We start from the raw sequence: 126,424 nt of genomic DNA, 5'->3' as shown, positions 1-126,424 counted from the left end.
TAACAATGGTACCTTGGTACTCATTGCTAATTGATTCATGTGCAATGAGTACAGCAAATTGATGAGCCAGATTTTATATTTGCATAATACCCTTGACCATGATTTGTGCTGCCCATGTGGTTGAACTCTAGTTAGCTGAACTTCCAGTTTATTTGTAGGGGATGTTGGGCGACTATATAACCCACCCCCGGTTGGGCTGTCCTGCCCTAAAACTGGTGTCCGCCTCCAAGTCCCCAGCCAATCCCTTTCTCAGCCTAGCAGGTGTGAACTGGCCAATTAATCAACCAATGACATTTTGAAGGCCTTCCTGGGAGTCGGCTGAGTTAACATAAAATCTGTTTTCCTAACCATAATAATGAATCTGTTCCTGTAACAGATGTTTGACATTTCACTTGGGGGTCCAGAAAGAAATGTCACATTATTTCTATTTCAGTTGCAACATTCACGTTTGCAAATATATTTCATCTGCAAATGCAGGTTTTCTTCTTTTCAGTCTGCCTGACTGCCCAGGATCATGATGGGAGAAGGGAGTGGGATTCAGTCTGGTCTTTGTGTTCAGTTAATTATAATTCAGTGTGGCTAAACTAGCTAGCCCTGTTTTAGCTACTGTGTTGTGAAAATCCATTTGTGTGCTTAGGCTGTAAAAATGGAGTTAAACTGAACAAACCATGGTTCTGTTAACTATGACACCACGTTTGAACCCAGTACCGGGGGTCTATTCAACAATGTACAGAAGTAACTGAACTGGGGCTTATTCATTTCACGTAGTTCATTTCCATGATCTGTCTGTAGATTGTTATGTGTGAATGGCAAGCGTGATGTGCAAACTCAACTGATAACATTCTTTGCAGAGATATCAGTCGTGCCAAAACAGCAAGGATGCAAACTGGTTTGGGCAACTTGTGAATAAACAAACCATGGTTTATGATTTTCAAGACACTGGGCCGTCTGAACACTGCATTTTCTCCAGCATCGGCTGGCCTCCAAGCCTTGACTGCAGGACAAAATGCTCTTCGTGCAGATGGAGAGTTTGGATGTTGGTTCCCATCTGCCACTACGCTTCTGCTTCATCACGCCTGGAACCCACTTTGCCTTCTCTTCCCCTCCAACCAGGTTGGACCCAGGCGAGGGGGCAGACTTCTTACTCTGCAATTGCCAGATATTCAAGTTAGGATCTCCTTGGTGGAAAAGATGTCTCTGTGAGCATCCTCTGGCACATAGAAAGGCCTCACTTGCGAAGTATACTGCTCAAAAAAATAAAGGGAACACTTAAACAACACAATGTACTGTATTTAATAGTAGGATGTCTTATTTTGTGTTCCCTTTATTTTTTTGAGCAGTATACTTAAAATTGTAGTAAAGGAAGGCATGGAAGGAAGGAAATAGGAAGAATAGAAGGTGGAAGGATGGATGGAAGGAAATAGGGAGAATAGAGAAATGGAAGGAAGGAGACAGGGACATCTCCAGAACAAACTACTTTTAAAAACCACACAACTGCTTCTTCAGATCTAGCAGTAACAAGAAGTGTAGACTTCCAAGTCTCAGAATTGCTGGCTGGGGAATTCTGGGAGCTGAAGTCCACATCTCTTAAAGCATTGCCATGTTTGAAAAACTGCCCAGGAGGAAGGCTGGGTGGCTTTTTGCCCTCCACCCCCCCCCCCCACCCCTAGCTCAGTTGCATTATCTTTCTTTCTGCCAGAGTCCATTCAGAAAGGTCATTCCTGCTTTGGAACTCTTCAGATAAACTTCTAACCTCTTGACCATTTCACCTTCATTTCCCAGGCATGTGCTTTTTTGGGGAAGGGGCCGTGCAAGCTTTCCCTCTCCAGTGGGGAGTCTCTTGAATGCAAAACTTGGCTGTAGCTTCTGAAGGAGCAGCTCTTTTGGCCCTTGCTTTTTCTTGAAATATTCCAGGGAGTCGCTTCCAAAGAACCCTCTCTCTGCTTCATGGGGTAGAGAAGTCCCGCCTATCGCAGGGGATGTTATCTTGCGTAGTCCAACCTTTTGACTTGCCTGGGCTGCACTCAATGAGGAGGAGTTTCTTGTGCCACATATAAAATATATAAAATAGTTAATGTATATAAATAACAAGCTTCCTTTTTTATGTATATATTTATTATCTTTTGCAGCTGCATTACTTACTAACTGTCCAGGCCATATGCTCGTGGGTTGAACACGCCTGAGTTAAAGATAAGTGAAGCCTCAACACACCTCGAGCAGGATAAAGATACAGTCTGAACGGGGTGCTTTTCAACTTCAATCCTGTAAGTTGTTTGACGTGGTAGAAAGAGATCCTCTGATTGGCCCATCCCTGGCCACCTCAAGGAACATTTTAAAGTAATTTTAATCTCTGGATCAATGTTTCTCAACCTCAGCAACTTGAAGATGTATGAATTACAGCTCCCAGAATTCTCTGGCCAATATGGACTTTTAACTCCCAGAATTCTGGGAGTTGAGGTCCACATATGTTCAAGTGGCCGAAGATGAGAAACCCTGCTCTGATTAACAGATTTACAATGCCTCCCTCAAGCTTGATGGTTGGTGATCTGCTTTTAGTCAACTTTTGCCCTCTGCTCCAAAATGCAGCCCATTCATCCCTCTTGGGCTGATTTTCTTGGGGGTGGGGGAAGGAGCGTATGCAGTAGTAGATGCCTGTCCCCAGATTCTGCTCTCAGGATGCTTTTTACCTTTTCCTTGCTCAATGTTTCTTTGCACACCTGTTGAAAAGGAAGATGTCATTTATTCTTAAGAGGCCTGCGGTGTTAACACTAAATTTGTAGATCTCAGGAGGACGAAAAGCAGGAAATCCAGGGGGATTTGGTGCCACGTCATAGCTACGGTTTACTAACCAAAATGGGCTTTGCACAACGCACTAAACTACAAAACACTGTTTCAGCCAAGATTGTAAGCAGGAGGCAAAGCAACCACTAGATGGCAGTGTTGGCATGAGTCTTCGCCTACTGTATCATATAGAACAGAAGTCCCCAACCTTTTCAGCACCAGGGACTGGTAACATGGAGAGAGGTTTTTTCATGGACCGGAGGGGGAGTGCTTTGTGTGCTGCCTGCATCCCGCAGATGGGGCTTTGCTTGTTTGTGCGGCCCAGTTGCTGACCCGTTACCGGTCCACGGACCAGGGTTTGGAGATCCCTGATGTAGAATCAACTAAGATTGCAATTCAGTCGGGTGAATTGGTTTCAGTTAACCACAATTAGGTTAGCCTTGAGAAAGTTGGTGCAAACCAGTTGATGGAGGAAACCCAGGTTCACTGCTGTATTTTTTGCACAGAGGCAATTGCATCTTTTGTGGAATTGTAAAGGTAACCTCAAATGCCTCCCTTAGGCCAGCAGTCAACCCAAAGTGGACACCTTGCAATTTTGCCCATGGCCATCTGTCGGCTCTCCTGTTTGACATTCCTGTAGTTCACATTCCTGCAAATTCCTTTTAATTGAACAGCCCTTATTAACATGAAGACGGACACTTTCCTGTCTTTAAAATGACAACAAATAACAGCTTGTTTCATCTTCATTTCATCCCTGGCTTGAATGCAAACTACAGTGCGCTACGTGAACAGACAGGAAGCCAAACAGAAATAGGTGACATTGGGGAAATAGCAGGAATACGCTTAAATTCTGGAATTTGCAGCTAGAAAGAAAGGGCAGGTTGTTGAGCGGAATGAAGAATAGCTGGCAATTGCTATCACTCACGGGTGAAGTGACAGTTCTCTTTTTAGCTTGATTCCCCAGAAGCACAGCATTGCAAGATGCTTCTGAAAAGTACTGTCTTGCAATCCACGGCACGATTTTATAAAGAGATTTAACTCCAGGGCTCCAAGCCATGAGCTGCGGCGGGGTGTTAATGCGGTCTGCGGGTGTGAAATCAGTTTATAAGTGAGGCTGCACAGATCATTTAAAAAAGGCACTCCGGAAGCAGGCTTGGAGAAGGCGGAAAGACCCCAGGCGCTTAGTGGGAGGCTTGAGAGAGAATCCATCCATCATCTTAGGCACTTTGGAAGGCTCTCAAATTCTCCTGGTTCCCTAAATCAGCCATTTCTCAACATTGGTGACTTTAACACCTGTGGACTTCAACTCCCAGAATTCCCCAGCCAGCAACGTCTTTAAGTCCCCAGGTCTTAGAGGTGCCAAGGTTGGGAAACGCTGCCCTGAATTCAGAAAAAGCCTTCGGAATCAGCTGGAGAATTCTGGGAACTGAAGTCCATCCACAACTTAAAAGTAGCCAAGGTTGGACAGCCCAGTGGGTAGATTCCGGCTGATCCGCTCAATCCGAGCGCGCCTAAGGAATCTAAGAGGGAGCGAGTGGAGAGCGCCCGGACCCAGCAGGCGAATTGGCCGGGACCCTCCCCATCTTTCTCCGAGGCCCTTTCCCTAACCGGCTCCCCGAAGGCGGAGGCTGCTGGCAGAGCCGCCCGGGAAGCCGGCGGGGTCGTCCGGAGCCGGCCAGGTGGAGCCGCCCTGCCCAGGGGCAGTCTACCGCAAAGGAAAGAGGCGCGGGCAGAGCTCGCCTTGCCGAGACCCCCCCCTCGCCCCGCGGAGCCAATCAAGAGCGAGGAAAGTTTGCGGGGAGCCAGTTAGGGCGGCGGCGGGGGGCGGCCCGGGCCAATCCCGGCTCCGCTCGGCTCGGCGGCCGCTTCGTGGCGGCGGCGGGGCCAGTCTTGCTGGCGGCTCCGGCGGCGTCTCCCTCCGGCTCCTGCTTGCGCCGCTTGGCCCGGGATGAGCCCGGCCGCCGCGAGGCCGCGATGACCGACGGCGGAGCCGCTGCCGCCGCCACCGCGCCCGCCTGGCGCCTCTGCGCCCTCCTGGCCGCCGCCGCCGCCCTGCTCGGCGCCCGCGCGGAGCCCACCTGCCCGCGCGTCCGCGCCGCCTTCCAAGCGCTGCAGCCCGGCGCCCGCGGGGTGCTGGAGAGCCCCGGGCCAGGTGAGCGCGCGCCGGCCCGGACGGCTCCTGGGAGGGGGGAGGCGGCGCCCCAGATGCATCCCTAGGGAACGCGGTGCAGCTCTGGATAGGGCGCTGGGGCGGCTGGCTCCCTGCCTGCCTGCCTTCCTTCCTTAGGACTAGCGCCTTTCGTTTCCAGCGCGCGGGGCGGGAGCTCCGTGCTGGCTCTAATGGGGGTTGCCTGGCTCCCCCCTCGCCCCGGCCGGTTAAGCGAGACGCCGCCTCTTCGCTCTCTCGCGCTCTGCCTGGCAGCCGAAGCTGGCCGGGCGCGCAGCCTGGCGGAGACGCTGGCCGGGCTCGCCGATCCTTCTTCCCGCGGCTGGCGGGCGCGGCTGGGCTCGATCTGGGCAGGAGGGCCGGAGGGCGATGGAAGAGCTATCCCACCCCCCACGGGAAAGGGCTGGGCAGCCTCTCTGGATGAAAGGAGCCGCGGCTTAGTCGGGCGTCCCGTATCGTGTGAACTCAGCCCAGAAGCCGGAGGAGTCCCTCTGCGGTCGCGGCACTCGCGGCCGGTGCTTCGGGCTCTTCGCCGGATCTAGCAGGGTGGTGGGCGTTTTTTGACTTATCCCTACAGCCTCTGGGTTTGCAGATAGATTGCTCTGGAAGATGGGAGCTCTCGAGGACCCCGGCGTAGGGAGATTTGGGAAGGAATTTGTTTGACTTTACCTGCAGTTTAGGTTCCTGCTCCAGTCCTGCCTGCGCTTGGGTAAGTGTCCAGGGGCGCTGGGGGCTGGCTAACCAGGCTCCAGACTCTCCCTGAAACAGAGATGTCCGTCCTGGGTAACTTTAAGGCTTCAATTCCCAGGATTCCCCAGGTGGTCCAGCAGAAAATCTCAGTTTTGCAAAGGCTGGACCAGATGTAGGAACTGCCTGGTGAATTAAGTCCTATTTCCCTTATGCCTGGGAGTTCTTCTTGGAATTTAAAGGTGAAGTGCTAAATTAGAGGTACATTTTTATTTAAAAATTAAACAAAGGGTAAAGCTCTCGTAAATCCTCCAGTGTCTTCCTAAAAAGGAAAAAAAAGATATGAGTTATTCTTGCGAAAATGATTACACTATTTATTTATTTATTTTTTTAAAAAAGACTGCATGCTACAGATAATCCAGTTGGGAGATACGGATCGGTTTTCCAGGCTTGAATGTTCTTTTGAAGTAGGCTTAAGCAGACTCATTTTGAGAATTACAAAGTGTTCAAAGATAACGAAAAACAGCAAAGGACGAGGGAAATTTAAGATGCCGGGCTGCCTTTGCTTCCGTAGGGCCTTTGCATCTGCCTGCAACTTAACCGTGGCTAAATGCTAACATCTGAGTCCCTCCGGCAGCTGTCAGGATAGGTTGGGGTTATAGTTTCCAAGATTGCCAGCCAAGAACGAGAATGATAGCCTATCTATCACATCTGGGTGGGGTACCAATTTGGAGGGCCTGGGTTTGGAGAAAGAGGTCAAAGCCTGTAATTAAGGGCTGTTTACAAAGCCAGGATGTGATCTCGCATCTTATCTAGACAATATGTACAGTACCAAGAAAGAAATTCAGCCTGAAAGTCAGAAGAATAGGTGATTTTATTTTTCTGCTTTCAGGTGGGGTTGATGACAGATTTCTAATGGGACAGTGGATATCTCTATGGAAACATAGCTGTCTGCTCCTTTTATGAAATCTGACCTGGAGAGGTAAGAATTCAAGAAGAGGACAGTCCCTAGAAGAAAAAGCCAGCATCTCAATCAGTGCCTCTCAACCTTGGCAACTTGAAGAGGCGTAAACATCAACTCCCAGCATTCCCCAGCCAGCTCTTCTGGCTGGGGAATTCTGGGATTCGGAGTCCACACATCTTCAAGTTGCCGAGGTTGAGAGACACTGATTTAAATGCTCATAAACTCCCAGATCAGCTTGCCAGCAGTGATGGCATTATTGCTCTCCAGATTTTGCTTAGCTAAACACCTGTTGGACAGGCTGCCCGAGGCTGCTGCAAGGAAGGACTCTGAACCTCTGGAGAGCCAGAGTTCCCGGAGGGAGGTAAGAGCCAAAATCTTCCCTTCATCCCCGAAGCAAATTTTAACATTAACAAAAAAACTTTCAAAACCAGTGAGGTTCCATGAACCGTGAATTTTTGAACTGGGACATTTCCCAACACCTCCTAGGGATGCCCTACAAACTCATGCATTGCAATAGTCAAGGCTTGGATAACCAGTGAGTCACGGGGGTGGGATTTTGGGGGCGTGTTGAGCCCAAGCAGTTCAACAGGCACCTCCACGCTTGCCATTCCGCAAATCCATCTGGTCCTGTGGTGAGAAATATTTTCAAATTAATTGCAGGGAGTCCTCAACTTACGACCACAATTGAGTCCCAACATTTCAGTTGCTAAGCAAGACAATTGTTACATGAGCTTTGCCCCATTTTACGACCTTTCTTGCCACAGTTGTTAAGTTAGCCACATGGTCATTAAATGAATCTGGCTTCCCCACGGACTTTGCTTCTTAGAAGATTGCAAAAGGGGATCAAAGGACCCAGGACTCTGCAGCCATCATAATGAAGAGCCAGTTGCCAAGAGTCCGAATTTTGATCTCGTGACCGTGGGGAGGCTGCAGCAGTCGTAAGTGTGGAAGACGGTCATAAGTCACTTTTCAAATGCCATTGTATGAAAGGTGGTCAACCGAGGATTAGTAGTACTTCAGCCTTGCGTTTCCCTTCTCTCTCCTCACCGGTGGGGGCGGGGGGCTCCTGCTTTGCCCGCAGACATATTAATATAGAGCCCTAATGAAAAGAATGGCTGGCTGGTTATTTGTCTCTTCCAACCGCTCATTCTGGAGATCTCGGTAGAGTAATTATACTTTGATGATCCCCTCCTTTCCAGACTGGGCTCCATAAATTCTCTCTAATCAGGGGAGTGTCATGGTGAAAGGATGGCCTGGCTTCCGGTTTATTGCTCGCTTGGTCTCCACTGCTGCCATCCCTCGCTGGCCATTGACTGCAACTCATTGGTAGCCTCACAAGAGTTTTCGGCCATCTTCCAATCAGGTGGATTCTCTTTTGTCGGCTGGAGGAGAACCGGAGTAACCTTGCGGGATGTGGACCCACCGCTTGTGGGTCTGAGGCAGTGCCTGAGGTTGTCCATGTGTGTTCTGGGGTTTCTGCATTCCTGGTTGAAAATGGCCCCTATTCAATGTGGTCCAGTCAACTAGCAGCATGGAAAACGTCCAGTCTGAAATTGGTGGGAAAGAGCAGCAAACAGGCCTTCTGGAGGGAAATGTGGGTGGGTGGGTGTGTCTGATGCCCTCCCAGGAAAAGAAGCTGCAGGATTGGAAGTGAGGGGACAAGATGGCCTCTCTAGAACCCAGGTGAGCCGATCCTGTTTTGGATTTCAGTATGAACATCTTTGACAGTTTGTGAGACACATTTGCTCAGGATACGCCCCATCCTTGGTCTGCAGAAGCACCGCTGCCTGTCAAGTTTTCCAGCTGGGGTTAGCCCTTCCGGATGTGCCTCTACAGGCAGTCTTACAGACCTTGGCTTACAGACCTTCATTTAATGAAGGTTCAAAGTTATGACGGCCTTGAAAAAATGATTATGACCATCACACCACCTCACTGTTACACGTTTGCAATTTGGGCGCTCTTCTCAACTGGCTGGCATTCACAACTAGTTGGGGCATCCAGTGGTCATGTAGTCGTGTTTTCCAACCTTCCCAGATGGTTTGGCTGGTTGCAACGAGGGTATTTGTCCAGTTGTGGCTTCCCAATCTCGCTTGTGGGCTGGAAAAAAAATCTCATTCCCCTCCCCCCCCCCCAACACACAATCATGGACTGAATCAGAAGAATTTTTAGTGACTTTTAACCATAATTCTGTAGTGAGAGCATTTTTAATTTAGTGTTTTCAGAGGCCAGGCTAAGAATTGATCAAAGTGAGAGTTCAAAAAACAACGATCTCTCTACACATGCAATATTGAGACAGTAAAGTGTGTGTGGGGGCAATCCAAGGACCACTTTCTGATTGTTTTCCAGCCCACAAGAATATTGGGGAAAAATGTTTATCCTTGGGTTTTGATGTTTAGCCTTGTTTATGAGGCTAGAAGGACTGTTTGTGATGTTTTTTCTACCTCGAAAGGTCATTGATTTCTAGCTTTTTATCTGTGTCCAAGAAAGTAGGAAGTTTTTTTTTGACAGCTTTTCCCTCTTTTCGTCTGCGCCCTCCAATTTTGCTTTGTCTGAGCCCTCTCTTTTAAATTCTTTTTCTTGTTTGTATTCTATACCTTTTTGAAATTTTGAAACCAAGTTTCAAAAAAAAAAAGAATATGGGCCCAGTGCAAAAATCTTCCAAAAGGATTGAAAGCAGAAAACGTTGTTGCAATGTTCTGCTTCCGTTGTTTGATTTCAGTCTGTGTCACGAGGCACAAAAGCAGGGCACAACTCTTAAAGCAGATTTTCTGCAGGTGACTTTAGTTTTTTTAACGGAGGAACCATGGAAAAGCAAAGCTGGGAAGTGCTTACAAGTGGCTCTTAAAAATGTCTTTTCTTACGGAGACAGCTCATAAAAAGCCCTCCACTCAGACACAGTCACTCTCAGGCTGCCACACCAAAGTTTTAATCTGTTAATATTAGAGGATTATGCAAGGGGACAGCCTTATCAATTTTGTGCAACAGTAGCTTAATGATTGCTCACTACCGGTTTCCAGCTTCCCAGATAATTTAATTAAAGTAGGCAAGATGGATGCTACTGTAGTAATTTCTTCATTGTATTGATAAGACGATTAAATAAATGTCTTACAAGATTACCGTAAAGCGGCTTCATTTTCAGGGACTGTCTTCCTTTTCTGCATCGCGGTAGTTAATTGGCTGGCAGAGTTTGTTCTGGGTGGCCTGGTACTCCTCATGTATGCCCTCCTTAAATATTATTTCTTTCTGGGGATTTTAGCTAATATTCCCCTGTAAATTCCAGAAATCTGTTTGGATCTGGTAGGATCCAGGCTGGCTTGAAAGCTGACGGTCATCGGATTTTAACTCAGGGTTTCTCAGCCTTGGTCACTTGAAGAGGGGTGGACTTCAGCTCCCCAAAATTCTCCAGCCATATTTAATTTAATTAAAAGTCAGTAAACGGAAAAACCTTGGCCAATCCTCCCCTCTCAGGCCTAGGAAGGAAGCGATCAGGGCAAACTGTTTCAAAAACCTTGCCAAGAAGAATGCAGTGTCTTATCTCTCGGGAGTCAACCCTGATGTCAAGGCACAACCCCACCCCACCCCAATATTTCATTTTAATCCTGGTTCTCGACTTACAGCCCTTTGTTTAATGACAGTTTGAAGTCCCAATGGTGTGGGAAAAAATGACATGGCTGTTCTCACATGAATCTTTGCAGCACCCCCATGATCACGTAATCCAGGCTCAGAGGCTTAGCAACCGTCTGAATGTATTTATGAGGGTCACAGCATCCCAGGGTCCTTCTACAGGAAGTCCTCAACTTACAACAGTTCATTTAGTGATCAAAGCTACAACAGAACTGAAAATATGACCTTTTTCTCACTGACGACCGTTGCAGCCTCCTCGTGGTCACGCGATCAAAATTCAGATTCTCGGCAACCGACTCACATTTATGACGGTCGCAGCATCCTGTGGGACACGTGATCCCCTTTGGCAACCTTCTGACAAGCGAAGTCGATGGGGAAGCCAGGTTCACTTCACAACTGGGTGTTACTATCTTAACAACTGCAGGGATTTGCTGAACGACAGGGGCAAAAAAGGTCGTAAAATGAGGCAAAATTCACTTACCAAATGTCTCATTTAGCAACAGAAATTTTGGGGTTGATTGTGGTCCTAAGTCAAGGACCACCTGTGTTGTCATTTGCAACCTTCCTGGGGAGCGTCTGACAAGCAAAGTCAGCGGGGGAAGCTAGTGGTTTGCTTAACAATCCTGGCAAAAAAGGTTGTAAAGTGGGATGTGACTCACTTAACAACCGTCTTGCTTGGCAATGGAAATTTTGAGCTCAATAGTCATCGTAAGTTGAGGACTATCAGTTTGGTTTTTGGTAGTGTATCCCCCAAGGCTGAGCGCGACTCCCAGCTTGGAAGTTGCGTCTGTCCTGGATTTAGCTCCTTCTCTCCATAAGGACTAAATGCAGGGGGCAGTCTTGGAAAAAATTACAACACGTGGTTGTGGAAAGACGCAGCCACGAATGTGTTGGTGCCACGAAGTGCAATTCTCGGATTGGCGGGTGCAGGTTGGAGGGTTTTGGAGCCCAAAGGGGGGAAGAAACGGAGCGACTCTCTGTGGGGAGCATCAGAAGTTAGAGCAGCTGAGGGTCGTCTTTGCTCCGCACGGCAGTTTTCAGGTCCTCTGCTTTGCTGGGTAATTGAGTTTTCGGCTTGCAATTATTTCAGGACCATAAGTTGCTCTCTTGATAGTAAAAAAATGCCGCCGTGGAGCTCTCCAAACTGTGGGAGCCAGCTCCAGGCGATTGCTTTGCTCTCAGTGACCATTTGTGGTTCCCTGTCTTTGCCAAGGGATTAATTTTAGCAACACTCCAAAGTGCCATTTTTGCAAGCCTTCTTCCCCCACTTCCCTCCTTTGCTTTTTCCTCCCGGCTTCAGGAAGTATGTTTATGTGCCTAATTAAAATAGAATGGGAGCCGTAGACCCTTACAAATGAGAAATTGCTCTGTTTTTATGGATGAATATTGGTAGACGCTGCCTTGGCCTCCTTTACCTGCTCTTGTTCGCATATCTAGACCAGGCAAAGAAACCTCCTCATCCTTTGGGTCATGGGGATGCTTCAGCGTAAGATTTTTGGGGGGTTATGATCTGTCTGAATGCAGTTTGCCATCTCCTTGAATGCCCTGTTGGTTCTCGCCTCTTCTGCAGGAAGCAGAAATAGTGATTCTGTCAGCTTTCTTTCTCTCTTTCTCAGTTTTAAAACCATTAAGCTTAACAACTGTGGCGATTCAATTAGCAATCACCACAAAATCCCTTCCTTCCTTCCTTCCTTCCTTCCTTCCTTCTATCCATCCATCCCTCTTTTTCTCTATTCTCCCTCCTGTTTCCCTCCTTCCATCCTTCCATCCATTTATCCATCCCTCTTTTTCTCTTTCTCCCCCCTATTTCCTCCCTCCCTCCCTCCCTTCTTTCTTTCCTTCCTTGATTCCTTCCGCTTTTTCACGTCTCCGAGGTATCTGGGAAGGCCTTGATGAATGAGTCCTGAGCTAAATGGGAACGGAAGGCAGAGCAATTTTAGGAAGGACCATTAGACAGGAATTACCTTGGTGGTTGACAAGGAAAATGCTCCTCTCTGAAGATTTTTCTGAATTGGATAAAACGCTGAAGAGGGAACAGTATGTGTGTTTTGGCTGGCTTCCTAGAGCCGCCACCCTTTTCCTCCTCTTGGCTCGCAAGATGCCCCTGCATGTAACGAGGTTTGCAGTCAGGACCAGCATCCCCAACATGCCTCTGCTCAGCCTGGGAACTGAGAAGGACCCTTGTCTGAAGCTGCAGGGCAATTCCTGGAGATTCAAGGTGGCCTGGAGCAAGAACCTTACTCTTGCTAGTACTTTCAGCTCTCTCTCTCTGCCCCACAAAGCATTGCCAAATAGAGCTAGGGACCCCCTCTCCAAAAGGTTCATGCTAACACACACACCCCGGGTCTCTGTCCTCACAGGGTCAGATTTGCAGATATGCATCCCCAAAGGCCTCACTTGCTGCTCCCGCAAGATGGAGGAGAGATACCAAGGCTTGGCTCGTTCCAACATGGAGCAGATTCTCCAGTCGGCCAGCATGGACCTGAAATTCCTCATTATGCAGAACGCGGCCATTTTCCAAGGTAGGTGTGCAGAAGTTTCATGCCCTGGGGAAGCTTGGAGCTTGGCCAGGAGGGTGTCCGCTGCTTGTGTGGCTGGATGGCACAACGTGTGAATGACTCGGGAGACAGGAGGGAGACCTGCTGACTAGGCTGTGGTCAGAAAAGAGATAGCCGAGCGTGGGGGGCACAGCTGAAGTCTCGGAGGACCCTCCCTAGTGTCTTGGGCTGTAAAGGGGAAGGGGGAGAGGTGCGTCTTCAAAATCTGCAAGGTTCCGTTAATTAACCTTACAATAAAGTTACGGCTGGTACTTTTGAGTGTGCTTCTTCTCTGGACATAAGCTGACATCAGTCTTGCCATGGCGCAAGTACATCTCTTCCCCCCCCCTCCCCTTGTCTTTACAGCTGAAGAAACTAGGGAGTGTCCCTTCCAATGTTTGCCACACCTGTTTCTTCTGGGGGTTCAGCTGCCTCTTATCTGTCTGCAGGCCTTCCTCTCGCCTTACGTGCTGAGGGATGTTGCCGATTGCTTTGCCAATGGTATCGCATTCGCTTCCCCCCTTTCTCCTCGAGTGTCAGAAAACATAGTTGGACTCTGAGGGTGAAAACTATTGTGCGTTGTGTTGAACTGCGCCTCAATCAAGGTTTGTTGACTGTTTGATGCTCAGGGCTTAGCTGTGGTTCACAGGCGACCCTGGAGAGATAAATCAAAAGCAGGCAGTCCATGCTATGATATAATATAGAAATGGACACCTGGCTTTTATGGTTGGCAATCTGTCCAGAAGCTGGTCTTTGGGACGTTTCCCGTGTGCATTTCAGGCTATTTTAACATGATCAAATATGGATGGTGGGTTCAGAATTGATCTGACTGTTTCTAAAATAACTGCACATTTTCTTATATAAATATATGGCGGGGGGAAGTCCTTGGTGGCAGACAGAGAAGCAAACCCAGCTTCTCCCCATCTCTTATTTTGCAGTATTTTCCTGCTGCAATCATGGAAATGCCACAGGGCCTGAAAATCTAATAATCTAATAAAGTTTGCTAAGTGAACACAGTAATGGACACGCCTGGACGGCATTTCGCTAAATGCCAAGCGATTCTCCCCGATCTTCATCAGCAAAAAGTCTGATGAAGCTTCAGCAGGAAGGAAATTCAATTTAGCTCAGGAGAGCATCAGCCAGAGTTGGCCCCGTCACTCAAGCAGCCCCTGCGCGGGGCTGATGGAAACGTCCTGAAATGAGTTGTGAAGGGCCGGCACAGCCTGTGTGTGTGCGCGTCTTGCGAATGAGTGGGTGACATTTCCATGCATGGCATCAAATGAAAAAATGTCTGAGCTGACAAGAGCTGTTTCTCAGCAGGGGAGTGGAGACCTTTCAGGTTTCCTGGTGCAGCAAAAATAGCTGCCAGTTGAGATCACACGGAGTTGGTGACTGGACCAATGTTCCCCCCCCCCGCCACCGCCGCCCCCTTCCCACTCCCAGGAATGGTCCATGGAGCATCCTGATCTTCCATCTGTTTTGTCTCTGAGATAACAAGTTGGGAGCTTCTTCTATTAAGCTTGAAGATGGGTGGACTTCAACTCCCAGAATTCCCCGCCCATCTTCCAGTTGGGTGGACTTGCTTAAAGTGCTTCCAGGATGGTGGTGGATCTCACCACCACCATCTTCCTAGGAGCATTTTGTTCCTTAACGGCAGGAAGGAAGGTTTCTCAACCTTGGCAACTTGAAGATGGGTGGACTTCAACCATCTGTCAGTTAAATGTGGTCAGTTCTGACCCCCCCCCCCCCGACACACTTTTTATCAGGTTATCCTGCATCTCTTCGGTGGCGCTGAAAGCCGGGTTGAATAACTTATTTGGTAATGACAAAAAATATCCGAAATTGTATTGGCTTTTTTCTTGGAGAGGACTTGAAATTTGCAAGATAAAGAACCGGTCAGCCTTCCTATCTGAGACTTTCTCCTTAAGGCAGGGGTGGGGGAGGTGGGGGGGAAGTGTTTCTGTGTTAAAATCCAGGCAGCTGTCAAAAGAACCTTCACATCAAGGGGGAAACGCCTAAAATCTAAAAAGGAAATGAAAAGGGAATAGCAAGATCCTCTCTGTTGATACACTGCTTTGTGCCTTAATCTGCTTAAACTCTTTTCATCTATAAATTGGAATTTGTTAACTCTGTGTCAGGATGGATAAACCATAGTGGTTTCTGGGATGGTTAATCCTCCTCCTCCCACCCCCATACTAGCCTGATTCTTTTTCCCCCACAGGGTCTTTACAGTGGAATGGTGGCTTAGCTGCTCTCCATCACTCAGTTTTCTGTGTATGGTGAGACAAACACACACACTACAAACAAACAGAACTGGGGAGCGCAGGGGCAAAAATGATACCTTTCTTTTCCTTGTTCTGTATAGCACGAGGGTGGAAGGATTTGTTACTCCAAGAGTAACAATATTTTGAGGCCAGATGCAAACAGAAAGCTGTTTTTTGCTTTCTCCTCGGTCGGCTGGAAGAAACACCGGTGGGCTCTGTTGTGTGTTCAGCCCTGTGAGAAAGAGCATGGAAGCAGAGATGACTTCAGGTGTGCTGCAGGTCGGTTTGGAAAGAAAGTGCCATCTGTTCCTTTGAGGATAGCTTAAAGAGAGTTGGGCAATTCACATCCAGTCAAACTGCATCTTCCTACAATGTATTTACTACTACAGCAGCAGCAACCTCTTGTTTTCTGTAATTACTTCTCAAGGCAAGAATTATCTTCTGCAGTTTAAGTCGTAATACATTCCGAGTGCTCTGGAAATGCTATAAAAAAGCCAAGTGATGCTTTTCAGGATTTCGCGAGGCAGCTGTAAACCTCAGCTTACCTTCCCGAGCTGAATCGATGTTGCCACCATTCTGGTTCCCCCGCTTGTCTCCTTTGCTTCCCCGCCACCCCCACCCCCAGGGTTTTCGCCGCAAACGCCTAGCCCTGCCAAATGTGTTTGCTCTCTGGGCTGAAAGGGATTAAATGAGGAAATAAATTCTCTTTTGTCTGTGCTGGAGTATTTAAAATGCAGAGAAGAAACAGTTGGTAAACATGGGGAAAGCATAACAAGCAGACCAAGTCAAGGACAAGACTGATTGATATAAAATAAACATTTTTTCCATTCGGCTGCTGGGCTTGGCTTTCAAAGCCCCCCCCTCCCCCCCCCCGTGAGATAAAATGATAAAACAGCCAAGGCTGGGTCTGCGGCTAGAGAGAGATGAGCTTTTCCTGAGCCCATTAAGCTGTCAATACACGCTGGTTTCACGTCCTTGCTGGCCAAACCGGGGCGGGGCCATTATTCACCCTATTGACACTTGCCAATGATGCAAGCTCCATCCAGCCATCTATAATGGTGCCAGATCCTCTGGAGGAGTTATATTAATCTGCGCTCGGAAGTAAAGGAGAAAGGAGAGGCAGCCCAGGGTCTGCGTCCTGGCACGTGCAAGTAGAACATTGGCTTAAGCAACAAGAGCCAAATTCACCCAGAGCTTGTAAGACGGGCTTTGCGATCCGTGGTGAGGGTTTAACACAGAGGTTTGAAGTGCGCTCTGGTGTGCAGATCCAGGGTCCCATTTATGCCTGTAGTAAATCACACGTCCTCTGGTGTTTGTGTGACTCCATTCATTAAATCCCGCTGGAGTCTGTTGTGTCAGTGTTACAGAAAGTCCAGGATTTTGATTTGTACCTTGGGGAAGCCTGAAGCACACGCAACCTGCAGGGTAACCTTTGAAATAGGTTTAGCATCAGATACAGAGCCCTGGTGGTGCAGTGGTTAGAAGGCAGTACTGCAGGCTAATTCTGCCCACTGTCAGCAGTTTAATTCTTTAGCGACTCAAGGCTGACTCAGCCTTCCATCCTTCCGAGGTCGGTAAAATGAGGACCCAGATTATTGGGCTGACTCTGCAAACCACTCAGAGAGGGCTGTGTAGCACAGTGAAGCGGTGTAATAAGCCTAAGGGCTATTGCTAAAATCTAGAGATCGCCTTGAAAACACCAAGCCACAGGCTGGCTATCTGTATGTGCATGGCCTCAGCTCACCCCTTGCAGCTTAATACATGTAGTCCTCAACTTATGGCCATGCATTTAAGGACTGTTTGAAGTTACGACGGCACTGAAAAAAGGGACCACAACTGGTCCTTGTACTTAAAGACTGTTGCAGCATCTAAACGTGACATGATTGTGGTTGGGGCACTTGGCAGCCGGCCTGTGTTGTGATGGTTGCGACCCGCCCAGAGGATTCCAACAAGCCAAGTCCATGGGGGAATGTGGTTGCACTCAAGAATTGTGTGCTTTGCTTAACAATTGGGGCCCAAAGGGTCATCAAGTCAGGCATGTTTCACTTAGCAACAGAACTTCCTGTCCCAATGGTGGTCATATGTCAAGGACTACCTGTGGGGGTGACTCAGCCCACTTTTTGTGCTGATGCTCAAAGTCTCCTGGGTGCAAATAGGGGGTCTTCTCATTCCTCCAGCTTCTTTTTCCTGTGCGATGCTGCAAAGCAGAAGTGGCGAAGGCGCTTTCAGACGCCTGCTTGACTTTCCTGGCAGCAACAGATGGGCCTCTTCTCCCTTGCCCTGCAAAAGCTCCCCAGGGAGACACTGCATGTCCAGCCCAGCCCCCCCAGCCCCCCACCCCCAGGGACAGGCCGGCCCCAGCTCCCACCACTTCTGCAAAGCCTTCCTTCTCTCTGCTCTGGAGAGCCTTGGACCAGCCTTGGCCATCCACAGCCCCCTGTGTGAAAACACAGGCCCGCAGGCTGGGCAGTGTGTGTGCATGCATTTTTATCTAAGGTGGAGCCTGGAAGAGATGTGAGACCGCAGCCGCCGCCTCAGGAGCCCTCTTGGGAATGGCGGCAGATCTTCCGCCTGGCTCTTGAGGGATTCCTGAAATGCCGGAAGGGAAGGGAAGCAGGGCCCCTCCAGAGGGGCCTGGGTAGTCTCTGCCTGCCAGAGAGGAGGGGGCATGGATGGGAATGAGGGGTGGGAAGCCACAGGCACCTTCCTCTGCTCTGTTACAGCCACCTATTTCTGCAGCTTTATTGTGTGTTTTTCCCCCCCTTGACATGCAGAACCATTTTGCTCTTTGCACTTTTAGCATGCGGCTCATCCTGGTGGATTTCCCCAAGGGCTCTTTGGTTAGGGGGCTTTTCATACCCGTCTCCCTGCTTCCATTCAGCAGCCCTGTGAATAGGCAGCTTCTGGAGGGGAAGGAAGATCAAGACTCCTGGAGAAAATTTTCCACAGTGGCAGTTGCTCAAGAAGGAAGATGCGGCAAATGGCTTTTTTAAAGTGAAGGCGATGGGAAAGGTTGCAATTGTTAAGGAGGGCATCTACAGACGTGCCAACAGAATCAAAATCCATCTGATGGAGACCCAGGAGGATGCCTTAAAACTCCATTCCCCCTTCCCTTGCTTTGCTTTCAACAAAAATAATATAAGTGATGGCAGTCTCACTTATATTATTACCTGGATCTAAATTATCTGGATCTAAATCTAAACAAAGTGTAAAGTTGGAGAAATTGAATGTATGGGAACAAAGTTAAACAAGGATCAACGTGTATGTCAAACAAACACACCAATAGTAGTAATAAATAGGACCTCTTTGAGCTGTATTCCTTCTGGGTAGTAAACCTGGTTGTCTTGTGTATTATGAGCTTGTAACTTTGGGGAAGTTGCTGGACCAGAGTTGAAGCCTTTCTCACTTTTGGCTGTTCTGAGGCTGATGGGCATTGTAGTTCTGTATCTGCAGGCTCAGGCTACACCTAGCCCATTTCTCTGGAGGGCAAACTCTCAAGCCAGCTCCACTTTTTGTGTAGAACATTAACAGGATTTTAGGCTTTGCCAATCCACAGTGAAAGGTTTCTTTTATACAATAATTTTTAGCAAGGGTGCGTGTTTTCCCTCTGTTTTTGTAAATCACGCGGCAGGATCACCCAGAGTTTGCTGAAGAAACCACAACGGTTTGGGTTTACATGAGAAGTCAGATCCTAAGAACCTCAAAGACAGAGAAGCAACTTGGGGTGACCCACTAGAGATGAGGGTAACGGTGTCCGTGTGGGATTGTGGGTGTTTCCAGATCAATGGTACCACTAGATGGCAATCAAGAGCCAATCTTATTTTTTTATTATTTTTCCCAGTTAAAAAAAAAAACAACGTTAACCATCCCAAACCATTTGCTCAACTGGCGCTTAGGTTTAAGCATGGGATGCTAAATTCTGCCCGTTCCCTCTTGGAAAATAAAGTTAAGTGGACCTCATTTTCTGAAAAAACGCAAATCGGTTGGACACCCAGCATGGCCCGTAAAGATGCTCCCAGATAAATTTGCAAATGGTTTGGAAGGAAGAGACCAGAAATCCAACAAGATGCATTTAGACCTTGACCTGTCTTTGTACACTGGTGTGTTGAATGCACTAAACCTGCAGATTCGTAGCTTAGCAGCTCTGCTTTGGGGACACTGGCGCATTGTTCAGGAGCCGAGTCGACTTACGGCCCTATTCCATCTGGATGCAGCCTTTGCCTGTGATGCTTGTTTGAATCCAATTCCGAGTTCCTTGCCCGCTGCTCTGTTTCTGAATGGAGGGTGGGGTTTTTAAATTGCTGTCTTCAGACTAGCTTCTCTTTCTTTGTCAGAAGGCCTTCACTGAGATTTTATTCAGAACCAAGTTGAAAGCGAGGAGACTGGTGGAACAGGTTGTAAGATTAGAGTTCCAACTGGAAATCCCCACTTTTCTAAAGCCTGGATTATGATAAATGGTTTTCCTCCTATGACTTAATTTATTGTAGCAATTTTGTTATCCGTATGGGGTACGATTTGCAAGAGAGGGGTGGGGGAAATATGAGCTTTCCTCCCAGCCTTTCTCCTCTTCCGTTCTCTTTTCTCCTATTTTGAAGTTGCTTGCAAAATTAAATACAATTTTTGGCTTCGCAGCTCAGTGAGAGCAGGCACCCCTTGGCCCTCAAATCTCAGGATCAGCCTTCGCATCTCTTGCTGAAAAGAGTCCAGCTTAAATTATCTGGTCTAATTTATCCAAGGAATTCCATACATAAGAGTTTATTATTCTACACTATTCTTCTAGTCTCTAAACTAGATCATGACTCTCCTGAAAGCTCACTGGTGCTTGAATTTCATACAGGTGGTCCTCACGTTACAGCCACAAGGGAATCTGCCCTTTGCAGTTGGGAGTCCTAATTCCCTACATGACCAATCCGGGTTTCTGATCCTTTTTGCAGCGGCCATTAAGTGAACACCATGGTTGTTAAGTGCAAATGCTACCTGGGAAACGTTGATCTTGATTACTAGAAAGGGATTCAGCACACCCAGCCAGTTGCCATTTCAGTTTCCTCAGATGTTCATCACGCGAGAATTTGCAAAAGGAAGCCCTTTCGTAAGGGGGCCTAGTGGTTAGAAGGCAGCATGGCAGGCTAATTCTGCCCAATGCCTGGAGTTTGATCCTGACCGGCTCAAGGTTGACTCAGCCTTCCGCCCTTCTGAGGTTGGTAAAATGAGGACCCAGATTGTTGGGGGGCAAGAGGCTGACTCTGTAAACCCCTCAGAGAGGGCTGGAAAAGGACTGTCAAGCAGTAGATAAGGCTAACTGTCATTGCGATTGCTATTTGTGAACACATTTTAATTGCAGCGCGTCCCAGGATTCTAGTGCTCTGCCTCTGGGTCCATTTTTGGTGTGATCCACGGTCATCGGCTAATGGGACTTTTCCTTTGTCTTCAACCCCAAACTGTGTTTCCTGGGAGCCTTTCAAGAAGGAGGAGATCTGTGGCTCTTAGAGGCCTTCCCCAAAGGTCAAGAGGTGCCTTGATTGGGGAGCTGTTGGCAGAAACATTTCAGCCCTTCTCGGCCTCTCCTTTAATCAAGCAGGGTCATCGTCCTTCCTTGCTCAGGAGGTGACTGTGGGTGGCCGATCATCCCCCCCCTTCCAGGAGACCCTCTCCTCTGCAAGGGGCACTCAAGACTTCAGGGCTGGGCATTGCAATGGGCTGCTGAAAAATTGTGATATAAATTTCTGCACGCTGATTTGCTCAGTTTGGGCTGCGGGGCTGCAAGAGAATCTTCCGTAGCCGGGTCTAAATGGAGAAGTAGGATTCCCTGAGGGATGGGAGCCCAGCCGTTGGGTTTCTTTCCACAAACTGTGGTTAAAATAAACCAGGGCTTAAGGCAGTCTTTAACCCTTCCCTCTTTGGAGAACGGGTTATAAGGATGCAGTCAGGTTACGGCTTTAATTTATTGATGTGTGTTTGGCAGTTGGATTTCTGCATTGCTTGCCTTTGTTTTAACACATTAGCTGCCTTACTGGTCTCGATTTGAGAGGAAAGGAAGCATGCAAATGGGAATAAATTTGAATAAATGCATATCAAGATGCAAGAGGTGGCTATTTATCTGGCAATTGTGGCAGCCTCTGTTCTGTTTGTTTAACAGCTTTTCTCTGGGGAAACTGCTTGTGTTCTGGGATAATCTCTCCCCACAGAGAGTCGCCCTGTCTCTGCTGGCTTTTGGAAAAGCACTAAAAAAAGGTTTTTTCCCCTTGGGCTTATGAGTTCCCGATAGCCAGTTAATGGTTGTGTAAGGTTTTAACAGTTTCCAGGTAGTCCTTGACTTACAACCATTTATCTTACGACCGTTGCAGCATCCTCACAGTCAGATCATCAAAATTTGGCCTCTTGGCACCCTCATGTACCTGCTGGCTGGGGAATTCTGGGAGTTGGGAGTCCACACCTCTGTCACGGTTAAGAAACATTGGTCTCACCCGTGACTGTAGCCCAGACCGCTTTCTTCAATCAACTGTGACTAGTCTGGGGCTAACTCTGATGTGTGAATTCAGCTCTGGGTCAGCATGATGGGTATGGGGGTACCGGCGATTTTTGCCTTGTTTTGAGACCGATTATTTCCTCTTTGCAACTGATGCTGCTCTCTGAAATACCTGGTTTCTTTTCCCTCTGAAGGAGAAGCAATCGAAAAGGGTCACGCAGCATTAATAGGGAGCCTGCCTTTGAATACTTTTGACTTTTCCTGAAGTGAATGATATTTCAAGGGAAAAATAGAAACTTGGCTTTTGCTGGGGAAAAAAAATCAATTATGTTGGCACCTTCCCTTTCCCCAGTTGTGATTTTTTTTCTCCTCCGCCTTTGGTTCCAGGACAGCTCCTGTTGGAAAAAAAAAGAGAGAAAAAAGAATGGAAAAGATGAATCAGTGACAGGAGGTTTAACGAGGTTTGCATTGGGGTAACAGGAATTAATTAGGGATTGATTATCTGCCTGGCATTCCAGAGAGAACGAATTCATTTCTGCTTGCTAGAAAGGAATGCATCTTTTCCCATTATTCCTGCAAGCCCCCCTGCCTTTTCTTTTTAACTTTAAGAGTTCCATTTGCATCCTAGATTAATCTTTTCTTTAATCACACCAAACAGGTTTCCCCCCCCCCTCTGGCATGAAAGTGTTTGCACTAAGTAGAGCATCCATGACCATAGGCAGTGTACCTATCTGACACCCAGGCCACGTCAGAGAAGGCAACAAGCTGCATCCTTGTTTATTTTCCTGCCCCACTGATGCAATTTCTAAAAATGTGTGTCAGGAAAAGGACGGGTGTTGCAAAAGTCTTCTGACCCCAGGCTAATGAGAGGCTGTGATAGAAAGAGACGGGGTGTATAATATGATTCCCAGGACTCAATAATTTGAAAAAGCAATTTACTACATCTTTGATCCAGTGCCCAGAAAGCAAGCGGTAGTCTTCTTTTTCATCAGTTAATGACAATTTAACAAGTAGCAAGGTATAATAGATTTAAAGCGGGAGCTAAGGAAACATGAAATTGATGGCCTTTTCAATTGGATTAAAAGAGGAGCTGAGTAATAAGAAACCTGGGGAGCTGAAGGAGGCGGCAGTGGCAGATGGGAGGGTTACTGGAGGCGACTTCATTATTAGCCGTAAAGGCTAAAAATGCCCAGGAATCGGTCCGTTCCATCTAGCAAGATGAGAGAAAGCCATATTTGTTGACAGGCACTAGGTAAAGGTAAAGGTAAAGGTAAAGGTTCCCCCGCACATGCGTGCTAGTCGTTTCCGACTCCAGGGGCCGGTGCTCATCTCCGTTTCAAAGCCGAAGAGCCAGCGTTTGTCCGAGGACGTCTCCGTGGTCATGTGGCCGGCATGACTAGACGCCAAAGGCGCACGGAACGCTGTTACCTTCCCACCGTAGTGGTCCCTATTTTTCTACTTGCATTTTTACGTGCTTTCGAACTGCTAGGTTGGCAGAAGCTGGGACGAGTAACAGGCGCTCACTCTGTTACGCGGCACTCGGGATTCGACCTGCCAAACTGCCGACCTTCTGATCGACAAGCTCAGCGTCCTAACCCACTGAGCCCCGCGTCCCTACTGACAGGCACTAAGGGATGTCTAATAGGAGGGAGGTCAAAAAAGTCAAGATGGAGACCTTTGTTTGTGTTAGGAATTGCAATGGATTTCGCTTGCATAAATGGTTTGCTTGTCGAGGACATTCTTTTGAAATGGCCCCCAACCTCACATCTCTGGGGTACTGGTGCATTTCCAAGATACAAGGTGTCTGTGTGTGTTTTGGGGGTGGGGTTGCAACTACTTTCCTCTGTAGCTGGATTCATTGGAGGGGGTCATTTTGTTCCCCCTTCCTGCCTTTGCCTGTTTTCTCCCCTGCCCAGTCTGTCCCTGGGCAGAGGGGGTGGGCTCTCCGTGAGCCCAGGAGGGGGAGAGAAATGAAACCATTAGCCTGGTGTTTAAATGCCAAAGGGTCTCAGTTTCCTTAATGACCCCTTGGCGCTGAGGGGGGGAGGAGGGATACTGAGTGCTTTGCAGTTTTCTGAAGGGGGTCCCCGGCCCCGATAACATCTTTGCCTGTTTGGTCTCCAGGCAGATAAAGTCTCCAGTGGAATTAAAATGTTAAAAGCCAGCCTGAGATTTCTATTTTGCTGGGAGGGGGGAGGGGGGCTGTCTGGGGTCCTTCGCTCTTGGAGTCTTGCAGAGTCTCTAATAGGCATTTGCTGACTCTGAGCTCTTCCTCCTGAGGCTGACATGCCTTCAGGGGTGGGGCGTTTGGAGCTGGGTTCCCTCTTCTTCCCTCTGCCCTCCTGACAAATCTGGGAGGGGAGATTGTGTCGTGTTTGGCAAAAAAGTGGAAAAAAGTTGCCCAAGCACAGATTGGCAAGCTTCCATCCTGGATGTCAACCAGAAATGTGTCACTCATCTTTCCCGATGGGCATTTGCAATTTGCATGGAACCAAACCGATGAGTAATAGGTTTACTTCCGGAAAAGGGACTTTGAAGTCGTCCCTTGGACCATTTGGGGGCTTCAGTCTGGAGAAGCAGGCTGGCTGGAGAACAGAAGAGAAATTTGTAGCTCAGGGTTGAATTGTAGGGTTTTCTTGCAGAGGTTTCATGACCCAGCTAGGGAACATCATCAGTGCTAGAAGGGAGGGGGGTTTGTGGAGAGGAGGAGGAGGAGGAGGAGGAGGAGGAGGAGGACTGGTGGTTTACTAGGTAACATCATCAGTGCTAAAAAGGGAGGGAGAGAGGAAGGAAGAGGAGGAATAATGAATAATGTGGGCTCCTTGGTGCTCTCTGAGCTTTGTTCTTTTCTTGCAGACTTTGCATTACCCAGCTAGGTAACATCATCAGAGAGCGAATTCCACTCCCTTCTAGAACTGTGATAAAGTTACCTAGTTGGATAATCAGACGTCTGCAAGAAAAGAACCATCATGGACCTCAATGTTTGGAGAATCAATGTCCCTTTCAGAACTGCAAAGGGAAAAAAACAGTCTCTCCTTGGCTGAAGGGGCTGGGCGGTGTGTTAATCCTGCCTTTGGGGCAAGGAAAGCATTTATTTCTGAGCACCTCTGCAAGCATATCAAATATAAGCTGGAAACGGTGGATATCTTGACTAGAATTTCTCAGCTTGTAGACATATGGACTCCTATTCCCACAATAGGAAAGTATTGTGTGAACCTACCCAATTACTGTTTATTCAGTAAACCACGACTGAGCTAAACCCATGTTTATCATGGTATGTACAATATTAGGCAATATATCCCTCTTTCTCTGTGTAAATAAAAGTCTTCAGCAGGAACATGCTGAACATTAGTGCTTCAATTTGTTAGAAGCAACTTTTGTTCTAAAAAAAAAGACATATATTATGGGATGCTCTAAGACCTGCCTCGTAAACTCTCTCCAGAGCTTTTCATTCTGGCCGTGCCTGTGTTAAATGGGCCGGATTTTAAGTGTTTTTCCCCTCCCGGCCTCCTTGCAATTGGAACGTGATGGGAGGTCCGTTCCTAAATAATGAAAAGCGAGTCTTTCCTTTTGTGCTGCATTCAATTAAATTGGGCAGAGAGGATGGATGATCCGCTGTGAACTTCCTTATGGAGTTTCTGTCTGGGCCCAGCGCTGAAACGACACTTCGAACAAAAGTGTTCATTTTTCATAGGGTTCTTTCGGTCTCCCATTGAGAGATGTAAAATAAACATTGGTAGGAGAAAGAGTCGATGTTGCAAACCCATCATGGTTCAATCTTGGCTTCTTTTCTGAAGCAAGACCAGGCCCAAAGTCAGGGGTCTCCAACCTTGGCAACTTGACTTGTGGACTTCAACTCCCAGCTGGGGAAGTCCACAAGTCTGAAAGTTGGAGACCAAATTGTTGTCAGTCTTCTGCCATTGAGCTAAGATATTAACTGATCTGTTGAATAGGCCACAATGGCTGGGTTCCTTTCGGTCCATTTCCGTGGCTTCCGTGGCCTCCATTTTCAAGCTGTCCATTGAAGGGCTTTTGATGAACTGCCAGGTGTGTCTGCAAGCCCCCTTGTTTGTAAGTCAGGTTGATGTGCTGTGAGAATCCATCCACAATGCAGGTAGTCCTCGACTTATGACCGTAATGGAGCCTGCAAATTGTGGTCATAAGTTGAGGACTCCTCGTGCCCTGCGTGAGCATTCAATAGCCAGATGGTAGATGCCTTAACTCTTTTAATATTTTGGCAGATTTCCTGCTGGTCCCCAGCGGCTGTTTTGATGTGGCCGTCACATTCTCCTAAGTCAGCGTTTCTCAACCTTGGCCACTTGAAGAAGTGTGTGGACTTCAGCTCCCAGAATTCCCCAGCCAGCAAGTACAGACTTCAGCTCCCAGACTTCCCCAGCTGGGGAATTCTGGGAGTTGAAGTCCACACCTTTTCAAAGGGCCAAGATTGAGAAACACTGAGGTGTAAAAGAAAGAACTGTGCAAAAACCTCCCCATCTCTGCCCCTTGGAAATACAGCATTTCCTGAGAAGCTGACGGCCACTGGATTTTTGAGGCAATTACCTCTTCCGAGCCATTAGCGATGACAGCTCTTCCCCGAGAACCGTTTCTTGTAAATGCAGGTTCCGGCAAAGCAATTTATTAACCCCGCCCCTTCCATTAACCACCCAACCTGCCCAAAGGGCCGGTGCGGGTCTGTTCCCCATGCTGCTTTTCCATAAAATATTTGTCCTTGAAGGAACTTGGAATGCAAACAAGACTGCAAACACTTGAGCCACGCTTGCTATTTCAGTTAAGCATCGATCGAAAGCCAGAGTGGGGGAGATTCGCCGAGTCCCCTTTGGGCAAGGAAGCTGCTACTTAGAGATCATTTGGGGAAGCAGGTGAGGTGTTTCGGCTCCAGAGCGTGTGCAGATAGATTTGCAAGCACGCGAATCAATTCAGGATCAATTCAGGCTGCCAGAGCAGCAATAAAACAGAGCAAAAATGCAAAAGTTTTGGAAACGCAATCACGTAAGTCTCATTTAACATCGCACCATCTTAATCGCTCTCTGTTTCTTTCCTGGTGCCCAAGTTGTTTATAGCAATCAATCCTGTGGGTTGAGATGCTTTCCCCCACTCCTGACTTGTGGAATAAAACCTGAGGGTGGGATTCAGATCTGCCTCGCTCGGTGTGGACAAAATTGAACAGAATTAGGTGTGATGCTGGAAGGGGGGCCTCTGCCCTGTATCCGTGGGGACGGAAAGACCCCCCTGGTTGCAAATGTGCTGAAATGCAAAGGATTAAATGCATGATGTGTCTTCTCTGGCTCCCTAGAAGCTCTGCAGGAAGCAGCGCTGGAGGCCATCTCCTCAATAGCTGAATTGGACATTCAGTTATGAGGCCACTGCTGCATCGGTCCTCAAGTTATAACAGTTCCCTTAGTGACCTTTCGAAATTACAATGGCACTGAAAAAAGTGACTTATGCCCATTTTTCACACTTATGACCGTTGCAGCATCCCCTGATTTACATTCGGATGTTTGGCAACTGACTCACATTTACAACCGTTGCACAGTGTCCCGGGGTCACGTGATTCCCCCTCTGCGACCTTCTGACAAGCAAAGTTAATGGGGAAACCAGATTCACTTAACAACCGGGTTACTAACTTAAGAACTGCAGTGATCCACTTAACAACTGAGGCCAGAAAAGCTGTAAAATGAGGCAAAACTCACTTAACAAATGTCTCACTTAGCAAAATAAATTTTGGGCTCAGTTGTGGTCATACGTTGAGGATTACCTGTAATTACATGGACTGGGTAAATATCTTCACTTTGCTTTTGACATGTTCTCATCATACACTAAATAAATAATGGGGTTCGCACGGGGTGCCCAGCTGTAGGCTTCAGCTACATGCCATGTGTGAATCTAACCAAGTAGTTCAGTCCAGAAGCTTAGAATGGAGATGCTTTGATTGAAGAAGGGGCTGTTCAGATATTTAGGACCATTGTTCCCATCATCCACTGGCCGCCCCATGTGGAGCATTGCATTCCGACGTACTTCTGCAGAAGGACTGCCAAAGAGCTGCCGTAATTGCTCCCCAGTCACTCCTGCTGGGTAATGTCCTCCGGCAGCCTCCAAATTTTTGTGGTGTTGATGAAATTTGCAATTACTTTAACTTCATCAATTGCTCTTGCGACGCCCCTGGACATTTGATGTAGCCACGTTTTCCCCACCAGAGAGGAATATAAAACCAATGAGCCTCGCTGCGCTAAGCCTCCCACTGGTGGTGCTAGGAGAGGCGGGAAGTGATGGAGGACGTGGTGCAGAAAACGTTATTTCTAATTGTGCGAGAATGAGTGTTGCCGAGATGGTCTGCGCTTTGTCCCTTGTGGTCTTCCTCAGCAGCGGGCATGCAAGCTTGCTTTTTTGCACTTTCCTTGCAAAGGGTGTTTGTGTGTGTGTGTGAGAGAGAGGGGGGAATTTTGGCAAGATCTTACGTAGGTTGTTGGAAGGTGTCGTGATGAGCGTGGCAGTGCTGGGCATCAGGGTTTCCTGCTCCTTCAACTAGCGTCACTCAAGTGAGATGGTGGTATAGAAATTTAATAAATAAATACATAATAATGTGCAAGTAGAAATAGAGTGACTGGGGCAGAAGAAAGCAGAGGTAGTACTAATATGATAGGTGCCTTGAGTGTAATCCAAAAACACCCGGAGCACCACTTGAACAGCACCGGCATTGACAAAATCCCCATCAGTTAATTGCACAAGACAGCTTTACTCTGGACTGCTGACATCCTGTGAGGACATCTTTAACCTTTAACCCCATCAGACATCCACATCTACCTATCCCAGGTCCTTGGGAAGGACTCAGTAGGTGGACAAACATGCCAAGTCCAGTCTCAACATCTGGCTGATGAGCGACCAACCATAATAGCATTAAGCAATGTTGTCTCTCACAACCTGGAAGGGTGACTTGTCTCTAGCAGAGGTTACCCTCTGAAGCAGGTTCTCCCCAAGATCTGGACAGCCCCCTCCTCGCTGTTGCCCAGAAGGGCTGTGAAGGCCTGGCTGTTCCCCAAGCCTTTGGCCAGGGAGAAGAAGACCCCCTCATTTCATGATGCTGGCCATCTCTTCTTGATTTTATTGTCATTTCTTTGTTTCATTGCTGGGAGTTGCCCAGAATCTTTGGAAGTGATCATCCCAGCGATCCTAAACATTGATATCCAGCACCTCTCAGCAAAAGTCCTGGTGGCTGGGACTGCTGGAAGTTCAGCCACTAATCCTCCTGGTCCCCAATTTAAAACAACCTTCCCCAGCTGAGTTTCCTCCAGATGTGATGAACTTCACCAGACAGAAGGCCATGCTAGGGATTCGGGCGGGTTGAAGCCAGACTTCTGGATTTGGAGGAGGCCACGGACAGACACTTTGGTTTCCGTTCTGTAGGACCCATGTTCCTTCACCCGGCTGGATCTGAGATGGGAACATGGTGGCAACGTGAGAAGTGGAGTCCCAAGGATTCTGAAGAGAAGGATGTCAAACTTCATCTCCTCATTGAAAGAGTAATCTCTTCATCAATGAAGAGTTATTTGTAGACAAGAAAAAGAGCTGTGGTTTTGTTCCAGGAGACCAACCATCCTGTTTTCTTTTGCTGGATGGGCTGTTTTCTTTGTATCCCGACGGAGAGATTGTGCATTTTGTTAATTTCCTCTTGAAATGAATCTCTCTTAAAGGTGAGCCAAACACTGAAGATAAAATACACCCCTTTGTTTTGAGTGGTGCTGCGCAGTTCGGAAAATTCTTGGCTTGTCATAATGGTTTTCCCAAGCAATATTTCTAAATGTCAAGTTAATGTAGTTAGGGAGCTGTGAAAATCACAGCAACCCAGTGTGCGATGCAGCTACATCTGCTTTCACAAAGATTCCTGGAGTGGGGCTGGACTTAGCTGAGAAATACAGCTTTAAACACCTCCCTTTTTTAATAAAAGGAAGAAAATTACCTTTATCATCCATTTGTCCTCCTATTTGTTATAGCTGCTATTCACAAAGAATGACAGTTTGGCTTAAAAAAGAACACATCTTCCTTTGTGTCCGTGCGTGTTGTACTCTGTGGATGTAACAAACATAAAAAAAATGGAGAGCAGCTGGTGGTCCCCTTAATACCTACCTTGAAACAAAGATTTGCCTTTTCTGCAAGAAAACAAAACGTCACAAGAACGGAAGGGGGTTGAAGCGAAAGGCTTCGCTTTTGAATATTAGAGTCTAAAATCAGTTTGTGGTTTAGGTGATCAATTCTGTCCTTCTAAGATCAGGAAGAAATTATTCTGAAGTGCTGCTTGTTGCGTTATGCTGCTTGTTTATTACCCCAGAAGCTGTAGCAATCTCGCAGGTACACAACTAGGTAAAGCGTATCATCTCAAACAAAGAGGAAGCAGAAAAATAAACCTGGCCTTAGAAAAGGCAACCTGTAGATCAGGGACGTCCAGCCTTGGCAACTTGACAACCTGTGGGCTTCAACTCCCAGAATCCCCCAGCCAGCGCAGCAGAAACAGGAGGTTGTACTCAGTGGGCCCCAGTCTGAACCATCTCCCTCCCTCCCTCCCTCCCTCCTGCCACCCTCTCCCAGATGAGCTACCAGATCCACGTCCACCTGGAAAGCCACTTTTCAAATGTCTCCATCCATCGTGGGAAAGAATTAATCGGCTTGTTTGTCATTGCAATTCGGGGACCCTTTCATTATATTCTCTTTAACTTCAATGTTGCATTCATCTCACCTGCAATAACAGGGTGGGTGATTGGGCAGATTTTTAATCTGTCCAGATTGGACCGATGCCGTCCTTGTCTCAGCTTTCATGTCATTAAGGGGGGGGGAACGGACATCGATCTCTGCCGATCCCACTGCCAGGATCGGGTTGCAATTTTTCTTCTCCTCCTCGGGTCGGAATATAAATCAATAGAAAAACAGCCGCTTCTAAATCTGAGCCCTGCCTCCTCCTGTCATTTCTCTATTGCAAATCCAGGGATGATGGATCAGATCAGCACTTCGGCTGCTGCAAACAGACATGATTGAATTGTCGATAAAGAGAAATATGCAGTAATTGGAAGAGAGGTGCCAGCATCATTCAAAATCCATCCGATAAGTTAAATTACTGGGGTATCTGTGGATTTTTTTATTTTTCTCCAGATGCAAAAGGGAAAAACAAACAAACTGGAAAATCTGTAAGCTGAAGGTCTTATAAATATACAGGTGGTTTATTTGAAAGGCGGACGTCAGTAGCTGTGGGTTGCTTTCGGTGACAGATGACTAGATAAATATTGATGAGCATAGCAGGGCAAGGAAATGTAACAAAAGCAGGGTGGTGTTTTGTTTTTTCCCCCTCCATTTTTCCTCACTTGTTTGAAGCCAGAAGGGTTCCTAGTGGTTTGTTAGACAATTGGTAGCTTAGATCCGTGTTTTCCAATCTTAGCAACTTCAAGATGGGTGGACTTCAACTCCCAGAATTCCCCAGCCAGCCTTGAAGTCCACCCATGTTAAAGTTGCTGAGATTGGAAAATATTAGTTAGATGATGGGGTTTAACTTAGACTTGATCATGCATTCTTCAAAATCCTGGAGATCAGCTGTACGTCTGAAAGTTTCTGAGGTTGAGAAACTTGAGTTTAGCTTAAATCATAGACAAATTCTGATGTCCAGGTGAGCCTGATCTGGTAGACAAGCATCTAGAAAAAAGGGCTAATTAAGTTCTGGTTTTCCTTACTATTAGATAAAATTGGTTGCAGCCCTTTTAAGATGCATTCGAGTTTCAGAGTCTTCCTTATCTCATCTATAAGGAAGCTAGTGTGGAAGATGGCTTGCTTGACCACTTTCTACTGAATAAACTACCTTTGCACAGTAAGCTAAGCCTTAAACCACGATGGAGAAACCACACTGATCAAGTTAACAGAGCAGGCTAAGCTAATGTCAAGCCAACCAAAAATGGATGTAGCCTAGTTGGTGGTTTAAGTCTGTGCTGAGATTTGAGCTAGACTGACTTTAGGCCAAATCAAAGTTAGGCTGGGATTGGTGAGTAAGGGAGGGGGGCCCTAATAATTCTGACCCTTGCTGGACTGTTCCATAGGGAAATTTTGTGCCCCACTCACTGTTTATTCCACACAGAAAAGACTTCGTTTCAGACCCCCACAAGATCTCCCTCTTGCTATTTTTCCCTTTTATGACCCCGTTTCATCAGAAATACTGCCAGGGTCTAACACACCCCAGGAATTCTGTTGCTGTCATTGGCAAGTCTCGTCTCCTTTCCCCCCAAAAATACCTTTGCTGCCTGCTTAATGCAGCTTTAATGGCACTTAAAGGCACCGAAAGGGTTTTTTGCAGCTCAGACTGGAAGAAGGGGATAATGGAGGTTGCAGAAATTAATTTTTTTTTCCTACGGGATTCGAATCTATCTGGGTGCAGACATGCAGAAAGGCTTTAATTGTAAAATGTGAACGTCTGTTTGAGAGCCTCCAGCTATGCAAAGCTTGCAGTTTGGGGGTCAGACTCTTTTTTGACTCTTAGAAAGAAAGCCTTCCCAAGTTTACAGCAAATGATTGCCATTCCTAGGAACCTCCCCCTTGGATTTTCTTCGGTTTAAGAAAGGTGGTGTGGTCACATGATCCCAGGACCCTGCACCCGTCGTAAATACAGGTAGCCCTTGACTCACAATGGTTCCTCTAGTCTAGTGACCGAAATTACAACAGCACTGAAAAAAGTGATTTAGGACCGTCCTTCACACTTACGACCGTTCCAGCATCCCCATGATCAAGAGATCAAAATTCAGATGCTTTTGATGTTGGAAGAGTTGGGAATAACTATCGTTGCATCTCTTGGTGTAAATGTTGGATCCCAATCATGACCTTGTTTCTGTGGGGTTTATACCGGGTGAATAGAATTTCTGTCTGGCTGATGGATAAAGTGTTCATTTTAGCCTCTCTCTCAATTTCAGTCCCAGGAGGGAATCACAATTCGCTCGGATCCATATAATGACAGGCTAATAGCTCCCTCGAGTTTTCCTGCTTTTTAAAAATCATGCTTTTTTCCATCCCCAGTTGTGCATCTTAAAGGAAAGAGGTTTTCATTCTCTTTCCCCCAAAAGAAAAAGTATTGATGGATAGCACAGTCCTGAATTCACTTTCAAAATCTTATTGTTGGAGAGTTTTAGACGATGGAGAAGAACACAATAGAAACATTAAAATACATAACCAATGTTAAAGCTCATAGAAGATCATTTAATTGGATACTCTGTCTAGGAGGGCACTGACTTTTCTAGCCTGCCCTATCTATGTTTCCTGGTAAAATACATGGGAAAATCCCATTGGAGGAAAATTCCACTTAGGGTTAGGGTTAGGTCACCGTGAACTTGGAGAGCAAAATGGATATTGCCAACAAACTCGGAATGCTTGGGTATGGTCAGGTCTAAGCCAATTCTCTTTAAATTACCAGATTACTACCTAATTCCTGTATTTTTCATTCTGAATATTATTTTTTTTCTTTGGATGCTCAGCTGTCTTGATAGTATTAACAGGAGTTTAATTTGAGAGCAATTTAATAATGCATTAATGAGATATGAGCAAAATCAGAGTTGACAAAAGGGTGGTTTTCTTCCCTAATTCCTGTTTTCCCTGCTTAAAAAAGACTAATTCAGATTTTGTATTCCTGATGGCTGAACCAGTAAAATCGTATTCCCCTGTTTATTAAAAATATGTATATATTGTTGCTATTTGTTGTGAGTGTTAAAGAATAATAACACAATCTATGCTTGGAATGAGCAGCTCAACAGAAAAAAAGAGAACATTTTTACAAAATGTGTGAAATTAAATAACAGTTTTGGAAGTTTAGAGAAGTGCCTGGAATTAATCCCTGGGAATTTGCAGGTTGAGTTAGAGACTTCGAAAGGAACCATTGCTCAGAATGAAACAAGTTCTGATTATGTTTTTTAATTAAAAAGGGATTCCTTTTCTGCCATCCGTAGCTGTGAATGCGTTAGTTTTCAACTGAAAATGAAAATGTTCCCCAGAGACCAAATTCCAGCTGCAAATATAGATGATGTTTTTTCTCCCCTTTAAAGAAAATGGGGGCGGGGGGGGGATTGTCTGCTTAGCCTGGAACAGAATTAGATAGCCAGAGAAGACATCAAGGCCAGAGGCAAAAATAAGGAGGGAGCTTTGCACAGTGCTAAGCTGGCTTTAAACTATGGTTTAAACAGGGTTAGAGGGTCCTTACAACGAGGCAGCGTAATGCTGATCTGGACAAATGCAAAATTATAGACAGACAGGCAGATCTGATCCCCCACCTCCCTTTTTCCAAAGAAAGTTTTGTACAGTCAGTAGTTTGTGTGGATGAAGTCCTTTCCACTTACATCCGTGTTTTGTCAGCTTGTTTACTCAAAGAGGCCTTCCTGGGTCTGCCCTCCACCATCGAGGAAGTTGGGGGGGGGGGAAGACTCACACCCTGGGTGGTCTTGAGGGCCATTGGGATTTATAGTGAGAAGCCAAGCCATTGGCCAGTCTTGCTTCCTGCAGGGGAGAGTTCATCAATTCTAAATGTGAAATAAATGAAGGCGGTCTCCCCAATAGATGGATGCTAATTTAAAAAAAACGGTTGGGCTGCCTTGCACTTAAATCATCCCTTTCTGTAAACGCTGTAGATGCCGTGGATCATCTCCCAGCTCTGGGCTGATGAAAAATTCATAACTTGCCTTTGAGGAAAGCAGGCAAATGCATTTAATTGTAAAGCCCTCTTTAGGCAGAAGACTGCACTCTGGCCCCAGATGAAGCTATGGTGGTTGTGTTTATTAAATCTATTAGTAGGTAATTAGTAGAGTACATCTGTTGGCTCTCGGTCTATTTCCAAAGTCAAGAAAGAAATTAACTTTTCAACTCCAATTATACACGTGGTGACATCATTGCTCTTTATGAAAAACGAAGAAACTCAGAATGGGCCTTTCAGTCACTTTACTCCCTGGTTTATAAGAACAAAAGTCTGCTCTATTACTTCATGGTGTGTGTGTGTAAATCTTTTCAGCATGGGGGTTGGACTAGAAGACCTCCAAGGTCCCTTTCAGCTCTATTAATTCAAGTTTCTTGCAGTTCCACCAGCCCTCTCTTGCCACGGTGTGTGGGAATATCTTAATTACTTCCTACCTTATTTCCATCTTTTCTGATGAAAATTTAAGCATTTCCTAAGGAAATACAAATTTAGGGAACGTTAGACAATTCTTGAAGCTGACTTTATCAGGATTGATCAGTAAATTCAGCCCAGCGTCTCATTTTTCCAAGAGTTGTGTCCCGATATTATATTTGTTAGCATAGGTCAGTGTTGACAATATTAAATTGTTAATATACCAAGTGCCTTTCATTATATTTCCCGAGAATCTTTCTCACTTTCTTTAGCTACAAAGAGGAAGAAATATCTTCGAAGTGACATCTCTGTGAAAATGCAGGGATGGCTTTTTTCATTAAAAAAAATCTATTAAACCAGCCAAAGGTGACAGGGTTTTCTGATAATATGTAATAAAAAAAGAAAAATCCAATAAAAACAGTGGAATGCATTTTTTAAAAAAAATTGCTGGAAACTAGAAAATCCCTGAGTTTAAAAAAAGGGAAGAATTATTTGATCGGTCTTTCAAAAAAAGATGAATCAAGCCTTGAAATGTTTTTCTGCAGGAATGGCCAATAGTCCCAGCCACCCAAGATGGTGAGCTGCCCACAGATCATAATTTTGTCGTTCAGTCTGGCAGTTCAATCCTGTAGCAGCAAGGAAAAAAACCCACTGCACCCATTTCATTGATTTAAATACTGGTAGACTGAGGCACAACAAGATCGATATCACGGTTGACTTGGTTTCTACTCAGAACTGATTCCAGGGGGGCCCTTTTGGGAGCAGGTTTCTCAGATTTTAACTCCACCTCCACTGCCTTGGACTATGTCTTGTATTCTATTAGGAGGCCCTTTCCTCTGCCCGCCCCCCTAATGGAAATTGTAAAAATTAATCATGGATCTTCTGCCTACCCTTCCCTGTCCTCCCTGCTCTTAGTTGCAATGTATGGTAATTAGACATCAGAAAGCTACATAAAATTTAATGCGGCAGTGGAGTACGATGTTAAATTATCTCAGACTGCATCCATTAATTAAAGCAAAGTTCTGCCAGAAATGGGTTTCCCCCCCTCCTAATCTTTAAAAAGCGTGTCGCTCTGTTCCAAACTGACTCTCCAAGGGTAGAAAAAGGAAAGCTGGGGAATAAACGCTATTGCGATTATTAGAGGGCAAAACAGCCTTAACTTTGATGACGATCTGAGCTTTGAAGTTGGGGTGGTAGATAGAAGTGTCCATCTTGAAGTCAGGGAAAGCCACTGCTGAGGAGAGATGGTAGCCAGAGGACTGGGTTTCATTTGGACACCTTCTCCATGGTCCAAGGCCTCCATCACTAGTGTGGGTGCAGAGGGGAGGGGGTCTTCTACAGTTCACCTGAACAAGATAGAAGTGTTGACTTGCTGTAACTTGATAAGAGAATGGCGGTGACCAGGCCAGGAAGCAAAGGGCGATGAGGTTTGCAGCACCATGGACAACTCCAAAGAAGCTCTAGCTGGGTTGGGAAGCAGAGAGGAAGGGAAGGCTTCCCAGGTCATGGCTTGTTGGGTTTGTGCTGCACCGTAAGTTGTAAATCAAGGTTTCCTTAGCACAGAGTCTGGATTCACAGTGTCAGCTCAACCAAGACTGAAGAAAACCAATGTACGGATATATTGTGTGACACTTATCCTCATTTTTGAATCGGTCCCCTTACGTGTTGGGTCAGTCCCCTTATATGTTTTCTCCACTATTGTGTAAGTGCTACAGATAACCCATGTCCCCAGGGGGATTTGGAACGCTAAGTTACGACATCCCAGGTTCTTGGGAAAAACTCAGTGAGTATCAAGCCAATGACTAAAGAACTGGCTACTTATATAATAATAAACCACCATCATTACCTTGATGGAAGAAACAGCATAAAATTCCACTAGAAGAGAATATTGTAGCTCAGGTTTGAACTGTGGGGTCCTTGAAGTTCTCTGAGCTTAGTTGTTGACTTGCAGACATTCCAATATCCAACTACGTAACATCATCAGTTTGAGGGAGTGTGGAGTTTTCTCCCTATTTATATACAGTCCCTTGCCCTCCTGGCATTGGTAAAAGCATGGTTTTCTATTTGGTAGTTTCTTAATTTGGTTTTCTGTTTGATTGTTTGTCTGGTGTTAATCCCCGCTTATCTGGGTATCGGTCACTGGATATTTGTTTTTATAGGAGTTTAGCCATCCTAATAATTTGGAATAGAACAGAAATATGAATTTTCAGAAGTGCTCACTGATGACGATGTTGTTACCTAGTCAGGGGAATGAAACCTTTGCAGAGAACAACCAAGCTCGGAGAGCACCAAGGACTCCACAACGTTTAAAGTGCCCGATGCATAATCAACTTTATTTTAATGTGCGATGTGCTTCACTTTAACGACAACCTCCACTAAAAGGTGCTGTGAACACCAGGCCCCGGGCTTTTAATCTTGCCAAGTGGCTTAATTTTCAGCTCTGTCTCCTTGCAGGGACCCACCCCCGCGATAGAAATAATCTGTAATTCAGTCTCAGTTTGGATCTAATGTGAGCGGGGAACAAGACAAGGAGAATCCAAAGAAGCTTCCATTTTTCATGGGAATCATTTTTAGGGGCTCTCCCTCCCCCCCATCTTTCTTTCTTCCATTCTATTGAAAGCTGCTTTGCCAGGAAAGGTGAGCGACCTGCAAAGTGTCCAAGTGCTTGTTAAGTTTCCATCCCTTTATTAATGGTGCCCCGGAGGTTTGGAGGGCGAAGATGGGGTGGGACTACTTAGCATTCAAAGAAGAGGTAAAGCCTGCCTGTCACAATCCACCCCTCTCTTTTTTGCCTTTTGCTGTGCTAATTCACAGGCTGCTGGGATGGGGTGGGGGGAGGCATTCTTTGATCACCTGAGCAGCAGAGGGCTTTGCATGCTGGGGACCAATTAGTGGAAAATGCCCAAGGCCTGCAGGCAGCTTCAGAGAGAGAAAGAGAATCCATGCACTTTGGCACTTGCCAGAATTACAGAGTTGGAAGGGACCTTGGAGGTCTTCTAGTCCAACCCCCTGATCAGGCAGGAGACCCTATACATTTGAGACAAAGGGCTGTCCAATCTCTTCTTAAAAACCGCCAGTGATGGAGCACCCAGATCTTCTGAAGGCAAGTCCTTCCACTGGTTAATTTTTCTCATAGGAAGTTTCTCCTTAATTCTAAGTTGGATCTCTCCTTGATTAGTTTCCATCTGTTACTTCTTGTCCTGCCTTCAGGTGCTTTGGAGAATAGGCTGACCCCCCCCCCTCTTCTTTGTGGCAGCCCCTCAAATATTAAAACACGGCCATCATATTTCCCTGAGTCCTTCTTTGAATGGACATACCCAGTTCCCGCAACCATTCACCATATAGTTTAGCCTCCAGATCCCCAACCATCTTTGTTGCTCTTCTCTACACTCTTTCCAGAGTCTGGGTATCTTTTTTGTATTGTGATGACCAAAAACAGGATGCAGTCCTTTATCTCCTGAATTTCTCCGGCTTTTTATAACTTTCTCCCAGAAAACCCTTAATAACATGGCTATCGTGATTGTCTTGCCTGCTGACTTACTAACCACCTTCTCTTCCCTGTTTTTTTGCTTTTCAGAAGCCTTTGAAATGGTTGTGCGCCATGCGAGGAACTACACCAACTCCATGTTCAGGAACCACTATCGCCACGTGGCTGCCAGGACTTTTAATCTGGTGGGGGAACTCTTCACCGACATCTCCCTCTACGTCTTGGGCTCGGATATCAGCGTCAATGACATGGTCAATGAGCTCTTTGACAGCTTGTTCCCCTTGATGTATGCCCACGTGATTCATCCAGGAGCCCCCGACCCTCCTGTGGAGACCCTGGCGTGTCTGCGGCTAGCCCGGCGAGACTTGAAGGCGTTTGGCCCCTTCCCCAAAATCATGATGACCCAGGTGTCCAAGTCCTTGCAGGTCACTCGGGTCTTCCTCCAGGCACTCAACCTTGGCATTGAAGTGGTCAACACCACCGACCACTTGAGGTTCAGCAAGGAGTGTGGACGGGCGCTCCTGAAGATGTGGTACTGCCCCCAGTGCCAGGATCTGCTCCTGGCCAAGCCGTGTGTGGGATTCTGTGGCGGGGTGTTGCAAGGATGCTTGGCCAGTGTGGTGGAAATTGACAGTTACTGGCGGGAATATCTCCGCTCTCTGGAAGGGATGGTGAAGGGCATGAAGGGCACCTACGACATAGAACACGTGCTACTCAACCTCTTCTCTTTGGTTCAGGATGCCATCATTTACATGCAGAGGAACGCTGGGAAATTGGTCACAACCGTAAGTTCTTCTTTTACTAGAGCCATTTGTCAGGGTGTGGGGTACCGATGTTACAGGAAGGTCCTCTCCTCCCTCAGAAAGAAGGAAACACGCCTTCTCTCAGTGGGGAGAGAAAGTAGGTGGACCATTCATGACACCTAGAGCCAGTGGTTGCTGCTTTGGCTGGTGGGCTTCCATAAAGACGTGGCCCAGAAGACACTTGAGGACATTCCTTCTTTAACCAGCATCTGAAGGAGACTTGGAAGCAGCTGAGATCCTATTGTAGGTCACGGTATGGCCGGGTTATGGACCTTAAAAGGTTCCCAATTTTTCTTTCCCTGCTCTAATTTTAAGATGACGGCTTGATAAATGTGGCCGGCCGCAAGACATCCTTTTTCTCGGAAAGAAGGAAATGAGGCTGATCTTAATTTTCTCCCATCTCAGGAACCCCGAAAGAGCCTGACTTGCATTTGTCTTCTTTCTCAGTTGGCTGCTCTCCTCCGAAGGAAACACACCTGTCTTTGGGTTTTTTTCCTTCCTGAAGATTCCAGAGTGGCATTTCCGCAAGTAATAATGAAGCTGAAGCTGATCGTTTGCTCTCAATAGCCCCCACTTTCTGTAGAAAGACTCTTACGATCTGAACTCAACTTGGGAGGACCACATGGACAGACCCATGTTGCTTCTCCAGCAATACTGTAGCGTCACGCGTGAAAATAATTGGTTCTTCCGAAAGAGGGAGAGAGAGAGAGGCAGGCAGGTCTTCCTGACTTCTTGGGGGTCTCCCTTGCTTCGTGGATAGGAATCCAGGGCCATCCATGCCACCCCCACCAAGGGTGCAAATGGTAACCCCATGACCCCCATGCTGGCTGGGAATGCTGGGAGTTGAAATCCGCCTGCCTTAAAGTTGCCAAGTTTGGAAATGCTACTATAAACTGAATGAAGCCATGAAGGGGGTTGATGAAGGATTTCTAGAGCTTCCTAATTGCCAGGCATTAGCTGCTTTTGGTGGGGAGGGGCGGAGGGAAGGCAGGTGATTTTAAGCAAATGGCTTTTCTGTTCTGGCGTTAATAACTCATGAACAATTTACTGCTACATTAAAGGTAAACAAAGATTCAAATGAATAACCAGGGGAGAGTCTTGATTAAGACACCACTGGTAAAGGAAAGCGTCAGGTGTTTCATTGTTCCTTGCAGCACAAAGTGTTGCAAAAACCCGCAAGGAAGAAATGCAACTTCCCACAGCCTATCCTAAGGAGAGACGGGAAGGCAGCTAATACCATTTTCTGAAGAGGCTCAGATCTATTTTGGGTCTAAATGGCTCCCAGGCAATTGTTGGTAAGAGTAGCTTGGGGTGGAAAGCCTAATAAACAATAATTGCATGGGATAAAATCATTTCAATTTGTACAGGAAGAGCAGAAAAGTTGGGTTATTAGGAGATTTGTCTGTTAACCTCTCGGCGAGACAAAGGCGGGGGTGCAGGAGGTGCCACGACATCCTTGTGGGAATAACACGAATTGTATCATGTGCAAAAACGCATTTTTGTCTGTAGACACTGGATGTGAATGTGAACCTGGGCACAGACCCAGAGCAGTTGGGGGTGGAAACACCCCACATGGAGAAAAAGCTGTTTCCAGATATTAATAGCTGCCTTATTTTTGTCCTGCGCGTTGTGTCCTTGAGCACTCTCCCGTCACTATGCCTCTGATCTGTAATAATTTTTATACCTTGTTATCTCTCGGGTTCAGCTGTTTTATGTTGGCGTAGCTGGCTGCCTGGAGTGGCATTTTTTAAATCTATGCTTTTAAATCTGTGCTTCCCACTCTGAGGCCACCACTGAGGTTCCCTTGATGTAGGCGAAGGAGTGGCAGAACCTGGGCTGGAGTCAAGAGAGGAATCAGCCCTAGACTCCGTACGTAGCCACAAACTGACCAAGTCCCATCCCTCTTGAATTCCCTTGTCTTTTACCTACTGCCAGATGGTGCCAACCAGTTACTTTAGATTCCTGTGCCTAGGCACGTTTTAGTAATAAATCAATTTATTACTAATTTGTGGTCCTGATCTTTTGCACCTGATGCATGACGCCTCTCCAAACTGGACGGGGGGGGGGGGGAAATGCTCGCACTTAGAAAACAAGCAGTTCTTGGCTTTCCAGTTGTTCTTTTTTTGCTTTCCCCTTGGTTTTCCGTGTTGCGTTTCTGCCCACCAACCCAACTTTGACTTCGGAATTTTTTGACGCTCGTCTTTATTGCTTCTATTTACATTTCCGATTTACTGCTGCCCTGCCCAGGGAACGTGAATTACTTAGATATATAAAAGCATAATAAAGAGGCAAATAAAAACGGCCTTTTAAGAACGAGGTTCCCCATTAAGGAGACATCCTAAGCCAGGAACCGCAGAAAGCATCATCGTTGCCCATTACCGAAAGAGATTTTGTGAAGGGCAATAAAAGTGATTTAGAGGAAAGGTCGTGTCCAATCATAACAATTCTCCGCAATTAGGCATTTCTTCCAGCCTGCAAAACTTACTCATCCACCGCTGATTGTGTTAACCAGGACAGAGAAGCAATTTTAAAGGCTCAGGTACGTTCAGCTATAAATGCAGGAGTCTGCAATTGCAATTCTCAGCCAATGTCACTGTAACCTACGCAGCAAGATGGACTATATAAAAAGCCCATTTCCAGTAAGAATTTAAAGCAGCCGGTTCAGAGGGCTCTGAGTTTCTGGAAAGGGGAGGAGGGGGAAAAATGAAATGTCAACCTGCCAGCTTCCCCCGAAGCACATCACCTTTCTTCAGCACATCTGGGAGAAGATTTGGAGATCAGAAAAGAACCTTTTGCCCTGCCGGCAAAATCTTTCAACCCTTGCTCACAAGCCCAGAGTGGATATTTTTCAGGGTAAAACTTTTCCAGTCTTTTTCAACTCTCCTACAAGTCCCTCCGTTTCCCTGAACAGGGGGATAACATTTTGCAAAAGATAAAAGTGCCTGCAAGTGATTGACAACCCGGCAACGTTAAAAGAGAAGCTTCTCAAAATTTCCACTTCTTCAAACCTCTAAAGCAGCCTTTGAAAGAAAGCAAAAAACGCTCTGTCTACTTTCTCTGCCTACCAATACAGGCAGTCCTGATGTAGCGCAGATGAGCGTTTCTTGACCGTAGCCATTTTGAGGTGTGTGGCTAGGGAATTCTGGGAGTTGAAGTCTATGCATACAGGTTGGGGAATTCTGGGAGCTGGAAGTCCACATAAGTCGAGAAAGTCTGCTTTAGAGGACAAAAAAGAAACTTAGCGGGGTTAGCGGACCCTGAAAGGAGCTGGCGTTGGCTGCTTTATGCTGGCTGAAAATATATTTAGCGGAGATTTAATCTGATGGTGCAGCCTTCTGCTGAGGTTCAAAGAGGTCCAGATGAGAACCAAAAAACGATGCACCCAAAAACCATGCACGGCTTTTATAGACTAGACTTTGGAAGGGGATCTCGGTAGTTCTCAACTTATAAGAGTACATTTAGTGACCGTTGCAATGCTACCGGGAAAAGGGGCTTACGACCATTTTTCACCCTTACGACCTTTGCAGCATCCCCAGAGTCACGTGATCAAAATTCAGACGCCAGGCGACTGACTTGTATTTATGACGGCCGCAGCATCCCAGGGTCCCGCGATCCCTTTTGCCACCTTCTGAGAAGCAGAATCCACGGGGGAGATCAGATACACTTAACAACCGCATCCCTAACCGAACAGCTGCAGTGATTCACTGTGGCAAGCAAGGTAAAGGAGTCCCTGGGGATTTTACGCGGCTGGTCGTTGCCAGAGAGGACGTAAAGTGGGGCAAAACTCACTTAACAACCGTCTCACTCAGCAACAGAAGCGTTGGGCTCAATTGTGCTCATAAATCCGGGATTCCCTCTAATAAACTGCGTGACTTCTGCGCCCGTGCGCCAGTGGGCCCTCCAAGAGAGACCCAAGCCGGAGGGCATCGTTTTAACAGCTGGACCCTTGTAATTCGATGGGTCTCTCTGGGTTGCTCCCATCATCCCCTGCCTGGCCTGGCTCCCGTGGAGGCTCTTGCTGGGGAATGCAAGCCGAAACCCTTTGGGATGCTCGGATCCCTTCAAAAAGCACGATTACCTTCATGAACTGCCGCCTTCTCTAAACATGGGCACTTGCCGTGAAGATGCTAATCGAGAGGAAGAGGAGGAGAAAAAGGGGCTTCATTAAGCCTCTCTGCCAGCCTTGCTCCCCTCCTCCGCTCCGGTTTTACGGGCAGCCACTTGTCCAGGGGCTTATTAAAGTCACAGCCGGACAAATTAATGCTCCCTTTCCGAGAATGTTGCTCTTGACTCCAGCCATGGGGATCGGGAGCCCAGCACGGGCGCTAATTGTGCAAATCACCTTAGAAAAAAGCGGATCTCGTGGCTTGCTCATCCTCCGACTCAGTCCCCTGTGTATTTTTTTCTTCTTCATTCCTGCAAAAGACCTCCATGCACCGTGAGGCAACCGGCTGGGAATGAGGCTTCCCAGACTCAGCGGCTGAACGTCGGTGGCCTCCTAAATTCTGGCCCCAGCTGTCATCATAAGTTGAGGGCTACCTATAATACAGCTTTCTTACTGTCAATACATTACACACTTACGCTCTGCCCCACTTCTCGCTGTCACACTTACAGCCTAAGAAATGTGTTTGGGGCAGAAACAATCTAGAGATGAAGGTTAGGCACAGCTCTGCCTGAGAAAATAGCTTTATTTTAGCAAAGGTGCATTTTCTTCTTCTTCTTTCTTCTTCCTCAAAAAATCAGTCCAGTTGCCTTTAAAAAAAAAGCACTTTTGGGGCAGCCATGACCTGGATGACTGGGAATCTTCGTAGACCTTTATTCTAGCAGTTTAATAAAGTGCCTGCCTCATTTGACTAAGAACTTTTGTAGACTTTCTAAGCGTAGGAACTCTCCTTCATCTTTCTCTCTCTCTCCCTCTCTCTCTCTCTCCCAAATAATACATATTTTTTAATTTTCCTAGATCTGTTGGGGTGATTGTCACTCTGCTCAACTTTGCTTGATATCTCTTGGTGGCCTCCTTATCTTTGTTCAAGGCGTGTTTTCCAAGAAGCAGCTGTGAATCGGTGTGATAGATTGTTGTTCTTTAAAATGTTTGGGTTTTGTTGGCTTTTTGCATTTTGGCAGTGAATTATTTAAAGCTGCTGCAATATTGAAACACCCTCAGGGCATGAAATATGTCTTCCTGGTGAGGTCATGTCAGGAAGGTCTACGTTTAAACTAATACCTTTATATAATTTTTCTTTATTTGTTATTTTTAAAGCACATCACAGATTTATTAAAAAATGGTTTCTGAGCTGTTCTAACCACGCTGAAATCTACTTTTTAAAAAGTCTTTGCATCTCTGTATGCATTTTGACCTAGTTTTCTAGCTTTGTTTTACAAGTCCACCCTGTGTGATAAAATGACCTTTATTTCCATCATAAATTTGAAGTACCTTTGCATTCTAGATAATTTTTCTGGTACTCTATACTAAAGGCACCTTCTTTTGTAAAAAAAATCCCTTTTAAGTGATAGCATCATATAAATTTTATTCCTTTCAACCACAACTTTCTCTTTTGGTCCATCTGTACATTATAACCCACATTCTTGGCCGGTTTTATCATCCACTCTTCCATTTATTTTCCCATTTCAAATTTCAGTAAAAGGGTATGTATTTTAGCAATCCCACACTCTTATTTCCTCTTATCCCTTGGAAGCCAAGAGGGCTGGAGAGGCTTTAAAACAGTATTTCAGAACTTGGCTGGCTGGCTGGGGAATTCTGGGAGTTGTAGTCCACACATCTTAAATTTGCTTAAGTTGAAAAACACAGCTCTAAAAAGAGTGTACAACAAAAATGTGTGTGCAGACACTGCCTTTATTACATCTTGCCGGGCCCTGATTCTGCCTTTCTCTTTTTAAAATTGCATTCGTTGTTTGTTTTCCACTTCGAAAGAGGGGAAAGCAGACCCTTAGAAGCAACCGGGTAGCGTGATTACAGCCCTCCACAATTATCAAATGATGGCTTTTTATTTTCTCTCGCTTTCTTTTCGGCCCGTTTCCGCAAGAAAACGTTTGCCCCCTTTTCTTGATCAGTCTTCGCCCGGGAGATCCACTGTCCCGAACAGAGGCCGATCCAGTGAACAACCTGGCAGATTTAAATTCTGCACTAAAATCCCCAGGGAAATTAAGAAAGCCAAACATTAACCACAGACTAAACATTAACATATATTAACATTTTGATTACACCTGTAGAAATGGGAAATGGGCCCGGTTAATACTGTTAAAAAGTCTATGTCCTGTACCCCTCCCTCCTTCCGCTTTCAGAAATCTTCAGTTTAGAAGCTTTCCTTGGGTTAAAAAGAAAGAATAAAAGTAGAATTTCGTTAGGGGAACCTATAGTAGACTGTGTGGAGTCCTGAACTTACAACTGTCTGAAATGGTAGTGGGTCTCCTTCTCCAGCAGGGATTAGACTGGAAGACCCCCGAGGTCCCTTCCAACTCTGTAATTCCTGCTGGAACCGCTGGCATTTGGATCAGGGAGATGTCAGTGGGGCATAAAGACAGCTTCTCCACAACCAGGTTTTTGCCTGTGGCACTGCAGTGTGTGTGTGTGTGTGTGTGTTGGGGTGGGGTGGGGGTGGGGGGGAAATGCAGAAAAAGAAAGCTCCTTTTCCCCAAAAGGCTGAAACTCAAAGGAGGAACTAAGCAGCTGTGTGTGCCTGGTGCCAGGGCTGGCTTGCAAGACCTCAACCCATAATTAAAGCAGAGATTGTGAAGTGCAGCAGCCATGCCTGCTGTTTCATGGAGTCAGGAACAAGTGTGTGTATTCTGGAATGTATTTCCTGAAACACACAATTGGAGGTGTTTGGTGGGGGTGTGTCACAAGATGTGGTGGCCTCTTGTAAGGAGGAGAAAGAAGAGGAGCTACAGGGCAGCAGAAGGGAGGCAGAAGAGGCAGTTCCCACTTCCTACATGTGCAGTGGGCAGGCTAAATCTGTCATTTCCCCCCCCAAACCAGGAATCGGGGTTTGTAATTTTCCCTCGTGCACAATGAACACTAGTTGGTTGCTTTCTGCACTTTCTGCACGAGTCTCGGATGTGGCCTCAGGTGGAAAGCTGTGACTGACCGTTGCATTCACGGACAAAAGTGTTTTTCAAACTTGGCCATTTTTCAGATGTGTGGACTTCAAGTCCCAGAATTCCCCAGCCAGCCTTGCTAGAGTATTTTATTTATTTTTAAATTTTATTTGCTGTCCATCTCACTGCAGTGCCACTCTAGAGTACGGACAGATGCAAAGCTCCATATTTCCTCATCTAAAAGGAGGTGTATCTTTTAATCACGCCCAAGGAATTCACAGCCTCTGAATGGAACAGGAAGTATAAATCTACTTCAAATTAGCGACAAATCTGATTTGATTTGCAGTTTCAAGACTCGCAAGAAAGTGGGTTTTAAATTATTCAGAGCTTGAAAAGTTCTGGCATTCCTAATCTTGGGTTTTTTCTCTTGCAGATCAGCAAGCTGTGTGGCCCTTCCCAGCAGAGGCAACACCGATCGGCATGGAATCCCGAAGACCATGTTGCTGGCCAGAGGATGATGGGTGCCCCTCTGGTGGAGCCCCAAGAAACCTTATCCAGTCGAAAGAGGTGAGGAAACCAGGACAGCTTCCTAGGTTGGACTTTGTGGTGAGGACAATCCCTATAGGCGGTCCTTGACTTGCCACCATCCACTTAGCGACCGTTCAAAGTTACGACAGCATTGGTTTCCAACCAGTCCTCACATTTGCAACTGTTGCAGCATCCTCAGGGTCACCTGATCAAACTTGGAGCGCTTGGCAACTGGGCAGGTATGGCTGCAGAATCCCCGGGGGGGGGGCCTCCCAGGATCACCGTTTGCGACTTTCTCAGCCAGCTTCCGATAAGGGGGGAGGCTGGATTTGCTCAGCGACCGTGGCCAAAAAGGCCGTAAAACCAGGCACGACTTAACAACGGCCTTGCTTAGCAATGGAAATTCTTGTCCCAGTTGTGATCGTAAGCCGAGGACTATAGGTTCTCCTGCTCGAGCGGGGGGCTGGACTAGAAGACCTCCAAGGTCCCTTCCAGCTCTTTTCTATTCCTTCCGGAAGAACAGACGCTGGAAGTGGCATTGATGCTTGCCTGACCGCTGGGTGGGCTGGCCGATCCAATCTGGAAGCGTGTGAGAATCAATGGAGGAGCGGAGAGTTACAGGCCGTGTCTGCCCTCTGGTGACTTAGCTCAAGGGAGCCTCCGTGGACTTCCTGAACCCGGGTTGGGACCTAACTAGCAGGTGACTTTCCCGCTCAGCTCCAGAGCCAGAGCCAGGCCTTCTGGGGCTCTGATCCTGCTTCAAGCTTTTGGGAAAAAGGCAAAACCAGAACTGGAAATGCCAGCTGAGCGCCCTCTCTGGGATGACTTTGTTCCTGGCTTCCCGTGTCCTCGCCTTTGCTGCTAAGCCAGGAGCAGACAGACGTCCCAAACAGCCCATTGTGCAGCCTTGGTCTGTAATTAAAGCAGCGTTTTGTGGCCTTCCAGCTCGGAAGAAATACAGCAGGAGAGGGGTTTATATATATAAAAAACCCTGGCATTTAAATGGTCAGAGAATGTGATCATTAGTGTCAGAAGTTCTTGGAGAAACAAAGCTGCAATTTTCAGCTCAGAAACCCACCCTGTGTTCTTCTCCTTCCCCACCCCCACCCCCACCCCCCAAGCCTGTGTGGGTAAGATGCTTATTTCAACTAGCTTTTTTCTGGAAAAGATCCTGACTAATAGTAGAGTAGCGGATTCTGTGATTTGATTGATGAAGTGGGATGCATCTTCCCAGCCCATCTGTGTTTTAAGTGGCAGTTTGAAAGAGATCAAGAGCAAGTTTATTTCAGCCCATCTTGGTTCCAGGGAGGTGTGTTCAGAAGTGTTCCATCTGGTTACGCTGCTAGGATAAAAAAAAAAAAACCTCAACAGAAATTCTGCTGGAAAATGGGATTGCACGTTATCAGAAAACACACATTTGAGCTGGAGTTTTCAGCGGCAAAGGGGAGTCCAGATCTGAAAGAGCAGAACCCCCGGGGCATTGGAATGTTTTGTCTTGAAGATAAAAGTTTAAAGCAGGGGCATCCAGCCTTGGCAACTTTTAAGACTTGTGGACTTCAACTCCCAGAATTCCCTAGCCGGCCCAAAGATTGTAAAATCAGGCACGGTCATCTGGTGACTTGCTTACTGGCTGCAACAACTTGCGACCATAATTCTGGGCTCAATTACAGTCATAAGTGGGAAGGAGTTTTATGATGATAAGGAGAAGCCTACTGTTTACTGAAATAGAGAAAGAGTGAATAAAGAAGGAGAGAGAAGGATTGCAAAGGCTTGTGGTTGTTTCCCCCCCCCTTGCCCTTGTACCTTGCACAACTGATCTGTATAATAGTTGACTTCAGAGGGAAGAGGATTTGCTACCTCGGATAGCCTGCTAGAATAAACAACAGGCTGCAGAGACAGAAGTAGAGGCTAACAAGCCCTGTTTTGCCTGTTGTGGCAAAGTCCTGTGCGTGAAGAAAGGAATGGAGTGTGTATTTCTGCCTGTGTGCCCATGTGTGTGTAAAACGGTCCTTGCAGCCCTTAATCAGGATGAGTGAATTTGCCTTGCTGCAAAATTGCCCCTCTTTGCATCATAAAGACATCCCCACTTCCAGGCACAGTGTTGGTTTCATGTTTCTAGGAAAATTCACTGTCCTTATTTTGCCTCTCATTTGCATGCTGGCTTGATTAGATCCCAGTTAGTTGCTGGCTTCATCCTGAGCACACCTTCCTGGCTGCCAGCGTGCACCCAAGAGGCATTTGGTCTCCCCTGCAAATGCATGGAGCTGCCTGCTGGTTGCTTCCCACAAGGCCTTGTTTTAAGTTGTGGGTTTATTTATTTCTGAGGTTTATTGGTTGCCTGATAGCTAATAGTTGTCAGGAGGTTGTGCAACATAAACATAAAATTCGGTCTCCCAGGAATAGAGAGCAATGTAGCCGTCAGCTTGGTTTTTCTCCCTCTGTTAAAATGCAGCACAAGTTGAAAGGCTGAAAGACAACACACACACACACACACACACACACACACACACACACAGAGAGAGAGAGAGAGAGAGAGAGAGAGAGAGAGAGAGAGAGAGAGAGAGAGAGAGAGAGAGAGAGAGAGAGAGGGGACGTCATAGCTTTGAAAATGAGAAATGGAGCTGAGTTGCCGAAATGTGTAAGGACAAAGGTCACGAAAAGGAAGATAAAAAATATGTTTCCTGGATGGGTGATTCCACAGTGGACCACCTTGGGTAGGAATATGCAGGACAGGAGGTCTGCTTTCTTGGATAGTCCTTGACTTACAATCAATCATTCGTTTAGTGACTGTTTCAAGTCATGGTGGCACTGAAAAAATTGACTTAGAACCAGACATACTTAATGGCCATTGCACCATCCCCAAAGTCATGTTATCAGTACCCCAAATTTGCAAAGTTTCTTCCCGATACGATTTGCACGATTGAGATTTTAGAGGGGTGGAAATGGCTTAAGTTATCTTTGGCAAATTCTTGCATGCTTTTTCTGCAAAATGCAGCAGCCGGAGAGAGAGAAAGTTCAGGAATGGCATTGATAAGCCACTGGGGAATATGAACCCAGGATCCACATTCAGCTCGTCCACCGAAACTGCACAGTTGAGCGAGCTGCGGAAATCCAGTGTTGTTATATGTCTGCAGAGGATCTTTCTCACTCATTCTACTGTGCTTATTGTGTTTTTTATGATGCATTTTTAATTTCTTGTTGCCTTGATGCATTTTTTATCTGGGCAGCTTCTGAGTAAAATAAAATCACATAAATTGTAGGCTAAGTGGATCAATAGAGTTTATAAAGCAGCTTTTTTCATACATGTGCTTGGAAGACTATATCGCCCCAGAAGAGTTGCTGTTTAAGCTGTTGGTTGCATTGGCACAGATTAAACTCAGTTAGTTGTCTCTTTCGGAAGGATTGGGCAAAGTGTGCTTTCAAATGCGGGCAGAGTTCTGCATATCCAACAGTGTTTTAGTGCCACCTAGTGGCAGAGAGCACTATAGAACACATCATTTGAGCATCCACGCTCATCATAATTATCCTCCTTCAGTGACTGAATTTTCCTTGAAATCTCAAAGAATTGATAAACCCAAATTACTAATGACAGTGAGGCAGATATGTGAGCTCTTCCTGGGTTGTGGGAGATTCCTGCATTCTTGCTTGTGGTCTGGGCTTGGCATTCATTTCTCAACTTTAGCCAACTTTAAGATGGGTGGATTTCAACTCCCAGGATTCCCTAGCCAGCATGGCTGGCTAGGTAATTTTGGGAGCTGAAGTCCACCCATCTTAAAGGTTGAAAAACACAGGTCTTCCATTTCAGTTGGAGGAAATGAGCTGTTATTTTAACTCACTCTAATGTAATGCATGATTGGGAAGACCTACAAGGTCCTATGCTTTTGAGTAAAGATAAAACAACTATGTAGCTTTGCTTACAATCTACTTTTGTCTTTTTTTACTTGCAGGGAACTTGTCACCAAGCTGCGGGCTCACAGTGGCTTCTACAGCAGCTTGCCAGAATATATTTGCAGCCACAGTTCCACGGTGCACAACAACACATTTTGCTGGAACGGACATGAAGTGGTGGAAAGGTATCTCCGTTCTCGTCTCCTTCCCCTTCCTTGAATTCCTACAGCTGGCCAAATTTTCATTTTTCAACTGTTCCACCAACCCGCTTTCAAGTGTGTTAAGCACAATGTCCCAGAAGTGGACACAACCACTTGATGAATCCCCAGACTGGCCAATGGCAGATGGACATGGCAATGCTCTGAAGACAAAATGGGGAATTCTGGGAGTTGAAGTCCACATATGGAAACCAATGGACATCAATTGAATCTCAGTTAGTGACATCTGGACCACAATAAAGTGGCAGCAAATATATATAAAACATCCACCTCTGGAGACACTCATTGGTTATTTTATGACTTTGGAAATAAAAATTGTAAGGAGAACATTTTAGTTCTGAAAATTTATTTTATTAAAAAAACTTTAGGTATAAACAATCCAACCTTTGGATGTTGTTGGATGATCAAGAAGCAAATTAATTAAATTTACAAGTAGCAAATTGCCAAGTAGCTTTTTTTCACCTCCCTCCCACTCACCCACCAACGTCTGTGGGTTTCTGGAACTTCAGCAAAGTCTTTCAAGTGATGTTAGTGCAAAAGAAAGAAAAGGAGGCTTAAGAAAAATTGCATACTCTGCTCTTTTCCTTCACTTTTTTGCAGCAAAGAAACAGTTTGTGCTTAGTTTGGGAGGGTGCACAAGTGTGATTGTAGCAGGACACTAAAGCGTGTCCTTTGCCATGCAACAGGGCAGGGACTCCAGCAGATGGCACCAGGAGAATAGCTGCCTGGCCTCAAGACCATGGCCAAGTTCAAAGCTTGCCTCCTCCACCCGCCTCCCTTGCCCACCCCCAGCTTTCGGCAGCACCTTTTATGAATTCTTCAAACCTTTTCAACCCTTTGCTGCATTCCCTTTCCCCCCATTTCCACTCCTCTGACTTCTCCTGTCCTGCCGTCTAAGGTCTTCTTCTCCATGATTTGGAGAAGTTCATGCTCTGCTCTCTTTGTCCACCCACTGCTGGGCAAATTGGAGGTGCAGGGGAGGCTGCGGATGATGGATTATGAAGTCCAACACAGACTTTGGAAGACCATCCTGGAGTCAAAATATTTTAAGCTGTGCCTGAATGGATACCAGGCCTTCCTAGAGTTCAAGAATTCAGAAAAGATCCAGCTTAACCCCGTGAAGGTCCGTGAAACAATCCAGATTGAAGCTGGCAAGCCGGCTTTGCTTCAGCACCAACTTGGGCAACCCCTGGCACCAGGTTTTGGCTAAGGCAGAGTGAAATGCAGTGGTTTCTTTGTGCCCTGATCTTTCGGGTCTTACCTCTGCAGGTATAGCCACCCGCCCACGAGGAGCGGAGGTCGATCTCAGTTGGGACAGCATGAGGCGAAGGCCAAGGGTCCCGAACCGGTCATTAGCCAGATCATTGACAAGCTGAAGCACATAAACCAGGTGGGTGCTGTTGTCGCCTTCTCTTGGGGGCTGGAGGTGGGATGGGGGGGCTCAGTTGGGGTTAACAATGTCAGGGAGAAGGGGCTGGGGCCGCCCATGGGGCTAAGCAGTTGTGGGGGTGTGCCATGCTGATTGCAGGTTAACATGCAAACACTCTATTCGGATTTGAAAACCACTGTTCATGGTTTAGCATCCTGCAGGTTAGTTACTTTTCCTTTCCCCCCCCCTCCCTCCCTCCCTCCCTCCTTCTTAAACTCCCTTTGAGGACTTCTCCTCCCTTCCCCCATTAATTCACAGGGAGATAGATTCCAGTGAAAAAGTTGAAGCTAAAATATGTGGGGAGCCAAAGAAGACTAGAAGAGATTCAAAATCATCTGGTTTGAACTGAAGCTCTTTCTGCAAGACTAATCTCCAAACGATTTTATTTATGATTATGGCCAGAGTAACCTCTATCTATTACAGATTAAGCTCTCCAGTTTCAGACCCACTTCAGAATAAGAGGCCAGGCATTTCTTTCCAAATTTAGACACCCCTCCCCAATTACCCGCCTTGGAGAAAGCCATTAGAATAACCCTGCAAAGCGATCTGGGGGGAGGGGCAATCCTTGATTCCCTTTCTAAGCGTGAAGAGGGCAGAGGGGAGAGGCAGGGGAAGGAGGGGGTAAAACGCTGGAGATCAAACGCCCAAACTCCCTAATTTGCAATTCATAAGTCATTTTCGAGGAGGGCTTTGCAGAAGGGATGGAGCTGAGCAGGACGGGGCTGGAGGGGAGCTGGATGGGAGGGAAGTACCCCACCCCCCACCCCAGAGGTTACACAGAAATTAAACCTGGAAAATATTTCAAGCCCTCCTTATCGTGACCGATCTTGGATGGGTCAGCCAACCCACCTGTGTCTTTATTTGCAATGTGGGTCCTTCCCTTCCAACTCTGCACGTGGCTCTGCCTGAATCCCCCGGAGAAAATGAACAGGAGTCGGAGCTGTGGGCCTTCAGATGTCCTCCGCTTTTGCTCCGTCACCAGCTGTGAAAGGAGCTTCTCTTTCCCCAAAACTGCCCTTCTCTGAATGGTGTCTAATCTGGTGGGTTCAGGTGCTGTGTGTGAGGTTGCCTCCTTTGAGCTGATTGTGGGTTGTTCATTGCCTTACTGCTTGGCAGCCTTTCTCCAAACTTTTAACAGGAGGCCTCTGTGTGTGTGTGTGTGTGTGTGTGTGTGTGTGTGTGGTGGGGAGAGTGAGGATCCATGAAGTGAGTGAGAAACCTTCAGTCTGAACCCACTCCAGAACACAAGGCAGGCCAAGCTGGAACTTAGATTGCAGTTTTTCATTCAAGGATCCTTTTAGGCCTGGAATGCTGGTCTCTCTAATTGATGGTAGTTACCTTATTCCGCTTTCCTTAACTCAGGTGCACAAGAACTGTCAAGCAGCTGCCTTTCTTCCAGCCCAAAGGCTAGTCTCTCTCTCTCTCTCTCTCTGAAAACCTGTTCAGATGTGAGTTTTTGTTCCCTGGGAAGGAAGGTTGGGACCAGACGGTTGGGCCTCTCCCATCTCCACCGTGAGTGAACTGAGCTGAACCTGGTCTGCAGCTCAGCTCAGCCACCTTGAATGGAGGGTTCTGCCTAGTTAGGTTCCTTCGCCGGGGCTCGAGATGTGAAAGTCATCTTGGGCTCTGCTGTCATTCTGCCTGCCCTCTTTTTTGCCAGCTGTCCAGCCGGATGGTGTTTAATCAACACTTTGGCACCCCTCTTGGATTTCAAAGGGAGCAGTCCTCTCTTTGAGGAGCCCACCGCATGTGGGGGCATTTATCAACCTAACGGGAGCATGCCAAAAGTCAACAGAAAAAGGAAATGGGCCCTGGGCATCTTGCAACACACTGGAGCAATTAACCAAATTTGTTTGTTGAGATATCAAGTCAGCTCCCACACGGAGGGCTACTCCGGGCAGCTTCTACATTACCACACTACATCAAAAAGAGCATGGGCCAATATTATGACCAGGGTCATAGTTTAGGGCTTTAAGGGTTGTGGGCGCTCAGCTATTATGGTTTATTCAATCAATCCTAGTTCTAAAAAACGTGGTGCATGAACTGATCTAGCACGCAACCAGCAGAGCCTTCCCACGTCAGATTGCGTTGTCCCTTTCAGAAAATTAAAATCACAGTTCCCGTGATCACTTGCCAGCTTAGCCAGTAAGGAAGATGGAGAGTTATGCTTCAGAAGTCTGGAAATATTCAGTTGGCAAAGAGGCAGGGAATTTGCTAGCTGGAGAAGACCCTGACCCTGTTTTTCCCTGAGGTCCTCAGAGGGAGACACAGGAGAAGGAGAAGCAAATGAGCAGAAGATGAGAGGGAACTGGGGGTCTCCTCTGGCTTGTTCTCTTCCACCTCTCAACCCCTCTCCTCCAATTTCCCCTTCATATTTCTGTGTTGTTTTAGCTGGAAAGTCCTTATCAACTTTCCCAACCTCTAAGCATGATTGATGTCCCAAAGTTCTGGAAAAGTATGCAAAACATCTCCCTGCAGTCCTTGGAATGTCTTTTTTTTATTAAATTCCTTTCGGTCATGCAGACTCAATTAAAGGAGAGGTTTTATGCCTCAGAAGAATAGAAATATTAATTCAGAGCTATCTAGTTATCTCTGTCTTTCCTCTGACCAATTTCAAACCAAGTCCATCTTTCAGAAGAGTCTCTTGGTTTCTTTTGAAGTTCTCCTTCATAACTCAACCACTGAAGTCACCACTGACTGACTGGCTTGGTTTGATGTTTAAAGTTTGGGCGAGTGGGGAGGGGGCCCTTAGAGCTTACTGAAAAGGCAAAGTTGCTTTTCTTATTCCTTGGTGGCTCTCCGGTTGCTATACTTTTTTCTGGAATTAATTGAAGATGACCTCCACTGGGGAAGTTGCCCTTAATATGAAGCTGGGCTCACATGTTGCACTGAGCGTAAATCTTACATGTCTGGATTTCCCCCCCCCCTGTGGCTTGTAAACCATGGTGCTGAAATTTGCAACCTAGGCGAACCAGAGCCTGTACACATAGTTAAAAGCTAATTATAGCAAGCCCCTTGTCAATGGTGGCCTGCAAGCCATGATTTGGCTTAATGCGATAGTGCCTGAATCCAGCAACATGTTTCATTCAGCAAACCCTGGTTAAACAAGATAGACTTTGACACTGTTGAGTGTAGCGTAGACATTCAGACATTTTCTGGCCAATTTCCAACCAGTTGTTCTGCCGTCCACCGTGTCCTATGCTCAGAGGCAGGTGCCACCTGGCAAATGTCACAGATCCAGCGTGCCTAAACTCACTTGGAATCTCAGGTGTTGCCATGTCTTGAATTGGATTGGGAGAAAGGGGAGTTGTCACCTCCATCTAAAAGGAGGACGTGGATGTGGAGAAGGCTGTGTGCATTCTGTGCCATGACACACAAAAGCCCTGCCTGAACATGGCTGACTTGCTTCTGAGTTGTGTTGTCTGCCTCTCTCCACCATTTCGGTTTGGCAAGAGGAGGAGGAGGAGGCTGGCTTTGCCACTTAAACTCCTGCAGCTGCGTAAATGGTCATTAAACTAACACCTGCTTATTGTGCCACTCTGCATGCGGACTCTGGCCTCCTCCCGGTCCCGCCTCGCCCCACAGAAGGAGGCTCAGTCCAGACGGCAGCTCCCTCCCTCAGCAGTGACGGAAAGTCAGAGAAGCCGTGGGATGTGGGTCTGTGTGGGAAGAGAGGAATCCAAGTGGTTGTTGCAGAGGAGCTGGGTGTCGTCTGTGGGTCCAGTTCTTCTCTAAGTGAGAACAGCCAGTTTGGTCTAGAGTAGGGGTCTGCAACCTTGACAACTTTAAGACTCGTGGACTTCAGCTCCCAGAATTCCTCAGTCAGCTATGCTGGGAGCTGAAGTCCACGAGTCTTAAAGTTGTCAAGGTTGCAGATCCCTGCTCTAGAGGTTAAGGCACCAGGCTAGAAAGTGGGAGACGAGCTGGCTGGGTGACCCTGGGCCAGTCCCTCTCACTCCATCCATCCTACCTCACAAGGCTATTGTGGGGAAAGTAGGAAGAGGAAGTTCTGTAGGATATGTTTGCCGCCTCGAGCTATTTGTAAAACTAATAAAGGTGGGATACAAAAAGTAAAAAGAAAAATTAAAATTAGAAACAGCTTATCTCCACTGGTGTTATGGAACATTTAATGAGAAAAACGAATCCAGGAGGGTTCTGAATCTCACCCTGCGATTGGTTCAGACCCGCGGAGCGGCATCCCGCACCTTCTTGAACCCAGTTCCCGCTTGATGTCTCTCCTTCCAGCTGCTCAAGAGCATGGCTGCCTCTCGCCGGAGAAATCTGGACCGTCCTGAAGAGGAGGAGGGGGACGAGAGTGGGGATTGCGATGATGAGGATGCCTGCAGTGAGGCCGCGGTTTCTGGAAACGGCGAATTAAAAGTGAAGAATCAACTCAGGTTTCTGGCAGGTAATGGGGAGCTGGAGCTGTGCTGTGGCAGCCACAATTGGATGGCAGGCAGACCTCAAATTACGACCGCAGCTGGGAGCGGCATCTCGGCCGTAAGTCCTTGCAGTTGTAAGTTGAAGCACTACGTGACTGGACTTGGTTTATGGCCGTTTTTAGGAGGAAGTCAATAAGCAAGTCCCCAGGTTGTTAAGAGAAACATGTGGCCATAAGTGTGATGCAAAACTTGGAGAGTCCGTCTGAGGCCACCATTGCAAAGAGGGTGAAAGAAGCAGGTGGACGGCAGGTACAGATCGGGGGGGGGGGAAATAGCATCCAAGCATTTAAGCTACAGATTTGAATTTCTGCTCTTTCCACCACATCTAACATGTTTGAAGCGTCTGTTGTGGCAGCTAGCTTGATTTTCTTCAGAACCAGATATCCCTCTTAGTGGCCTATTTTGGGAAAGGACTGTTGGGAAAAACTATTTACCAAAAATATAGCAAGAGTTTCCAAGAAATTGGAGTCCTTCCTTCCTTCCTTCCTTCCTTCCTTCCTTCCTTCCTTCCTTCCTTCCTTCCTTCCTTCCTTCCTTCCTTCCTTTCTTTCTTTCTTTCTTTCTTTCTTTCTTTCTTTCTTTCTTTCTTTCTTTCTTTCTTTCTTTCTTTCTTTCTTTCCCTGGCTTCACACAGGTTGCAAAAGCTTGGATGTTGGGCTACGCCTTCCCTTTGGGCTCAAAAACTCTAGTTGCCCATCTCTCTTGACCAAAAGCAACTGAACCTGGAAAGAATCTGTCCTGGAGCTTTCAAGTTTAAAGAGGAAGAATATAAAATGTTTAAAATGAGTCCAGATGCTTCCATAAATCCTCTCCCCTTGATCTGCCACCATTAAAGGTAAAGGTAAAGGTTCCCCGCACACGCGTACTAGTCGTTTCCGACTCTAGGGGCCGGTGCTCATCTCCATTTCAAAGCCGAAGAGCCAGTGCTTGTCCGAGGACGTCTCCGTGGTCGTGTGGCTGGCATGACTAGACGCCAAAGGCGCACGGAATGCTGTTACCTTCCCACCGTAGCAGTCCCTATTTTTCTACTTGCATTTTTATGTGCTTTTGAACTGCTAGGTTGGCAGAAGCTGGAACGAGTAACAGGTGCTCACTCTGTTACGCGGCACTCGGGATTCGACCCGCCAAACTGCCAACCTTCTGATCGACAAGCTTAGCGTCCTAACCCACTGAGCCACCGCATCCCCTCTGCCACCATTACCTGGCATCTAATGAGTGGAAGCAGGAGGGCACTGCCTGCCGGAGTCTCTTGTGTCTGAGTGTGAGGGTGCACACGTGTGCACCCACGCAGGCCTGCCCACTCTTATTCCGCAAATCAAACACTCGGGTGATGAAAGACGCAGGGAAGCCAGAGCAGGTATCACCTTCCTTGGCCTGAGAACTGGGCTGGAAGAGGAGACCCCCGTGGGCTTCATAAGGAGGGCTCTTACCCAGCCTCTGAAGACCAGGACAGCATGAAGCGTGATTCGATCTCATGACATTTTCTTTCTTAATGAGCTGCAGCTGCGGGAAGAAGAGCCGGCCAGCTGGGGTTGAGCCCCTTTTTGGTTATTTGGATTTCTCAAGCCCCTCCCCCCCTGATGAGACAGGAAGGCGAGGGAAATCGAAGGCTTTTGGGGGTCGTGGAAGAGGAGTTTGGAAATCATCTCTCATCTCGGCTGCTCTGCTCCAAATTAGCAGCCTCCCCTCCCTGCAGTCAATTAGCAGGGGGGGGGGGAAAGGCTTGCTGGACCTGGATGTGGGTTGGGCAGGCCAGCAGAACAACCGTTGTGGTGGCTCAGCAGAGAACGTGATTCGGGGGAGAACGTGGCTGGTGACAGCTTGGAGGCACAAGGCTGTCCATATTATTCTGGGGGTTGTGTAAGGAATAGGGCCGAAATGATACAGAGGCCGCCCCGCTTGTTAGTCAAGAGAGGATTTAGAAAGTTACGTGTGCGAATTTCCATGCTTTTCTTCAGCTGCCTTGGATGGTTGGGACATTCAGCAAAAGGAAGAAAGGAGGGAAGGAAGGGAGGGAGGGAAGGAGGAAAAGGGGGGGAGGAAGGACAGTGAATGAGAGAAAGGAAGGATTCTAGTCCTCATTGTTCTAAGCAAAAGGACATGCGGGAGAGAGTGAAGACAAGAGAAGAGAGGAGAAGGCAGAAAACAAGGGTTTAAGCCACGTTCTCAGCATACTTCAGGATCCTGGGGGGATCTTATCATATTTGCCTTTTAAGATACCAATTTATCTATTGCAAATTTCAGGGCAGTCAACAACAAAACAAACATGCAAAAAAATCAATTAAAAATTGATTTATAGCACTAAAAAGAGCGGGCAGGCAGACCCAAAAGATGAGACTAGAATAATAAGAATTCTTGGTGCCTAATTAGTAGCTGAAGAAATCTTGCCTGAGATTCTCCTTGGCCAGGCAGTTCCGCCCCTGAAGTGTCCTGGCCCCGAACGCCTTTTCTCCAGCCCCCCCCCCCCCCCGCATCCCTGGGTAGCCCTGGGGAGAGGAACAGCAGCTCTGCTATTGGGGCTTCTCTTGGGCCACAGGGATCAACGCGTGTAGCGGAGGATCCTGAATACAGAACAGTCACAGAACTGCTGCTTCTTGCAACGACAAAGATAAATAAATTTGCAGGCTAGAGCCCTGTTGGTGCCTTTGTTGTGGGGAGGGAATACGGGAAGGAACAAGGCAGGAAATCCTGAATTAACTCAATGACTGGAGCATTGTTTCCGTCCCTGCTTACAAGAGAGAGCACGTTTCCAGGCAGACTTTTAGCCTGTCGGAAAGGATTGTGTTTATAGCCAACACAGTTCCAGTGTGATTCTTCAGCACTTGGGTTGCTATCGCTCATCCCGGTTGTGTCGATTATGTCCGATGCCAAATCTGGAGGGCTTGTGTGGGGCCTGCTTACAATCTGGAGATTCCTCCTGCTTTTCTCTGGAGACTCCCGTGTGAAAAGACAGGCAGGTGGTTCGTGGTGGGAGGGGCAGGAAGAGAGGGAGAGGGAGAGGAGAAGAGGAGGAAGAGGAGGAGAAAAGGAAGAGAAAGAAGAAGAGGAGAGGAGGAGGAGGAGGAGGAAAGGAAAAGAAGGAAGAAGAGAGGAGGAGGAAGATACGGGCACGGCAAACATGCCTGGTGGCCACAGTTTAGAATCTGAAGCGCCGATGCTTCGAGTTGGAAGCGACTGTTCGAATCAGTTCAGAAGCCCCTTTGAGCCTCCGAGAGCCCCCTTTTCACATCTGGAGGATTCCTGGAAGGGTCAGAGCCAGCTTCAGACTGGAAGCTGGTTCTGCAGAAGAGAAGGCCGGGCAGAGGGATGGATCTGGAAGCCGTGCTTTACGCTCTGCTCTCGCTGGAGATGGTTCCCCTCCCTTCCCGTTCCTTATTTTCAAAGATGTTTCAGTATCGAAAACGTTGACTTCTGCTCTGAGGTGATTCGTCTGCACAGGATTCCCGTGGGTGGGTGGGTGGGTGGGAACGGCCTTGCCTCTCCCCTTCCTCTTCTCCGTCTTCCCTGCCAGCAACTTTTGTTCCCACAGCTATAATTTCACTTTGCCAAATGAAAAGCAGCCCATCGATCCAGAAATACATGTGTAGCTGGCTGAGTTTTGTTTCCTGCTTTTGTGTCCCCATACCAGAAGTCTCTAACCGGGCACTCTTCAAAGCGGCTTTTTTTGCACCCTCGGAGGGCGGGTCACGTTGACCAGGTGGAGCCACAGCCTTCCCCACTGTTGCAGGAGTCAGGGGCTCCTAAGTGGCGCATTAGTTTCCCTGGACCATCCTTAGTTAAAGGGAACAAAAAGTGGTCAGAAGCAAGAGAAACGCTGCACAGGTAGTCCTCAGCTTACAACTGGCTGCTTACCAACTGTTTGGAGTTACAATGGACGCCCCAAAAGTCATTTACAGCCCAGCTTCAAAGTTCCGAGAGCCTCACACGATTCCATTTGGGGTGTTTGGCACCCAGCTCCCCTTTGCAGCTTTTTACAGCCTCCTGCTGTTGTGCGACCACTGTTTGTGATGTTGTTTAGCAAAAACTGGTGTTTATTTCTGGTTTTCAGCAAAAAAAAAATTCCATTGGGTAGAATAGGTTCACTCAGTGACCACTGTATTTGCTTAACAACCGCCACCACAATAAAATACCCGGGTGTGGCCACCTGGTGACCTGCTTAACACTTGGCATGACCTACTGTTGTAGTTCTGGGCTCAATTATGGTCTTAAGTTGAGGACTACCTGTCCTATCAGACCCATAACGATCCTCGGTATAGTGATTTTTTTAAAAAAAAATAGCTTTAAAAATTGATTGCAAGGTTTTATTAAAAACAATCATTGGCCAGATTTAAATATTTGCTTTACTGTTTTATGTCACCGTGTGCCTTTGTATATGGCTGGATGGCCTTGAAGAGGGCTTCCCATGCTCAGCTGCTTAAAAGTTCAAAATACTTTAGCAGGACCGAAGATTAGTTTTCCTTTTAAAGCGCATAAATCAGTGTCAGCCAGGCATATTTTCCTGAGTTTGGGTGGCTACCGGTGAAAAGAGGCTGCTTATTTAAGGAGACCTTAACCAAATGCATCCCCTTTAGGCCTCCCCTTTAAAGCAGCCTTTTTTTTTTTTTGCTTTGGACCCAATGCCCGGCACACCCTGGTTTGCACCAGGTTTTGGGGGCTCTGCATAGCCTTTTGAATCATACCCAGGTTGAAATAGCTGGCTGCTTTACGAGATGTCAATTCTACCCCTAACCTGGGAGAGAAGCTGAATGCAAACACCAAATGGATCGACTTCCCCCGAGAACCAAAATCTGGGCCTTCTTGTTCCAAACGTGTTTATACATTTGCTGAAAGGTTTGCTATCTCTCCCCCCCTGCCCCCCAGCATGTTTTTTTAAAGGAAGAGGACCTGGCTAGGCCGCTGGTAAATGTCTTAGAAAAAAAGAAAACAACTTGCTGCTTTCTTTCCTCTTCCCGTTTTAAGTTTCCCTTGACCACCTCAAGGCTTTGCAGTTTGTTTGCCTTGAAGGCAGAACCCGTGTTTTTTTCGGCCGGGGTTCCCTGCCTTGGAAGTGGCTTTAAGCAATTCCATGCCTGGTTGTCGGAATTGGATGGCGAGGGTCCAATTCGGTCCCCTTTTTCCGGCCTTTCGGGTTCACCTTTTTACTTGCTTTGAAAATGGGCTCACGGTGTGCCTTTTTAAACACACCTTTGCAATCCCTGACCGTTCTAGTTTTGATTTCACACCCCTGCTTTTAACTCTTGACAGTTTCTTACTGTGGGCCACCAGCAATTAGGGCTAGTAGGAAGGTTAATTGAAAGTGGTTTCAATTTGGGATGCAGAGACCTCTGGACATAGGGTTTTTTTCCCTGCAAAGTATTTTCAACCTGAACAGCTCAGGGTTCTGTATTTTGACACATGGCCATCCCTAGGACTGACTCCTGTTAATTTCTCTCATTCTCTTATTTATCTATTCTCTTATATATATTAATATATTCTCTTATTTATGCTCAGTTCTCTGTTGCTTTTTGCATCTGTGAAATGTGAAATTGAAGAACACTGCAAGAAGAGCCAACATTTTTGAGCGTGGGCCCAGCTCTTCCCAACGTCTCCGGATAGGCTGAAGTACAATTACCATATTCCACTGCTGGCTTGGAATCATGGCAGCATGAAGACCCCCTCCCTTGATTCTGCCCCCGCCCCACGTTCTTTGCTCCTGGGCCCCACCTGTACATATCCACTCCCTTGTGGCCTCTGCCTGGTTCCTATCTCGGGACTAGGCCAGTCCCAAGGATTCAGCCAGCCCAGCCAGGGGTTCAGGTGTGAAAGACCTGCGCTTTCCAGCAGCTGTTGCCGAAGGATGTTTTTGGGAGGTGTTTTTTCCTGCTTCTATTTGCAATTCCCCAAGTGCTCCAGTGGGACGTGAGCAGTTATTTGGGGGAAGTTAGTAATATCCTTCCTGCAGCATCGTTTGGTGTTCCCCTCCCGGCGGCTTCAGGTGCCTTTGTTTGCTCCTCCAGTCGATCCTGGATTTTATATCTGGGGGTGTCCTGGATCTCTGGTTAGAGGACGTTCGCATTGCACAAAACTCAGTTAAGCCACAGAAATGTTGCCATGTTGCTCTCCTCCCCTTTTCAGGGGAGCCTTAAGAAAGCAAAAATTCTTCCCACACCGATTCCACTGCTCTGAACTAATTAGTCATTGCTGAAGCTGGTGATACTACTACTTTTCATTACCCAAAAATACATTTATTTTTTTTTTACTATTGCTTTCATTCTGATTAAGATTCTCACTACCTCCCCCCAAAAAACTTTCCTTTTGTTTTTGCTTTTGCTTTTATCATGATTAAAAGACTCATTACCAAAACAAAACAAAAAAAATCCTAAACCGCTTTATAGTAATTATAAAATCTTTCTAAAATGAATGCAGGCTAAAACACATGTCTGTCTGTCTGTCTGTCTGTCTGTCTGTCTATCTATCTATCTATCCATCCATCTCTCATCCTCCCTCCCTCTCTTCATATATACAGTATATTGAAATATATATTGATATGTTTTGATATAGTAAACCAGGATGGTCTGCAAATCTGGCTTAGTGTTGCATCCCTTTGTGTTCTGGGCACCTTGCCTCTCTCGCGGGGGTTTTGCAGTGGTTCCTGGTCGCAGCTGCTAATGGCCGAACTTGGAATGGAGTTCAGTTGGGATGCGAAGCTTCTTGCCTCTTCTACGCCTACAGTCTCCGGCCTTCCTTCTTTCCAAATAAGAACACAATAAGAACACAACATCCTTTTTTTAAAAAAAAGGAAACCTGGAACTGTAAGCTCCCCGGGGCTGGCTGAGCACAGCTGGTTCAGGCTCACGGCTGGCCGGGTGTTTCGGGAGAGAGAAACCTCAGGGTTTCATCCCAAGTGGGACTTCCTGGCTGAACATCGGAAAACCTGGCTTTCCTCCCGAAGGGCAAATGTGACCGTTGTTTCCTCCTTCTCCATTTATGGTCCTTTCTCTCTTGTCCTCCAGCTTCCAGGCTGAGACCTTTCAAGGTGTGGGAATTTTGCTATCTCTGAAAATTCACCTTAACCACAGGTTGGTGCGCCGAGCCAAAGGCTTGTCTGGGGAACCCTCCTGCCATCCCCAAAATGGCCCCCATCCCTCTCACCCTCTTTCCCAGCGTTTCTGAAGACCCTTCCCAGGGGTGCAGATGGGGGGGAGGTGTGATGACTCCCTTTTCATCCCAAAAACAGCTGGATGCAGGAAGAAAAAACACGGAAGGCCTGCGACTTTGGGCTTCCTGTCCTTAACTCCTGCTTGGTCACCGTTGGGACCAGCGAGGGCCCACCTTGAAAGAAACACACTGTGCAAGCCCCCATCTCTACAATCCTGCCTGTGTGTGCAGGTTGTCCTCAACGTATGACCACAGCGGGACCCTAATTTCCATTGCTAAGCAAGGCAGTTGTTAAATGAAGCACGGCAGATTTTACAGACTTCTTTTGCCCAAGTATTTCCTGTGGCCGAGTGGGGCCCTGAACTCGGTGCTCCCTGATCTGGCGCCTGATTGTCTTCCGGATCCTTTCGCTGATGTGGAGGATGTGGAACAAAGGTCCGTGTGGGGACCCTCTCCTAAACGAGCCCTTTGCTAGAGCCTTGTCTTTTACCCTTGCTGGGGAGTGGTATTTTTTAAAGGAAGGGACGGCCTGTAAACAGAACGAAATTCTGACACAAGATCATGGCTAAGACAAGACTACAAGGCCCCATTTCCTTTTCTGAAAGCTCTCTCTTTTCATGCTCGGCATAATGGACTTACTACGTGCCCCGCTGCCTATGGGAAGACCCCTTTCACCCAGAGCCCAGGCCTGGCTGTGCTCCGCATCCCGCTTCTTTGTCTCCTCGCTGGGAGAAACCCACGTTATTTGGGCTTTAAAATAACAGCCACCCCGAGGAGGAATGACTAAGCCCCTTTCATTCAAGGATCTGTACATTAATTCACCGGTGAAAGTTTGTGTTGGCTGCAACATCTCAGCGATGGAGTTAGGTAAGAATGAAAACCAAGATTGTGCCAGGCATAAAAAGTCTCCTTCCCCCCCCCCCAACCGAAAGGCCATTAATAAATTCCAGAGGACGAAGGCTTGGAATGGGGACATTGAAAGGAACTGGGCTAATTTGGAGCATTCAGATGGACCCCAGAGAAATTCCCAGACTGAAAACCTGAAAGTGTGCATCTACTTTAAAAATCAATCAATCAATCAAACACACAAAACAAAAAACGAGTAAGGAATATTACTTAGAGACACACCAATGCAGCCTTGAAAGAAAGTGTTCAACATGGTAAATCACAAATAAGCTTTACTGCACGGAGTGGTTTCTTCCTTTTCACTGGGGGTTTTCAAATGGAAGCTGGCAATATTGGGCATGGTAGAACGACTCCTGTAGTGTGCACGGGGTTGGACTTGAAGGCCTCTTTGGTCCCTTCTTCCAACTCTGATTCTAGGATGTGAATCACAATACTCTCTCGACTTCCTACTGTCAAAATTCAGTCCTTGGAATTGTTATGCAGTTGTTCCTGGATGTATTTTTTTTTCCTTCCAGTTCTTTGTTCTTTTGTGTATTGTTTAGCCCATGTCCACCTGGATTTTAAGATTCCTTTGCAGCTTAAAGGCCATTAATTGTTAATACTAACCCTGTTAATAAGAGGCTGGCTTTGTTCCAGACAGCATGCTAGAATGAGGATTATAAGGTGTTCGGTCCTTAGCGTCATGTCCTTACAAATATAAGGAAGGAAACGCTGTGTGCAATTATAATATGCCTAAAATAATTTTGAATTCAGCAGCACACCTTTTGCGCTGTGCAATCTTTGTATTGTGGAGATCTTATGAAAGGGCTATATTATATCTTAGCAGAGGAGAATATTTTGAAGTCACCTTGGCTATTCCAATTATCTCTGTGCTTGCGTAGAGCGTTTTTATCCCTTTATGCTCAGTTTAAAGTTAGTCTTGCAATTAAGCAGCGTCCTCAAGTCAGGTTGAGCTACTCTTCCTAACTTGTGAACTGGGAGTGATGGGAGATGTAGTCCAAAGCCCTGGATGGCACCTGTTGGAAAAGCTGCCTTCCGTCTCTAGAACTGCTGTTGAGTTACAGATCACATTCTCTGTAGGGTTAAACTCAAGTTCTGATATAGGTTGACTCGGCTTTGGTGCCTTTTGGACGAGTAGCTCTGCAGGTCAAGACGAAGTGAATTTGTCCCCTTCCATTCCCCCCCCCCCCCGTGGATTTTATTCCATCTCATTTTTGCTTGCCTTTTACCCATTTTTAAAGTTTGCACAAAAACCAGGCTGTGCTTTGGCCTTGCCAGTGGTCGTTTCTCACCCCTGTGAACTTACCTAAGTTGGCGAACTCATCTGGCCAGAGAGGTGTGTTTGCACCCGTGACCGGTTTGCAAAACAGCCTGGCCAAATTCTGAAAAAAGCAGGAATGCCAGAGATCTCCTGCAATAAGCAGGAGGGTGGCTTTGCCAGGAACCGGCAGCGAGGAACAGAGCAGGAGAGCGCCTGATGTCTTCCTTCACCATGACAATCTCTCTGGTGGCTGCTACTTCTCAAAGGGGTCCAGGACACAGAGTGAATTGGGGGAGGCACACAGCACAGCCTGTTCCCGCGGAAGAGAAGCAGAGTCTGTGTTGGGAAAAGCAAAGTTCCTGTGCAGACTGTGGCCAAAAGTTGAGGCATGACAGGGTTTCTCCTGAGGGCCACCCGCTTCTGAAGGCCAAGGAGGGATACTCAAGATGAATAGATCTGTCCACTTGGAGGGCCAAAGGAAATTAATCCTCCTTATTTAGCCTCTCCAGGTGTCCTTGCAAAATGGAAGGGAGCCCCTTCCTGTTTCCTACACTGACCTCTGCATTGCCACCTTCATTCTTGGTGAGATGGACCTGGAGTCACTCCTCGGATGGCCTTCTGCTTTTTCATCCACTATTGTGAAACTCTGGACCATCACTTATGAACTGGTGTCCATCCATGCCTCGAGTTCCCGAGAGACCTCCAGCAACAAAAGCTCAACCCAAGGGGCTCGTTCGCCTCCATCCTTTATGCTGTGTCCTCCTATGGGGAGGAACAGAAGCTGCTGGACATCAGCCCTGAGGGCACCTGCTGGACCATGCCTGTTCAGACAAAGGGTTCTCAGCAGATGTTTGTTGGTGCCAGCCTCAGTTTTCTTTCTGGGTTCTCCAAGGATTGGCTTCTTGCCAGCTCAGCACTGCCTGGTTTCTTCGAAGGCCTCCTGTGGTTCAGATGAAAGATCTCCGGATCAAAAATGGACTTTGGAAGGCACCAAATGGCAGATCATTGGGAAAGCCCTTGGAGGAAGCAGTCAGGACAGTTGCACTTCCAACACGGAGGTCTCATTCTGTGGATTAAAATCACTAGTTGCCTATTGGCTACAGCTCCAATGGATGGTTGGCTTTCAAAAGTTGGACTTGTTATGACTTCCAGGACCTTCCAGGAACAAAGGCAGCTCGGAAGGGCTTCTCTCTGACAAACCTCTGTAGTCTTTCCCTGGTGGGATGCTCTCCCCCTCTTCCTTTGTTGACATGGAAATGGAAGACGCATATTTGCAGGTTTACAGCTTCAATAGCTCTCATTCTTCTTGCATGTTGGAGCAAGCACGGAAGACTCTGGGTGTGTGTCACGCTGCTGTATGAAAAAAGAAAAAAAATGCAGATCAGAAGACGTGTATCAGCAATTCAACACTCCGTGGTGGCTTTTACCACCCACCCCACCCAAAAAGAAAGAAAGAAAGAAAAAAAAACGCCCAAATCTCCTTCCTCCTGCTTGGCGGGGCAGAGGGAAGGGAAAACACCCTCTGATCGGCCACCGAGGAGCAGAGCTAAATTTACTCCCCGTGTCAGCTGATTATCTAAGCTGGAGCACAAAAGGCAGGGCTGGGAGCATGAATTTGCCCTTTCCCATCTTTGGGAAGAGCCTCTTTCTCTTGGGACTAACCTGGATGGGCTTCAGGACCCACGTTGGCGTTGCTTGCACGAGCTGCGGAGGAGATCTGGTGGGGTTGATGGGCGATTGGCCTAATAGCAGGACAGATTCCCTTCAGCTGCCCAGCCAGGCTCTGTAGCGACGGGGGCTGCTTGTCTCTTGAATGGTGCTCCGTGCGAACTTTGCCTGGCTGAAAAGCAGAGCCCAACAGAAAGGTTTGTCCTGCTCCCTTCTTCTCTCTCCACCCGACCTCGTTCTCCACTGGAGCCCGTCTGTAGAACAGAAGCCTCTGGCCTTTTCGATCTGGTGACCTAGACAGGTGTGGGTCTACAGTCTCCATCATCCCCTGCCACCAGGAGGAAAGCTAGAATGAACATTTCCTGGCTTCCTTTTGGAAAGTTAACCGAGATGTTCCCAGAAGAAGGAAAACTCTGCTGTGGGAAACTTTTAAGGCACGTGTGGGCTTTGTAAGCAAGCATCTTGCTGGATCAGATCAGGTGTTCCCCTTTCTGTGTGGAAAGGGGAACACCTGGGTGCCTCTAGGAATCTCTTCAGAGGGACGGGAAAACGGGAGCTCTTTCTGTGTCTTGACTGGCCACTGACAGACGTTTTTGCCAGCTCCATCCGTTGTACTAATAAAGGAGAATATTTGTAGCTCAGGGTTGAAACGAGGGGTCCTTGGTGCTCTCTGAGCTTGCGTGCTTTCCTTGCAGTCGTTTCGTGACCCACACCAGGTAACATCATCCGTGTCAGTGAAGTGTTGACTAGCACTGATGATGTTACCTAGTTTGGGTCATGGTCATGAAACGTCTGCAAGAAAACAAGCAAGCACCAAGGAGCCCTCCATCCATTCTGTTGGATTAGAATGTTGCACAAATCCAGCCGCCCAGGGGTTAAAAAAAGGTAAAGGTTCCCCCGCACATGCGTACTAGTCGTTTCCGACTCTAGGGGCCGGTGCTCATCTCTGTTTCAAAGCCGAAGAGCCAGCGCTTGTCCGAGGACGTCTCCGTGGTCGTGTGGCCGGCATGACTAGACACCAAAGGCGCACGGAACGCTGTTACCTTCCCACCGGAGTGGTCCCTATTTTTCTACTTGCATTTTTACGTGCTTTCGAACTGCTAGGTTGGCAGAAGCTGGGACCCCATAACTAAGGCTGCTGGGCTCCATTGAAATCCAAGCCTTGTCCAAGCAATGGCCCTTCTTGAATTTGGGGGTCTGGTAGTGCAATGGTATGTGAGAAAGACCGGGGTGGGGGCGGGGGCTTGGGGAGGTGAGATACGGCCAAGGGGTGAGTCAGATAAGGGTCAGCATGTATCGTGGGAAAGGAAAGAAACTCAGAAGGGACCTCCCTAGTTTGTCAGGCTGTGTAGGAGACTGTATGGGAGAATTGTACTTTCATGGCTCTGTTAATGTAGCATTACAATAAAGTAAAATTAACTCACCTGGTTGTGTTTCCTGAATGGTCTACCTAGGAAGGCTGACTGGTAACAGTTTTTCAGACCAACAATTTTACTAAAAGGCATCAACTTTCATAAGCTGAGGCTCTCCTTCTTTGTTACCTCTTCTCTTTCTTCTCTCCCTCCTTCTAGAGCTTGCATACGACTTGGACGGCGAAAGTACCCCTTCAAACAGGCAGCTTGTGAATCAGCAGAGCAAAGAGTCAACGGGTCACAATCTCAGTGCCAAGGATCCAGCCCTGAGTTTTCAACTAGCGGGCGCTGTCCTCATATTGTGGCTTTTTCTGATGGCCAAATGACTTGAACTCACCCTTGGCCACAGTCCGGGGTGAATCCATTATCAGTTTGCATTGCGAAAATGCCCTGCAAATCTTTCTTGCCCTTCAGAGGCACTTGAAAAGAACAACTTCAGAAATATGACTTAATTTTTTTTAAAGAAAAAAAAAACATTTCCTGAAACAAGTTATCTGAGGTCTGGCCAAAAAGACCCAGGGCTTGTATTTTGAAGAATTCTCATTCAATTATTATGACAGGGTTAAAAATAGTCAGATTGTATCACTTATGAATTTTGTAAACATTTTCCCCTCTGCTGTTTAGGATGGCAAAAGCACACAGCATCCTCAGAGAATCAGAATGAGCAAAGTTACTGGATTAAACACCTTCAGACAATTTTTTAAAATTGTTTTGGTCTTGAGATCAAAACCCAACCTGAAGGAAACTGTTCCAAAACAGGAAATGGCTCTGCAGCCTGCAAATTTGCTCTGGAATTGCATTAGCCATTGTATTAATATTGGTGGCAAACCTGACTTCAAGGTGGCCATTTGAATTGACTTAACACTGGATTCTTGTTACGAATGAGCTGTGTATTCATTTTTTAAAAGCTAGCCAATTTTAGACAGGCTCTCCACGGCAGAAGTGCCCATATTTTTTTAGACAGGGCTAATGCGATTCCCCAGGTGTGGCTGATGTGAGCACGGCAGAGAATACGCCGTTGCAGAGCGATTGTCCAGCTTCAGAAGATGCTCAGATGTTTTCCAGAAAGTCAACAGGATCAAGCATGCTTTCCTATTTTTTTAAAAAAAAACCTATTCTGTATCACTTTGTCTGTTAATAGATTGTGTTCTGAGCCTGTCTGTTGAGCATGGAAAAATGGGAATCTCTCAGAGACTCCTACAGCCTCTTTTTGGCTGCTCTGGATATTTTTTTTTCCCCTTTCTTTTTTAGACTCTAATTTGCATCGGAAATATGAAGAGCTGGGAACAGAGAGGAACTGTTTTTTCTTCTTCTTTTAAAAATAAATAGGTCCTACCATCAGTCGGAGGCTGTTGATCACATGCTTGGCTATCTTGCATTTGAGTGTGTGTGTCTTTGTGTTTGCACATGTACCTCTGCCTGGGAGAGGAGGAAATAGCTGTTTTGAAACTTATGGAGTAAGTGCAGCATTATCACCGTGAGTTTTTCTTTTTCCAACGCAGGTTCTGCATTTTACCTCCTGTTTAGAAGTATATCCACACTGGCACAAGCACACAGAGATGCGTGCACACACACACGCGTGCTCACATTTACTTATCTGGGTAATTACTAATCCTCTTTGCAAGCAACAAAGCCATTGATTACTTTAGACAGAACAAGAAATGGGAGTCATTATTCCTTATTATAAACCGGTCCTAAAGCAGCCCTCGCAGCCAAAATCCTGAGCATGCAAACAAAGGCCTGCATTTTGTCAGCGTCCAAGTATATTATTAAAAGGAAAAAAAGAAAAGTAAGAAAAATCAACTCCCCGTGAACAGACACCAGAGAAATTGTTTAATTAGGGCCATTAAAACCACAGCGATGTGCATTAACAGAGTGACCTTCCTCTTGGTGCAAAATGGTCTTTGAGGTGCATCTACAGGCAAGGAAGCCTGGCTGGCTCTTGCCCTTGGAGGGGGGGGCTAAGTGCTGTCAAGCCCGTGGCCCCCTCCCCAGAGAAGAAAGCCTCCATCTGGACTGCATTTTGAAGCAAATGCCGAGCGTTCTTGTATTAATTTCAGCTTTCTGCCAAATGCATTCCTTGGGGAAGAGCAGATGTGGAAAAGTCAGAGAAGCAGATGAAGGAGTGGAGACATGCCGGGTGGGGTGTGTGGGGGGGTCTGTACCACTCAGAGGAAATGCTACTGAGGTCTTTCTGGAATTCCCACACACTTGGGTGGCTTTTCCCAGTGTTGATGGAAAGGCCGCTTTGGAAGAGCAAAGCTGCTGAGATCCTTCAGTGGCGGAGCTGGTCTCTCTCTCTCACATTCAGCCCAGCTCTGGTTTGCTGGCCCTGGTGGGCAAATGATAAACCAACAAAGCTGGCTGGCTCTGAGGTGCCCACAAGCTCTCTCCCAAGGTACTTTTTCCAAAAGGCGCCTGGACTTTCTCGGTTTTTCTCCTTGACAACGTTTCAGTTCTCATCCAAGAACTTCAGACCTGGGGAAGCTTCTTGGATGAGAAGTGAAACGTTTCCGAAAAGTCCAGTTGCCTTTTGGGAAAAGCACCTTTGGGACAACCAGGACCTGGAGGACTGAGAAGCTCCTTAGACAACCCAGGGTGAAATGTTGTTTGTCAACCCGGCCGATTCGGGGATCAAAGTTTCTTCTCCTTGATATCTTCTCTGTATCGAGATGTCCACCATCTGAGGTGAGGTTGAGGTGGAAACACGTCCTGGGCACATCCTCAGGAGAGGGCTGTGGAACTGCTGTGGAAAGCAAGTGGTAGCGGGCCAACCTGCTCAGTGCGGTCCCTTTGCTTGCTCTTCAGCCCCAAACAGCTACTACCACTTTGGGGTGGGGGCCTAAGGTCTCCACGGGGTGTGTGTGGGGGTCAGCCTAGAACAACAATGGGCAATTGCACCCTCCTGTCAGGTTCCAGTGGTGAATTTTACCCAGTTTTCACCACGGACAAGACCATTTTTAAGGAGAGATTGGACATCCATTTGTCCAGAATGTCGCAGGGTCCCCTGCTGGCGTAGAGGATTGGACTAGAAGACCTCTAAGGTTCCTTCCAACTTAAGTATTCTGTTCACCTGTTCACAAGCTCCACCTGTGTTCGGGGTTCCAAAATGTTTTTCCATAAACGGCAGGTTGGTTGTTGAGTGTCAAAATGTGGCCATGGGGCCTGCGGTGATGGGGCGGCCGTCGTAACTTTGCATCTGGTCAGTAAGACCCTTTTTTCAGGATTTGTCTTGATTTTGAACAGTCGCTAAACGGCTGGCTGTAAGGTGAGGACGCCCTGCATGAGGAAAGAAGCCACGTTCTTTGCGGTTTCCCCTTCGCTGATGAGGCTGCGCAACTCGGAGTGCTCCTGGCATCGGAACTGCGCATGTATTTGTGTGCTATTTCCAGGCTCCTGCCCATTTGCTGCCCCCTCCCTGCTTTCTCTGCCTTTTTTCCTTTCTCTCCTCTGAACCTCCATCCTTTGATCTGGAGCCGGGCGAGATGGATGAAAATTGATCTTGCCCGCCGCTTGGAGAAGGAGAATCAAAGCAGCAGCCTGCGCCCTGGTGTCCGTCCTCGGGGTTTTGAAAGGGCATTTTCTCGGGCGGGGCGAGGAGGGCAGAGGCCTGCCAGCACCCTGCGCCTGTCTGGGTGAGTGACGAGTGCTTGGAAAAGCTTCAGAGCTTGTCGTTGTCCCAGCCGCGTTCCTAAGATTATCCTCCGAGCAGCTGCGGCTGGACCAGGGAAGGGGCCTTCCCGGCAAGCCTTCCTTGCTGAGCGCCCCCCCTTGCAGCAGGCCGCTTGTCCAGCCAAGGGCACCCAAGGAGGTTGGCTTCGGAAATGTGGGCAGGAGCAGCTGTGCTGATGGCAGGAAGCTGGGATGGGATTCCATCCACCCTCGCTCTGAGCCACCATTAAGTGCTCAACGTTGGGACCCAGAACTCTGCCGCGTTCTCTGGCCCCAGAAGCCACACCAAGGGGGTAAGATGATCCTTGCAGCAGGAGGAAGGAATGTCTCCCCCAGCAGCTTTCTATAGATCCCCAAAGCTGCCCTAATCTTCGGACCACAAAAGTTGGCCTGGGGAACAGTGTCACTTTCCCTTGCGATGCCTTTCAACGGTCCTCGCGGCTGTCACCTCCTTGGCCATCAGATCTTGAAAGAGGACACGTGGCGCTCTTGGGATGGAAGCAGTTGGGCTATGCAATGTATGCCGAGTTGACTTTGGCCCCTCTTGGAAACTCCCATCTCGGAAGAGAGAAGAAAAGACACTTGTGCAATGAGGGGAGAGCAAGCCGGGCTTGTCATCTGCTTAGGTTCCAAACCTCTTTCTCTGCCAACTTCTTTAGATCTTCTGCTGGGCCTAGCCAGGACCAGTGTTTTAGGTAATGAGAGCTACTATGGAGTCCGATAGCCCACTGGTTGGTCCATTAGGATAAAGCCACTTCCCAGGTCTGAAGAGTTGGGGAAGGATCACCGGTCACTGCAAGGTCAGGAATGTGGTTCTTGTGGGCCTGCTGGGCCCCCTCCTTCACGCCCTGTGACTTTTACAAGTTGCTTGAACAAACGCTAAATTCGGGAGCTGTCCTGCACCATCCTTAGCATCACTTGTTTACAGCAAGAACTTTTGCTTCTGGAAAAGTTGCTACAAGGATGCAGAGAGCAAGCCAAGTTACTTCAAGGCAATGCTGGGTTTAGTGATGGGCCACGTCCACGGGGCAGCCATTTTGAGCTTCATAAATGGTCCTAATTTATCTCCCCTCCTCCTTGGTGCTGCACGAAGCGGGTCCCACAGTAGGCTAAAGCAGGGGTCGGATTCTGGAAGAATGAGGGAGCTGGTGTTTTATGTTTGAGGGTGGTGTGCCTATCAGTGCCCTGAAGGATGGAGAAGACTTTGACGGAAAGGAAGACCCCTTCGCAGGCGCCTTGCTGACTCTCGTGTCCGTAGCTGCAAAAAGGGCAAGTAACTGGGACCGACCCACCGCCCTGGAGCCCAGGAACCTCCTTCGGGCGATGCCACCTGTTCCTTCTGCAGACCAGCTTGGCCTTGCTGATACCCACAAGTTGCCCCACTGGTTTTTGTTGTCCTCTTGCTGGCTTTCTGATAATCCTGTATCTCCGGTGGTCTTCCTCAGGCTCCAACTGGCCTGCTGCCTCTCCTTTCCCAACCCCTCCTCCTCCTCGTCTGCAGCCTCCCTCCCTCTCTCTCTTCCCCTCTTCGGGAGAAGAATGCCCGGCCCCCTGCTGCGCTGCCCTTAAAATTTGCATGGTCCCACCAGAGAAACTGGGAACGTGGAAGGCTTCCCTTTGGGAGGCCTGGCAGCCAGGACTTCATGAGAACCTGGAGCTCCGGCAGTCCCCACAGGAAGAGTGGGGTGGAAGGGGCTGAGGGAGCGAGACAAACATTTTTATGAGAGCCTGGTGTGTGTGTGTGTGTATGTGTCTGGCTAAATCCTCAACATCTTTTTCCATGAGCAGCTTCACAAACGGTCCGGCATGGGCACAGTGGGCAAAAAACAGGCTTGGAAAGGTTTGAGAAATGTTGGCAGAAGTTGGTGAGGCAGGAGGGGTGGCAAGCCCCTGGGATCCTGTTACACGGAGAGCCAGTTTGGTCTAGTGCAGGGGTCTTCAAACTTGGCCCTTTTTTGACTTGTGGACTTCAACTCCCAGAATTCCTCTGCCTGTTATAAAAGGGCCAAGTTTGAAGACCCCTGGTCTAGTGGTTAGGGCAGCAGGCTAGAAAGCGGGAGATGGTGAGTTCAAGTCCTGCCTCAGCCATGGAAACTAGGGACCAATTGCCAGGAGACGGTGAGTTCTAGTCCTGCCTTAGGCACGAAAGCCGGTTGGCTGAGTTCGGACCAGTCATTCTCTCTCTCTCTCAGCCCAACCCACCTCACAGGGTTGTTGTTGTGAGGAAAAGAGGGGGAGAAAAATGTGCTTGGATATATTAACCGTCTCGAGTTATTTGTAAAAATAATAAAAAGATGGGATACAAATAAATGCAGACAAGCCGTGTTTATGCTGCATACTAACCTCAGGCGCTCGGTGGGCTGGCTTCTGTTGTATGAACTCAGCCATTCCCATTTGGGGAACTATTATGGTTCGATATGCTGCCTAACCTCAGCAATCGTGGCTTGAGCCAATGATGGCTTTAGCCTCCCTGAGCTCTTGGCTTAAGATGGGTGTCCCTATGAATGTTCCCAGCAAACGAAGCAGGACACAAAACCGGCTGCAGACGCTGTTGCTTTCCTTGAGTTGCAGAGAGCCATCCCCTAACCCTCCCCCTCCCTCCCTCCCTCCCTCCTGTAAGGTTGCCAGCTTAGGTGAAGACAACCTGAGGTGGCCTTGTGTGACGGCGAAGGGCACAATCTCCATGGCTGGCCGTGAAGAACCTCCACACACCATCTCGGGATGACCAAGAACACGGCAACTGAGCTGACAACAAAGGGAACAATTCTTTTGTGGAATCTGTTAATCATTAGGAGACACACAAGCACCTTTCTTTCGATAAAAGGTGTTTCGTTTCTAGGGTGGGTTTTAAAGCGCTCTCTTAGGTGGGTTTTCATCCGATAGCGGTTGCTTTTAACTTATTGCCGCTTGCTGCCTTATGGGTGGCTGGGATTTGTTTAGCCTCGTTCTAATCTGTTTCAGATGCTGTTTGGTACCAGGACATTTCTTCCGTTTCTTCCGAGTGGTTACCCTGGCAAAATAGGAAGGTGGGAGGGACGCAAACGGATGGTTTAAAGCTGTTTGACTGATTCAGAAAAACACACCAGAGTCCAGGAAAGTAGCTCCATCTCGTAAGAACCATTTGGCGCAGAGATTGGCTTAAAAACCCTTAAGATGCATTAGCGGCTGAGAAAGTTTCCTGACTCTTGGCCCCCAAACCACGTTGGTCATTCTTCTGACTCTGGAAAGAAGCCTCCGGGGAGGGAACGGGGCCTAGTTAGCCCCCAGACCAAGAAAAGGCAAAGCTTATACAGGTAGTCCCCAACTTACGCCCACCATTGAGCCCAAATTCCTGTCACTAAACGAGATGGTTGTTAAGTGAGTTTTGCCCTAGTTGATGATCTTTCTTGCCACCCTTGTTAAGCGAATCGCTGCACTTGTTAGTCAGATGGTCGTTAAGTGAATCCGGTTTCCCCCTTGACTTTTCTTGTCAGAAGGTCACAAAAGGGGATCATGTGACACCTCCCCGGGACACATTGTGACACTGTAAATACGAGTCAGTTGCCAAGCATCTGAATTTGGATCAGGTGACCCTGGGGATGCTGCAGCAGTCGTAAGTGTGAAAAAGGGTCATAAGTCACTTTGTTCAGTACCGTTGTAAGTTCAAACGGCCACTAAATAAATTGTAAGTCCAGGACTCCCTGTACACTCGCATTGTCCTAACTCCTGTGCTTCAAGCATGTGGCCAAAGGTGCTGCAGCTGGCAAGAATGCACCCTTTTCACAACACCCGTTTTGCAAAGGTTCTGATGTTTGTTTGCTTGACCAAAGAGCTGCGATTTGGAACAGAACGTCCTGAAGCCACCGTTTTCTAGCCTCCCCCCCCCCGCCCGGTCAGTGCAGCAAGAACAGCCAAGAAAATGACGGCCGATAAAAGAGTTGGACCCGTGTTGCAGCCAAATGTTGCCATCCCGTCCTGTTCTCCCAAATGCATCAGAAATTCAACTCCAGGAGCTGAGTTCAGTTGGGGGGGGGAGGTAGTCAAGTGGACGTCCTGTTTTGTCCCTCACAAATCTTTTCCTTGCCAACCTCAGGCCAGCTTTGCAGAGGGGAGGGGGAGGAATGCAAGATGGATGGCAGGGAGGCCTCAGTGTTGGAAAAAGGGCTAACAGAAAATAACCTCACATCGCCTCTCTCTCTCCAGCTTGGGAAGGAATGGGGCCACCCCAAGGATTTACCCCCCTACCCGCACATTTCTGGGTAGGTGGGGGAGGGAGCTGATTAGATTGGCGGCTCTAATCATTGCTGGGAAGACTCAAATCTCTCTTGGCCGCTTGGCTTTGCAGCAGGAGCCCCCCAGGAACCAAAGCGGGGGGGGGGGCATGAGATTGGGAAAAAAATCGCTTTGGAGAAGACTTAAATAGTTTGGCCACATCAGCCAAAACAGAAGGGGGGCCTTTGTCTAGGATGCTGGCCCGGTTGGGTCTCTCTGTTCAGAAGAACGTTGGGATGGGGGTGGGCTTTCCCGGAAATGAGCCCCCCAGGCAGACCCAATTTAGGAAGAAACCCACTTTAATTAAAAACTGCATCTCCTGCAACTGGATGGAGGGAGAAACGGACCAGGAGCCAGAGGGGCTTTTGCCCCCGAAAGGTCTAAGTTGAAATTCAACAGGTCGAGAGGACCTGTTGGGGAAATAAGGCTCTTTTCTTGCAATTTACACAAAGACCCGGCGCGGGGGGGGGAGGGCATCTGGAAGATTAACAAGAATTGCTGCCGTCCCGGTCTGGGCTCTGAGCTTGGTTTTAGGGGCGTCCGAACTCCTTGGCTCCGGACACGTGTCTTCCACCGGGAGCCGCTTCCGAGTGGGCCCAGCATTCCTCGGCTCTCTTATTCATTTCGCCCTTTCTCCGCGGGCCGGGCGGGGGGGAGAAGGGAGCAGCCGCAGGCGGGCGCCTTCCCACGACACGCGCTCCCCGCTCGGGGGCCCGGGAGCTGGGCGGGCGGCGGGACCCAGCAGCCACAGCCGGCGCGAAGTTTGCAACCTAGGGTCTCCCCCCCCCGGAACGGAGCCCGCGGAGCCTCCCTCGGCGCGGAGAGGCCGGCCGGCCCGTCCGCCCTTCCCTCCCGGCTGGCGCGCCGGGAGGCGGGGAAGGAGGCGGCTCGCCCCCGCCGCGCCCCGCCCTCGCCCGGCCCGCCTCCCGCTCGCCTCCCCGGGCGCCGCTCCAGCCTCGCCGCCCAACTTTGCGCCCGCCGGAGCAGCAGCAGCCGCCGCCGCCGCGCCAAGCCAGCCTCGCCGGAGCAGCGCCGCACCGGGAAGCCCGCGAGCCTCGCCGGGGCGGCCGCGGCGGGGAGCCTCGCCTGCCCAGCCGGCCCCGCCCTGCCCGCCGCCGGCATGCCCGCCCTGCCCGCCCGCCGCCCGCCGCTCCTGCCGCCGCTCCTGCCGCCGCTGCTGCTGCTGCTCTGGGCGGCCGGGCTGGAGGCGGCGGCCGAGCCGCGCTCGCGAAGTTGCTCCGAAGTGAAGCGGCTCTACGTGGCGCGGGGCTTCAGCCAGAGCGAGGCGCCCAGCCACGAGATCAACGGTGAGCCGCGCCGCGGGGAGGGCCGGCCGGGCTGCCAGGCGGCGCCCCCGCCGGGAAGGGGCTCGGCGGGCGGGCGGGGGGTCCGCGGCGCCTGGCCCTCCCCGTTGCCCCGGCCGGGGCCGTCGCCGCTTCCCCCCTCCCTTGCCGGCGGCGGCCGCGGGGTGGCGGGACGTGCTCGGCGGGGAATCCCCGGTCCGGGGCCGCTCGGTGCGGGACTGCGCCCCCCGCCCGAGGCACGCACCCCGGGCCTGCCTTCCCACGTGCCGGGAAGCGCGCCTGGCCGGGTCTGCGGAGCGCCGGGATGCCTGCCTGTTGCACGGGCTGGGGGGGCAGGCGGGGGGGCCGCTGCGGCTTTGCAAAAGTGTCGGGGCAAAAAGGGGGGGCTCCCGGCTGGGCAGGCGCGGAGCTTCCCTCCCTCCCTCTGCGGAACCCCTTTGGGCAAAAAGGGGGGGGGCTGGAGGGAGGGGGGTCTTTGCAAGGGCGCGATGCATTCAAGCGAACCACGCAGGAATTTGCCGATGGAATTTGCAACCATGGTTGCCTCCCCCCCGCCCGCGCCATGTGGCCGCCCCCCCCGCCCGCCTCCCTCGCCTCGCCCCGGGGAGGAGTCTCTGGCCGGCTCGGCGCTGGGGATTGGCGGCGGGGAAGGAGCCGGGCTTGATCTGGCTCGGCTTTTTCTCTAATTGAGGCAAGGCGAAGCGCGTGGGAAGGCGGCTCCCCCTCCTTTGTCGCCGGGCTGGGCGAGGGGGGAGGCGGGGCAGGGACGCTCCGGGTCGGCGCTTGCTCGGGCTCTGGCCGAGATGCCCGGGGGCGCCTGGGCCGGCTTTTGCGAGGATTGCGGGGAAGGAGGGTCGCTGCTGCTCTCGGAGCTTGCTTGTTTTCTTGCAGACGTTTCATTACCCAAATTAGGTAACGTCGTGTTCCGTAGTTAGGATAATGAAACGTCTGCAAGAAGACAAGCGGGGACCCCTCGTTTCAACCCTGCGGTATTTGAGCTGCAAATATTCTCCTTCGTTGATTGCGGGGAAGGCAGCCGGGGCGCCCCAGCCCTGGGTGCCCCTGCCCACCTGGGGGCTGGCGACCCACAGCCTTGGCTTCCCGCAGTCCTGGCCTGGGGGTGGGGGCGATGAACGTTTAGCCCAGGGGCGTCCAACCTGGGCAACTTGGATTCCCAAAATTCCCCAGCCAGCTATGTGTAAGTGGCTGGGGAATTCTGGGACTTGAAGTCAACAAGTTTGCCCAGGTTGGATCCCCCTGGTTTAGCCCCTGGGAACAGCAGCGCCCGCCCTCCCCCCCTGTTTTGGTTGGCTGCCTTGAAAGGCACACCTGTGGAGCTCGCAGAGCAGTTGGCATTTCCACCTGGCCCATTGGATCAATAGAGGCTTTGAGGCCCACTCGGTCCAGAGTGGGGCGGGCTCGGAAAGTGCCCGGCATCCGCTGGGCGAGGAGAACGGTGCCCATTGAAGGCTGAGTTTGCTCCAAGTTTGGCTGGAGAACTTTTCCGTCTCAGCAAATGAGACTGTTTGTCCTTCAAGAAGTCATCCGTCCAACCTCAGGGCCAGCAGGCGGTCTGTGCCAGCTAGGGAGGTGCCAGCGACAGCCTTTCAACACAGCCCCTGCCTTTTGGCAAGGGTCCTACTCCCCATTTGGAGGGGGAGAGGGCGAGGGCTGAGACTGAAGTCTGGATGAAACACTTGGACTGCCTTGGACGTCCCCTGGGCTGCATCATCTCCCCCAGGGCTCTGGGCACTAAGTGAGACGTGCCCGTCACGACGTTCCCTACAAGGCGGTCCCTGCCCCCGAGATCAGCCTAACACTGTGTCCTGGCTTGGACTACAGTACCCATCTTCCATCTGCGTGGATTTGCTTTCAGGCCTACTGTGGCCCATGAAAATCGGAGCTTTCTCACTTAGCAGGTTGCATAAAGGGCTGACAAGGATTAAAGGAAACCATGGCTTAGCAGAATGTCTGGATCCAGTGCCTGGATCTGTTCAGTATGTTTGGCCCTGCAAGCTTCAGAAGGGGGGGGGGGTTCCTTGCTGCATCATTGATGATCTGCATCTTTGATGAACATAGAAGGCCCCTCTGTTTGGGGGCCACCGCAGACCCACCAGCCTGCAAAACAGACCAATCTTTGGATTATCCCCCTCCCTCTCCTCCCAGCCTGGAGTTCTCTTCCCTTGACTGCTGGAGTTGTTATTTTGCTTGTCCTGGGCGAAGACATTTTTATTTTTCCTTTTAGCTTCCTAATAATGTCTTAACTTTTCATGCTGCCGTAGCATTTTACTGCTGGCTTTATTTCTGCCGCTTTGGAGGCAGAGGTGTGGGGGCATTGGAGCCCCCGGGTTTCATCTAAACGTTTTTTTTATTTCCAGTTCTAAGTTGATGTTAGCTTTGTTTGTTTTTCTTCCTAAAGCTGCCATGGCGTCTTGCATAGTTTGAAAAGGTGGTGCGGAGCCTTTAAAAAGAAAGAAATCAGAATCTGATTTGGCAGAGGCTCTGGACTTTCAAATCCTAACTGATTTTTGGGAGCATTTTATCTCTTGAGGAGGATGCTTCACATTTAACGTGAGCCTCATGGAGACCTGACTGGTCCTTCCAGTTCCACCACCGTCTAGTTTAACTCAGTGATCCTGTGTGTGTGTGTGGGGGGGCGTGTGTCTGTGTGTATGATTTTGTCTTCATTCTCCCAGAATAGTGGATTCTTAGAAGCAGGGTCTGAATGACGTGAGCCAGGGCATACAACGTCCAGGCCCTGCGGAGTGTGTGTGTGTGTATCCTCTCCAGCTTTGCAAGGTATCCCTGCGGTGTGCACACTTGCATCTGGTCTGCGTATTCTGGGTCTTGTAGTCCAGCCTGGCTGGAAGACACTGCCAGACTGGGGTCAGCCAAACCTCTGCTGGTGGGGCAAGGGGCCAGTGGAGCCTGGGTTTGCTGTGGATAATTTGAGTGGTGGGCTAGATCTTATCCAGGCCTATAATCGAGAGGGGAACTTTTGTGCTTTCTCACATCTCCTTTTTGTCGTGGAGTTTTCCTGGCGCGCGCAAAATTGCCCCCCTCGTATTTAAAACATTGGAGAGGCTGCCCCACTTCCCAGAAACTCCCCCCCCCTTGAGTTGTTTGTCTCCCCCCCTCCCCTCGTCCAAGCCTTGCCTGGCGCTTTATTTTCTGCCTTGAATGGCTAACCGGCCTGCATTCTCCCAGGGAACAAAAGGATTGTGAGCCGGGCCCTTTGAGAGACCACCAAGGACCCACACCCTAGCCGCGCCGTTTCACACGACTTCTTTCAACAATAACAAAAATGCATGACTGAGTGGCTCAAAAATGTGAAGGGTCCCAGCCATTCATGGGTGTCGAGATGCTGTGGGGGGGGCAGGATAGACATTCCTCCCTCCCCCCCTCCCCCAGTAAAGAGCCTTTTGCACTTTGAGAGAGAGCAGAGCATTCAATACTTTTCCAGGTAGGGATTATCCCTCTCTTCTTTCACAGACAAAATCTGTTGGGCTCTGGCGAAGTTGCTCGGCAGCTCAGAAGTGTTTGCACTCGGCCTGCAAACAGGTAGCAGCAGATGGGACTCCAGAGCCAGTAATGCTGGGCCAGATGGGTTATAATGCGGCTTTTGAGATTTGTGCCCAGCACACTGGATGATTGTGCCTGGATAAACCCACCAGTACTGAATTCTGGGTTTTGAAGGCAGTTTCTGAACCTCAGCAACTTTTAAGAAGTGTGGACTTCAACTCCCAGAATTCCCCAGCCAGCATCTCTGAAGCCCACCCCTCTTAAAGTTGCTGAGGTTGAGGGACTGTTGGAAGAGATGGGCAGGTAGGCCCTGTTGCCTTCGAATTTGGACTATTGAATCTGTGTTGGCTTACTTAGGATACAGGCTAGGTTGTGTTTAGTTTGTCCTACAAACCATAAACCTTGAGCAGGTGGTGATCCCAGCCAGTTTCTCCTCCTCAGAACCTGGGACTCTGACTGCATATGGAGGCTCTGCTGCTGTGTTCTCAGATTTTGGCGCAGGAGATATTTCCAAGCAGAGGTTCACTCCAGCATCAGCATCTTTTCATGAGTGCTCCAAGGGTTTCCATGCCCTGGCCAGAATTTCTGGATACTTGATTCCTGCTTCTTTCAGCTCCCTGGTCCGTCCTCCCTCCCTCCCTCCCTCCCTCCCTCCCTCTCTCCCTCATTACTACTTTGAGGTTTCAGGACAGGGAAGACATCTGTCATTTGTGTGGCCCTCCGTCAGTTGGTGGATGGCCCTCCCTGGTTTTTGATTGTTGGCTTCTCTGGCCCTTCAGAATAGGATAAACCTTTGCCCCTTTCGCCTACAGAGGTAATACGTGCCAACCTTCCTTGTTTTCCTGTCCTCACTGGCATTTCAGGGGTGCTTGGCAGCTGTGGATGGCGGTCAGCCAGTCAAAGATTTCAGAATATTTCCTGGAAGGAAATGAAGCTAGTGCAGGAGACTGTTGCGGCTGACCAGTCCAGACTTAATCTGAAGGCTTCTGATTCCTGGTCCTTCTAAGTCAGGGCTTGCATTTCTGCTCTGTCACCGGGTAGCATTTGACTGCCAGATGGAGGAGAAGCCATCTGGGCATTTAAAGCTTGCCCAGATTTCGGGTGCATCATCCTTCCTTCTCAAGCAGAGGTCTCCAAACTTGACAGCTTTAAGACTTGGGGACTTCAGCTCCCAGAATTGATTTCTGCTTGATCACTTGTCTGGTGTTAATCCCTGCTTCTCTTGAGTGTTGACTGCTGTAGTAGAGGATGCCTTCTGATCAAGAGCCATTCCCACACTCACTGAGGGTGTCACCTAGTCTGGTCTGCAGGCTCAGAGAGCGCCAAGGCCTCCACCGTTCAACCATGAGCACCAGACATTCTCTCCTACTAGGCAGGAAGTAGATAAGCAAGATTTCGATGGGAGAAGCACCTGGTTGCATCAGGAACTGGATTGGGTAACCAATTCTTGTAGCATGGTGGACCTCCCAGGAGGATCAGGGCCAGTCCCGCCTGGACTGGAGACATATCCTGAATTCTTGGCTAGGCCTAGTTGGGGACCTAATCTGGCTGTTGTCTCTGGGCCTCCCCAGCCTTGGTTTGGATCAGCTGGAGCCCAGCAAAAAGGGAGGGGGGGCATTGGCCTTTACTGATGGAGCTCGGAGCGGAGCGCGTGGGAGGATTCATGGTCTTGGCAGCCTTTCCCAGAAGGGCCAGAATAAACAGTTACTGCATTCGGTGTCATTTATAGTCAAATTATGATAGCTATTTTTTCAGAGGGCCTCCATTATCAGGTGCTTCCTCCCCAGGGCAATTTTGCTTTGCCCTGGAGTCATGCAGTCAGGTGGAGAACGGGGGGGGGGGGGGAGAGAGAGGGGGGGCGGGGAAGTGCACAGGGCTAGGGCTGTATCATTTTGTATTTTCTGCTTTGCCACCTCTTGAATCCAAATAACCCCACACCATTGGGGAAGGTTGATTCCCACTACGACCACACACATCACTTCATAATTGCTGTGACTTGCTTTTAGCAACTCTGATTCGGCTTACAACCTTCGTAAAAATGGTTGCAAAATCAGGTGTGGTCGCATGGTAACTCGATTTACAACCAGAATTCCAGTTGTGGTTGTAGCTGAGAAACACACGTTGGCTGGGCAGCCTCTCTCCTTTCTCGTAGGGAAATTTTAAAGATTACAGCCCGGTGTAGATGTTGCTTCTTGAGAGCAAAACCCTGCCTTGTTAAAAGGGATTAAACTCCCTCGCAGTGGGGAAAATGCATTTGCACAAAAAGGCTCCTTCACAACCCTGAAGTTGATGCGTTGGAATTCTTCTCAAGCGGTCAGCGCCGTTTGCAGCTTTTAAAATCATGAGTGTTGTGTTGGAGGGAGGGAAAGTCAGTGGAGGGATTTTAAAATTCAGAGCAAAGCTATTTTCCCCTGCCCGCCAAATTCCCTCCTGCCCAAATGCAGGAACACAAAAACGTGGGTATCTGCTGGGAAGCAAATCCCACACACCCACAAGGGTCTTTTGTTCTCCCCAGTGCGGGCCTGTCTAATATCATGGTACGATGCTTCCTTGGTGCTTCTTAGTGGCATGATGAAAAAATGTAGTTAATTATGGTGCAGGACGAGAGGAGAGAGAGAGAGAGAGAGAGAGAGAGAGAGAGAGTGTCTCGGGTTTGGCACGGATGCCAAGGTTTCCACCTGAGGCTGGTGGCACCCAGCATAGGCCTCTTGTTCTCGCTGCTGAAGCCAACCTTTTTTAAAAGCAGGTTTCCAAGCCTGGGTGTTCTGGGCTTGGCATCCTGGTACGTTGCAAAAAATAAATTAATAATAATAGTAATGCTGCGCTGGGGAGAAAATTGCATGCTGCTGAATCTTTTTCCCCCAAAATACCAAGATAATATTTAGTATTTATCCATTCAAATCCATCTCCTCCTTGGATATCAGATAAAACCCACTGCGTTCTGCTCAGGGCCGGGCAGTCGTTTTCGGTTGACCTGGGCTGTTTTGGTGGTTGCGTTGCATCGACTTCATCAGCTGCAAAAAGACTCCAGGGAGTGTCTCTCATTTGTGGTTCTGTGCAGTGAATGTGATGAAATTCTCCTGGTTTAAACCGTGCTACTCCAAGCCTTCCCAAGAGCGCTTGGCCTCTTCGTGGAAGTGCTGAGCTGCTGATCTTGTGGCACTTCCTGGAATGACCGAGTGAAGGAACTCCGGGGTTCCTTCTATATCTGGTAAATTAAAATTCCTGCAGGAGAATTTTTTGCTTCCTTATTCCACTTCCCACCGGGCTGAATACGTTGCTTCTTGGGAGAACCAATAATACACTGTGCAATTTCAAGAGTGCAGGTAGTCCTTGACTTATGACACAATTGGGACCAGAATGTTGTTGCTAAGCAAGGCGGCTGTTAAGGGAGTCCCATTTTATTTTTACACTATCTTTGTTATGGTTGTTAAGTGAATCACATGGTTGTTAAGCAAATCCATATTCTCCTGCTGACTTTGTGTGGCAGAAGCCGGCTGGGAAGGTCCCAAAGGGGAGTCACGTGATCCTGGACACTGCAACTGTCACAGATACATGCCAGTTTCCAAGCACTTGAGTTTTGGTCACATGACTAAGAGGATCAACAGTCATAAGTGCGAGGACCAGTCATGAATTTTTTTTCAGTTCCACTGTAGCTTTGAATGCTCGTTAAACAAGCTGTTGCAAGTTGAGGACTCCTTGTAACAGACTGGGGGGGTTTGCCAAGGACTCTCTTGGTGTCTTTTTAAATCAGCATACTTGCATTGCAGGCTAGATCCCTGGCCTAAGGGCAATTAAAATAATTTTTTTTCCTGGTTGTAGATGTTTAAAGTGTGTGCAGCCAGATTTCAGACACCTGTTACTTGCCCAGGGCTAAACTTTGATCTTTGCTTTTCTGATAGAGTTAATGAGTTGGGGCCTGCCAAAGTATTTACACAGAGCTGTAGCAATGGTTAACAACAAAAGACATTTGTCAGACTGCTTTTCTGCTGCAGAGCAATGCTTGTTTGATTAAAACAGATGCATCGGCATTCTCTCTTCGTTTAGAACTTATTTTGGTATTTCGTTGGGCATGAACACAAGCCAAAGCAAATAGTGGTGAGCAAAAATAACATTCTACCTGTTTTTGTTTTCATTGTGACTCCATGGAGAAGACTCCTTCGCAAGGCCCAGCCAACCCTGTTGAGCTGTTGATACCCCCTCTAAGCGGAGAACACTTGAGAACAGAAGGTGGCTTGTAATTTTCCGCATGGGCTTGGAAAAGTTGAGTGAGAAGATGCCCCAAAGGAAAGTAAGGTTGCCTTCATCCCATCAGGTTGAATTGGTCAGTTTTGATGCTTGTTACATTTGGGTTAAGAGACGCAAACCCAAGACCATGTTGTGAAGACCTGGAGACCATGTTGTGCTGGCCAATGCAACATCTAAGCTTTGTAGGAAGTAGTAGTTGAAGATTTCCAGAATTGTGGAGTGGGAAGGGGCCACCACAAGGAGCATCTAGCCCAGCCTTCTTCAGGGTGCAGAACAACCAATTCAAGCATCCTTGAGATGCGGCTTTTCTTAAAAGCTTTCAGAACCCCCAACTTCCATCAGTAGATCGTTCCACTGTTACGCAGATTTGACTTATATCCAAGTGAAGTCTAGGTAGCTACAGCTTGTGTCCTGCTCCTTGTTTCTGTGGCAGTAGAAACTTAACTGCTGAGGATCTTCCCTATGACACCCTTGTATACCTGAACACTAATGTGTGAATCCCTGTCCAAACAAAAGGCAGTTTCTGTTTCTTCATGACTTGCACCCAGTTTTTATGACCTCAACTCCATGGTTGTTTGGTTTTTCCCCATTACTCTTAGGCTCTCTTTGCTAGCTGGGCTTGCTTTTAAGAAGACCCGTGAAGAATTCTATCTTTTGGTGAAGGACTTTGACCATTTAGGAGATCTGGAAAAGGTTACCCGGTTGAAGGCGGGAGTTCTTGGGCAGCTTAAGCGCCTATCAGTTCATCCATGCTGGTTTATCTGCACATTAAGCACCTTTGATCAAGAGGTTAATTAAAAGAGTTCTCCTCAACTGTTGAGGAGCTCCTAATGAACTGGGCAGGGGTTTCCTTCAAATATTCCTACAGCAAGTGGCTACAGAAACGTCAGACCACAGAAGATATCATAAAAGAACCAATTTAATCAACCGACTTGTTAATTCAGATTTGTTTAACTGCCTGAAAGTCCCGATAACAAATGACTGGGTAGGGGAAAGGGCAGGCTGGAGAATGTAGGATAGTTAGAGATGAAAGTAGAAGAGATTAAAAATTAAGAATCTGAGTTTGGGATCCACAAAGACCCCTGTTCAAATCTCCTGTACTGCTCAGTTGAACCAATCCGTAGGATTCTTGCTTAGATCAGAAGGAAGGAAGAACTGTGTGTATGCTTCCTTGAATATAAAAAAAGGACTTCCCCAAATGATTTTTTTACAATTTGATGAATTACTTGACAAATTTGTTCATTTGGCAGGTTTGCACAATGTGTTCAACCCTAAAGCACCCACCAGTTGGGTTTGTCCAGCAAGTTATTGGTGATTAAAACCAACCAAGAGTACCAAGTTGTGTGAATGCAGCTAAGTAGGTCAGTCATTGATCTGGTAGACTGTCAACACAACCAACGTACCTGTCCAATTCTCTGGTGTCCACCTGAGATGATTCCATCCAACAGAGAGCCAGTTAATTCTGGTCTGGTATTGAAGTTTCCAACCAGCTGTGGGATCCCAGAGGGGCCTTGTCCTGAAGGCCTTTGTAGGGCTTGACGGGGGATATTTCCAAAAACTGGAACAAGGCATGAAGTTCCATCTGGCCCTCAGCCCACTCTGTCTGGTCAGTTCAGCTGGGTTTCCCCCCTTCCCTTCCTCTGCCTGAATAAACTTTGCAGCTGAGTTAGGAGCAGACAAAACAGTTGTGGAGGAATTACAGATCTTCTGACAGGGGTTATATTATGGAGTTGTTTGTGAGGTACAGGGAGCAATTTGTGTACGTGTGGTTGGCTGGCTCACAGCAGAATTGATGGGGAGTAACGCTGGAGGCGTGGGTTGGCCAGCCAGCTACTGACCAGCTGGAATTGAAACACAGAAAGCTATTTCAGCGCAGTGCTGACTAAGCTGGCCCAGGACAGGGTCTCCCAACCCTGGCAACTCCCAGAATTCCCCAGCCAGCTTCGCTGTCCATCTCCTAGACCAGCAGATCTCAACTTTAAGAAGGATGGACCAAAATTCCGGTTGCTGAGCGAGTTGGTTCTGAAGAGGCCAGTTTTACGTTCTTTTTTGCCACGGTTGTTAAATGAATCACTGCAGTTCTTAAATGAGTCACTAAGCAGATCTGTCTTCCCCCATGGACTTGGGAAGGTCAGGAGGGCAATCCCATGACCCTGTAAATACAAGCCAGTTGCCAGGTGTCCAAATTCTGATCATGTGGCCAGGGGCCACCATCCGTCCCACAGTTGTGAGCCCCAGGAGCAGTCCTCAGTCATTTTTTCAGTGCCTTGGTAACTCTCAACGGTCGCTAAGTGAACGGTTGCAGATTGAGGACTACACATACTTCCTCGCTACCCTGAGCCTTAGTTCAATGTTGGTTGTTGAAGAAGGTCCAGTTGTTCGATTGCGTCTGTGCCACACACCAAGTGATAAACGGACTTTGCAGACCATACCAGATGGATCTATATCATTCGTTAATTATGTGGAATTGGTTAAAAAAGCACGCAGATGCTTATGAACCAGGCCGTTCTGCGTGGCTTAGGAAAATTAAGTGCTAGATGCTCTGCTTTTTCAGCGTGCCTGGACAAAGGGCTGTTATAGGCCTCCCTGGTTTTAATTCTTTCCTTCTTTTTGCTGTAGTGTGAACAAAAGGAAGACTTGAGTCTCCATTGTCAAGGAATACTCCAGGTGCAATGTCATTTAAATGTTAATTTGGCAATATTTTTTTTATGGTCAAACAAATGGGCAAATGCCCCCTGATTGAAATGCATGGCTTGTTTCAAGGCCTCGGAGAAAGCTTGAAGTTCCTCTCTTCTCAGAGAGGGGAGGAAACTGAAGCGTAACCATTTTTCCTTGTCATAGCTAATAAAGTTTGCTTAGGTCTTAATTTTTCTACCTCGCTTCACAAAGTAATTGAAACTTCCCTTTTACTGCCTCCCCTTCCGATCCCCTCCCCCCCTCCCGGTACGGGGTGGGGGGCGGAATTCATGATTTGGTCAGTGAATAAATGGAATTTCAGCAAGAAACCTAGCGACAAATTCATGTGGCCAAATTCTCTTGAGTGAGATGGCTATAAACCGATTGGGTAGCTGGTCCCCTCAAGATGCAACGGCGCTAAAAGGGGAGGGGGGAAGGTAAAGATGTATTTTTATGGGAAGAAAAGCAAACGTTTTAGGAAAATATATATGAGAGAATGAATGGGAAGAGATTCATTGGCTGTTACTGATTGCGGCTGGGTAAATTGTGCTGAAGGCTTATGGTGCTTGCAAGGAGATTTTCCTCTGAAAGATGGGCATAAAACTACTTTTGTCTCCCCTTGAGACATGGTATGGGTGGAAAAGAAGATGTAAACTTTATAAGCGATACGGAAAGTATTAGAACTATTTTAAAACAGCAGATGGTCAGATAAATAAGATGGCTGCCTTGGAAAACAGGAGTGTGATCAACTATCCATTCTTGTTATGCTTGAAGAAGTAGAAGCCGTGAGGAGGAAGGATTAAGGTACTTTGGTTCCTGCAAAGTGCCCCCATGGTCCAAAACCACAGAACTGTTTGTGTTTGTGAGTTCACTCATGCATGCCAAGTGGCAATGGAGAAGATGACGCCAGGGACGGGGTGAGATCAGAACTAGAGCATAACCAGGCTCTAATAAAATGTTTACTGGTGTTAATCCAGTTGATGTAAACAGCCAAGGCAGAGATGAGCAGGAAAAAGAGGCATTGATCCTGAATTATTAGGATGGAAGATTGCAGACAACCTGGAAAAAGGTTCAGAGAGGGCAATGAGATGACCAGGAGATTGGAAATTGTCCTTCAAGAGAGAGATTGAAGCGGTGTTTCTGGGAAGTCCACACACAAGGTTGAGAAATAACTGTTTTGAAGGAACTGAGATTGGTCACCCTTGGAAAACAGATGGTTGATTTGATAGCACTGGGTGTCATGCAGAAGAACCTTTTGTTATTGGTCATTCCTGGATCCAGGATGGCAAAGAATCCTCAGAAGTTCTAGAAAAGCAGTTCTTAAATCCATGTCGAGAACTTCCTAGCAGAAAGAGAAGCTCAGCAGCAAATCAGTGACTGGTTCAAGGTGTGTCTACATCTCTTGGTTGCTGGTGTCTGAGCAAAGCTTTGTAGGAGATAATTCAGGCAGCTTTTCCTCCTAACTGCCTGTGGCCTGTGACCTTTGCTGGAGAACCTGACCTGTTGGTTGGCTGGCTATCATTAGGCACAGCAAGGCAATAAACGGTGGAAATCTTCCTACTTTTATTAAGACTGCACTTAATAACAGTAAATGCACACTAAGCTGTTTCGCTCTGTGTGGGCTGAAAACTTGTTTTCCCTCTTGCTGCAAAGAGGCAGAGGCAGAAGACTTAAAAATGCACATGGGGACGCTTTCTCCAGACCACCGGAGATGATCCCAACCCAGGACATGAACCAGTTTTGTCTCTTCTTGAGTAACATCTATACCATGCTAGAACTTTAAGCTAAAGATTGAGCAAGATAGCAAAGCAGCAAAACTCCCACATATTCCGAGCAGGGATGATATCCTTAAGCAGCAGACGTCAACAGGGTTGTGTCACAACTTAGGTGCAACATCAGAGAACTAGTAAATGATGCAAACAGCAGAAAGATAGGAGAAAATCTGTGTGTTTGCAATAGGAAAGAAACTGATAAACAGATAGGATAAGAGACAGAGAAATGTATGTCAGCAGCCGGGTGAGAAATTGGAACAATGGATTTCTCATAACCTGGATTAACAGGCCATGGGGCTGGGGTGGAGGTAGAGGACGGTGTCTCCAAGTGAATGGTTGGTGAGCATTCCATGGGTTTGTGAATGAGATCAGTCCAAAATTTGAAGGAAGTCCTGATACTAAAGATGCAATCAAGATGGACAGATGTCAACTGGGGCTGCTTTATTCTTAGGAGGTTCTCCTTGATGGTTCATGATTCTAAGAAACCTTCTGGTTTGTGAAGAATCAGCGCCCCTGAGCTGGTATTTTTGAGTACATCTTACAGTTGAGGAACGTGGAGATCCAAAACGATGAGTATTAGTTGAGCTCACCCACAAACCCAAGTTTCATTGAGTTCAGTATCTGATTTGATTGAAGAAGAAGCGTGAGAAGAAGTGGTTTATTAAGAAGGGGCTTCTGGATGCAGTGGGCTTTCTTCAGAGTAAATAAGCATGCCGGTAATGGGCTTCTGGACACTTCTGCTTGGAAGGAGGGACACCTTGGGTTGATGGGTTTGTTGCGTTCTTAATTTGTGATGCTGGCTTTTTTTTCTTTTTTCTTTTTGCTGAGTTTGAAACATTTGAGCTTTCTCATTTAAGTAATGATCTGTTCATACCAGTTGGGTTATTGGGGTGGGGGGGAAGGGTGATTCCCCAGTTGGGAGGCACAGTCAGGAACCAGAGGTTATAAGGCTACAGGCAAAGGAAGGTCATGACCTTGTTTTTTCGGCCAAGAAGACAGCCATAATGAGATGTGATTTTCTCTCTTTAAAAAGGGCAGTTGTTTGCATGAAGGAATGCGGTAACGGGATTCAAAGGAAACATGCCGACCTAACGAGGATTAAGCCTAATTATTTGCCCTGGTTCTCCAAGAAGGAACAGGATGTAAGTTTTTGATAGGAAATGGTGCTGGAGCAAGGGGAGGGGGAGAAAACCAGAATGGGTCCCCGTCCTCCGAATTATGCATGGAATGTGGAATTTAAGAAGGCCATTGAAGGTCCCGCTCACTTCTAATCATCCTTATTAGAAGGCTCCTAATCTCTCTGCTTGGGAACTTGCAAGTGATATTGGCGTTGGCTTAAATTAATTAATGACCGTAAAAACCATAATGGACGTTTATGGAACCAGGGGGCCCTTTGTTTAACAGAAGGCACCATTTTTGGAGAATTGCATTTGCAACTGCCCTGGCTGATGTCTGTTTTCTGCACGCTGCTCTTAGGAGAAACGCCTTTCTGAGGCTTCCTCAAAGACTTGAGTGGTGGACCTAAGCAAGGCAGCCTGGGGACTGGGAAATGTGATTTTAGGCCTACTGCAAGGGAGGGTTTTGGAAATGTAGAGGTGGGGGAGATTGACATTGATTAAATTCCTGAATGTTGGGAAGGGAGAGATGTAACGTATATGAAGGGAATCCTTTGAGAAGGCAGTTGGGTAGATGTGTCCCAATCTCTAATGCAGTGTTCCTCCAACTTGGCCACTTGAAGATGGGCGGACTTCAACTCCCAGAATTCCCAGCTACATTTTAGGTAGGTAGAGCAAAGCAGGTGGGGACAGAAAAGGAATCGTTGTCTGCTGTTATCTTGATTGTAGCCAGCAATGAAAAGATGTTCTCCTGGATTACTTCTGCTTGGTCTTCTGCACCTGAGATGCCATACATCTCTGCTTGATTCACATGTGCGCATTTGCAACCTGAGGAAGCCATCATTGGCCTTGAGCGATCTACAGAACACAGAACAAAGGAGTTTTCTGTAGATACAGAGTTGGAAGGGACCTTGGAGGCCTTCTAGTCCAACCCCCTGCTCAGGCAGGAGATCCCCTACCTTTCTGGACAAATAACTGTCCAGTCTCTTCTTAAAAACCTCCAGTGATGGAGCACCCACAACTTCTGGAGGCAAGCCGTTGCACTGGTTGATTGTTCTGCCTGAAATTTCTCCTTAGTTCTAGGTTGATTCTGTCGCTGATTAGTTTCCATCCGTTGCTTCTTGTTCAGATGCTTTGGAGAATAGGCTGAATCTGCAAGCACTGGGTGAATGTGGCCCCTTGAGCTGGTTGGATGTATTAGGCAAGACTCAAAAATGGATTAATTCAGAGATGAGATTAAGGTCCTTCTGCAAACAGTCTTGCATGGGATTTAGGAAAGTGGCAAATTTTACAATTAAGTTTCGAAAGAGGCTTCTTTATCCAGTAGACTTATCTAGATTTTAGCTAAGCCATAGCTTCAGGATTAGCTTTACATGATTTATAGAAGATTAGAGTCTCAGGCTGGCCTTTTCATCAGATAAGTTTCACGTTTATCTTGATTTATTAATTAGTTCTTTTCTTCTCCTTCTCTCTCTTCGCCCGGTTGTTTAAACCTAATGATTGTTCTGTTTGGCGCCCTATTACGATCTATGATTACAGCCATAAATCTCACTGGAGTTTTTGTTTTGGCTTCTTCCATGGAAGGAGAAAAATTCACAAGTTATTTACAGGCAGTTGTGTTTAGTAGGCTGGACTTCTGGGGTTGTCAAACAAGGATTTGGAAAGAGAAACGGAAGCAGGACTATGTAGAGAGGCAGCTTTCTTTCTCTTACTTCTTTCTTTTATTTCCAGAACAGAATTAAGTTTTCTAATGTAACTTCTGGCTCTAGTGCACAAGGCATAAATCTTCTCCTTTTTCGGAGCCTAGCATTCTTTCCACTGTAAATCCACAAGGCTTAATTTGTCCGTAAGTAAAAATGTCATGGGGGTTGGGGAAAAGTAATTTTAAAAAATAAAATCCCACCGATCTTGGGTTGTGCAAGGTATTTTAAGTTCGTACCGCAGGAATAACTAAAATGTCTGGCTTTGCAAGGAGCAGCTGAGCAAGCCCACAGAGCAGAAAAGCTCCTCTGAACATCTCCGTCTCTGGAGAGCAGGCGTGTAAGTTCATCCTAGGAGCTTTGTGGATGTCAGCCATTTTTGCTAGAATGGAGTCCAGCATTTTGTGGCATTGTAAAATTTATTAATGGCCATAATCCTTTTTCCTTTGCGGAGGTGGGGGGGACCAGGCCCATTGGTTGCTATTGTGGGGGAAAACCTGAAGGAAGGTTTGGTGTGCAGGTGATACCCCTCAGACTGTTGAAAGGCAGGATGCAAATCCCATAAAATAAAATTGTGGGTTGCACAATCAATAATGGAGAATGTCATCTTTCTGCGTCATCTTCTCTTCTTTGAATGGGACCCGATGGCTGGAGATTAGGTTGTGGTGCATCACTCCTAGCTGGGTCCATCTGTGGCCACTGACCATTTTGCTCCAGGTGACCAAGGAGAGACTTCTTTTATGCCCTTATTTTCCTCTTGTCTTTCCTGGTTTGTTGTGTTTCAGATGCTTTTCTTGGTCTTTCTCTGTTGAGCAGACTCCCTAACCCCAGCAGCACCTTAATTAGCAGTGATAAGAGGAACCTTAATCTCTCTTGATAAGGAGGAGACCAGGGCAAGTTGAGTGTGAAATTGGATTAGCCTCGGATTCTTTTGATGGCGATTTTCGGGGAAGTCGTAAACCATTAAGAGGGGACAATGCCCGCTGTTGTCTCCAGGAGCCAAAAGCTGACCAAGTACTTCCGAAGAGGAAGGATGATGAAGAACCAAGGCAGGGCGGAGCGTCTGAGCTCAGCCGGATTTGGCCAGCGGTGGTCATTGTGACCTTGTCGGCCACTTCTGTTCTTATGGTTGATGAACGTTGTGTGTTGAAGCTTCCCTGAACTCAGGGAAGGTAAACGATGAAAATTAAGACACTTTTGTATCAAGGTCTCTGTGTGAGAGAAGGGTGGACACTCCTTTGGGTCAAGGCTACTCGTAAGACTTCTTTGCCTGTGGTTTATTTTCTGAGCTACACTGAACTGTAAACCAAGTATCTGGGCTTGGTTTCCAGAACATGCTTGGCTAAATCAGGGATTGTGGTTTAGGCTGTTGGTGACTTGTTGGGCTGTACAGATAAGGCCGCAGTGGCAGCCTCAGAAAAACCAGAAAGAAGTGGCTGAACAGGCAGAAAAAACTCAAGAGGCATTTCTGGGCTGGCAACCTGAAGTCCTCCATTAGATCCTTAAAGAAATCAGTAATAATGTATTGTGTCTTAACTTTAGGAGGTTCCATAAATGGAAAGTGTCTTGCACTGCCTGGAGGGATTCAGTTGTGCCCAGGGGAACATCCAGACCTGGGATCTTGTGCTCGTGAGATGGGCACACTGTGCCCTGAGTCGCCCCTGGCTGTGTTCTCCCATGTTGCACAGCAGCTTTTCCTCTGTTTTAGGATCCCTTGATTGATGGCAGGGAAGAGTGTGTTCTCCATCCACGGCCCATCCCAGGGCAGGGAGAATGTTGGGGTTCCTTGGCACGGTATTTTCAGGCATGGCATTGACCCAGCGGGCTAAGGCTAGGAGCGTTGGGTGGAGACTTAATCAAGAGGCATAAAGAGTCACACGGAGTGGGAAGGGGAAGAAACCTGCACTGCTCAGTTTATGTTTTGAAAATGGTAAAACCACTTCTTGTCAGTGTGCAAAGGGCCAGGAGCATGAGTTGAGTTCAAAGCCCAGAAGAGTTTATTATTGCTATTTAAACATAAGAATCTAGTCAACTAACAGTCAAAGCTAAATTGGGGCTAGATAAGGGTCAACAAGGAGGGTTCAACTTGGGTCTCTTGTGGCAACGCAAGGACTCTAATGTGATGACACGTTTAACTTCACCTTCCAGCTCAGCCTGATCTCCTACACTTCTGTTCAATTTGATTGAATCTGGAGGTTGTGTTACTGAACGGGGCTGCTTTTCAACACAAGCCCTGTGGAAACCAAGGGTACCCAAAAGGTGAAGCGGTCCACAGGCTGGTTCTTTGTCCTTTGCCCATAAAATTTCAAATGAAGGAAGAGCAAACAGGAAAGTGGGCCTAACCAGGCATGACGATCGCCCGTGATTCAGCCTGCAATTTTTGGTCTGAGACATGGATTTAAGCATGGATTTACTGGGCTGAAAAAGATGACTCTGATCGGAAAACATGTTGAAATGGTTAGGGGCAAGGTTCAAACAAAGATCACAAGAAGCTTGAATCTTTTACGCCAACGGGTCTGGGCTGGATTGCTCTCTTGCAAGGGCAATGCTGTTGTATATTGGAAGTTGTGTGAAAGCTGTTTAGAGCCGTGACAAGCTCGGTATGGTGGCTGCCAACCAACCCATGAATCCTAGTTTACTGCCATGCAAAACGCAATCACCGTTTCCCTGGTTCCTGCACATTGTGGAAGTGAGTTTGTACACCTGTTAACCTCTCTCTGAAGTCACAAGTACAAGGATGAAACAAAGGTCTTCTCTGCCCCCCCCGCGCCCCCCCATTTTGGATGCTTCCTTGTTTTAAGAAGATTGCTGAAGACAGATTTGTTTTATCGGGCCTTTAACTCAGCCTCTGTCTGGGGTCTGGTTGATTTATGATGAGTCTTGGTTTTTGTTTTGATTTATTTCTAGCCTTTGCTTTTAGAAGTCTTACTTCTGGTAACCCACCCTGGATGGAGTTACAAGAGGGTTGGGCAGCTTCTAAAAATCATAAACTGAATAGATGCCCTTACGAAATGCTTGCCAGGAACTTGCTTTTTGTGGATTGGCCCGGTTAAGCTTCCGGGCGGTTGGCATGGACATGGGTGCCTGGGCTCAAGGTCTCCCTTTGATGTGTTTTTAGGTGATCACTTGAAAGTTTGCCCTCAAGGGTACACCTGCTGTTCCCAAGCCATGGAGGAGAAGTACTGGCAGCAGAGCAGACAAGATTTCAGCCATGCTGTTGTCGAGCTGAGCAACAATTTGCAAGGAACCTTCAGTTCGCGATACAAAAAGTTTGACGGTGAGTCTCTGCTCTGGGCGACTTCTGAATCTTGCGAGATTCACGTATTGGAGGCTTGTTCACATAGGGCTAGTTGGGGTCATCTTCCCTCTTGCTTCCTCCCTTCCTCCTCCTCTTCTCTTTTCTTCTGTTCTCTTCCTCTTTTTCCTCTTTCCTCTTTCCTCTCCTCCCCTCCCCTCTCCTCCATGCCTGCCTCTCTCTTCTCCCATGACTTCTCTTGCTGGGTGACTCCTGAGTTGTGGAACCAAGCTTAGAATAACCCTTGCTTGGCAAAGGCCTTCTGAAGATGCCCTGATGGAGTCCCTTTGAGTGGCCCACGTGGGGAACGCAACCACATTCCCACTCTGGTTCCTAAATACATAAATAACATCTGGAGCCTGAATCTCACCGGGCTGTTTCCACAAACCCTGTGACCCATTCAAGTCTAAATCTGGAGTATTGTGGTTCATGGGTTGCTGTGAGGATTGGGAACCAAGGTGCAGGTGGCTCCGAAGGGGAGTTATTTTTCTTGTGGGGAAATGCTGGTTTACAGCCCTTCCACTCATGACATAACTTTAGCCTCAGCAGCCTTTCACCCAATGGACAGGGCAGCAAATGACTTTATTTCTTTCATGGCTTTTGCAAGGCGGCCTTAAACCAACACGGCTCCTCAAAGGTCAGGCATCTCAGAATCTGTTTTGAGTGGGTGGTTTTCGCAGAATTAAAAGACGCATTTTTTTTCCTGCTTTTGTGGCTTCTCTGCTGTTATTCTTCGTGCAGTTGTGACACAGACACAGGGAGTCTGGAAAGGGACAAAGTGAAATCTGACACCGAGAGGCAAGCAAAGCAGAGCGAAGGCGGGCAGGAACAAAGAAGGGATGGTGGGCATTTCCTTCTGGGATTCCTGATCGGATCGCCATGGAGAAAATCTTATCAATGTGGTCACCAGGAGTAAAAAAAAAGAAGACTTAAGGTTTCCCCCCATCCCCCCCCCCATCTTCATTAGTTGGATTTGGGCAGCAGGATGGGATTGCTAAAAGCCAGATTGGCCCCCAGGAAGCAGAAGATAGCCCCGAGGAAGCATCCCCCCCCAAATCTGACCTTCCTCTGAGCAGAGACGTGAGGGCCAGCCTGCCAAAGGCTGGAGGTTCCCCCCCCCTTGCAGGATGCAAAAGGGGGGGGCGCTCGCCGGGAATACGGAACCAAAGGGGTGGAAGGGACCTTGGAGGCTGCCTAGTCCCCACCCCCTGCTTGAGCAGGAGACCCAATGGCTGTCCAGTCTCTTCTTGAAGACCTCCAGTGATGGAGCAGCCCCAACTCCTGGAGGCAAGCCGTGCCCCCGGCTGATTCTCCTCATTGCCAGGAAATTCCTCCTTAGTTCTAGGTTGCTCCTCTCCTTGCTTCGTTTCCACCCATTGTTTCTCGTCCTGCCTTCAGGGGCTGCTTTGGAAAACAGGTGGACCCCCTCAAACCTGGAAAGACGGCTTCCACGCCACCCCCACCCCCTCTCTTCTCTAGACATCCCCGGTTCCTGCAACGTTCGTTCGCCTGCAGCTTCCCAGTCTCAGCCTCTTTCTGGTGGGAGTCAGTTCTGGGAGGGAAGGGAGGCATCGGGGCGGGAGGCAGGAACTGTTTACTGGCGCTTGGGCAGCCCTCCAACTTGGAATAACCGTTCAGGGCTGCCCTTGCCCTGGCCTGTCTCCCAGCTGCAGAAAAGCCGAGCAAATTGACATTTGGGGGGAAGATTTTTGCAAGGCAGACAGATGGCTTTGCAAATTCACCCGGGAGCACATTTTCTTGCCCCTCCCTCTCTAAAGCTTGTTTAATTACAAATACAAACTCAGCTGGGCTTCCCTTCCCTCCTTCCCTTTCTTCTCTCGCTCTTCCTATTTTCCCTCTCTTTCCTGTGCCGATAAGTGCTAACAGATGGTTCTCCAAACCAAATGGCTCTTCAGAATTCCTAGGAAAGCTCCTGCCCCAATCTTCTGATCCCAGGGAAGACACAGAGGGGTGTCAGGAGACTCCCGCCCCGGGGAGTCAGATTGCAGAGGACAATCTGTCCAGGGCAGAGAGACTTTTGTCCGGCTCTTGTTCAGCTATCCAGCAAATGTTTAGGGCAAGGATATCCAACCTTGGCAACTTGAAGATTTGTGGACTTCAGCTCCCAGAATTCCCCAACTCTTTAGAGAAAGAGTTGACCAGGATGAATTGACTATTGTGCTAGATAAAAACCCGAGGGACTTAAGTTCCCATCTCCACACTCTGGATGGTCTTGAGACCCTCCGTGTCTCTCAGCCCCATCCTTCTCTCCCAAAATGGTTTCCGCTGAATCGCTGGGCAGACCAAAGACCCCATTTCTGAGGTCGGGAGAGGTGGAAGATTTAACAGGAAGGGTCCATCTGTTTTGATGTCCCCATCCAGCTCACACCTTGCCTCCGATCAGAGAATGCCGACTGGTGGCCCCCAGGGGGAGAGCGTTCTCTGTGGGCGCGCCAGACCTGTGGAACCGCTTGCCGGTTGAGCTCCGGATGGCCGCCGACCTTCGCTCCTTCCGGCGCAATTTAAAAACTTATTTATTTGAACAATCTGGCCTGGTCTGATGGGTTTGGGGTTGGATTTAGTTTTAACACACTTATTATTGTATTATATTGGGTATAATTATTTAATTCTTTTTAACTCTTTTTAACTTTTGTATTTACATTTTGATATTTATTGCCCTGTACACAGCCCTGAGTCCTTCAGGAGAAGGGCGGTATAAAAATTTAATAAATAAATAAATAAATATGCATCACAGTTCCGGTCACAGGTCCAGCAAAATCGCAGGCGACTCACCTTGTGAATGTGTTCAGTCTTCCTTTCAGCACTCTGCCTGCCTAGCAGCTCGCCGTGATCCATTTCTGCCCCACGCAAGGACTAGACACGTGTTTGTAGGAAATGACCTGAGTTGGTATTGGAGGATCTGGAAATCAGTTAAGGGGGATCTAGGACAGTCATCAGGGTCCCTCTTGATCTGAATTAGGGCGCTGCAAGGAGAGACATCAAAGTTTTTCTCCCCTCCCCCCATGGGGGTTTTATCATTATTTGGATTTTTTTTTCTTGTGTGTGGCTGAGATGAAACTTTAATAAGTGTTCCAGAGCCAAGCTCACCATTATTTAAGGGTTCATGCATTCTAATCCTTGGTAGATGGGGCCACTTGGAGAAAATAAGCAGAATAACAGATCTGGAAGGTCCAAACCCCAGTTCAGGCAGGAGACCCTATTCCATTTCTGACAAAAATGGCTGCCTAGTCTCTTAAAAACCTCCAGGGATGGAGCACCCACAACTTCTGGTGGCAAGCTGTTCCACTGGTTAATTGTCCTTACTTTCAGGAAATTCCTCCCTTAGTTCCAGGTTGTTTCTCTCATTGATTAGTTTCCATCTGTTGCTTCTTCTCCTGCCTTTGGGTGCTTAGGAGAATAGGTTTAGTAGTAGTAGTAGTAGTTAGTAGCAGCAGCAGCAGCAGCGGCATTTTCTGCCCCAAACCCTGCCCCACACACTCACATACGCACACACAGGCACACAATACCCCATGGCCTTGTCCATGTCCATCAGCACAATTTAATTCTAAGCCAAATGGAGCAACAGCTCTCTGGCTATTAATAGTTTGGGGCCTTCCTAAGACACCCCCCCCTTTTTAGCTTCTGCAGTGGGGTTTGACTGGCTCACCCTCCTCATTGAGAATTTCAAGGCAACACCCCTCCCCCCACTGTAAAACACACACTTTTACAATGCTGTAAAACAAGAAAGTAATCTCAAAACGTCCAGCTTGTGTTTGAGAACAAGTCCTGCTCCCAAGATAAACAAAAGGTGTTAATTCATTTTGTCCTTCAAACTGTCAAGATAGCAGCTTGCCCACCCACCATTCTTTCTTCTCCCCACCTTTCAAAGTTGTAGGGGTTATTCCTAGGCCACCTTGAGGCTCATTAATCAGCATCTATCTGCCTTCTTCAAGGGGGAAAATTAATACTTAACCAGGATAACCTTTGAAGCAAATTCTCACCTGGGCTAGTAGGTACTTACACATACATACACACACACACACACACACACACACACACACACACACCCCAGGCCCCTGGCCTCATGGGTGAACTGCTCTCCAACTGGGGTGTTGGGCTGGCTGAACAAGCGGAGCCGCTGTCCTCTTGGGACAATGGCTTATTCAACCCCAAATCTCAGTTTTGCTGCAGAAATTTGGCCTAGATTGGGACTGCAGGATGCTCAGCCATCCTCTGACATACCCTGGGCCTTCCCAACCGACCAGCGGTTTATTAGCAATAAAGAGAATTTAGAACAATCAATCAGTGGAACGGTTGGCCTCCAGAAATTGTGGGTGCTCCATTACTGGGGGGGGGGGAGAGACTAGATTGCTATTTGTCCAGAATAGTGTGAGGTAATTGTGTGCGAAATTTTAAGATTTGTGGACTTCAACTTGGCTGTGAAGTCCACAAGTCTTAAAAGGTTCCAAAGTTGGCACTCCAGGTCTAGGGTCTCTGGCTTAAGCAGGGGGTTGAACTAGAAGACCTCCAAGGTCCCTTCCAAGTCTGTTATTCTGGCCGTTCTCCAGGACCTGCCTGGTGCCTGGCCTCTGAATTCAGGAGGGATATTTTCAGAGCCAACGTGATCCGGAGGCTTTTCCTCCAGGTAAGCGTCCAAAGAGGAAACCGATCCGGTCTTTTGATTCAAAGGTCAGGAAGGCAGAGGGTTGGGGGTGGGGGGAGAGAGGAAGCGAGCCTTCAAAATGATTAAGTGAATTAGAAATTAATACCTCCCACCCTGTGCAGGTTTGTAATGTAGAGGAAAGCGGGAAGGAATTGCAGACAGGAAATGCCAGTCATGGGAACGGGCAGATACCTCGGTGCTAATCCTGGCCAAGGGGTATGTATGGTGTGGGGAGGGGGGTCACCATGCAGACAGGAGCCTTGTCTTGAGGGTCTGTTTTGCTTCTGCTCCTCAAGCTCTTCTTTCGTTGGCCAAGTCCATCCCAAGAGCCCACAGCTACATTCAAAAGCAGCCTTCTTGTGGATGTATTTTAAAAGTCCTCCCGTTTTATTTCTTCCCCCCCCCCCCTGCAAAATGTCCTGAGTCAGACTTTGTTTGTGCTGGAGCCCTTTGAAGATTTTGAAAGTTTGAATTCCAACCAACTGCAGCCTGTCTTTAAACAAGGTTTAAATTCAGAGGGGGCCAAAGATATTTTCCCCGGCTGCCTCTCTCTCTCTGCTCCAGTTTCTGACCACTTTCGAGTCGACACACTGCCTCCTTTGAGCGTGCAGCACAGAGGCCTGTGTGATTCAAACATCTTTGCCGGACCCAGGTCTGGAGAAGACGACACCCAGGCCTCTGGACGAAGCCTCCACCAACTTCTTCACCTTGCAAGGAAGGGCTGGGCTTGCTGTGCGAAGTCCTAATATCCAGCCCTAGGAATTCTCACCCTATTGATTCATTCTCCCCAGTTCTGAGGGATATTAAATCATGAAACCCCATTCTACGCAGGATGGGTGGGAGATGGTAATCTTGCAAAGAACCTCTTTGGGAGACGGCCAGCTGTTTCATGTTACAGACATCTGTCCCTTATTAGAAATTTCTTAGGTTATTACATGGTGGTATTAAATATTTATTGTTGGGCTTTCTTCCTATCGCTGAGGACCTCTCCCTGAACACAATCCTTGTAGTACTTTCTGGCCGCAGAGGGCCTCCTGCCCTTTCAACTCTCTTTTCTCCGGTCGCATTTTCCAGGTGTGGTGTGGAATACACCCACAACTAACACTTGTATTGCCCCGAACCCATCTGCCTGTGGCTGGTTGATTTTTTTTCTTTGGGGAGGGGGTTTCTCCAAGGCCATTGTGTGCCAACGTAGCAACTCTGTGATAGGTGGGACCATGGTTCCCATCCTTGCTGAACCCCTGGGAGATGATTGAGGTTCTGAAGTTGGACGCGGCTGTGTTCTGTGCAGTACGCGTAGATTCAGCCTTTCTTCCCCTGGGTTTGGCTTCTCTGTTGAGCCATGAACAGGTCATGTGACCTGGGTTCACATAGCACAAAAAGGTAATGGAGTTTGAAACACAGCCAATCCAGCCAATGTTGATTTGGTGAAGGACATACCCTCAGTGTATCCAGATAAGGCGGTCTTCACTGTTTTGATGCTATTTGGGGGGTAAACTGACTAGGACCAAATGTTTCTCTAGATGTGAAATAATAGGAATGTATGTAAGGGGCATATGTAAGAAATGGACTTACTGAGTTGGCTTTTTCTGTATCTGATTCAAAATATTCTCCCTTTTTGATTGACTCCAAAATATTTTGCTTATTGTCCTGTTTCTAGTCAAAGAATAGAGAAGCTTCTGCATATTGTAGGTAGGATTCCCGTCGCAGCCTCTGCAAGGAGGGTCAAGAGGTCAAGATGGTGACTACCATCCTGTGGTCAGAGCCCCCGTCCCTTTTTTTACATGTGATGTATGTGCAAAACATTTTCAGTCACACAATCATGGCTACCAACGCAACCTGTGGACACCGCTGATTCCTTCCAAACTTGGTGGAACTTTCTCCAGAACGTTACCTTAGATGTTGACACCCCCACACACACACACCAATTCCGTGCAGTCAATTTCTTCCTTCTCTTCCCCCAGAGTTTTTCAGAGAGCTCCTGGACAACGCTGAGAAATCCTTGAACGACATGTTTGTACGGACTTATGGCCTCCTGTACACGCAGAACTCGGAGATGTTCAAGGACCTCTTTGTGGAGCTGAAGCGATATTATGCGGGCGGGAGGGTCAACCTGGAAGAGATGCTGAATGACTTTTGGGCCCGTCTCCTGGAGCGCATGTTCCGCCTGGTCAACCCCCAGTATCACTTTTCGGACGAGTACCTGGAGTGCGTCAGCAAGTACACCGAGCAGTTGAAGCCCTTTGGAGACGTCCCACGAAAGCTGAAGCTGCAGGTGACCCGGGCTTTTGTGGCAGCCCGCACCTTTGCCCAGGGTCTGGCCGTGGCCAGGGATGCGGTGGCCAAAGTCTCTGCGGTGAGTGGGTGCTTTTGCTTCAGTGGTGGCCAACTTGCAGAAGGGGGGGGGAGTCACCTTTTCGTAGGGGGTGTCCCAGACAAGTGATTGCACTGATTGCCCTACTTTGAAAATAAATCGTAGGGACAACCCAAGAGGTCAAGATCACAGCTGCAATGTGTGTCAAAACAGGACTTCAGTTGTGCAGTTGCCATTGTTATCTTGTAGGAAAGTAGGACAAAGAGGAATAAACATATCAGAAGGTGTGTGAGAGAGAGGAGGAGGAGGAAGTGCATCCATCTATTGGGTTATCGACCCTCCCGTGTCTGGTCCCACTTGATGTCCATCTTCACGGAGAACCTCATGAGAAGCTCGAGATCTGTAGATGAAGGTTCTAAACGAGGCCTTTGCTGGGCTTTGATAGACCAAACTTCACTTTTTCAATTGGTCCAAGCAGAGCTCCTGTTTTCCTCCTGTTAAATTTGTACAAAAAAAAAAAGAGAGAAAGAGAAAGGTGATGATAATGACGAAAGTTGTTCTGGATGATATTCTGCTTTTATGTCTTCCTTGAGCCGGGCTCTTGCAAATCTTCCTTTGCCCTCCAGGGCACTCTTTAAATTCAACCTAATTGATTGCAAGGGGCAGATTAAGGCATTTCAGTCTCTCGGCAAAGTCCCTGCTGCAAATTTGGGAGGCTGTTTTGCGGTCAGTTCCCACCCAACGCCCCAAAATATATATATGCATATATTTTTTGTACCTTTTGGAGTCTTCGGAATAGGAGGACTTTTCCTTCAACATATTCTCTCATTTCCCCTTGGAAATCGCAAAAGCCAGTATGGGGATTTGTAATATTATTGAACCCCTGACCGGCATTAAAATCAACAGGTTTAAATTGCCGGGCAACACGGAGATTTCCTGCCCAAATCTTGGGGCGATCTTATTATATATATTTCGAAGAGAAGAAAAGGGGGAGAAATATGTAAGCCAGACCCTGCAGTGACTCATGGAAGAGAGAAACCTGATATTTTGCAACTCACAGACTAGAGTAATGAAGACCATATGGCTAAATGTCATTCAAATTACGCTGGAGCCAAAAAAAAGGGAAAGGGGGGATTTTTTGGCATGAACACATTCTGCCAGCAGCAGCACCAGTCCACACCCCAATTAGTGATTAATCAGGGGTTGTTTTAAAAGGGGTCAAAAGTGGCCACTAGCAGGGCAGGTGCACTTGATGGTCCAGTCTCAAAGGTGACGGGGTACCTAATGCCAGGACGTCCCAATCGCTGCATGAGGGTGATGGAAAGATTCCCCCCAAATGTTGGCCAATCCAATTTCCTGGTCTGGTTGCATCAGGGTTATTTTGTGATTTCCGACTGGATGGGATCACCTAGGTTAGGGGTGTCCAACCTTGGCGACTTTTAAGTCCTCTGGACTTCCGACACCCGGAATTCTGGCTGGGGAGTTCTGGAAATTGAAATCCACAGGTCTTAAAGTCAACACTTTGAGAAACCTTGCTGTAAATCAGGGCTCTTCAAACTTGGCCCTTTTATGACTTGTGGACTTCAACTCCCAGAATTTGCTGGCTGAGGAATTCTGGGAGTTGAAGTCCACAAGTCATAAAAGGGCCAAGCTTGAAGAGCCCTGCTCTAAATTAAGAAAAAGCCTTTGCAATTGGATGACTGGCTAGGGAATTCTGGGAGTTGAAGTTCAGACTTTTTAAAGTCACCAAGGATGGACAACCCTGACTTGGTGATTAAAGAGGAGAGGAAGGAAAACGGTGCGGATTTTTGGCCTCATCACCCGCTGGAGGCTAAATCTTGTAATCCCCGCCTCTGTATAAAGTGAAGCTTGGCTAGGAAGCCTGACATAATTTTGCAGAACAGGCCTCTGTGCTTTAAATGGTGGGATTCACCTTTACGCCAACCTCCCGAGTTTTGCTTTTGGTCCAGTTTATGCCCTCTTTTGTTCTTTATTATTGTTCTGTGTGGTTTCTGTGCAAACTGCCCAAGTCATCGGGCAGCGTAAAGGCCACATTCGGTCGTCACCCTCACCATCTTGGAGAAATTAACAGAATGCAGTTCACAGATTTCTTACCCTTCTGTCTATAATTTTGAAAATTAAAAACGGGAACTCAGTGCTATACTGCCTACGCAACACACACACACACACACACACACACACACGGTGAGAATGTATTAAAATAACCTGCAAAGTGTATTGTTGGCATTTCTTTCCGTCTTTCTGTTGCATGATTGAAATAATCGTAGAGTCCTTAACGTGGATGAGGGTGCCATCCATCTGCAGGCCTTCAGCAGGAGAAGGTGTGAGATGTTGACAACTCAGGTGGAGATAGGTTGTTGGTTGTGTGTGTTCAAATAGCAAAGCAATCTCCTTTTCTCCAGAGCTTGAAGTCAGAATGGGGAAGGAGGCATCTTGATTTAAGTGGTTGATAACAGGACCAACTTCCTAGGGGAGCAGAATTGCAGGGAATTCCATCAGCCAGCAAGGCGTCTGGGGTCTCCTCCTTGCCCATCTGTTTTTTTTTAAGGTGGTCAGTGGAGGTGGGCAGAATTGGGATCCAAAGTGGACCAAGGTGGTTTGGGTACAGCATGGACACCTTCACAGCAGCTCACCGCCAGCTCTGGGAGGCATCCATGCCTGCCTGCACTCCTAGTTGTGGCCTTGTGGGTGGAGATTATGTTGTCCTCGTAGCCTCGTAGACAAATTTATAAGTCACAGTCAACAATGGTAACATAGTGGCTCTTCCTCTTTCTGCTGCCCCCTCCCTTCTCCCCAAAGGTCAACCCCACGCCCCAAGGGGTTCGTGCCCTGACCAAGATGATGTACTGCCCGTTCTGCCGAGGCTTCGTGGCCATCAAGCCCTGTTACAACTACTGCTTCAACGTCATGCGCGGCTGCCTGGCCAACCAAGGGGAGCTGGACACCGAGTGGAACAACTTCATAGGTGAGCAGGGCCGGGCCTGCCTTTCTTTTTTTAAAAAAACACACAAAAAAAGATGGAACAAAAGCTCCCTTTTACGAGAGCACAAAGGTGGCCATTCAGACTGGAGACTGGTTGGCGTTCGCTTTTGCCCACTGCTGCAAAACTTGGTTTCTCTGGAAGGGAGCGGTTGGTAGAGAAGACACAGAGAAGACAGAATAGAAGGTGGGTGGGGATGGGGAGGAATGGGCTGGTCTCCCCCCCTCCCCCAAAAAAGACATTTTCTCTCCCCCCCCCAACATCTTTTGGTTAAGATGTAAATATCTTTTAGGGGAATGATCAGTAAGTTATCTGGGATGATCAGAGTGGTAATTTCTGAAGAAGAAGAAGGGGTCTGTGTGCATGCATGAGATCCTTCCTCCCTCCCTCCCTCCCTCCCTCCCTCCCTCCTGCTTTTCATTTCTGGGCCACCGGGGTCCTGGCTTCACACCAGGGTGTGTGTGTGTCTGTGTGTTGAGGAGGGCCTGGCCGGCGGGCCTTCTGAATGACTCCGTGATTGAGGCCCTGGTGCCTCAGTGGCAGGAATGGGAGAACCTTCCTTCTTGAGGTCTCCTGATTTCGTAAGGTCCTGGTTTCCTTTTGGGGAGCGCTCCCACCCCATCTTCTTTGAGGAGAACAATTCTTGGCTTGGCAAGGAGTTGCACGTCCTCCTTTTCTCCTCTGAGGAGCTCAACATCTGAATCGCCCAAAGTTCTGGAGCGCCTTCCCCCCCCCCCCCGCCTTGGCCGAAAGCCTTTTTCCCCCGTGTGCCGATTCTTGACTGCTGCTTCTGCAAACAGGAAGACCTGAAACCCACTTTGAGTAAACAGTGCAGGGATGGCAGATGGTCTTATTTATTTTAGATAATTTGTTCTGATTGTAACATTCGGAGAAGGATGCAATTTGAAGAGGCTGGAATCTCTCCTGGGGAGACTTGGGGGCGGGCAGACTTTTAGCCTGGTTTCTGAAACCTTGGGGTGCCCACCTAACGAGACCCGTTGCCGTAGATTCACGTCCCCTTTTCGGCAGCCCAAGCTGCAGGACTGTTAATTGCAATTAATAAAGCGGGACTCAAAATTTTGCAAAGTTAATGCTTGTTTTTCTGCTCCAAAGTGTGAGGTAATGGAGAGGAGCAGCAAATAAACCAGATACATCATCTTTTTACAACATCGCTCGACATAATTTGGCCAGTGTTTAATTAATGAATGCAAAGGCCTGGCCAGGGCAGAACTCTGGGAGGGATTCATATTGTCTGTGTCTCTGTGTGTGTGTGTGTGTGTGAGAGAGAGAGAGAGAGAGAGAGAGATTTTTGAGATTTTGAGACCAGTGTGAAAACTAACCGTGTCTGCTTGCCTCTGGTTTTCGCTGCCTAGATTCGATGCTGATGTTGGCCGAGAGGCTGGAAGGTCCCTTCAACATCGAGTCTGTGATGGACCCCATCGATGTGAAGATTTCAGATGCCATCATGAATATGCAAGAAAACAGCTTACAGGTGTCCCAAAAGGTACGTTGAGGGCGTTCTGTTTAGGGAGGGTGGGGCGAGGAGAAAATGGGAGAATGGTTGACCTAGGAGGGGTACTTCAGGAAAAAATTCTGGAAGAATTTCAGGTGGCTTCGTGGTTTGTGTCCTGTAGGATGTCTTGTGAGGAAATCCTCATCCTCACAAAAGTTTCTAACTACTTGGTGCTCCAAAACAGAAAAATCTCTATTGGTCAGCTAATTGGGCCATGAAATGTAAATAATGAATGTAAAAACTTGGCTAATCACCATAATGACCAAGAATTCCTCACAGGCAAGGAAGTGAGATGTCTCCAGCAATCTACCAGGGTGTTCAGGAATTAGATCCAACACCCCTGAAGGACATTCAGGTTACGGAAGACCTCCAACCTGTTGCTATCATCGCTTCATGAAAGTCTGGGTGGGGAAAATCAGTTCACCAGAGGTGTGGTGCTCTCCTGTGTCTTCCTTGGCCTAGGTCTTTCAAGGGTGTGGGCAACCCAAGATGCTGACACAAAGCCGAACATCCCGCTCTGCTTCAGACAACAGCTTCAGTGCCCGCTTTAGGCCTTACAACCCGGAGGAACGTCCCACAACAGCTGCAGGAACGAGTTTGGATCGACTGGTGAGTACAGAGCCCTGGATAATGGCCGTTGTGGCTCGGAAGGGCCGCAAAAACGACAAGCCACATGTTCTGCTTTGACCTCCCAAAGAAGGAGTAGCACGCACCCCCCCATTATGAAGATTATTAAAATAGATTGTTCTTGATGTTGCTCTATTTTAGATGGGTGGTCTCCAGGTCCAAGAATTCTGAACCGTAACCAGATCAGCTGGGCAATTTTAAGAATTGATGTCCATTTGCCTGAAAGATAGCCCAGTAGGGGAAGGTCAATTGGTCAGTTGATTGATTAGATGCCACCCATCTCATGACAGCAAAATAACAATAGTTAAAACACTTACAGGAAATCACAAGAAAAAGTAGCCTTTGAGAACAAACCAGCCAGTGTTAAAATGGGTAAACTCAAGGCCTCCAAGGCAGGATTTAAGGCCTTTGTGACAGGATAGTAGGGTTGGGGCCGATACGGCATTCCACAGAGAGCTCAAAAGGCTGGCTGGGGAATTCTGGGAGTTGAAGCCCACCCATCATAAAGAGGCTAAAGTTGAGCAACTCTGCTCTGGAGAACCTCAACTAGCCAAGCTAGCTGAGGCTGGCCGATGGGATAAGGCAACAAGGATAAGGATAAGGCCGTTTCGAGCTGGATTTTCTCTTGCTGAACCCCCAGGTGACCGATGTGAAGGAGAAACTGAAGCAGGCGAAGAAGTTCTGGTCTTCCCTTCCCAGCAACATCTGCGGCAATGAGAAAATGGCCGCTGGCAACGTCCAGGAAGAAGAATGCTGGAATGGAAAGAACAAGAGCAGGTGAAGGAACATTAACTGCCCATTGATAATTGCAATGTATTATTTTATATTATATATATACGTGGCTCAGTGGGTCAGGACGCTTGTCGATCAGAAGGTCGGCAGTTTGGCGGGTCGAATCCCGAGTGCCACGTAGCAGAGTGAGCGCCTGTTACTCGTCCCAGCTTCTGCCAACCTAGCAGTTCGAAAGCACGTAAAAATGCAAGTAGAAAAACATTTAATAAATATATATAGGTAGTCCTATATATATCGAGGGATGTGGTGGCTCAGTGGGTCAGGACACTGAGCTTGTCGATCAGGAGGTCCGCAGTTTGGCGGGTCGAATCCCGAGTGCCGCGTAACAGAGTGAGCGCCTGTTACTCGTCCCAGCTTCTGCCAACCTAGCAGTTCGAAAGCACGTAAAAATGCAAGTAGAAAAACATTTAATAAATATATATAGGTAGTCCTATATATATCGAGGGACGCGGTGGCTCAGTGGGTCAGGACACTGAGCTTGTCGATCAGGAGGTCCGCAGTTTGGCGGGTCGAATCCCGAGTGCCGCATAACAGAGTGAGCGCCTGTTACTCGTCCCAGCTTCTGCCAACCTAGCAGTTCAAAAGCACGTAAAAATGCAAGTAGAAAAATAGGGACCACTCCGGTAGGAAGGTAACAGCGTTCCGTGCGCCTTTGGCGTCTAGTCGTGCCGGCCACATGACGACGGAGACGTCCTTGGACAAGCGCTGCCTCCTCGGCTTTGAAACGGAGATGAGCATACACACACACACATACTTTTTAAAAATTTTTAACTAATTGTGGTTTTTTTTAATTATTGTTTTTGATGACTTTATTTCTAATGCTGCCCTGTGATCATAATAAAAACCAATGGATAAACCCAAGGCCATGAACGGAGGACTTCCCCCCCCCGAGGGGCCCTCTTGAACCCTGTGCCTGACCTGAAGCCCCCCTCCCCCTTTTCTCCCCAGGTACCTCTTCGCCGTGATGCCGAACGGCTTAGCCAACCAGGCCAACAACCCCGAAGTGGAAGTCGACACTTCAAAGCCGGACCTGTTGATCCGCCGGCAGATCGTGTCCCTCCGGGTGATGATCAGCAAGCTGAAGAGCGCCTACAACGGCAACGACGTTGACTTCATTGACATCAGTAAGCGGGACGTCGCTGTCTCGATTTGCCTGGCGGAGGCACAAAATTGGCCCCTGGGTGTAGCAGGTGGTCCCCCCCTCCCCCCCAGCTCGGATTTCCCTGCTTTGATTGATTGGGAAACCTTCTGCTGGAGGAAAGAATGAATTGAAGCCTCCACACAATTTAATGCAAAGAAAGGGAGAATACACAGCTAGTCCTCGACTTACGACCACAGTTGAGTGCCAAATCTCTGTGGCTAAGCTGAAGCATTTGTTAGGTGAGTTTTGCCCCGTTTTACGGCCTTTCTGGCCACAGCTGTTAAGTGGATCCCTGCAGCTGTTAGTGACCCGGTCGTTAAGCGAGCCCGGCTTCCCCTTTGATTTTGCCAGTCAGAAAGTCACAAAAGGGGATCGCATGAGACACACACAGACACACACACACACACACACACACACACACACACACATACCGGGACACTGTGCAACGGTCATAAATGTGAGTCAGTTGCTGAGCGTCTGAATTTTGATCGCGTGACCATGCGGGAGGCTGCAATGGACGTCAGTGTAAAAAGTCCTAAGTCACTTTTTCAGCGCCCTTGTAACTTTGAACGGTCATTAAACAAACCGTTGTAAGTTGAGGACTGCCTGTCGCTTTGTTTCCAAAGAGGCTTCAGGGCCCTAAAAGAATTCTTAAGTTTTCTTGGAAAATAAAAATGCTAAATGGCAATAATGACCAGTGTGTCTCTCCCAGAGATCGGTTCAGCTTTCAGACAAGTCAAAAAAAAACCAACAACCCAGGTTTTTGTGATCACCTGGGTCACCGTCAGAACTCTGTAAATGAGTCATAAATACCTTTTGTGGGGGATGGGGGGTACTGTTCTAACTTTGAATGGTAACTAAAGAACTGGTCCTTAAGCAAGGGCCCCCCTTCCAAACTGCCATACAGAAGCACCTGTCCATCGTCTTCAGATTAGTCCAGCGTTTCTCAACCTTGGCTGCTTGAAGAGAGTTGGACTTCAACTCCCAGAATTCAAAGAGGGCTGGGGAATTCTGGGAGTTGAAGTCTCCACCCCTTTTCAAGCGGCCACAGGTGAGAAACAGTGGATTAGTTTGTTACCTGTCTCATTTCGGTGTCTGATTCACAAGGAGAGGCCGGTCAGCAACAGGAGGAGAAGTCTCAGGCAGTTGGTTGAATCTTTAAAAAATGGATTATTTCTTTCTCTTCCCCCCCCTTTCCCCCTCCCCAGGTGACGAAAGCAGCGGAGAAGGCAGCGGTAGCGGGTGTGAATTGCAGTGTTCTCCCGAACTGGTGCCGAACACCACCGAAGTCACACAGAACGTCAACAAAATAGATAAAAAAATGACTGATTCGGCCGGCAGTTTCGGCCCATCGGAATCCCTTCTTCTTTTAAGCCTCCTCCTCTTCTTCCTTGTGGGTCAGAGACAATGGAGATAACTACGCCTGCTCCTCCTTTTATTATTATTTTTTTAAAACTGTTGGAGGCGGGCAAAAGGACTTTTTTTTAAAAAAAAGTGCCAAGGGACCGGATTTCACATTTATACCATCTAGAGACTTTTTTGGGGAAGGGTTCAAAATGTTCTTTGTAAGTTAAACGGAAAAACCATGTACAGGTTTTTTGTTTTTGTTTTTTTAAAAAAAACTCTTCTTGCCACTGGTTTTAAATCTTTTTTTCCCCTCTGCCCTCTTTTCAGGTGTTGGAAAGGGGGGTGTGAAATCACAGAACCGTTTGGACCAGTTAATCTGATCTGCTGACTGAGAAACCACAATAAATGTGGTAAACCAAGTGTGTATATACAGGCCTGTCCTTAGCTCTGGTGTGTGTTGTTTTAAATCAGGCTTCCCCCACCCCCCCATCACTCTTTTCCTTTAATTTTATTTTAGCTTTTTTTTTTTTTTTAAAAAATCAACTGTTCTAGATTGGTAATTTTAAAGGATGATTTCTTTCTTGAAATAGGAAATTTATCTGTACAGAAGCGGAAGGAATTTTTAAAGATTGCTTGTATTTTAATAGGCAGAGAGGAAGTTGTTTAAAAAGCAACACAAAACACTCTTTTGTCCAGATCGCACATGGGGCTTCTTTAGAAGAAGGAGGTGTGGCTTTTTGAGAAGAGTTGATTTAATGTACTTTTATTTTCTATTACAGAGTCTAGGTCTCCCTCGGCCCATAGGATACGGTCAATCTGGACGTAGAATTGGAAGGGGAGGGGTTGCAGGTGTGACCTCATGGGAGACAAAATTGAGCTGTCAGTCCCACATGTCAAAAAGGTGGGGATTGGATTGCATCATGGCGGCTGCCATTTTGACCACGGATGTCCCGGGGTGTGTGGGGGGGTTGGTTTGGGTCCAAAAGAGAAGAGCTGTGAAGCATCTCTGGGCTGGATCTGAAGGACCAGTTGAAGCAGTCAGGCACTTTTCTTTTAGTGGTGGGTTCTTCCTGGCCAATAAATTTGGGTGGAATTCCTTCCACGGTCCCGGTTAGTGGAATGCTGGACTGCCGGGTCCAGGCACAGCATTGTGTTCAACGTGGAAACACCCTTTTAGGATCCAGGAGAGGTTGAAAGAGAGGGCAGGGAGAGAAAGCAAGGCTACCTCTCAAAGTTATGGTCCACCCGGAGCTTCCCATGGCTGGAATGGCCCAAAAACCAGCATGAAATGGTTCCCAAAGAACATCGTGCGGCGGTTATAAGAAGGCCCCAAACCAGTCTAGATCTTTGTCCCACGTTTGAACAGCGTTTCCCAAAATTATTGTTGGAGAATGTTTTTTGTTCTTGCAATTCGGCATTCTTTTATCTTCCCTCCATTCCCTTTTACCTGCAGTGCATAGCACCAAGTTCCTAAGCCGTGATCTTGTGAGGGAAGTTTAGGTCAATCTGGAAGACCTTTGGCTGAGTTTTAACAATAAACAGCTCCCACAGGCCTAATCTTTCCAGAAGTGGCCTATTGATTTATTAAAATACCCTCTTGCTAAATGAGGCAGAATTTAGGCTGAATCTTTGCTGTTCTTTTCTCCCCAAGCGTATATAAAGACATAAAGCCCACAGAAGGAATGTACATGTGTGCATGGCGTGTGTGTGTGTGTGTGTGTGTGTGTGTGTGTGTGTGTGTGTGTATTGTAAACAGCTGAAATTCTTCTCTGTCCTCCTCTTTCTCAAAAGAATGTCCTGATTGCTGCAGAAACTATCTCATTCCTCAGGAATTTCCTTTTTAAGCTAAAAAGGCGATGAGTTACACCCTACAGACCCTCTTAGATTGCTTTTCTTTGAGAGGAATTGGGTTGAGCCCGGCTGTGTGGTGTTCAGATCTGGCCTCTAACAAAGAGATTTTCAGATCATCGTTTTTTTCTTCTGTTCTTTTCCACGGATTTCTGCGGCCCTCCCATGAATTGCGCCTGGCCGTCTTTTCTCTCTGCCATCCTTTCAGGAACTTCTAGAGATGTCATGTTCTGGATTTACGCTGGCCAGCCCCAAAGGCGGGAACCTCTCGGGCCTGAATGCTGACATTGGGTTTTTTTAAGAGAATACAGGTAGTCCATGACTTACGTCCACAACTGAGCCCAAAATTTCTGTCGCTAAACGAGACATTTGTTAAGGGAGTTTTGCCCCATTCTATGACCTGTCTCGACGTGTTGCCGAGGTTGGGAAACTTTGGGGTAGAGAGCTAGAAGTTGGCTTGGTGGGCCAACCAGATGGGCCAAGCGATGCTGTGAAACGAAGAAGTCCTGGTCCTGGCAAACTGGGGTATGCCGGTACCCGCTGTTTTTCTGCTGCTCCAAACTCTGAGTGTTGGGACCGGATCTCTAAATTGCTTTGGGCTGGGCTGTATAGCTGGCGTCCATCGCAGGAAACATCTGCAGGGTGGTTCTTGGTGACGCGTCTTCGCACGTGTTGCTGTTTTATGCCGTCTTGTGCAATGCTACGAAAGGAAGGGGGGCATTTAAGGAGAGCTGGCATTGCCCCCGGAAGGAGGGGCATGGAGTCAGTGTTCTCAGAGCCCTTCCCTCTGATTCCAAGCCGAAGGAATAGTCTCAAAGCTGCGTCTTTATTTATTTATTTATTTATTCTCCTCGAACCGGATGTCCGAGAGAAGCAGAGATCCTGCAACCTGACCTGTTGTGTATCCACAAAGAAGCTACAGCTTTTTATAGGGAGCAGAAGAGGAAAAAAAATACGCCTATCAAATACATCTTTCTCTTGGAAAAGGGGATTGATTTAATCACACAGGCATTTATATTTCTGCAACTCTAAAGTAGGGGGGATTTTCCTTGCATTGAGATTCCCCCCCCATCTGTGGTCACAGGCATCATTTTAGCACATTTTTTCTTCTTTAAAAGAAGTTCGTTCTTTAAAAAGGAACTAAGTTGTGGGAAATGTCCCATTCCAGGGCAGGCTACAACTTTGTTGCTGTTGGCTGTGATCAAGGCCAGTGTGCCTCGTATGCAGATAGGATAGCAAGATTTCCTCTGCTTGGATCCTTTGTGACATTTTGGAAAGATTTTAAGGATGCTGAGCGGAAGTTCAGGCAGGACAAGAAGCAACAGATGGGAACACATCAAGGAGAGAAGCAACCTAGAACTAAGGAGAAATTTCCTGACAGTGAGAACAATTAACCAGTAGAACAATTTGCTTCCAGAAGCTGTGGCTGCTCCATCACTGGAGACTTTTAAGAAGAGGACAGCCACTTGTCTGAAATGGTATAGGGTCTCTTGCTTTAGCAGGTGGTTGGACTAGAAGACCTCCGAGGTCCCTTCCAACTACTGTTCTTTTCAATATCCCAGCATTAGAAGGCACCAGAGTAGGGCTAAACCTTGCTCCGTGGAAAAAGCTCATACCTGTCCACCTTTGGGTTTCTCCGGCATTTCTGCTTAAGTGCCCACAAGGGACGACTTCTTATTTTCTCAGTTTAGGCTGAGCAAACTTTTGAATCCGACACCCCCCCCCAATGTTTTGTGTTCTGCATCCACTGCATTTTAAGCAGAGGTGCAGAAGGCAGAGTGTTCTTTTATTTCTGCGATGGCGGCACGGTGTCATTGTACTAGATTTTGCCAGCAAGGGCTGAGATGGCAGCCCTTTTGCTGAGACTTTTCTGAAAGTCTGGGACCGTTCAGCCAGTGCCTTGGTGTGACATTTCAGTAGACACTCCTGTATGTTTTAGAAAAGTTATTTTTAAGAACGAGGGCTAAAATCTATACTTTCTTCTACCAAAACAAAACTCCACATCTGAAGTTCTGCTTTCTTCCACAAAACCCCCTGATGGTGCCCAGTCCAGAAGTTGGGAGGAGGCCGGCCCAGGTTTCAACCACAGCTTTCTTGGAATAAGTCAGAAGCTGAACCCCAGTGAAGGTTAGCGGTGCAAGCAAAGATAATCCTCCTGTTTTGGCTGACTCTGCAGTTCCCAAAATACTTCGGTCCCCGTCTCCCTCCATCTGGGTTGTGGTTGCCGCTTCACAGAGGGCACTGGAAGGAATTGTGTGACATACATTTCGAGCGTACAGGAAAGCCAACGCTTCTGGTTTCTTGCATGGCGACGTGGATGAGAGCCCAGGCTGTGCCACGAAGGAATCCAGCTTGACCGATGTCGTAGCCTTGCCCTCTTCCTGGAGGCGAGACGGGCTGGCTCAGCCCTTTTGACGGTCTTGAGGTTGGAGGGAAGGAACACCTGGCTGCCTGCGTACTATGTTTCCTCAAGGTTTTTCTCCTGGTCAGCTTCAGACTTCAGCTGTGAAGTCTGGAGAAGCCTTTTGGGGGGAGAACGTTGGAATTTTCATCCGTTCGATTTGATTCTCAATCACCCGTGGTTGTCTCAAAGATGCTTTTCCCAAAGGCAATTGGGATTTTTTTGGTTTTTTTCTTTAGAAAACATTTTGCTTCTCCTCCAGCAAGCTTCTTGGATGAGAAGCGAATTTTTTCCAAAATAAAAAACCCACAAATTTAATTTAGGAAATTTGGGGTGGGTTATTTTTCCTCTTTGCACCCTACTCCAGAGTAGCATAGCAGACAAAAGGGTCTCCTGGTGGCACCTTAAGGTGAACCAGTCTATTTTAATCTGATGCAGACTAAAATCCCATCACGTTTTCCTTCTGGGTTGAAGTTCCAGCCTTTGGAAGTGAGTTGCATCTTTTGAGGAGGAACAGATGTTCAGTCCATCCTAGCACCACCGAGGAGAAAGTGTCTTAAGGGAAGGAAAGTGAATGTTTTCTAACAAAGCTTTCAGGAGGCGAAACATCACCACGCTGATCTTGACTCTGGAATGTGGCAGTTTAAGCCAAGAAGACTTTGGGAAACTGGTTGTGCGTTTGGTCAGGAGAAATGACTCATCCCGAGACATTTAAGTGTGTGTCTGTTTTGGGGCAGATGTCTGGAAATTGAATCCTTGTGGCCGTGTCAGCCCTTTGAGGTAGGCCAGATCAGGAAATGGATGTTGCAAGGATTCCAGGAATGCTAGCTTATTGTTGTAGGGTATGATAACAGACATTTGAAAGGCTGCTGGAGTGTGTCTTTGTCTAGTGGGAAACGCTTATTTTGGCCATGTTATGTGGGGGGGTTCACTGGAGAAAGCAGTTACGTTGGGAAGAGTTAGCAGTAAAAGGAAACCAGGCTGACAAAGGACACAAGAGCCCGGACACCAGCCGGAGTATAGAGCAACTCAAAGTAGTAGGGCTAGATTGGAAGATGCGGAGAGACCCGGACCATAGAATCGCCAAGAGTCGGACACAACTGAATGGATGAAATCGCCATCGTCGTCATCCTGGAAAAAATGGAAAAAGGCCTCGTGGGAGAGGAGAAGAACTGCGTCCAAGACAATTTGTCTATGAAGAGTCTCAATCTTCCAGGTTATACTTATCCCAAAGGGGCTTTTTTACGAGGCAACTGGACTTACAAGAAAGTCCAGTTGCCTCGTGGAAAAGCCCCTTTGGGATAACCAAGACAATTGTTAAATAAGCGAAACTTGAGTCTGGGGCAAAACTGTAATTGAGATGGCGTCAGAGTGAGAGGAAGCGTATTGAGACTTACAAGATTCTGTAACTAGAGCTTTATCATAAAAGCCTGCATGACCTTGGTTTCCTAGACTGGTCTACCTTGCAGGGCTGACACTCTGCTTCCTCTTATACCAAACTGAACTAAGGTTGGGGTTATTGTGGATTTCTTTCCTGCAGTTCTGCTTTCCCAGGACTGAGCTGTCATTTATTCTTTCTTAACAACTCTTGCATAACTTACTTAGGGTTATCTCCATTCCTCTGCAAGTTGGGTAGCGGCCTTGGAGTGATTTTGGACCCGGACAGTGCAGCTGAGTGCTTTCAGAAGTACCGCTGGACCAGCAGGTAGCTAAATGGGCTAGCCCAGCACACTGTCTGGGGGATTCTGTGGGTTGAAGTCCACAAGTCTTAAAGTTGCCAACTTTGGAGGCCTCTGATTTAAGGGAGTGCTTTTAAGCGAAACTGGATCCATACTTTCAGCTAAATCATTTTACTGAGTGCAGCGTGAAGTAGGCATGTTTGCAAAACCACAATCCAGAGTTCACAAATCAAGAGGGTTGGCTCCACCCAATGTGGCAGCCAAGTTTTGTTCTGCCCCACTGCAAGGGATGAGCCCAGGCCAGGCATTAGAATTTTTTTACCCACACAAAAACTTGGAAATCTTGCAAATATTTCTGAATTGAGTAATTGTGATGGAAAAAAGGCAGGATTGGGTGATCTTGGCTACAAACAGAATAAATCTCACGTCAGCAACAGTTTCAGTGAATTTTGACTGCCTTTAGATGTATTAGACCGGGGGTGTCCAACCTTGGCAACTTTTAAGACCCATGGACTTCAAACTCCCAGAATTCCGCAACCACCCAGCATGTTGACTAGGAAATTCTGGGAGTTGAAATCCAGACATCTTGAAGTTGCCATGGTTGTGAAATGCTGATTTAGGTATAGACACTCCTTCCTTATATCCTTAAAAAATGTAAAGGCAGCCACAGGGAAAATTTAATTTGTTTACATTCCATCCTGCAACTTTAAACCAAACATTGAACCTAAAAATGCCTTGCAGGAACATGTTGTGGCCACTAGATGGCACTCCCCTGCCAATTTTCTAATTCAAACCAGCCCAGCCTGGCTTGAAAACTCTCCCCCCCCCCAGGAGCAAATAATGACCTTTTGAAATGGGGAGAGTTTTTAAAGGCGTTGAATGCAAACTCCCAGGCTCTGCGGAGGATTTTTCCTGGGAGATCAAAAATCTCAAACTCAGTCTGGAGTTTTTCCAAATGGTTCTGTCTGGCTTGCCTGTTAATCATTGTCTTTGTAGGAAATCTTGCTTTGCATCTCATCTGGGCTTGCATCAAATGGTCTGACTGCCTTGGGGAGTTGGAGAGGGCCGGCCGGCACAATAACTGGGGACCTGTGTCCCCACATTTTAAGCCATCAGTCCTGTTCTTGCCTCCGGCTTGCAATCTCTTCCCATTTATATTAACAACTTGAGCAGATGGAATTAATGATGAGGTAAAACAACTTCCATGCCCCCCCCCTTTCCTGGCTCTATTTCATTTTCTGCTCCTCAAAGAAAAAGAATGTGTAGCTTGCAACAAGCACAGTCACACCGGATTTGGGCAGAAAACCCCCGCCTGGTCGGGCTGCCAAAATGGATGCCCCTCTAATGACAAACCCAAGGGTTGTGTTTTGCACACTTGTGGATTGTGGATACCATAGGTCCTCGCTCTTCACACGGATTATTCTTCCTTGGGCTGTAGATGTATTCGTGGCATCTGAATTGCATTTCATTCTCTCCCACCCCACCCCCCAAAAAATGTTTGCAAAAAGGGTTCATGTTTTCATAATGTCATTCCCTCAGAAGCAATCTGGTTCTCCAGAAGGTCAGTGTGCACTCGCATCTCTGCAGCTGTGTGTATTGAGGGCTTTGTGAGGAGAGATCTGGGGGCGTTTGTCCCTCTGGCTTCTGTGCCTTTGAAATCTCAGTGCGATGGGGCCGTTCAAGCTGTCAAGAGAATTTCTTATCCTTTTCTGGAAAGTTTGATGGAAACTGCAAAGTGAATTATATCGGATTCACCTGTCAAACCAATTTATTTGCTTTTCGCCATGTGGCTAATACTTTGCTGCGTCTTTTTTTTTCTTTTGTGAGAGAATCTCTAAAAATGCTCCTTCCTTCCTTCCTTCCTTCCTTCCTTCCTTCCTTCCTTCCTTCCTTCCTTCCTTCCTTCCTTCCTTCCTTCCTTCCTTCCTTTTCCCAGATCTTGGAAGCAGGATTTGCTTATGCCAAAAATGCTTCCTATTTTAAAAAGATCATTTAGAAATTAAAATTCAAGGGGTAAACAGTAATTACTTCCATAATCAGACTAGGATATTAAAACTTTTGATGCAGCTGCTTAAATTAGCAGGAAGAATTTAAAGAATTATTTTAGAACTGAATATTTATGGATGCTGGCCACAGCTGTCATGAAAAAGGCATTTTCTCACCTACACATTGTGAAAGGTTTCCCAACTTTTGGGGAGCCAAGGAAGACTTAAAAGCCTCTTGTGGGCTCTCTCACAAAATGGTTTCTGTAAGGAGATGCCTTGACTGGTCCTAAGAGTCAGCCAGGAGAATTATTCTGGGGGACATAATTTATGTTCTCGAAAGGAAGGGCCAGGTGGATTTTTGGAAACAGATGAAGTTGGCAGATTGTTTTGTTGCTTATCTTTTTATTAAGATTAAAGTCTGGTGTGCATATATTGAGAATCTGAACGGAATCTTGTACAATTTTTATGACCTCCCCAAAAGTCTTTCTAAAAGGAAAATTTATGTTCAGTCAATCTCTCTTGGTCCACACTTCAAGGAAGTCCAAATCAGGAAACCAAAACTAAGAATACTAATGATACATTTATTTTAAAGTTACAGCAACATACTCTTCCTGGACTAAAGCCCCTCTGCCTGCATCCGCTATCTCTACTGGGGGGGGTTTTCTGAAATGCTTCCTCCACTACTTTCCTGCTCTGGACTCAAATTTCTCTTATCTGACGGCTGCCTTGACTGCAACTCTTTCTCCTGTCTCCCAAGTTTATCTTCGCAGCCCTTTACACAACCACACACGTTCTCATACACAATTAGTGTCAGTCCCAACATATCTGAAGGGTGCCCAATTGGGAAACTCTAATCCCTGTGGTGTTTGCCCACTCTTTCCCATGAATTTGGACGTCATTAAAGATTTGGTTAGTCAAACCTTGATGATCTTTAGCTCCAGCCCTTCCGGTTGTTGGTAGCCGATGCAGTTGGAGAAACGGTGTTTTATCCAACCGAGCGCTCACCTTTGAGTTTCTTCCAAGTACAGACAAATGAAAGACAAACATTCAATCTGCCCGAGAGAATGGCTTGATTTGTTCAAACAAGACGCAAGTAACTCTCGCGTGCTGAAGGAATCAGGGCTTTCATTAAAATTCAGATCCGAAGAACCTCTGCCGAAGGATTTAATTCTCTGGGCATGTTCTAAGTCTGCCTTCCCTTGCTTTTGGATTTAAATATGCCCTTGAATTTAAAAACTTCTTCTGTTGCTGCTACTGCTGCTCGTATTTAGCAGTGCCATCACGCTTTTAAAAATCAGTCTGGAGGTGCCGTTGTGACAGAACTGAATCCTGGAATGTAGATGCCATTGTTGCTGAGCTTTGAGGGATAAACAACCTCCACTGTTTGACATATTAAGGCATGTTTTAAGGTTTGGAAAATTAATTTTTCATGATATGCAGACTTGTAATGTTAATTTGGCTTTGGTGCCTGTGTTACCAAAGAGGAAATAGTAATATTAGCAGAATGAATGCCTTATAAGAAAGTTATTATCACTCCTCGATCCCTGCAAATGTGGTTTGCATACATGTTACGTGGCTAAAAATGAGTGCCTGGCTTTAATTCTGTGTCTTGCATAGAGAATCCAATTTGCCTAATTTCCTTGATGGAATAAATGAAGTGGTGTTTTAGTTCTGCAAATATTAGTCCTGAGCAGAGTAAGAACTAGGAAAGGTCTGGAAAATTCTACAGATTTCTATTTTAGCAAACTTTTTTGCTTCCCATTTGGGTTCTGCCTGGATTGACTGCAGCCTATTTTCAGACCAATTTTTGGATAAAAGGTTTGAAGTAAAAAACAACTCAACTGAATTTGGGGATTCAGTGAGAATTTTATCTCCTTGCTTTGTGTTTTCCAGGATTTTACTAGCAGGAGCATAATAGTTGGAAGGGATAATACTAAACGGAGAAAATAACCTGTGCTTCTTAATCAACAGAAAGCAGAATAACAGAGTTGGAAGGGACCTTGGAGGTCTTCTAGTCCAACCCCCTCCTCAGGCAGGAAACCCTATACCATTTCAAACCAATAGCTGTCCAATCTCTTCTTAAGAAAGAGAGCTTGAGAAAGCCTTCTAAGATTACAATTGGTGTGACTAAAATACACTAAACAAGTATATCTTTCTTCCGAGTTGGATCTATCTTCATTCTTCTTGATTGAGTGGCACCCTTTAAGGAAGGCTAGATCAGATGCTGGCTTGGTTTTTATTATTTTAACACTAGTGGTCCCAACAAAATTATGTCTGTCTATACTGGCCATCTCTTTTGCCTGAAATCTGCAATACAGCTTTCTGGGGAGGGAGAAAATGCAATAATTTTCTGCCTCGCAGAACATTAAAATATTGAAATAATTGCTTATGCACACTCTGCCCTTTTTCGCTTGTAGCCACTAGGGGGCAGACTTGTAATAGTAATCACGGTAACAGGATGGGGATATTTGCCTAGTGGGTGTTTTCCAGTGTCTGGGCCAGGCGGCTTTTCCCCATGTTGTTGGCAGAGGGTTGTGAAGACTGTTCTCGTTTTCATGCCAGCCTTTTTAAAGAGACGGCGAAGGTTTCATCCAACTGAGAGACTGTCCTATTTGCTCATCTGATTTTCTTTTCTAGCACAGTTCCTTCCTCCTCAAACTCTTCTCTGCAATTAGAGATTGTCTGTTGGTTGCTTTTCCTCATACAGCTTTTCTTCTGAGCAAATATGACAAGCATACAAAGCAGTCAAAAGACACAAAGAAAGCTCCTTAACCTCACAACACACGGACAGAGAGTCAACCACAGTTTCAACTGAGGAACTGAGCTTTCTAGGCCAAGCTAAAGCTCCAAAATGCTAGGGAATTCCTGGAAGGCTGGCATTCGGACAAATTGGCCATCAGCAGGCACATAGAGATAAACAGCACGTACACCCCTTTTAAGAGAGACAGTAAAAAAAGCTAAGAAGGAAATGAAAAGACCAGAATACCACTTTGCCAGAAATTAACACCCAGATAAGCAGGGATTAACACCAGACAAACAAGAAGAAAACAATACCCTAATCAAAGAAGCAGCCAGGAGAAAACCACACTCCAACACTGACAAGTCAAGTGACTGTATATAAACATGGAGCACACTCAGTAGCACTGATGATGTTTCTTAGGTGGATAATGAAATCTCTTCAAGCAAACAAACTCAGTTCAACCCTGAGCTACAGCTATTCTGTCCTACTGAAAGCACATAGCAGCCTAAAAAGTTTGGTTTGAGGTTTTATTTTTGCATCAAAATGTGCAAATGAAGCAAGGGCATTCTTTTTATTTTTCAGTTTGGATCTGAAAGCAAGACGCAACCCAGAATGCAGCTGCTTCTGCCTGAAATCAGTCCTGGTGAGGTTAGCTCCTTCCACCCCCTTGTAATGAGGAAGAAAACACAGTTTAACCTTGAGTAAAACTTGCCACATGCGTGCCCTGAGTAACTTCTGCAAAGCTAGATTGTCTGTGGCCTCTTCCAGGAGAAACAGTAATTGGAGGTGTCATTGGTCCTAAACTTTTATCCTAAACAGTGCAATGCTGGGCAGGGAGCCAAAAGCTTCATCTATTTAGAAGGTTTGAAAATATTTGAAGAACAGAACACACAAATGTTGCGCACCACATTAGGGACAAGAGGAAGCATACATACACACACACACACACAACCACCTCCCCCTCCTCATATACAGGTAATCCTCCACTTGCAGCCTCAGCTGAGCCCAAAATTTCTGTTGCTAACTTTCTATTAAGTGAATTTTGCCCCAGTTGAAGACGTTTTTTGCCACAATTGTTAAGTGAATCACTGCAGTTGTTAAATTAGTCGCACGATTGTTAAGTGAATCCGGCTTCCCCCGTTGACTTCAGTTGTCAGAAGGTCGCAAAAGGGGATCACATGACTGCGACCGGTGTAAATACGAGTCGGTTGCCAAGGGTCCAAATTTTGATCAGGTGACCCTGGAGATGGGGGAAATGGTCGTAAGTGTGGTAAACGTTCATAAGTCCCTTTCAGTACTGTTGTAACTTTGAACGGTCACTAAATTTATTTATTTATTTATTTAATTGGATTTGTATACCACCCTTTCCCGAAGGACTCAGGGCGGTTTACAGGGAATTAAAACAAGAAATACAAAAATTAAAAACAATTAAAAAGATTATAATAGTCCCTGAGAGAATAAAATCCCCAATTATTAAAATTAAAATTAAAGTTAAAATTCAATGAATCATTGTAAGTTGAGGACTACTTGCATCTATTTAGACAATTGAAAGCACACTAAGAGCTGGTTTCTCTAACCTCGGAGAAGCTCTGGGGTGCTTTGGTCTCCACTGCTTTCTCTCGCCCGCTCGGACTCTGCCTCCCTCCGTGCTGCGTTTTATTCATGCAAGATTTACAGACATGATTGGGCTTCGCCTCCCTCTTCTGCTTTCCTCCCTTTCCACGTTAAATAACTATTATAAATTGTCTAAATGAGGATGGGCATTGTGTGTTTTTACCCAGAACCTGCGATTTCTCATCATGCTCTCTGAAAAGGTCACCGTGAGTGATTGTATTTTCAGCTTTCAGGCCATTCATTTCCGCCCCAGTAATGGCTTAATGTTGAATTCTTTTTTTTATTGGACTTCATTTGAAAATATTACTTTCTTGGAGAGTTAAATAATGCAATGTCAGATGTGGTGCAGAATGCGCAATTATCCACTGCAGGGTGGGTGACGCTTCAGAACAATTAGATCAGGGCCTCCAAACTTGGCAACCTTAAGACTTGTGGAGTTGGTTGGCTGGGGAATTATGGGAATTGAAGTCCATAAGTCTTAAAGTTGCCAAGTTTGGAGACCTCTGATCCAGAGACATCTTCTAAACTGTTATCTACGTGGCTTGACCCAAAAAAATCTCCAGGGACAAGCCCAGCTTTGGCTTGACTAGAGTAGGATCTCTTGTCTCTTTCTTCCCAAACCTGAAGTTCTCAAGAAGACCAACCTCTAGCCTGCTTCTCCTTGGGCCCTTTCCCAAAGTCTTCAGAAAGCTTACTATGGAAGTATTTAGCTTAGATTGCTTCTCAAGTCAAACCTTTTGGCCTTGCAATTTACAGTAGCTACTTTGATGACCATTTCTATTTAGAAGAAACTTGTGGACATAGTTGGCCATCCTGTGGAGCCTGGAGGACTTGGGGCCCTCTAGATGATCCAAGATATCTTCTGAAGATGAAGGAAATAGTTGGGTTTAGTAGATCCTTGTCCTCAACACCTTTTTTTAAAGTGATTTTCCCATGCTGTCTCAGCATGGCAATTTAGCTGCTGACCTGTGAGGTGGGTTGGTGGTTGGAGAATGCAGTGTGGTTTGCAGATCTTTGAACACCGTGAGCCTTTCCTAAATTGGAACCCAAACTCAGCCCTGGTGTAGGAATCAGTTGCTTGGAGGCTGTTGGTGGGATTCAATTGTGGGTTGATCCTTCTGGTCTTCTGCAGCAGACCCCCCCCGGCTGAATGCGACCCTCTCCATTTTAAGGCAATTTTGTCTCGGCAGGACAGTATTTGAAGAGTATTTTGGGGACTGAAGGACAGTCTCTGATCCACTCCATTGATTCCTGCTCTCATTTAAACTGCAATTCATTACTTTCTTCCTGGGCTCGTCAGAGAATCCATTGCTCATTACTTTTTCATCACTGTATGATTGGAACAATTTGTATCTGTCGCTTGTACATTGGCCAGATAATGAAATAATCATTTGCGCATCTACAGCGGCATTTTTACATTTATTTTTCACAGCACAATTCACTTGGCTGGGTCATTTTATCACTCTGGAGCCAATTGCGATCTTGTTTTAGCATTTAGTGGTCGGGGAGCGCTTTGCAGCAGCTGCATTGAGCCATTTTGTCACCATAAAACTTGCTGATTGTCCACTTAAGGAAAGCAGCAAAGAGGGTCTCATGAAAAGAGGGTGGAGGGATCTTGCCAAGCCCAGCAGGGAAGCAGTTGGGATTCTCAGACAAAAAATCCAGGTAGGAAAGGAAGGGGAGGGACGGAGAGAGGGCTGGCAGCCTAGTCTGGGCCTGTGCAGCTTGGAACTGGGTGGCTGGGGATGATGGAGCTCCAATTTCCTACCTGAGACTACTGTAGATTAGAAGACCTCCAAGGTCCCTTCCAATGTCATCGTTGTTGTTGTTGTTGTTATTTCAACCCACACTGAGGAGGGACTTGGCAGGGGAAAGTTGGTGGCATTATCTATTAGCTTCTGTGAATTTCTTGCATCTGAGAGGTCCTTGGTTGTTTTCTTGCAGACATTTCATGACCCAACTAAGTAAAATCATCAGATGTTGGGTAATAAAACATCTGCAGAAAAAAAAACGAGCTCAGAAAGCACCAAGGAGCCCACAGTTCAAACATGAGTAACAAATATTCTACGAATTGGGTCTTCCTGGTTCTAGAGTCACAAGTAGTCTCCAACCAGCATCTCCAGGAACTTATCACAGTCTCCACCATCAATGTTCTGGATCCCCAGAAGTCTGTGCAGATGGGATGTTGGAGCAGAGTTTTGTACAACTTTAACTGGGGGGGGGGCTTAATATCCTTCAACCCCTGTTCTAGAAAATCCGAAAGGAACATTGAGTCCCCCCCCCAAAAGGTTGCTGTGCTGCCCTGGGAAAAGGCTTCTTCTTGAGTGTCATTATGAAGAGTTAACTGATC

The 126,424-nt window shown here is 47.4% G+C and overlaps 2 protein-coding genes across 2 annotated transcripts; both read left to right on the top strand.

The window, feature by feature from the left end:
* Positions 1–4,755: 4,755 nt before the first annotated feature.
* On the top strand, positions 4,756–69,180 carry GPC3 (glypican 3; the record flags this gene model as incomplete). Its single annotated transcript, XM_081336280.1, has 8 exons — positions 4,756–4,933; positions 12,584–12,745; positions 38,197–38,891; positions 46,399–46,532; positions 50,441–50,566; positions 51,869–51,989; positions 56,274–56,436; positions 69,014–69,180. 8 exons carry the CDS (start codon positions 4,756–4,758, stop codon positions 69,178–69,180), a joined length of 1,746 nt encoding a protein of 581 aa, XP_081192406.1.
* Positions 69,181–72,343: 3,163 nt separating this feature from the next.
* GPC4 (glypican 4) lies at positions 72,344–112,070 on the top strand (the record flags this gene model as incomplete). The annotated part of the gene is made up of 10 exons (XM_081336419.1): positions 72,344–72,489; positions 77,312–78,084; positions 96,233–96,391; positions 103,037–103,428; positions 106,207–106,372; positions 107,761–107,891; positions 108,363–108,509; positions 109,168–109,304; positions 110,268–110,443; positions 111,669–112,070. 10 exons carry the CDS (start codon positions 72,344–72,346, stop codon positions 111,875–111,877), a joined length of 2,436 nt encoding a protein of 811 aa, XP_081192545.1. The 3' UTR covers positions 111,878–112,070.
* Positions 112,071–126,424: the final 14,354 nt, after the last annotated feature.

Source organism: Vipera berus (assembly GCF_964194415.1).
Source record: "Vipera berus genome assembly, chromosome: 11".
NCBI classification, from domain to species: Eukaryota; Metazoa; Chordata; class Lepidosauria; order Squamata; family Viperidae; genus Vipera; species Vipera berus.
The sequence above is the reverse complement of the archived record's forward strand: the minus strand, read 5'-3'. Positions and strand labels throughout refer to the sequence as shown.